The sequence below is a fragment of the Capricornis sumatraensis genome, chromosome 21, assembly GCF_032405125.1.
Source record: "Capricornis sumatraensis isolate serow.1 chromosome 21, serow.2, whole genome shotgun sequence".
NCBI lineage: Eukaryota > Metazoa > Chordata > Mammalia > Artiodactyla > Bovidae > Capricornis > Capricornis sumatraensis.
Genome location: NC_091089.1, coordinates 37,025,880 through 37,170,058, shown reverse-complemented (window position 1 = coordinate 37,170,058; position 144,179 = coordinate 37,025,880). Strand labels below are relative to the sequence as shown.

Genomic DNA, 144,179 nt, shown 5'->3' with positions numbered 1-144,179 from the left:
GAACTCATGCTAGAAAGACACCCACAGGATCACTGCAGCAGGTGCCCAATAAATATTGTTGTTATTGCTCTTATCAATAACGAAATCTCACCTTCTGGTGAACGTTTCCTTGAAGCTGATCCTGTGTAGTTCCCACTTTAAATAATAACTATTTTCTTTTGGGTTCTAAGAAATATTACACTGCTTTATTCTGACCTATTCCCTAGTCAGAGATCCACATTCTTCAAGTGCTTCTTCAATGAATTTTAAGTGGATTTTTATGTCATAGCTGGCAGAGATCCAAAGCTGTCTGTTCTCTGAAGGTGGTGATAGTGATGGTGGTATCCTCATCCATCTGAAGTAGAATGAGCTGGAAAAAATTTATAAACCTTCAACTCTTTGGACCTGCCACCCAACCTGCTATGGGGTCTTTTATCACATGGAGTTACCCTCTGTGGGCCAGCTCCACTGGAGTGAACTTATTACACGTATTAGATGTGAATCGTATTGGGGGCTTTGAAGAGGATGGACGTGGAGCAAAACCACATGCAGACATTTCGGCTGATGGATGACCTGTGGATGGGCAGGTCCTGCCAGTCACCGCTGAGCTGTGGGAGAGGGGTCGGGCGACAGCATGATGCCGGGGGGCGAGGGTGGGGGGCAGCTTTTAAACTTCTCGGCCTTGCAGCTGCCAGCTAAAGGTAATAACACTGCCAGTGGGGATAAGGAGGAAGCTCGTTGGCTTTGGTTTCTGCAGATTTTGCTCAATCTCTGGGAAGGGCAATGATTGCTTATGTCCTTTATAAGACTTTAGAGTCCTTTCTGTCATGTATCTTTATCCAACAGAGCTTAGAACTCAGTATTTCCTCCGGAGGTGCGGAGGAGACAGATCTTGGGTTACTTTGCCACGCACATCTTTTACACCTCACAGGACAATGGAACTCTGCCATCTGTGGTTCATTTCCCCTCGCAGGGATTTAGAAGACATGTGAGAGGCAGCTGTGCTTCCTGAGCGGGAAGCATCGATGAGGAGGTTATTGGGCAATACTTCACACTGGAGAGAGCAGAAAAGTTGTGGCTGTGTTAGTTTGCTATGGCTTGTTGTTGTTTTTGTTTAGTTGCTCAGTCATGTCGGCCTCTTTGTGACCCCATGGACTGTAGCCTGCCAGGCTTCTCTGTCCATTGGATTTCCCAGACAAGAATACTGGAGTGGTTTGCCATTTCTTTCTCCAGGGGATCTTCCTGACCCTGGCTGGAACCCTCATCTCCTGTATTAGCAGGCAGTTTCTTTACTGCTGAGCCACCAGGGAAGCCCTTCCTATGGCTGTTGAAGCACAAAGTCAGTGGCCTAGAATAATACAAATGCATTATCTTATAATCCTGGAAATTAGAAATCTTCAACTCAGTGGGTCAGTAGAGTATTCCTTCTCGAAGCTCTAGGAGATGATCTGTTTCCTTGCTGCTTCCATTTCTAGAAGGTGCCTGCCTTCCTTGACCCAGGGCCCACGTCCTTCATCTTCAAGGCCAGCACTGTAGCATCTTCCAGTCTCTCTCTTTGACCTTTGCTCCCATTATCATATCGACTTTTTTCTATTTTTTCAAGTTGAATTATAGTTGATTTACAATATTGTGTTAGTTTCAGGTGTATAGCAAAATGATTCAACTATATATATATATATATATATATATATATTTGTCAGATTCTTTTCCATTATAGATTATTATAAGACATTGAATATAGTTCCCTGTTCTATACAGTAAGTCCTTGTTGTTTATTTTATATATAATAGTGTGTATCTGTTAATCTCATCCTCCTTATTTATTCTTCTCTTTCCCTTTCCCTTTGTAACCATAAATTTATTATGTTTGTTTCTGGTTTTTAAATAGGATCATATATATTATTTTTTAGATTCTACATATAAGTGATAGTATATAATATTTGTCTTTCTCTGTATGACTTGCTTCACTTAGTATGATAACCTCTAGGTCCATCCATATTGTTGCAAATGGCATTATTTCATTCTTTTTAATGGCTGAGTAATATTCCATTGTATATAGGTACCACATCTTCTTTATCCATTCATCTGTTGATGGATACTTGGGTTGCTTCCACATCTTGGTTATTGTATATAGTGCTACAATGAATATTGGGATGCATGTATCTTTTTGAATTAGAGTTTTCATTTTTTCTGGATATATGCCAGGAGTGGGATTGCTGGATCATAGGGCAATTCTATTTTTAGCTTTTAAAGTACCCTTCATACTCTTCTTTGTAGTGCCTGTACCAATTTACATTCTGACCAACAGTTTGGGAGGGTTTTTTTTCTCTGCACCCTTCCTAACATTATTATTTGTAGACTTTTTAATGATGGCTATTCTGACTAATGTGAAGTGGTACCTCACTGTAGTTTTGATTTGCATATCTCTAATAATTAGTGATGTTGAGCATCTTTTCATGTGCCCATTAGCCATCTTTTTTGGAGAAATTTCTGTTTAGGTCTTCTGTCCATTTTTTTATTTTTTATTTTTTTTGATATTGAGTTGTCCTGGACATGGAACAACAGACTGGTTTCAAATAGGAAAAGGAGTACATCAAGGCTGTGTATTGTCACCCTGCTTATTTAGCTTATATGCAGAGTACATCATGAGAAATGCTGGACTGGAAGAAGCACAAGCTGGAATCAAGATTGCTGGGAGAAATAGCAATAACCTCAGATATGCAGATGACACCACCCTTATGCCAGAAAGTGAAGAGGAACTAAAAAGCCTCTTGATGAAAGTGAAAGAGGAAAGTGAAAAAGTTGGCTTAAAGCTCAACATTCAGAAAACGAAAATCATGGCATCCGGTCCCATCACTTCATGGGAAATAGATGGGGAAACAGTGTCAGACTTTATTTTTGGGGGCTCCAAAATCACTGCTGATGGTGATTGCAGCCATGAAATTAAAAGACGCTTACTCCTTGGAATAAAAGTTATGACCAACCTAGATAGCATGTTCAAAAGCAGAGATATTACTTTGCCGACTAAGGTCCATCTAGTCAAGGCTATGGTTTTTCCTGTGGTCATGTATGGATGTGAGAGTTGGACTGTGAAGAAGGCTGAATGCCGAAGAATTATTGCGTTTGAACTGTGGTGTTGGAGAAGACTCTTGAGAGTCCCTTGGACTGCAAGGAGATCTAACCAGTCCATTCTGAAGCAGATCAGCCCTGGGATTTCTTTGGAAGGAATGATGCTAAAGCTGAAACTCCAGTACTTTGGCCACCTCATGCGAAGAGTTGACTCATTGGGAAAGACTCTGATGCTGGGAGGGATTAGTGGCAGGAGGAGAAGGGGACGACAGAGGATGAGATGGCTGGGTGGCATCACTGACTCGATGGACGTGAGTCTGAGTGAACTCTGGGAGTTGGGGATGGACCGGGAGGCCTGGCGTGCTGCGATTCACGGAGTCGCAAAGAGTCGGACACGACTGAGCGAATGAACTGAACTGAACTGAACTGAGCTATTTGTATATTTTGGAAATTAAACCCTTGTCATTTGCATTATTTGCAAATATTTCCCACCAGGCCTTAGGTTGTCTTTTCATTTTGTTTATGGTTTCTTTTGCTGTGCAAAAGCTTGTAAGTTTGATTAGGGTCCATATGTTTATTTTTGCTTTTATTTCATTTGCTTTGGGAAACTGATCTAAGAAAATATTGCTACAATTTACGTTAGAGAATGTTTTGCCTATGGTCTCTTCTAGGAGTTTTATGATGTCATGCCTTATATTTTGGGTCTTTCCTGGTGGCTCAGATGGTAAAGAATCTGCCTGCCATGTGAGAGACCCAGGTTCAATCCCTGGGTTGGGAAGATCCCCTGGAAAAGGGAATGGCTACCCACTCCAGTATTCTTGCCCAGAGAATCCCATGGACAGAGAGAGGAACCTGGCGGGCTATAGTCCATGGGTAATCTTTTAAAAAAAAAAAAAAATCCATTCTGCCAATTGATCTGTTCAGACTATTTTCATTTAATGTAATTATTTCTATGCTTGGATTTTGATATAACTGCTTTAAAGTCTTTGTCAGGTAATTCTAACGTTAGTGTCATCTCAGCATTCGAGTTGAGATTTTCCTAGTTTTTCATATGACAAGTAGTTCTGTGTCATATTCTGGACATTTTAAATATTATGAATCTCTGGATCTTACGTAAATCCTACGGAAAGTGTTGATTATTTTGCTTTAATAAGTAACTGACCCAGTTGGGTTCAGGTCACAAGTGCCAACCAGCCTTCTGCGGGTTGTGGTTTCAATGTTAGTTTCACTTTCAGTCTTTGCAATGCTCTTCAGAGCCTTCTTGCATGTGTGCCCCCTGGTGGCCAGGGTGGGATGTGAGTGGTGGTCTATCTCCATGTGTATTTCCATCTCAAATATTTGGGGTCAAACTCAGACATGTGCCGTTTAAGAGTGAGCCCAGGAATTCATAAGCAATTTTATCAGGTCACTTGCCCAGACTCCTTCCTCTCTTCCATGTCCTCAGTACCTTCTGGTTCCTGGGCTTCCCTTCTCAGTTCTCCAACCAGAAGGAAAATAGGAAAGAGAAAGGAAAATTCTCTCATTCTCTTTGAAAATTCTCTTTCCTGTTCCTTGAGCCAGAACCAGAGGCTTTCTCCAGGAGCCCATGTCCAGTTTCAGGCTACCTTCTGTCCAGACTGGGCAGCACTGAAGCTGACAATCTGGCAAACTCACCCTTGGTTCAGAGGTACTTTGATCTCTGGTCTTCCTTCTGAATCCATCTGCTACTATTTACAGAGTCACATTGCTGCTCCATGAACTCTGCTCAGGTTATAGCTGCATTCAGGGGGAGAGAGAGGTGGAGTATGATTTCCATCTTCCCTGAAATCTGGGCCTGAGTTTTGAATCACATAGTTTATTTGGTTAGTACCTTATTAAGGGACACTTGAGCTATTTTTCTTGCCTTTTAAATTGTGGTATTTCTGAGAATTCTGTCTTCTCTTATTTCCTCATAACAGTGGTTCTCAACTTGGCTTCAACCTAGAATTACCTCGTGAGATTAAATAAATGTCTAGGCTATGCGTGTGTGCTAAGTCGTTGCAGTCTTGTCTGACTCTATGCGACCCCATGGACTATAGCCCTCCAGGCTCCTCTGTCCATAGAATTCTCCAGGCAAGAATACTGGAGTGGGTTGCCCTACCTTCCTCCAGGAGATCTTCCTGACCCAAAGATCTTATGTCTCCTGCATTGACAGACAGGTTCTTTACCACTAGCACCACTTGGGAAGCCCTTAGGCTATCTCCCAGGCAAATTGAACAGAATTCTCCCTGGGAGTAGGACCCAGGCATCAGTATTTACATTTTTTTCTTTTATATTTTATACTCTCTACCCCATTCCCAATCTTCCAAACCTGCTTTTCCTACATATGCCTTGTTTCATTTAGTGTTGTCACCATCCAACAGATTCTCAAGTAAGACATTTCAGAGTTTGCCTGATCCAGGCTACTCTCCATCCTAACAACGCTGACTCAGCAATGTTTTCAAATGTGGCTCCATCTTCATTGTCTTAAGTCCATCTTCCATCTAGATTACTGCATAGCCTTGTTGGTTTCCCTCTCATCTCTCTCTCTCTCTCTTCGAGGCAATAGCTCTTCCTGAGACCAGGGGGTCTTCCTAAAAGAAGAATCTTATCATGTTAGTCCCCTTGCAAAACTTCTGTGGCACCTCCTTGCCCGCAGTGGAGTCTAGACTCTTGAGCAAGGGACACGAGGCCTGCCATACCTGGCCTTGGACTTCTTCTAACTCTTTTCCCCCGACCTGTGCCCCTCTGCTCCTCACCTTCTAGGGTCACACAGGCAATTCCTGAAATACTCCAGGCCCTATCGTTTCTTCTTCTTGTTGCTCCGACTGAAATGCTCACCCCCTACCTTGATGCCTCACTAGTGCTTCCACACTGATGTCGTTGCTGGATCCCATGTGTTTCTCCAACTTTGACTGGAGTGTACAGAAGTGTATAATAGTGGCCAGGACTGTGTTAAACTCCATTGAAACTGTCCGCTTGCATGACTGTCACCCCGCTAGACTGGGAGCACCTTGAGAGTGAGAACTTATTAATATTTGTCTTTCCAGGGAAGAACACAGTCCCTGACTCAGAGCAGACCCTCAGTGGACAGTCAAACAAATAAATGAATTTGTAGCAGATGGTGGCCAAGGAGCAGCTTCGTGAGTTTAAAAACATGAGAGAAAGAGGATGAAATGTATGTATTAAAAAAAATACAAGAATGTTTACAAAATGGAATGAGATCACCAAAGTTTCTTAGCTAAAAGAGAATAGTCATTTCTGATTTAGGTGAAGTTGTTGATACTCTTTTGAAAAGCATCTTGGATATTTTCTCACCTGAAGGAAATGAAGATACCAAGAAAATAGAATGAGTTTGTAAACCAGATATAAACTAAAACTCTAAGGAGCTGAGGAAATGTCTCTGATTTCAGAAGCAGCAGCATCTTGCCATATTTGAGTTCAGTTCCCAGCTCACCATTTTCTGTTGGGTGAACTTGGGCAGGTTAATTAGCCTTCCTGAGTCTTAGTTCTTAACCTGTATAACGGTACAATAGTTCTTAATTGGTAGGATTATTTCAAGGGTTGAATGAGTTGATATATATTTCTGGCATGTATTTAAGGGCCCAATAAATTTTTATTTTCTGATGATTTAGAAGACAAGTTAGAAGAAGCCAATGGAAAACTCCTTGGAGAGAAACCCTCTGGATCCCCAAGTCCAGGATGGGCTTGCAGCCGAGTGGTTCTCCTCTGGCTTTGACCATGGCTCTTGCTGGTCCAACTGAACTGCTTCAATTGAAGCCAAAGAGCTACAAAGCTGACTACCATCCAGCATGATCCCATCATACAGGGGGAGACTTCATTTCTCATCTAAGTGTCCTTGACAGCTGAAATAATAGAACAATATTTTAACATGCTTTACCTGGATAGGCCCATTTGCCAAGGACATTCTAAAGATATACTGATGGGATTTGAAAAAGAAATCTCCTACTGATTCTAAAGTTCTCTGCAAGTGCTACCTTTTAAATTTATGTCAACAGAAATGGCTAGAGTTTGACATGTCCATTCATAGTATAGGAAACATTCAGCTACAAAGGTTACCAGCTTACATTTCCAGCATACAGCTATGATTATATTATTATTATTATTATTGTTCCTTCTGCTGATTTTTATTAATAGACCATCATTGTTTACCACTTGTCACAATTATATACTCTGATAACCATGAAAAGTACTGAGTAGCTCAATAAATCAATCAAATCAAAGCAATCAATGTCCTTGAAGACGATCTTACTATGTCTGTCCATAATCTCTCCTCTTACTGGGTAGGTGAAAAGAACCTCATCTTGCCAACATCTTGGTTTCAATAGGAGGACAAGAAGGACAGAAGGAAAGAAAGAATGTGGACATTAACAGAGACCCTACCATGTGCATTTTCTGTATCTTCTCATCTTAATTTTAGAGGAAAAGTCTTATTATTCCCATTCTTACTGATGAGTAAAATGAGACAGCCCACTCCAGTATTCTTACCTGGAGAATCCCATGGACAGAGAAGGCTGGCGGGCTATAGTCCAAAGGGTCGCAGAGTCGGACATGACTGAAATGACTTAGCATGCACACAAGAGATTAAACAGCTTGCCCAGGCTTACTCATTCACTCAAGAGACAAAGCTGAGATTTATATAGAAATCAGACCACTTTGAAATGATTTACAGTTCAGGCTGCAATAGCTATTTAATTTTCACTTATTTCTCATTTATCCCTCTCTAACATCTTCTCCACCCATTTTCCCCTTCTATTGGCTTCCCCACCATTACTTTCCACTGCGAGATAATTCTCCAGCTCCCAGGCAGCAGTGCATGTATAGAAATTAATGGAGGACAGCCTTGACAATGCATTCAACACATTTGCAAACTCCACTGTAATGTACATCTGTGTGTGTGTGTGTGTGTGTGTGTTTACAAGGGAGGTTTACATCTATATTTCAAATTAGCAAGTTAGTCATGAATTACAGCTCCATGCCAGGGATGTCTTTAGATAGCCAGACACACAGATAATCAAGGCATAGATTAACTCACTCTGACTGTGCAGTAATTTAAAGCGCTCAGCTTATATGGCCAGTTCGTGGTGGTGAAACATTCCTACAGCATATGGTAACCTTTAGTAGAAAACTCGCGGTGAGAAGTGCGGGATCCCCATCAGATGTGCAGAGAACATGTGGTTAATATTAGAGTGTGTGTTCACCCTACAGGTCCACAGGACTCAGTCCGTTTTCTCTCCTTTCCCAAGAAAGCTCAGGACTGGCTTCTCTGGATTTAAACAAACAAAGAAACAAACACCTTCAGATCCATGAGCCTCTTGGAACTGGAACTGTTTGTCGGAATTCTCATGCATATTTAAATTAAACAGTAGCAAAGGGCTTTCCCAGGTGGCACTAGTGGTAAAGAATCTGCCTGCCAATGCAGGGGACGTAAGAGACAGGGGTTCGATTCCAGGGTCAGAAAGATCCCCTGGAGGAGGGCAGGGCAATTCACTCCAGTATTCTTTCCTGGAGAATCCCACAGGCTGAGAAGCCTGGTGAGTTACAGTCCACAGGGTCTCGAAGGGTTGGACATGACTTAGCGACTTAGCATTTCCTCAAAGGGCTTTAGGTCGGGAGACCCTGATCCTATTTTCTTGTTGCTATTGTATTTAGTCACTAAGTCATGTCCAACTTCTTTGCTATCTCATGACTGTAGCCCACCAGGCTCCTCTGCCCACGGAATTCTCCAGGCAAGAATACTGGAATGGGTTGCCATTTCCTTCTCCAGCGATCTTCCTGACCCAGGATTGAACCAGGGTCTCCTACACTGCGGGCAGTTTCTTTACCACTGAGCCACCAGGGAGCATCTGGATTCTCATCTCCTCTGAGTGACCTTGGATCAGTCACAGTGACCCCTTAAGGATGTGAACTCGATATTTTCTGAAGGAGCCTCTCCAGCTCTGAAAACAGTGATTCTAATCATTGGGATCAAAAAGAATAAACTTCCCTGGGCTAGGGATTTGAATTTTAAGGCTCTTAGATGTTTGCTTTCCTTGAGGAGCAGAGGTCACCAGGCAAAGCCTCCTGATTTCCCCACCCCACCACACACTTCCCCCACATCTTTTTTCCATCCTTCTTAGAAATCCCTGACAAACATCTTCCAAGGCTGCTGCTGCTACTGCCACTGCTAAGTTGCTTCAGTTGTGTCTGACTCTGTGCGACCCCATAGACGGCAGCCCACCAGGCTCCTCTGTCCCTGGGATTCTCCAGGCAAGAATACTGGAGTGGGTTGCCATTTCCTTCTCCAATGCATGAAAGTGAAAAGTGAAAGTGAAGTCGTTCAGTCTTGTCTGACTCTTCACGACCCCATGGACTGCAGCCTACCAGGCTCCTCCATCCATGGGAGTTTCCAGGCAAGAGTACTGGAGTGGGGTGCCATTGCCTTCTCCGGGGCAGGGCTCCTCAAAGCACATGGAGACCTTGTGAAAATGCAGATTCTGGTTCCCAAGGTCTGGGGTGGAGCCTGTGACTCTGTGTTTCTCACAAGCTCCCAAGTCATCCTGGTTCTGTTGATCCATAGACCGCACTTTGAGTGGTGTGTTAACCTGTTAGGGCTGCCATGACAAAACATTGCAGACTGGGGGCTTAAACAACAGAAACGTATTTTCTCACAGTCTGGAAGCTGGAAATTGAAGATCAAGATGTCAGCAGGGTTTGGCTTCTGGTAAAAACTCTCTCCATGGCCTTTTCTCTGTGCATCTGCATCAGGTGTCTCTTCTTTTTTTGTTTTTGTTTTTTTTCCAATAAGGAAACTAATGCTATCAAGTCTGGGCTCAGCTCAGATGATTTCATTTAACTGCAGGTACTTCTTTGAAACCCTCTCTCCAAATATGGGGCTTCCCTGGTAGCTCAGCTAGTAAAGAATCTGCCTGCAATGCAGCAGACCCTGGTTCAATTCCTGGGTCAGGAAGGTCTGCTGGAGAAGGGATAGGCTACCCACTCCAGTATTCTTGGGTTTCCCTGGTGGCTCAGACAGTTGCACAACGGGTTAAGGCTTCAACATATGAATTCTCTGGTGGCTCAATCAGTAAAGAATCTGCCTGCAATGTAGGAGACCCTGGTTTAATCGCTTGTTCAGGAAGATTCCCCTGGAGAAGGGAAGAAGGGGATGGCTACCCACTCCAGTATTCTTGCTTGGAGAATTCCATGGACAGAGGAGACTGGTGGGCTACAGTTCATGGGATTGCAAAGAGTCAAAAATGACTTAGCAACTAAACCATCTGAATTTTAGGGAAGAAACAATTCATAACAATTCATAATCTGTCCATAACAGATTGCAAGGTTCTAGAGCAGCTCTGGCCCTAGAAATAACATATAAATCACATATATAATTTAAAATTTTCCAATAGCCATGTTAAAAAAAAGTAAAAGAGAAATGGGCAAAATAAATTTTAATAGTTTTTAACCTTATATACCTAAAATATTTTCATTTCTGCATATAATCAATATAAGCATTATTGAGTTTTTAAAAAAAAATACTAAATATTTGAAATCTGGCATGTATTTTACACTTAGAGCACATCTCTGTTTGGCCTAGCTGCATGTCCAGCACTCAGTAGCCACTTTTAGCTGGAGCTTACGGCATTGGGCAGTGTAGGTACCTGGTATGGGGCCTGAGAGGATACATACATGGCTGAGGTAGATTCTAGAAAGAATATTTGACCATTAGAGAAGACCCACTTTCACCAACTTCACATATTGGTCATGGGTCTATCCCTCTTCCTCCATGACCTCTAAGTTTTCCACCTAGAACAGTGTGATGGTTCAAGTCCTCTAACTTTTCCGTCTAGAAAGGTGTGATGACTCATTTTTTCTGTCAACACAGCTAGGCTATGATGCCCAGTTGTTTGATCAAATGCCAGTCTAGATCTTGCTGAGAAGATGTGCCTTATTTTTAATTTATTTTTGAAATATTTTTTGATGTGGACCATTTTTTAAGTTTTTGTTGAAACTGTTATAATATTGCTTCTGTTATTTATGTTCTGTTTTTTGGCCATGAAGCATGTGGGATCTTAGATCCCCAACCAGGGATTGAACCTGTATCTCCTGCATTGGAAGGCAGGGTCTAATCACTGGAGTGCCAGGGAAGTCCTAGAAGATATTCTTTATATGTGACTAACACTGGAACCTGTAGACTTGGCATAAAGCAGATTTTCCTTCATAGTGCGGGTGGACCTCCTCCCATCAGTTGAAGGCCTAAGATTGAGGCCCTTGAGAAAAGAAAGAATCCTGTCTCAAGATTGCCTTCAACTCAAGATTCCAACATCAGCTCTCACTGAAATTTCCAGCCTGCCCACCTGCCCTGCAGATTTCAGATTTGCCAGTCCCCAAGGCCTGGAGAATCCCAGGGACGGGGGAGCCTGGTGGGCTGCCATCTATGGGGTTGCACAGAGTTGGACACGACTGAAGCGACTTAGCAGCAGCAGTAAGGTCACTAGAGCCAAAGCTTTAAGAGCTCTCTTTCTCTCCATTTATAAACACACACACACACACATCCTATTGGCTCTGTTCTTCTGGGGAACCCTAACTCAACTCTAACAGTGATTCTCAAACTTCACTGTTTATGTGAATCACCTGGGGATTTTGTTCAATTGCAGCTTCTGCTTCAGTAGTTCTGGGGTGGGGCCTGAGACTCTGCATTCCTAAGTTCCCAGGTGATGCTGATGTTGTGGGTCTGTTGATGACACTTTGAGTTGCAACAGTGTCTTTCCTGAGTTCTCAAAGCATTTGGGAGTGAGGCTAGGTCATCTCAGAAGTTTCTAAAATGTAAGGAATCCATGGTTATTTTCTTCCTCAAGAGCAAGGGTTGGGACTTCCCTAATGGTCCAGGGGCTAAGACTCCATGCTCCCAGTACAGGAGGGCTGGGTTTAATCCTTGTCTGGGGATCTAGATGCCACATGCCACAATTAAGAGTTTCCATGCTGGAACTAAAGATTCTGCATGCTGCAACTAAGACCTATTGCAGCCAAATAATATATGTAAAAAAAGAGCAAGGTTTTTGGCAAATATTTTCTGTCAAAGGCTAGACAGAAAATATCAGGCTCATGGGTGGTATGGTCTTTGTTACAGTTACTCTACCCTGCCGCTGCAGCATAAAAGCAATCACAGACAATACTAATGAGCAAGCCTATGTTCCAATAAAACTTTATTTACAAAAAGCAAAATTTGAGCTGAATTTACTCCATGGACCAGTGTTTGCCAACCACTAATTTACAGAATCACTTGACAGTGAAGTTCCTTGGGCAGAGTTCCATTTTCCAGAAAATGGAATTTAAAACTCTGATCATACAAGCCAAGAGTTCACCTTAGCACTTCTAGGATATCATGCATAAAAGGCATTGGATAGATGCTTAATGAAAAAATTAATGTATTGAATGAGGTCATTAAGATTTACAGAACTGTACAAAAAAGAGCTTCATGACCCAGATAATCATGATGGTGTGATCACTCTCCTAGAGCCAGACATCCTGGAATGTGAAGTCAAGTGGGCCTTAGAAAGCATCACTACGAACAAAGCTAGTGGAGGTGATGGAATTCCAGCTGAGCTATTTCAAATCCTGAAAGATGATGCTGTGAAAGCGCTGCACTCAATAAGCCAGCAAATTTGGAAGACTCAGCAGTGGCCATAGGACTGGAAAAGGTCAGTTTTCATTTCAATCCCAAAGAAAGGCAATGCCAAAGAATGCTCAAACTACCACACAATTGCACTCATCTCACGTGCTAGTAAAGTAATGCTCAAAATTCTCCAAGCCAGGCTTCAGCAATACATGAACCGTGAACTTCCAGATGTTCAAGCTGGTTTTAGAAGGCAGAGGAACCAGAGATCAAATTGCCAACATCCACTGGATCATCGAAAAAGCAAGAGAGTTCCAGAAAAAACATCTATTTCTGCTTTATTGACTATGCCAAAGCCTTTGACTGTGTGGATCACAATAAACTGTGGAAAATTCTGAAAGAGATGGGAATACCAGACTACCTAACCTGCCTCTTGAGCAACCTATATACAGGTCAGGAAGCAACACTTAGAACTGGACGTGGAACAACAGACTGGTTCCAAATTGGGAAAGGAAGACATCAAGGTTGTATATTGTCACCCTCCTTATTTAACTTATATGCAGAGTACATCATGAAAAACGCTGAGCTGAAAGAAGCACAAGCTGGAATCAAGATTGCTAGGAGAAATATCAATAACCTCAGATATGCAGATGACACCACCCTTATGCCAGAAAGTGAAGAGGAACTCAAAAGCCTCTTGATGAAAGTGAAAGAGGAGAGTGAAAAAGTTGGCTTAAAGCTCAACATTCAGAAAACTAAGATCATGGCATCTGGTCCCAGCACTTCATGGGAAATAGATGGGGAAACAATGGAAATAGTGTCAGACTTTATTTTGGGGGGCTCCAAAATCACTGCGGATGGTGATTGCAGCCATGAAATTAAAAGACACTTACTCCTTGGAAGGAAAGTTATGACCAACCTAGAGAGCATATTGAAAAGCAGAGATATTACTTTGCCAACAAAGATCCGTCTAGCCAAGGCTATGGTTTTTCCAGTGGTCGTGTATGGATGTGAGAGCTGGACTGTGAAGCAAGCTGAGCGCTGAAGAATTGATGCTTTTGAACTGTGGTGTTGGAGAAGACTCTTGAGAGTCTCTTGGACTGCAAGGAGATCCAACCAGTCCATCCTAAAGGAGACCAGTCCTGGGTGTTCATTGGAAGGACTGATGCTAAAGCTGAAACTGCAATACTTTGGAAAGAGTTGACTCATTGGAAAAGACCCTGATGCTGGGAGTGTTTGGGGGCAGGAGGAGAAGGGGATGACATAGGATGAGATAGCTGGATGGCATCACCGACTCGATGGACATGAGTTTGAGTGAACTCCGGGAGATGGTGATGGACAGAGAGGCCTGGCGTGCTGCGATTCATGGGGTCGCAAAGAGTCGGACACGACTGAGCGACTGAACTGAACTGACTGGGCTTCCTTCGTGGCTCCATGGTAAAGAATCCACCTGCCAATGCAGGAAACACAGGTTTGGTCCCTGGTCCAAGAAGATCCCACATGCCATGGGGCATCTAAGCCTGTGTACCACAACTATTGAGCCTGCGCTTTAGAGTCCAAGCTCCACAACAAGAGAAGCCATCAGGATGAGAAGCCCTCACACTGCGTCCAGAGAGCAATTCCCACTCACCACAACTGGAAAAAGAGCCCACACAGCAAGGAAGATCGAGCACAGCCATAAATAAATAAATGCAATCATAAAAAAAAAAGATTTGACTACTCATCATTTGCAAAGTGCAGATTCTCTGATACCAAGTAACTATCCTTTATTGTCTTTTTGTTTCCCATTTCAGATAGTGAATAAGAATGTGTCATCATTTTTGTGTAAGTGAACTTTCTGGCACCTGCTTACTACCTTCTGGTGATCTATTTCTTAAGCCAGAGAATGAATAAGAAAATAAACAGAATTCATCAGAAAATTCATTAGTTCGATATAGGAATGAAAATGTATAATGGAAATATTGTGGGCCCACCAATAAAAAATAACAATACAAGTACAGCTAATGTGTGCAAATTAACTCTTAAATTTGTGAAATATTTTATACATATAAATTGTATGATGCAATATATGTGGCATAAAAATGAATATGGCCACCAGTGCAAGAGGCTTTTATGTGATAAAAATAATTAAAATAAAATGCATTACATTTGCTTCATTTAACATATGTTCGCTTGAGAAAATGGAATTTAAAACTCTGGTTAATCCCATGAGCCAATATTGGTAAAAGATTGTGAGAATTTCAGTTTAGAATGGAATTTGAAAGTCCCATATGGGCACTTCCCTGGTGGTCCAGTGGTTAAGAATCCCTTTGCCAAAGGAGGGGACATGGGTTCGATCCCTGGTTGGGAAGCTTCCATATGCTGTGGAGCTGCCAAGGCTGTGGGCCACAACTACTAAGCCTGCATGCCTGGAGCTCGGCCTCTGTGCCCAGAGAAGCCGCTGCCGTGATAAGCCTGCATACTGCACCCAGAGAAAGCCAGAGCACAGCAAAGAAGACTCGGCATGGCCCAAAATAAAGTAATTAAATTAAATTCCCGTCTGTTGGCATTATTGAATGATAGATGGTATTATGAGTTCACAGTGGCAGGTTGCTCAGCAGTTATATCACCTGAGTTTACCTTCTTGGGAATCAGCTATTATGGGCTGTGCTTCTCACCCCTCTGTCCTGTCATCACTGTAAGCTCTAAGGGTTGGGAAGGGCATAGGGAGGAGTCAGTGAAGGCTCACAGCTCCTAATGCCATCCTTTTGGATGCCATAGGTCAGGGGCAGAGGGCCATAGGCCAGCCTCAGGACTACAGCTTGGCTAACAGAACAGCCAATTTAATATTTCTGCTTATTTCCCAAGAGCAAAGCAAATTTGGTCTCTATGGTTGCACCCATATTTGCATATAAATAAAATGATATGGGCTCCCTCCCTCTCCAAATATTTCCACATACTGGGTAATGGCTGATGATGATGGAAAATATATATTAGTAAATGATTATAAAGTACTTGCCTAATCAAAATGAGGGCTAAATAACCCTTTGATAAGGTCAAGTCCTGGCAAAAACTGATAGCCTGGGCCCCACTGTGAGGTCTAGCCTTGGCAGGAACCCCTGCGACAGCTACTGCCTGTGTTGCCAACAGTCCACACTGGATGGATGGACCCCAGGTGCTGAGCACGACGGGAACCATGCAGAACCTGGAAAATTCACAAGCCCTGGCTCCTGTCTTAAAACTGATCTCACTATGATGGGGTTTCCTAGCCTGCTGGTCAGGTTTTACTAGCTTTTTAGAAAGGCACGATGTAGTTTGTGCCTTTGGAGAAAAATATAGTTTTAAATGTTTAAAAGTCCTGCTCATCAAAGAGAGATTTGTATACTCATGTTCATAGCAGCATTGTTTACAATTGCCAAAAGGTAGGAACAACCCAGATATCCATCAACAGATGAATATATAAACAAGATATGGTATATATGCACAATTGAATATCATTGTCTTAAAAAGAGAATGAAATTCTGATACATGCATAACATAGACGAATGTGGGAAACGTAAAATAAGCCAGACGCAAAAGGACAGGTATCATATGGTTCCACTTATATGATGTACTTAGAAGAGTATATTCGTAAAGATAGAAGGTGGGATGATGGTTGCCAAGAGGCTGGAGGGAGGGGAGAACAGGGAATTAGTGTTTAATGGGGACAGAGTTTCAGTTTGGAACGATGAAAAATTTCTGGAGATGGATGATAGTGATGGTTGCATAACACTGTGAATACTCAATGCCACTGAACTGTGCACTTAAAACTGGTTAAAATGGGGAGAATTTCCTGGTTGTCCAGTGGTTAGGACTCTGCATTTCTACTGCAGGGGGTATGGATTCGACCCTTGGTCAGGGAATGAAGATCCTGCAAGTCAAGAGGCAGAGCCAAAAAAAGAAAAAAATTAGAAAAAAAGATTAATTATACATTATGCATGAAAGTGCAAATGTTAGTCACTCAGTCGTGTCTGACTCTTTGCGACCCCATGGATTGTAGCCCACCAGGCTCCTCTGTCCATGGGATTCTCCAAGCAAGAATACTGGAGTAGGTTGCCATTTCCTCCTCCAAATACATTATGCATAGTTTACTGCAGTAAAAAAATGTACACACACACACACACACACACACACACCACTAGTCAAAGCATTTTCTTCAATCATTTCCATTTAAAGTTAGAAGAACCAAAGACTTCTTCAACTTGAGCCTCACCTTCCCTTTGCTTCTCAATGGCTCATGTCCATCCCAGGCAATCTTTGACCCAGTGCACAGGAACTAAGTCAAAGGCAGGTCGGCCTGACCTCACCTCTTCTGTGGCCAGAGAGACAGGCTGATGTCAGGTGTTGACAAAGTGGGAAAGAATGAGCATGGGAGTCTGTGGGACCAAGACAGGGAGGAAGGCCTCCAAGGTCATAAGAAAGAAATTAATCAATAATTAAAGAGAGATGGCAGCTGGTAGACACGACTGGGACAGGAGATCTTGAGAAGGACAGGAAGTGATCCCTTTGGGATCTGAACAAGGTCAGGTGGAGTTGGGGGTGGGGTGGGGGGGCTCTGTAAGGCTCCTGGAAGTGTGGATAAACTGCAACCACAGAGTGGGCTGTGGGTGATTTGTGATGCTGAAAATGGTTTGGTCTAGAGCAAACCTGGAGGCAGCCGCTCCTGGAAACTATGCTGTCTGTGCTTCCCATGTATTTATTCTCTCTTGAAATTCAATCTATTTTCTTAAAAGACCTGGGCCTGCGGTTTCTGATGTACAAATCGGAAAATTTGTGTCTGCATAGGTTCTTCCCTCACTGCTCAGAAACCTCTGGAAATTTGCTTCCTAAAGGCTGAGAGAAGATCTACAGTGATCGTGTCGGCTGCCAGAGGACTGGGGTGGTCATCTGAGCCCACTGCTCTGCTCTCACCGGAAGAGACACCAAACACTAGGTGCTGAGGGCTCCTGGCAGGCGCCATGGAAAGTGCGGGAAACCCCTGGCCCAGGGCACCGGGGATCTGCTGCCGCTGTAGGTAGCCAGCAGGAAAGGGGAGAAATTGACAGCTGGGCTCAGCTTCCAGTCTCATTCACCTCCTGGGGTCTCTGCTGCCTTGATTCATGCTGACTCTCGCTGCATTCCCTCTGCAAACCAGCCTCCTATGATTCCCAGGGTCCTTCCAGCCCCATCTCCTGGCAGGTGAAAACGAGTTTCATTTAAAAATATTTCCCTTGGAATTTCCATTTCAGGCACCAGCAAGGCTTACTCAGACCACAAACAACCCAGGAGAGGCATCTGCAAAAGATACAAGCTGACTTTTCACAGAAAGTATGTGTGGCCAAGATCCATTTAAAGAGATAACCAGGGAATTCCCTGGCCGTCCAGTGGTTGACTCTGTACTTCCAATCCAGGGGGCTCTGGTTTGGTCCTCGTTAGGGGAATTAAGACCTTGTATGCCACAAGATGTGGCCAAAAAAAATTTATTTTTTAATAAAGAGGTAACCAGTATCCTCAGGGGTCAGTGAGATGCAAATCAAGTTCACTGAGACATCCTTTCAATTGGCAAAAATCCAAAAGTCTGACTATTAAATATGGTGTGTGTGTGTGTGTGTGTGTGTGTGTGTGTGTGTGTGCTTAGTCACCCCATGGACTGGAGCCCACCAGGCTCCTCTGTCCATGGGGTTTTCCTAGGCAAGAACACTGGAGTGGGATGCCATGTTCTTCTCCAGGGGATCTTCCCTACCCAGGAATCAAACCCACATCTCCTACATCTCCTGCATTTGCAGGTGGATTCTTCATCACTGAGCCACCTGGGAAGCCCATACTAAACGTTGGAGAGGGTCCAAATCTAAAGAGAGATGTGTAACACATAGCAAGTGGGAGTAAAACTGCACAACCACTTTTGTTGGTTCCTTAAAGTGGAATGTTGGCAAACTTTGTAAACAAGTTCCACTCCAGGACATGTACCAAAGAGTGATTCTTGCATAACAACAACAGTAACAGTAACAGTCATGCACAAGAATGATCAAACGGTCCTGCTGGCAATAGCAGAAAACAAGAAACATCAGGAAAGTGGATGAATATATATTCCTCAACAGCCACCTGTGTGAACTAAACCATATGTAACAATGTGAATGAACCTTCGCATATGTGAAGTGAGGAATTAAATTTTGAAAGATTATAAACAGTATAGTACCCTTTTTTAATAACTAAAAATAGTAAAAATAAAAATGTATACTTTAAAATATACATATACGATCTTCCTCAACCACCACTAAGTCGGGGACTGTCGTAGAGTCAGCAAGGAGAGTGAGGGTGCGTTGAACAGGAAGGGGATCATCTGGTTAAATGTGGGTTATTGTCCAGTTGCTTGGAGATGGAGTTGCTTTTATTGAAGATGGTGAGTTTGAGAGTTTGAGGATGCTTGTTATATTGGCCTGAGAATATTTGCAAACTTCACTCATCAAGACCCACTTCTTTTTACTTCATACACCCTTCCTCGCCTTCTATTAACATGCAAACAGTGTAACCCCAGGAGCAACAGGCTATGATTTATGGGTCTTGAATGTGTTTTTAGAACCATCTCAACTGCCTTCCCAAGCTTCTCTCTATAGATTTATTTCATTCCTTGTAACAGCTGCATGGATTTATCTGCACCATAGTTTATTTAACTTTATTCTTCTAGGAGTAGGCATTTAGACTGTTTCTAGTTTTTGCTTTCACAAAAAAGATGCTACAGTAAATAAAAATGCTATAGGGAATATTCTTAGACACTTGGGTAGGTATGCCAGTAGAATTTCTAGAACTGCTGAGTCAAAGTGTTAGTTGCTCAGCGGTGTCTGACTTTTTGCAACCCTATGCACTGTAGCCTGCCAGGCTCCTCTGTCTGTGGGATTCTCCAGGCAAGAATATTGGAATGGGTTGCCATTCCCTTTTCCAGAGGATCTTTCCCACCCAGGGATCAAACCTGAGTCTTCTGTATTGCAGGCAGATTCTTTACCACCTGAGCCACCAGGGAAGCCCAGGGGTGACTGACAAGACATTCACACAACATACCTGTTTCCAGACTCACTCAAAATGTATCGTAGTGGGATTAGCTATGTCAGGAGGTCAGTTCTTTTTTTAAAAGACCTTTTTTTTTTTTTTTTTTTAATGTGGACCGTTTTTAAAGTCTGTATTGAATTTGCTACACTATTGCTTCTGCTTTACGTTTTTTGGCCATGAGGCATGTAGAATCTTAGCTCCCCTACCAGGGATTGAACCTGCACACCCCTTCACTGAAAGGTGAAGTCTTAACCACTGGACCACCAGGGAAGTGCCAGGAAGCCAGCTTTTTATGCTTTCTTCGCTTTCCATGAGCTAGTCCCATAGGAGAAATGGTTCTGTGACCAGGGGTCAAGGGAGAGTAATGCTCACTCCTAGCCTTTAACCTCTCCCCTCTGTGCCCTGGTTGGTGCCTCCGTGCTCCTTTTGGAAATGGTAGGTCACCGTCCCCCCCTGCCCCTGGCCATCTGCAGGGCCTTAGCGCTAGGAACCTAAGAGAGCACTTCTACTCCCCAGTTGCGTGGGCGTTCTTAGGATTTGTGAAAATGCCTTTGGGGATGAAAGGTGCAAACATACGGAAGTTCACGCTCACAAGTACAACTCCATAAATAATAGCACCGGGGAGAGGCCGGAATAAAGTCACAGTGTCAATAAAAGCTTCGTCACTCATTCAGAAGTTTGACATCTCTGCTTTCAGATTCAGACTCCCCAGGGGTTGGTTTCAAAACTACTGCAACTTGTGTCCACTGCCCCCTTCACCCAGCCCTGCCTCCCCAAGCTCACACTCATTCGTTCAGCCATGTTTGAAGCTTGATGACAGAAAAAAAGACTCTTTGGACTTCCCTGGTGGTCCAGTGGTTAAGACTCCTAGCTCCCAATGCAGGGGGCATGGGTTCCATTCCTGGTCAGGGAACTAAGATCCCCCATGCCACACGGCATGACCGAAAAAAGGAAAAAAGAAAAGACTCTTTGCCCTGTCCCACCTTGACCATTTCCATCAAGTTTGGTTCATCACTCCTACAGAGAGCTTTGCCTCTCTGAGGGTAAATTCTGTTAAGATTTAGGGGCAAACATCCTCAGTGCTGGGTGGTGGCCCCACCTGACTGACTTGCCTGGACCTTAGAGAGGCCCTAACTTCCCACAGACCCAGTCTCCTGGTACCAGCCTCTGTGGGCTTGAAAGCAGAGCTGACGTCCACCTATTGCCCACTGGCTCCAGGGGCTCTGACTTGGGGCAGTTGATTCTTTGATCTTGTTTTGTCCTTTCAAAATAGAGTGAATAGAAATTAGAGCAGTTTGTTTTCCTGCTGATAAGGAAAAATATGTGTGTGTTAGTCACTCAGTCGTGTCTGACTCTTTGTGACCCCATGGACTGTAGCCCGCCAGGCTCCTCTGTCCATGGAATTCTCCAGGCAAGAATATGGAAGTGTGTTTCCATTCCCTTCTCCAATGAATCTTTCCAACTCAGGAATCAAACCTGGGTCTTCTGGAATGTAAGACATCAGGGAAGCCCCAAGTAAAAATATACTAGCGTCCAAAGTCAGGATGTGATTGTGTGAGCCACTTGGCACCACAAAACCCTAGGCAAGAGCCAACTCTTTTCGACCCTGATGCTGGGAAAAATTGAAGGCGAAAGGAGAAGGGACAGTACAGGATGAATTAGTTATATAGCATCACCGACTCAATGGACATGAACTTGAGCAAACTCTAGGAGATAGTGGAGGACAGGGGGGCCTGGTGTGCTGCAGTTCATGGGGCCACAAAAGTCGGACATGACTTAGCAAGTGAACAACAACAACCCTGGGCAAGGCTGACACACAGGCCACCAAGCTGAGCAGTGGCTCCTCAGGCCAGCCTGGACCTAGTGTGGTCCACGGCTCACCTCCTGAATGATGGCAGTTTCTTCCCTGTTCTACCAGGAGCCACAAACAGGCTGTCTTAGAGGTCAGTGACACCAGAGCCAGGGTTTGAGGATCACTTTTCCAAGCCTTGAGGCCTGCGGCGATGGAGGTTTGGGTGAGGGCTTGTTGAAGGAGATTTAAAGTATGTTCAGAGATGACTCAGCCCCTTAGTCTCTCTAGCTTGTTAAACAATGTCTAGAACTGATCTGGCCCTAGGTATAAAATAAAGATTTTATTTTATTTTTTGTATTTAGTTATTTGACTGCACCGAGTCTTAGTTGCAGCATTCGGGATCTTCAATCTTTATTTTGACATACAGGATCTGTAAGTTCTGGTGCATGGGATCTAGATCCCAGACCAGGGATCAAACCTGGGCTCCCTGCGTTGGGAGCTCAAAGACGTAGCCACTGGACCACCAGGGAAGTCCTATGACAAGGCTTTTAATTAAGGAGGTGCTCTGCAAGAAAACTTGAGGGGGATGGAGAAATAGTGCATGTTCTTTGGTATTAAATGTCACCTTTATGAGCATAAAATCTCAGTAGAATTGGCAATAATTCAGAAAAACATTAAGAAAGTAAGCTTGATGATGTAATTAATTTTTACATTTAACACTGTAAGTATACAAATATAACATCATGCCATTATAGTTTCAAGGTTACAATTTACACCATGTAAGTTAGATATAATGAAACTTTGTGTGTCCTTGGTACTAGAAGGGCTTAATATGTATTATTTCATTCAATCCACAAAATAGTCCTATGAGAGGCAGTAAAATTTACCCAATTTATACATTGTTCGCATAGTAAAGGTCAATAAATATAAGTCTAGTAATAATAATTAAAGTAAATTATACTCATTTAGTGTTTATTATATTCAGGGAGCTAAACTAAGCATCTGTACACACATTGTTGCATTTATTTCTCCTTATCCCTTGAGGTGGGCTTCCCTGACGGTTCAGATGGTAAAGAATCTGCCTGCAATGCAGAAGACAAGGGTTTGATCTGTGGGTTGGGAAGATGACCTGGAGAAGGGAATGGGTACCCACTTCAGGATTCTTGCCTGGAGAATTCCATGGAGAGAGGAGCATGGTGGGCTACAGTCCATGGTGTTGCAAAGAGTTGGACTCAACTGAGCGACTAACACTTTCACTTTCATCCCATAAGACAGATATTATTATCTCTGTGTTCTATTTAACTTCTTAGCTAAGAAATTAAATAACGTATCTAGGGCCACCAAACTATTAAAGGCTGAAGCTGAGATTTGAAACATTAATGCATGGGGTAAAGCAAAAGTCATCCTTCGGTTAAGCAACAGGAAACTTAATTTGTCCTTTTGGGTAAAAAGAAATCATTTTCTTTCTGTTTCCATTGTATTCATAGATATATAAGGCAAAACCACAGTACAAGTGAACATTTTATTCTCAAGGGAGCCACTCTCTGTCTTAAAGTGACCCGTTGGAAAGTAAATCATGTTTCCCACAGGAGCAATGTTGCAATGAAGAGGCTTGCGCTTGGCCGAGAATTTCACATCAAATAAATCATACTGATGACTGATAATATGGTGAAAGAACAGAACCAAACAATAAAATTGTACTATTCCAAAGCAAAAGGAGTTTTGAGCTCAGTGGGGCCTCAGAGGCTCTATAATAAGTAGCTTTAAGAGTGGTTTTTAAGCAGAAGAACCCATTTTCCAGCAAATCTTACTAGTCCCATATATATTAATAAAACAGCTAAAAAGTTAGTCAGGCTGGGACTTCCCTGGAGGTCCAGTGGTTAAAACTCTGTGTTTCCACATCAGAGTGTGTGGGTTTGATCCTTGGTTGAAGAACTAAGATCCCACATGCCATGGGGTGTGGCAAAAAATTAAAAATGAGCCAGGCCATTTGTACAAGATGGGGGATTTTATATATATATGCACATAAACATATATATACTTTGTTAAGTGTTTAAACATATATAATATAAATATATATATTATATATATATATTGTTGTTGTTGTTGTTCTATGAAGACCTATAAGACCTTCTAGAACTAACACCCCCAAAAAGATGTCCTTTTCATTCTAGAGGACTTGAATGAAAAAGTAGGAAGTCAAGAGATACCTGGAGTAACAGGCAAATTTGGCCTTGGAGTACAAAACAGAGCAGGTCAAAGGCTAACAGAGTTTTGCCAAGAGAGCACACTGGTCATAGCAAACACCTTCTTCCAACAACACAAGAGAAGATGCTACACATGGATATTACCAGATAGATGGTCAGTACTGAAATCAGATTAATTATATTTTTTGCAGCCAAAGATGGAGAAACTCTATACAGTCAGCAAAAAGAAGACCAGGAGCTGACTGTGGCTCAGATCATGAACTCCTTATTGCCAAATTCAGTCTTAAAAATTGAAGAAAGTAGGGAAAACCACTAGACCATTCACGTAGGACCTAAATCAAGTCCCTTTCGATTATACAGTGGAAGTGAGAAATAGATTTAAAGGACTAGATCTGATAGACAAGAGTGCCTGAAGAACTATGGATGGAGGTTTGTGACATTGTATAAGAGGAAGTGATCAAGACCATCCCCAAGAAAAAGAAGTGCAAAAAGGCAAAATGGTTGTCTGAGGCCTTACAAATAGCTGAGAAAAGAAGAGAAAATAAAGGCAAAGGAGAAAAGGAAAGATATACCCATTTGAACGCAGGGTTCCAAAGAATAGCAAGGAGAGATAAGAAAGCCTCCCTCAGTGATCAATGCAAAGAAATAGAGGAAAATGATAGAATGGAAAAGACTAGAGATCTCTTCAAGAAAATTAGAGATACCAAAGGAATATTTCATGCAAAGATGGGCTCAATAAAGGACAGAAATGGTATGGACCTAATGGAAGCAGAAGATATTAAGAAGAGGTGGCAAGAATACACAGAAGAATTATACAAAAAAGATCTTCATGACTCAGATAATCACGATGGTGTGATCACTCACTTAGTGCCAGACATCCTGGAATTCGAAGTCAAGTGGACCTCAGGAAGCATCACTAGGAACAAAGCTAGTGGAGGTAATGGAATTCCAGTTGAGCTATTTCAAATCATAAAAGATGATGCTGTGAAAGTGCTGGATTCAATATGCCAGCAAATTTGGAAAACTCAGCAGTGGCCACAGGACTGGAAAAGGTCAGTTTTCATTCCAACCCAAAAGAAAGACATAGCCAAAGATTGTTGAAACTACTGCACAATTGCACTCGTTTCACACGCTAGCAAAGTAATGCTCAAAATTCTCCAAGGCAGGCTTCAACAATACGTGAATCGTGAATTTCCAGATGTTCAAGCTGGTTTTAGAAAAGGCAGAGGAACCAGACATCAAATTGCCAACATCCACTGGATCATCGAAAAAGCAAGAGAGTTCAGAAAAACATCTATTTCTGCTTTATTGACTCTGCCAAAGCCTTTGACTGTGTGGATCACAACAAACTGTGGAAACTTCTGAAAGAGATGGGAATACCAGACCGCCTGACCTGCCTCCTGAGAAATCTATATGCAGGTCAGGAAGCAACAGTTAGAACTGGACATGGAACAACAGACTAGTTCCAAATCAGGAAATGAGTACGTCAAGGCTATTGTCATAGGCTTGCCAAGGCTATATATCAAGGTATATTGTCACCCTGCTTATTTAGCTTATATGGAGAGTACATCATGAGAAACGCTGGGCTGGATGAAGCACAAGTTGGAATCAAGATTGCTGGGAGAAATATCAATAACCTCAGATATGCAGATGACACCACCCTTATGGCAGAAAGTGAAGAGGAGCTAAAAAGCCTCTTGATGAAAGTGAAAGATGAGAGTGAAAAAGTTGGCTTAAAGCTCAACATTCGGAAAGCGAAGATCATGGCATCAGGTCCCATCACTTCATGGGAAATAGATGGGGAAACAGTGGAAACAGTGACAGATTTTATTTTGGGGGGCTCCAAAATCACTACAGATGGTGACTGCAGCCATGAAATTAAAAGATGCTTACTCCTTGGAAGAATAGCTATGGCCAACCTAGACAGCATATTGAAAAGCAGAGACATTACTTTGCCAACAAAGGTCCATCTAGTCAAGGCTATGGTTTTTCCAGTAGTCATGTATGGATGTGAGAGTTGGACTGTGAAGAAAGCTGAGCACCGAAGAATTGATGCTTTTGAACTGTAGCATTGGAGAAGACTCTTGAGAGTCTCTTGGACTGCAAGGAGATCCAATCAGTCAATCCTAAAAGAAATCAGTCCTGAATATTCATTGGAAGGACTGATACTGAAGCTGAAGCTCCAATACTTTGGCCCTGATGCGAAGAACTGACTCATTTGAAAAGACCTTGATGCTGGGAAAGACTGAAGGCGGGAGGAGAAGGGGATGACAGAGAATGAGATGGTTGGATGGCATCACTGACTTGGTGGACATGAGTTTGAGTACACTCCAGGAGTTGGTGATGGACTGGGAAGACTGGCGTGCTACAGTCCATGGGGTCGCAAAGAGTTGGACACAACTGAGCTACTGAACTGAACTTATATACTTGCTATGTGTATAAAACACACATATATGTATAATGTGTATTATATGCTATATCATATATATGTATATATGTGTGTGTGACTCAGGCGGCAAAGAGTCCACTTGCAATGTAGGAGGCCCTGGTTCGATCCTTCATTGGGAAGATCCCCTGCAAAAGGGAATGGCAACCCACTCCAGTATCCTTGCCTGGAAAATGCTATGGACAGAGGATCCTGGCGAGCTACAGTCCATGGCATTGCAAAGAATTAGATACGATTTAGTAACACTTTCACACATGCTTGTTATGTCTCCAGTACCTCTTGGGGAAACCAAGCAAATGGCAGCAGCAAGTGAATTGGGTTGGAGGAACCCTTACATGCCACTCTATTCCTCTACATTGTTCTGATTTTTAAACAGCAAGCACACATAAACATATCAAGTGAAGTTGATTGGCTGTGTTCTTTCTTGCTTTCTTCCCTTTTCAGCCCTAGAAACTATCAACAGGCACTGACCCCTTGCAAACTTCCTCTTTCCTGCTACGTAACCAGGTGTGGGCTGTAGGCACCGGAGTTCACTTCTCTAGGTCCTCACTTTCTAATCTGAAAAATGAAGATACAAAGCTCATATGGTTGCTGGGAAGGCTAAAGAGAGTCTGTGTACAGTAGAAATATAAAGAGGGCCACAGTGTGAGGTACTTAAAAATTTTTTTTTTAGTAGTCACTTTAAAAAGTGAGAGGACCATTGTTGAATATACTTAGCTGTAAAAAGGAATGAAAGTGGGTCATTTGTAGAGATGTGGATGGACCTAAAAAGTGTCACACAAATAAGTCAGAAGCGAAAAAAAAGATATATATTAATGCATGTATATGAACTCTAGAAAAGTTGTATAGATGATCGTATTTGTAAAACAGAAATAGAGACACAGATGTAGAGAACAAATGAACAGATACCAAGGGGGAGGGGTGGTGGTGGAAGGAACTGGGAAATTGGAATTGACACATACACATTATTGATACTATGTATTAAATAGATAACTAATGAGAACATACCATATGGTATAGGGTACTCTACCTAATGCACTGTGGTGACTTGAGTGGGAAAGAAGTCCAAAAGGGAAGGTATATATTTATAGTGTCTGTTAGTGGCTCAGTCATATCCGACTCCTTGGGACTCCATGGGCTGTAGCCTGCCTGGCTCCTCTGTCCATGGAATTCTCCAGGCAAGAATAGTGGAGTAGGAGCCATTCCCTTGGGGCTTCCCAGGTGGCGCTAGTGGTAAAGAATCTGTCTGCAGGAGACCGGGGTTCCATCCCAGGGTTGAGATCACTGGAGGAGGGCATGGCAACCCACTCCAGTATTTGTGCCTGGAGAATTCCATGGACAGAGGAGCCTGGTGGGCTACAGTCCACAGGGTCTCGAGGGGATCTTCCCAACCCAGGGATTGAATCCAGGTCTTCTGCATTGCAGGCAGATTCTTTACCACCCGAGGCAACAGGGAAGCTCATATATGTACATGTAAGGCTGATCCATGAAACTAACACAACACTCCAATATTCTCCAAAAGAAACTATACTCCAATAAGAATTAATTTAAAAAACCCAAGAGGACCATTGTCAACTATATTTCAATTTAAAAAAGAAAAGAAAGTGGAAAAAAAGTGACTTATTAAGAGAGTTAGAATTTTTAAAATATTTTCTGTATATGTAGTAAAAAAGCATTTGTGTGTTGTTAAAAAAGAGATGGGTGAAATTAATTTTGATAATGATAGATCTTCTTTAACCTACTGTGTCCAACATAGGATCATTTCAACATGTTATCAATATAAAAGTGATTACTGAGATATCGTACATTCTTTTCTTTACGCTAAGTTGTTGAAACCCTCTGGAATTTAACAATCTCTGTTTAGAACAGCTTCCTTACAAGTGCTCAATAGTCTGGACTTTAGACTATTGAAAGCCAGTAGTCTGGATTTTAATACATGCTTAATAAATGCTAGCTATCATCAATGTGGTACCTTTGCATGTCTTACACTTCCCTCTTCTAGGTGAACTTTAGCTTATACCTTAAAGTGAAAGTGAAAGTTGCTCAGTTGTGTCTCTTTGCAACCCCATGGACTATACAGTCCATGGAATTCTCCAGGCCACAATACTGGAGTGGGTAGCCTTTCCCACCAGGCAAGTACCTCGCTTATACCTTAAGACCCCGCCAATTGGCCACATCTACTTCTGCTTTATTGACTATGCCAAAGCCTTTGACGATGTGGATCACAACAGACTGTGGAAAATTCTTCAAAAGACGGGAATACCAGACCACCTGACCTGTCTCCTGAGAAATCTGTATGCAGGTCAAGAAGCAACAGTTAGAACTGGACATGGAACAGCAGACTGGTTCCAAAAAGGGAAAGGAGTACGTCAAGGCTATATATTGTCACCCTGCTTATTTAACTTATACGCAGAGTACATCATGAGAAACGCTGGACTGGATGAAGTACAAGCTGGAATCAAGATTGCTAGGAGAAATATCAATAACCTCAGATATGCAGATGATACCACCCTTATGGCAGAAAGTGAAGAGGAGCTAAAGAGCCTCTTGATGAAAGTGAAAGAGGAGAGTGAAAAAGTTGGCTTAAAACTCAACATTCAGAAAACTAAGATCATGGCATTAAGTCCCTTCACTTCATGGCAAATAGATGGGGAAACAGTGGAAACAGTGACCGATTTTATTTTGGGGGGCTCCAAAATCACTTCAGATGGTGACTGCAGCCATGAAATTAAAAGATGCTTGCTCCTTGGAAGAAAAGCTATGACCAACCTAGACAGCTTATAAAAAGCAGAGACATTACTTTGCCAACAAAGGTCTGTCTAGTCAAAGCTATGGTTTTTCCAGTAGTCATGTATGGATGTGAGAGTTGGATTTATAGGAAGCTGAGTACTGCTAAGAGTCGGACACGACTGAGTGACTTGACTTTCACTTTTGACTTTCATGCATTGCAGAAGAAAATGGCAACCCACTCCAGTATTCTTGCATAGAGAATCTCAGGGATGGGGGAGCCTGGTGGGCTGCCGTCTATGGGGTCGCACAGAGTCGGAGACGACTGAAGCGACTTAGCAGCAGCAGCAGCAGAGCACTGAAGAATTGATGCTTTTGAAGTGTGGTGTTGGAGCAGACTCTTGAGAGTCCCTTGGACTTCAAGGAGATCTATCCAGTCCCTCATAAAAGAAATCAGTCCTGAATACTCATTGGAAGGACTGATGCTGAAGCTGAAGCTCCAATACTTTGGCCACCTGATTCGAAGAACTGACTCATTGGAAAAGACCCTGATGCTGGGAAAGACTGAAGGTGGGAGGAGCGGGGTATTGAGGATGAGATGGCTGGATGGCATCACTGACTCAATGGACACAAGTTTGAGTAAACTCCAGGAGTTGGTGATGGACAGGGAGGCCTGGCGTGCTGTGGTCCATGGAGTCACAAAGAGTCGGACACGACTGAGTGACTGAACTGAACTGAACTGAACTGGCCACATCCCCTGGAAGGTCTTCTTGAAACATCCTGTCCTGATCTCTCCTCCACCCACTGCTCCCCTGGCATCTATCTCCATTTGTAGATGCTTTATTTATCTTCACAGACTCCAAGCTCCTTTAAGAATTATGGCCCACTTTTTGTTCTTTACAGCCCTGGGGTGCATGGGAGGGACAGAATAAAGGTCACTGAATGAATAAATGTCATTTAAATGAAGAAGGAGTTGCATGCCTACTCCTTTGCTTTGAGGACAGGGTGTTATGGGCTGCTTGTTTGTTTCTTTTCTTTTTTTTGTCACTTAATTTTTATGTACTAGTTGACAGAGCCAGCTCCCTTTTCCTTCTCTAACTTCCTCTCAAGGTCATTTCCCCCAAGCTGGCCTTTGTTGCAGAAAACCCTTGATAAGAAAAGCAAATGTCTTCATTCAACAGTGGGGCCAGAGAGAAAATCATGAAATGTAAGCAGGCTCACCCAAATAAACAGATACCTTTCGTGCACTCTGTTACTTATAGATTATAAATGTTTTATGGAATGGAAAGAGACACTCGTCAATTTGCATTTGGTTCAGGGATTTGAGCCCATAAATAAGAAGGTCTGTGAATCGGTGCAGAAGGCCATTTCAGGGTGCCAAGGAGAGTGGGAGGGATTTTACTGGTGTTCTTGGGAGAGCAGGGGGAGCTGGGAGCGGGGCACCAGCCCAGCAGGGAGGGGCGGTTTAAGGAGCAGTGTTGCTCTGTCCTTCTCTCACATTCTCTTTATCTGGGCTCTTTAGCCCAGCCCTCACTCTGTGTCTTTTCCGCCTGGTTTCTGCCCCTGAGAGTGGCATTGGGGAGAGGTGAGAAGGGACACTGGGGCAATTTTGACCCAGGGCCCATTTTCACCTTTTGTCAACACCGTGTGTCAAGTCTGGTTGCCATCGGCCCCAGAGCATCCCTGGCCCCTGTAACTTTAAGGAACTGCGGAGTGTCTGCGTTTGATGTGTCTTAACTTTTAACACAAAGCACACCAGGGCTGGTTAATGATCATGAACTGTCATGGCAGCCACTCTGCAAAGGTGACAGTAATGGATGGGGCCTGCGGCACCAAGGGAGGTGGCTGGGTGCAGGGGCAGAAGGTTTATTTAAGCCAAGGCTGATAATAGAGGAGCCTTCTCGGACCAAGCAGCAGGGCTTTAATGGGATAAAAGGGGATGAGAATCCTCTTTCTGCACCGCCCTTGGAAGGGACCGGTCTCGCTTTCCTCATCTGGTCTACCAAATAAAAGCATTCCTTGGAGATTCAGATCTATCTGAAATCTTCTACCAGGAGGGGGAGGGGAGGGAAAGCCCATTTCTATGGTCAACCTTGTCCTCTTTCTTGATTTGGCCTCATTTACCTTAAAAGTTCATATTTGCTGTGTTTAACTATTGGGAAAGGAACTGTAGGACAGGACCTGATCAAGAATGAATTCAGGGACTTCCCTGGTGGTACCGTGGCTGAGACTGCGTGCTCCCAATGCAAAAGGCCCGGGGTTCGATCCCTGCTTGGGGAACTAGATCCCACATGCTCCGACTAAGACCTGGCAAAGCCAAATTAAAAAAAAATAATAATAATAATAAAAAGAATGAATTCAGTCCTCTGGATAGGCTTAATCCCCTGGGGATCACCACTGAAATGCGGGCAGGAGTAGAGAAGTCTACGTGTCAGGCTGGAACTCCTTGAGTGATTGTATCTGGGAAAATAAAATCTATTTAAAAAAATTAAGTAAAATTTTTACAGCCATCCTTATTTGGGCATTTATTGGTCATCCCTCCAACTAGCACCCAAATTAGGGAAACCATTATGTTTCCTTCAGGTAAATATCAAGATATCACTGTCAAATGTAAACTTGCCCCTGGTCCCAGCAAACAAGCCACACCGTGTCGTGTAGCTTCCCTCTTGCCTCAGTTGTGGGCTCCTTAAAATAAGCTCTAAGAGGGACATCCTTGGTGGTCCAGTGGTTAAGACTCCTCAATTCCAAAGCATGAGGGGCAGGGGGGTTCCATTCTTAGTTGGGAAACTAAGATCCCACATGTTGCAGCGTGGGCAAAAAATCAAAATAAAATAAACTCTAGTGGCATGGCCTGACCACACACCTATCCTTTGGAGATGCTAAATTCGAAACGTTTAATCTCCCGGGAGAGACACTATCAGGTCCACTGATAATTCTATAATCCGAGGGCTAATGCCTGATGGAGACGTTTAGTTGTCTCCCCATTACTAGATTCAGCATCCCGTGGCCCCTCCCTGTAGCCGAACAGCATAAACACCAGGTTTTGGTAAATAAACTCAGGCTATCATGCAACTGTCCCTCATGCACTTAAGCTGTGACTGACAGCTCACTTGGGAGGACTTGGAGTCTAGCGACAAAGCTTTTGGGTGCAGAGGCTCCGAGGTTCCAAGATAAACAAACCTGTCGGTGAGAGTGACCAGAGTGTTAGGTCAGTCCAAGGGTCACTTATAGGTCATCCTGCTGGGAGCTTGGTCTCTGCTTTGTGTTTATCCTGGGAGGGGGGAAACAGGAGGGGCTGGGGGGTGGGCGAAGGATGGGTCTGTACTGGGAAAACATCCCTGGCCTGCTCATCAGAGCCTTTGGAAATGAATCAGTGCCCAGCCCTCTCTGAGTAATCCAGTAAAAGGTATGGAGGCAGGCTTCTGTTTTTTATTGGAATTAAGGAACAAGTTCTTTTGGAAATACAGATTACAAATATTTGGGGCCTGGCTCACTTGAGCTGCTGGAATTTCAAGGGATTTTGAGCCCAGAGTGAGTTAATAGTTGACTGTTATGAAATTGTGATAGTCAAAACTAGAAAAAATGAAGCAATGGGAAACTTTTCCTGTTCTTATCTATTCCTCTTCTTGATCTTACCTATTTTCCAGGAAAATATTTCCTCAGTTTTACATTCCTTACCAACTGGGGTGCTTTATAAAAGAATGATCCTAAACTTTTTATTTCCTGCGCATGGCTCTTCAAGATTGATAGAGAGGTGGAAGTGAGGGTATGTATTAAGACCCCCTTAGCTGATATTTAGCAAAGACCTTCACCTTCCCAAAGACCTCTCTCTTTAGTCACCTTCCAATTCTCTTTCATTTGGAGCACAGTCTGGCACAAGAAGATGTGACATCAAATGGTGAATGTTTAGAGCTGATGGCATTTTTGGGTTTCAAGATTGTAGATGAAAAAGACTTTTAAATCTAAGATCCAGTGCATTCTCTGGGAACAAACTTTATCTAATGAAAAAAGTCTAAAGGGACTGTGTTTTCAAGTAAACAGAATGCTAGAAGTACTCACAAATAAACTCTTGGGAATATTGGTAGACAACATTTAAGTAAGCTCGATTTATAAAATATAAATACATTAAAAGTGCATTAAAATATACATGTAGACATACATATCAAGATGCAATTAAAAGAATTGAAATCGTATGGAGTATCTATGACCATAATGGAACCAAAAGAGGAATGAACACCAGAAAGGTGACAGGAGAATCTCCAAGCATTTGGAAGCTAAACACAAAGAGAAAAGTCCTTTTCAAGAAAAAGAAAGAAAGAAAATTTCTTTTTTGGAAGTCTCAAAAACAAACAAGACCAATATATTGAGCTGAATGAAAATGGAAATATACTATATCAAGATCTGAGTGTTGTGCTGTGCTAAGTCACTTCAGTCGTGTCTGACTCTTTGCAACCCCATAGGCGGTAGCCACCAGCCTCCTTTGTCTGTGAGATTCTCCAGGCAAGAATACTGGAGGGGGTTGCCGTGCCCTCCTCCGGGGGACCTTTTCCAACCAGGGATTGAACCCATGTCTCTTATGCCTCTTGCATTGGCAGGTGGGTTCTTTACCACTAGCACCACCTAGGAAGCATACAGCTAAAGTAGTCCTGAGAGGGAAATTTATAGCATCAGATGATTACATTAGAAAAGAACAGGGAATTCCCTGGTGGTCTAGTAGTTAGAAATTTGAACTTCCACTGCAGGGCCCACGGGTTCAATCCCTGGCTGGAGAACTAAGATCCCACAAGCCTTGTGGAACAGCCAAAAAAGGAATAGGAAAAGAGGACTCTCCCGGGTGGCCCAGTGGTTAAGAACTGCCTGCCAATTCAGGGGGCACGGGTTCAATCCCTGCTCCGGGAAAATACCACATGATGCGGGAAACTAAGTCTGTGGGCCACAACTACTGAAGCTCACAAGCCCTAAAATGTGTGCTCTGCAGCAAGATACCACTGTGGTGAGAAGACCACACCCATAACAACTGGAGAGTAGCCCCCGCTTGCTGCAACTAGGAAAGCCCAAGTGCAGCAACGAAGAGCCAGTGCTGCCAAAAATAAATGAAAGAAAAAGAAAAAAGGAAAAGTCTCAAATTAATAATCTAAGCTCCCACTTCTAAAACTAAAACAAAAGAAGAGCAATAGACTCACAACTAAGGGAGGAAGGAAGTGAGCAGAAAGTGATGAAGCTGCAAATAGAAAAATAGTAGAGAAAGTCAGAGAGTTGACTCTTTAAAAAGTCAATAAAATTGACAAACCTTTAATAAGAGAGACAAAGAAGAGATAACATACAAATGATCAATACTAGGAGTAAAACAGGCACTGCCATTACATCCTGTTGGCAGGCTGAAAAGAAAAAGAACCCATCAAAAGGATGACAGGAATACTATAGACAATTCTACACCCATAAATTTATATCTATGACAAGTTAGATGAAATGCCAATTCCTCAAAAAATACAGACCACCACAACTCATCTGGTATAGAATAGATAATTAATCAGTGGAATCCACAATGTTAATAGAGTAGAGAAGATAATCATGTAATTGTATTAATAAATTATATCAATGAACATATTTAGCAAAGTTCTACATTCATTCTTTTTTTAAACAAAATTATTTATTTATTTGGGTGTTCCGGGTCTTGGTTGCAGCATGTGAACTCTCACTTTCGGCATGTGGGATCTAGTTCCCTGACCAGGGATTGAACCTGGGCTCCTTGCTTTGGGAGCACCAAGTTTTAGCCACTGGACCACCAGGTAAGTCCCTGTGCATTCATTCTTGATAAAAATTGTTCAGCAAACCAGCAACAGAGGAGAACCTCCTTACCTTGATAAAGAACATCTATAAACACCTCTCCAGCTGACATTATATTTGACAGTGAAAGTGAAAGTCGCTCAGTCATGTCCGACTCTTTGCGACCCCATGGACTATACAGCCCATGGAATTCTCTAGGCCAGAATACTGGAGTGAGTAGCCTTTCCTTTCTCCAGGGGATCTTCCCAACCCAGGGATTGAACCTGGGTCTCCCACATTGCAGGCGGATTCTTTACCAGCTGAGCCACAAGGGAAGCCCATATTTGACAATGAAAGAATGAATATTTTCCCCCTAAAATCAGAAGCAAGGTAAGGATGTCTGCTGTGACTACTCATTCATGCTGGAAGATCTACCCAGTGCAATAAAGCAAGAGAAGGAAATAAAAGGCATACAGATTGAAAAGACAAAAATAAAACTGTCCTTATTAGCAGATCAAAGCCTTCAAAGCCTGACCCCAAAGGGCTCCTTCCTGAAATTTTTCTGATCCATTTACCTCCACTCAGCCAGAAGTGAGTCTCTTCTATAAACTCCCAGTGTCCTTGTTTGCTCTTCTCTTAAGATATCACTTTTGTCACATCAGCCTGAGAGTCTAGGCTTCACCTTTGTTGCCTACCCCATACTATTCTGGATTCGGTCTAAGTAGACAATCTAGAAATATTTGTTGGATAAGTAAATGAATTATCGATGATACCCATCAAGCTGTCTGTCAGTTGGTCCTTACAAGGTTGGGGCAGCCCTTGTGTAAATGTCCTGGAGAGACTTGGAGGTTAGGATGATAGGTTCTTTTTCTTTTCAACCTGTCAACAAGAAATGCAAGGCATTGGACATCGACTAGGATTTCACGAGAAATCCTAGGCTGCACAGTGGGGAGGCATAGTAAGCCTTTCTACAGGGACCTGTGGATCTCCTAGGTCCAGCCCAGCTGCAGAATTGAAAATTGCACACTTCCCGGAATTCCTTGGCAGTTCAGTGCAGGGCATGTGAGTTCGATCCCTGGTCGGGGGACCTAAAATCCCACATGCCATGTGGTGTGGGGGAAAAAAAAAAAAGCCCCCTCCCCAGTTTCTGTTGTCTTATTTGGGAAATACTTTAAAAATCCTACCAACTCCTTAATTTCACGTTCTCTGTAGCGTAGGTCCAGGCTTTGAAGAGAAAATGGGAGTAAAGAGACGGACTCAGATATTCCCGGTTCCAGTGGAATTTGCCCCAAACCTTCCGCAGCATCCCTCCTAGCCTCTGTCTTGCATTCTTGGCTTTTGAAGAGGGAAGGCAACCGCCTCTTAGCTGGGATTATCCGCTGCTTAAACAAACTCAACTTGGGCGTATTGTCCTTTGGAAGCTTGGCCCAGGGACACTTAACCAAGTGTCTGCAAACATTTAGATGCGCAAAACTACCCACTGTAAACTCACAGCCATTGTCTTGCCTGAAAGTGGCTTGGGGTTGGGGAGAAGGCGGTGAGAGTGGACCCAAGGGAATCCCTCCATTGGGGCCCTGGGCTGGGGAATTGCGCTGCTGGCTGCTGTTTGTTTAAACAACCTGAGTGTAATTGTGATTGTTTGGGATGCCCAAGATGTTTGGGAAAGTGGGGGAAGGGAGGCTGCTTGCTGGGAGAGGGAGAGTCGCCAGCAGGGACTTTGACGGGTGGCTGGCTGGGTGGCTGTCAGCCTCCTGATTGCAAAGCCAGGGGGAAGGGTGGCCCTTCCGGCTTGACGCGGGCACTGCAGGACCCGGGTCAATAGGTCGGACCTCAAAATCTACGAAATATGAATGCTAACTCTAGAGGGCCGGATAGGATACAAGGAAGATGTAACTTAAAACCGATGATCTATTTTTAATCATGACAATTTGAGGGCAGCACGAACACAGGGAAGTTTGTTTGTTTTCAGACCTTATATTTTACAGTCCCATAAAAGTCGGGTCATTAGTTGTAATGACCTACCCAGGTCTCAGCCAGGAAAGGTAAGAATGCTGGCGGAGGAATTTCTTACCAGAGTTTATGTCATTTCTCAGGATGCAGAGGGGCCATCCGGAGTATTCCATCGGCCGGCCAATCAAAATGTCTGTTTTTTATTGTAACCATCATGCCCTTTCCTTTGACCTAGGGGAAAGGACAGAAGGCGTTAAAAAATGAGAAGAATTTGGGAATAATAGAAGGCATGTCTGCAATGCGGGGCCTGGCCAGCACCTCCCTGAGTCATCGGGCCTCACGTGAACCAGGTTCGCCTGTCAGAGGCACGTGGGTTTGGGGGAGACTGGAAACTAGGTGTGACTCCTTATTAGAGATGCTTACCACAGGAAAGGGTTAGAAAAATGTCGGGGCTCCTATTGCATGGCAGCCCCTGCTATGTTGTTTTGTTTAACTACCAGTGCAAACCTGAGACTTCAGACTTCAGAAAAATAGACAGTGGGAGATTGTGGAGGACAGAGAAGCTTGGCGGGCTACAGTCCAGGGGGTGTCAAAGAGTCGGACGACTTAACCACTGAACAACAACGAGTCAGAGGGGTGAAATTAACTTGCCCAGGCAACAAAGAATGAAATGGCCAAACGTGAAAGAGAGTTAACATCCTTCTGTTTAGAAAACCTTTCCTCTTTCCACTGCACCATCCTCAAAATATCTCCTTTACAAAAAGAATGAAAATGCAGAATTCATCACTGCAAGTTGGAAAACAAAGGACTCTGTTTTGATATGCTAATAGAACATCACACACAGAGACCTTGAGCTAAAAAAAAAACAAGCATTAAGAAAAGGATAGAAATGTTAATGTCTGGAAAACTTGCTGATCTTTTGATTGTTTGTAGTTAGAGAGCTTGTCACCTCTTGAAGATGGCTATTGTTTTTTTTTAAAAAACATTTTAAAAAATGTGGACCATTTTAAAGCCTTTATTGAACCTGTTACAATATTGCTTCTGTTTTATGTTTTGGTCTTTTGGCCATGAGGCATGTAGGCTCACGGCAACTCCATGAGGGATGGAGCCCGTACTCCCTGCATTGGAAGGTGAAGTCTTAACCACTGGACCACCAGGGAAGTCCTGGCCATAGGTCTTTGAGATTGCCCGTTATACTTACTTGCTTAAAAAGTTAGAGTCAAGTATTTTGTAACAGATTTAATAGAACAACATCTCTTTCCCTGTTAGCGTGAACGTCTCCTCAAGGTGAAAACAGCTTTGCGAAGTTTAAAGAACTCATAGTGGTCTTTTGATGAATACTTTAAGACACTGCTTTCAGAGAAAAAGGCTTTCTATACTTCCTGAGCAGCCTCGGTTTGTGCACACCTGAAGGCCAGCCACTCTTGTTACTCTGGGTGGCCAGGATCATTTCATGGGCACAGCGAACCACAGAGCAAACAGCGGTGTCACAGAGCACAGAGCAGCTACTGTTCTTATCCCATTTGGCAACTCTATTCTCCTAGGCTCTGAGGGCTTCTTGAGCTATGAGCCAAAGAGCTTTTCAGAATCAGACCGTGACCATGCTTGTTTCAATGGAAGCTGGGAGCTTCTTCTAGCACTTCAGGTCTTTGACACCGGAAGGCTGCCTGGCTCCAAACACTTAAAAATGAAAGGACTCTGCTAAGTCAAGGGAATATTTACAATATGGATAAAAGTAAACACGGTGGGGCTGGCAGTAGGGTACTAGAGAGTCAGACAGTGTCCTTTTTTTTTTAATCAAACTCTGCAGTTTGTAAAGGATGTGGAGGGTGAGTCTTGGGGATTTCAGAGGGGCCGTGGAGTGAGAGCTGCTCCTGGGTGGACACTCCTGGCTTCCATCCGCACCACGGAGACCACATGGACCCCAGGAATGCACCTCCCATTGGCCAAGCTGGGGATCTGAATTGTGATGGGGTGAGCCAGATTTTCCATCTGTTTTCATTGTGTGAAAATGTCATGCTGGTAAATTTTAGGATAATATTGTTTTTTTTTTTTTTTTGCATTCTACTGTTCTCAGTAAGGCGGACATGGATCCTTAAAAGGTTAGGAAAGTTTTCTTAGATTAGATGGAGTTTCCTTTCATACTCTTTAATTTTTTTTTTTTTTTTTGGCAAATTCATTTTTGTTTATGTATTTGGCTGAGCTGGCTCTTCATTGCTGCGAGAGGGCTCTCTCGAGTTGCGGCGAGTGGGGGCTACTCTTTAGTTGTAGTGAGTGGGCTCTCATTGATGCGGGGCTTCTCTTGGTTCGGAGCATGGGCTCCAGAGTGTGGGCTCAGTAGTTGTGGCGAATGGGCCTAGTTACCCATGGCATGTGTGGTCTTCCCCAAACAAGAATAGAACCCAGGCCCCAGGCATTGGGAGTGCAGAGTCTTAGCCACTGGACCACCAGGGAAGTTTCTCCTTTAAACTTAGAAGTTACTCTTTTAAAGGATGCCACCTCCTCCTTCAACCCCCAGCCCAGCTCCCCAAATTCTAACTCCAAACACTGGAAAGGTTTAAACTTTGTTGGTTTTAATGATGGCCGTTTACAATGGACAAACATGTCCGTAATGGGCGTTCTTTCCTGGAGGTTTGTTTAGAAGTGAAAACAATGTGGCCAGTCATAAAAGTTTCTATTTATTTTAGGCTGGGTAGCTCACTTGTTCGGAGGAGGGATGGCCCTTGTCAGCAGAAAGTTAAGATTTCTCATGATGTATATAATGAGTTTCATGGCTGAAAAACGAATAGGGACTAACGTCGATAATTCACAGCTCAGGAAGAATAATCACCATTTTAATGGACTCAAATTCTGTTGCACAGAATAATTGCCGATTAGTTTAAATAAGACCCTGCTTCTTAATGATCAGAATATATACGGATATATACACTGAATATGGAGGACTCGGATATCTGGCTGGAGCAACTGGGTAGATGGTGACACCATTTCCCATAGAAGGGTCCTAGGAAAAGTTTATCATGTGTTTCCTCCCTGTTTTGATTGTTTCCAAAATGTCAGGCTCCTTTTATTAGTGAGTATTTGCAAAATGATTAAGGAAATAGGGAGAACAGATTGGGGTGTGTATGTGTGTATTTCAAGTCTAGTGCTGAAAATTGTGTACTCTGGATTCAAAGTTCAAATCCCACTTTCACCACTTACTACCCCTGTGATGTTGAGCAAATGGATTTATCTTTCTGTGCTTCAGTATTCTAACATATAAAATAAGTATAATTATAGAAATAAATGGGGCTTCCCAGGTGGCTCAGTGGTAAAGAATCCACCTGCCAAGCAGGAGATGTGGGTTCAATTCTCGGGTTGGGAAGATCCCCTGGAGAAATGGCAGCACACTCCATTATTCTTGCCTGGGAAATCCCATGGACAGAGAAGCCCGGTGGGCTACAGTCTGTGAGGTCGCAACGGGGTCGGACATGACTTAGTTTAAATAACAAAACAACAACAACGTAGAAATAAATAAGATCATATATATATTATATATATATAAACTCATGTGCTGAACTCATAGTAGATGCTCAGTGAATAAAAGCCATGTTTAATAGTAGTTGCGGTAAAAATATTAATAGTTCTCCTTGAGAATAACTCAGGGGACAGTCTAAAGAGGTTACGTGTATTCTGACGGGCAAACCCGGGAGGAGAGAACACAGTGCCAGTTCCCAAACGTTGCCTGTGGCAATGAAAAAAATGGGAAGGAAGAAAGCTTTGACTGTGGTGTCTTGGGGAAAAAAATGGTGGGCTGGGCTAGGGAGAGATTGAGGAAGAATCCTGGAATTGGGAGCAAATTCCCTGAGCCCTAATGTCATCATTTGTAAAAATGGGGATTAAAAATATCTAAATGACAGGGTCATTGTGATGGTAGGTAGTGTAATTATGCAAACCGCTTGGATGGATATGCAGGAAATGTTTGTTTTCTAAATAGGATCTGCCTTGTACTGAATAATGAATCATTGAAGAGTCACAGGGCTCTAAGCCTGGAGACCAGAGCAGCCTTTGAAATCCACCCGGAAGGAGTAGGTCACTCCCAGCCTGGCCACAGAACTTCCATCCAGGTGGCCTTTCGGCCTTGTGTTTTAGGAGCAGGAACCACAAACTCCCGTCTCTGCTGGCTGGGCCCTTTCTTAGGCCCGTTGTTCTGAGAGGCCTTGTGATATTTGTTCATCTAATCCATTAGCAAAAATGACAGCTGGATATCCTTCACTTGAACCCCTGGCTCGGGTCCCACAAAGAAAAGACGTGTCCTTCCTGCAGTGGCCGTTCGCTCTGCCTGGCCTTGCCCCTCTCTGGCTGCTCTGGAAGACCCGGGGCAGGGGTTTGGGGAGACGGATCTGATGTCTCTAGTTCTTCAGGCCTCTATGGACTTGGTTACTTCCTCTCTGGTGCAGATGGGACCCAGGAAAGCCCTGGGCCAATCTTGTCTCTGGAGAGCTTCCTCCTCTCCCCACGCTCACCCTTGGGAGAGTATACTGGACCTGGGGACCCTAACCGAGAGTCTCCAGCTCAGCTCTGGGAGCAGGATGTGAGTCGCCATTTTGAAACTGACCTGTGGGTCTTAGCGGGCAGGAGGCCAGGTGTCTGTCACCCCACCCTCCTCTGCACCTGTAACATCCCCTTCACTTAGTTCTTTCAGCCATCATTATTTTTGATAATGCCTTTGAACTGTGGTGCTGGAGAAGACTCCTAAAAGTCCCCTGGATAGCAAAGAGATCAAACCAGTCAATCTTAAGAGAAATCAACCCTGAATACTCGTTGGAACGACTGATGCTGAAGCTAAGGCTCCAGTATTTTGGTCATTTGATGCAAACAGCAACTCATCGGAAAAGTCCCTGATGCTGGGAAAGATTGAGGGCAGGAGAAGAGGGCATCAGAGGATGAGATGGCTGGATGACATCACTGATGCAATGGACATGAACTTGGGCAAACTTCAGGAGATGGCGAGGAACAGGGAAGCCCGACATGCTGCAGTCCGTGGGGTCACAAAGAGTTGGACATGACTGGGCAACTGAACAACAGCAACATTTTAAACCAAGGCCAACAGAAAGATGGGCTTCCCAAGTGGCACTAGTGATTAAGAACCTGCCTGCCAATGCAAAATACAGAAGAGCAATGCTGCCAAAAAAAAGTGTCTAAGGTTCACAGAGGTGTGATTCTTTCCATTAAAAAAAATATATATATTTATTTTTAATTGAAGGATAATTGCTTTACAATATTATGTTGGTTTCTGCCCTATATCAGCATAAATCAGCCATAGGCATACATATGTCCCCTCCCTCTTGAACCTTCCTCCCACCTCCTATCCCATCCTACCCCTCTAGGCTGTCACAGAGCATCAGATTTGAGCTCCCAAATGGTGAAGCCAGGATCCAAAGCTACTTTTCCTGACTGTAGATGTCCCGTTTACTACTCATCACACTGCCTGCCGCCTTCCCTAAGCCTCCCCGCTACTGTATGGCGACCACACTCTTGGCCTAGCTTGCAAAGACCCCGAGGTAACCAGCCCTCTGCCTGGCAAGGCAACCAACCTCATTTCTCTGCTCTGTCTCCTGGGCAGGGGATCCCACTGCTCTCTCCTTTCCCCACTGAGAACACCCTATGTTCACTCCCCCATTCCCTGGGCGTTTGTCTGGGACACCATTCACTCCAAACCTCATTATTCCTGCTCCCTGGGGCTCTTGCGGCCTCTAGACAGCTGCCCATTGGTAATCTTTTGCTGTATTCACTGCTTTATCTTCTGAGTATTCTGTTTAATTGTGTGTTCCTGTTCCTCCCTTCCAATCTACACACATATTCCAGCTAGGTCATCGGGTCCTCAAAGGCCTCCAGCACCAGACTAAGTTATGGCAGCTAGAATGTTCTCCTTCTTAGAGCTGCAAAGGCTGCGTCCCTTTCTTGCTGACTCTATGACATCCTGCTCCCATTCTGAGATGTCAGTGACTCACCATTCGCCATCCCCATTATTCATAATCTTGCTTTCATGCCCACTCAGTTGCTAAGTCACGTCCGACTCTTTTGTGACCCCATGGACTGTAGCCTGCCAGGCTCCTCTGTCCATGGGATTCTTCATGCAAGAATGTTGGAGTGGGTAGCCATTTCCTTCACCAGAGAATCTTCCCAACCCATGGATTGAACCTGTGTCTCAAGGTTTTGAGATTGCCAGCTAATTCTTTACCTGCTGAGCCATCGGGAAACCCTACTTTCATAACTCAAATTAATTCTGAAATGCCTGTTTTTCTGAGGGTCTCTATGGGACTGGGTTGCCAAGGAGAAAAGGTGTTGGAGTCAGTAAGTTTAATCAATGACATAAGTAAAGTGCAGAACTCCAAGGAACAACTCTGGAAAGGCCTCTCTGGGATCTGCTCTTAATGGAAGCAACAGGCCTCCCATGTAACAGGTCCTCAAATGTTCCTGCTCACACCTTCAGGCATAATGTTTATTATGTGCTGACAACGTGCAGGGCTCAAAAGTTTTCTCCTGCCATTTATGGGTGTTCATGTTACTGAAATGAAATATCTTCAGTATCATTACATATGTACATACACGTATACACACACATGTACACACATATGTATACACACATACATATATTTATCTATTTTTCTTGTCTTTTCTTTTTTGTTATATGAAATCAGAAAGGTCTGGCTAGTTTCAGATCCCTCCTCTGCTACTCACTTGCTCTGGGACAGTGGGTCCTTCTCTTCACCTCCCGTTTCTCATCTGTAAGATGGGGACAGTATGCTAAGAAGGGACGTTGAGAGGCATGATTGACATAAGGTGTGTGGTCAGGGCCCAGCAGCATATCCGGGAAGCTTGTAGAAATGCAGACTCTCAGGCCCCACCCCAGAACTGCAATCAGAATCTGCATTTCATAGAATTTGCATTCATCAAGATTCCCAGATAATTCAAAAGAATCCCTGTTCTCAAGGAAGTAATAATCAGGGTATGGATCTATATGGGGAGGACAAGAGCATTCATAGAGTTCTTTTCAGCCCTCTGAGGTGTCTTTGGATTCAGAGTGGTGTTGGTTGGACTTGGGTCTTGAGGCTCAGAGAGGGCTTCCCTGGTGGCTCAAATGGTAAAGAATCTGCCTGCAATGCAGGAGATGCGGGTTCGATCCCTGAGTTGGGAAGATCTCCTGGAGGAGGGAATTCTCCAGTATTCCTCCCTAGAGAATGCCATGGACAGAGGAATCTGGCAGGCTACAGCCCATGGTATCACAAAGATTCGGACACGACTGAGTGACTAACACTTTCACTTCAGTTTTCAAGGTTCAGAGACTTAGCCTTGGTGGCAGATAGATTCTCAGACAGATCTGGGAATAGGTATGGAGGTTGTGTGGTCTGTTGGTGGAAGGAGAAGTTGGAAAGGCAGGAAGCGTATGAGAAAGGGGAGGTATGTGAGCTGGAGGAAGAGTTTTCTGGAAGCTTTGGGAGCAAAGGGAGGAGACACACAGACAGAAATGAGCCTACTTACACAGAATTTGCTAGAGCAAAATGTTTATGAAAGTCACAATAGCTTATACATTAAACTCAATCCAGTACGATATTTTCACATATACATGAGATGGTAATAAAGCGAAACGATGATCAGTTGAGAATCACAGGTGTTGGAATTGGAAGGGAATTTTAGGGATCATTGTTGGTCTAAGGCTTTTGGCCCCTGAAGCCCAATAGTTTTAGGACTTTTCACATCTGCCACATGCAGTGTGATCATTAAATCTTTTCTCTGGGCTGCAGAAGTGAGAAAATAAAAATCCGTGAATTCGAAGGTTGTTAGGCAGATTCAATGTTTGGATGGTACCTAGCACAGGCCTGCTCCCAATTAAACAGCACATAGTTTTCTCACAGCCAATGACCTACAGGAGGTAAAGGGGAAAATCATCATCAATACTATTAGTAGTATTAATAAATATTAAGACAGTAAGTTTAAATGTTCTGTGATGACCTAAATGGGAAAAAAATCCAAAAAAGAGGGGATATGTGTTTATGTGTAGCTGATTCATTTTGCTGTACAGCAGAAACTAACACAGCATTGTAAAGCAACTATACTTCAATAAAATTTTAAAAAGAAAAAACATCAAGTTTAAGATTTTAGGCATTGAATAAATTTCTTGTTACTATCAATCTGGGTAATGGTGATGATTATTATAACAAATCAACAGTAATCACAACAATAATATGATGTCATAAATAACACTCGCAGCCAACATTGAGAGTTTACTATATGCCAAGCACTAAATAAAACACTTGGATTATTTCATTTGATTCTACAACCATATATGTTGTCGCTAGTACTACCCCCAGTTTATAGATGAAGAAACTGAGGCCTAGAGAGTTTAGTAATTGGCCCTCGGCCCAGAGATTATAAATGGAGTTGGAATTTGAATCCAGACCAAGTGCTCTGTAAACTGTTCTTTTAAACTCTTCATTGGCTCCATGCTCAAAAACCAATGAACAGAATGTTCTTTCCATTGGGTGGCAACATATGTACATGCTGTTTGTTTTCTGGCCTGATTCTCTAGTATATTTCAAAGAAAAAGCCCTGGTGCAGATAAAGAGGAGAGAGTTGCTTTAAGTCTGAGAGGAGAAGGGGGAGAGGAGAAGGGGAAGAACCTTTGTTAACCCTCTGTGTGCTGGGCCTGTGTATGATCCCATTAATGTTCATGGTCCTCCATGGATGTGACCAGTGTATTCAGGGGGCACAGTGCAACTAATGTATAGAGTTCAGCCACTTGTTCAGCTTTATAGGTTACTAAGTGAAGGAGCTGGGATTTTAACCTTCGCAAGCTCAGAAAAGACCTAGATTCAAGACTTGTATTTGTTCCTAAAGGAAAATTACACCCCTACCAATTTCCTAAAGTCCCTAAGCCCTGGTTCCACTCCCCAAATCCTCCATCATAAAATCTACAAATAGGGTCTTCCTTGGTAGCATAGTGGATAAGAATCCGCCTGCCAATGCAACGTACATGTGTTCAATCCCTGGTCTGGGAAGATTCCACATGCTATGTAGCAACTGAGCTTGTGCCCCACAGCTACAAGCCTGTGCTCCAGAGCCTGTGCACAGCAATTACTGAGGCTGTGAGCCGCAACTACTGAAGCCCGCGTGCCCTAGAGGCTATGGTCCCCAACAAGAGAAGACGCCGCAGTGAGAAGCCCTTGTACCACAACAAACAGTAGTCCCTGCTCACAACAGCTAGACAAAGCCCGTGCACAGCAACAAAGGCCCAGTGCAGCCAAAAATAAATAAATTAAAATAAATCCAACAAACTTAAAAAAATCTATAAATAATTTGAAGAAACTTCTCCTAGAATTGTCTGAAATCTTATCCTGGAAGGGTACCCACAAAAATAACTCCTTTCTAGAAACAGTTTATTCTTGACTTCTGGTTCATCCTTTTCTAATAAGAATTTCAAGTAGCTTACATAGAATCAGCAGAACTATAAAACAATGGGAAACTAAGATAGGAAAAAGAAGTTTAGGCTAAGAAAGGGCCCTGAATCTGGTGAAATGGTCTGAGGCATCTTTAATTGAAATGGAATATTTATTACTCCCAGAGGGACTAAAAGCAGAAAAATCCAAGTAGCTTCCAGGGGGATTCCTCACAAATCCATAGACCATGGGAATTACTATAGGAAACGGGGGCTATTTCAAGGCACATTTTGGCCTTCAAACCAAAGTCTGGAGTGGGTTTCAGGCCCTTCCCTTGTCTGGTAGGTCTCAGGATGAGATGAGGGTTTGGCTGAAGAACCATAAGCCTTAAGATGTGTGCCGTGCAGTGCTTAGTTGCCAGAGCTCAGTTGTGTCTGACTCTTTGCAACCCCATGGACCATAGCCCACCAGGCTCCTGTGTCCAGGGGGATTCTCCAGACAAGAATACTGGAGTGGGTTGTCATGCCCTCCTCCAGAGGATCTCCTCAACATAGGAATCGAATCAGGGTCTCCTTCATGGCAGGTGGATTCTCTACCAGCTGAGCTACCAGGGAAGCCTTCAAGTTGTATGCTGCTGCTGCTGCTGTGTCGCTTCAGTCATGTCCGACTCTGTGTGACCCCACAGACGGCAGCCCACCAGGCTCCCCCATCCCTGGGATTCTCCAGGCAAGAACACTGGATTGGGTTGCCATTTCCTTCTCCAATGCATGAGAGTGAGAAGTGAAAGTGAAGTCTCTCAGTCGTGTCTGGCTCTTAGCGACCCCATGGACTGCAGTCTACCAGGCTCCTCCGTCCGTGGGATTTTCCAGGCAAGAGTACTGGAGTGGGGTGCCATCGCCTTCTCCCTCAAGTTGTGTAGTAGTCCTTAAATCCTTCCTTCCTTTCTTCTTTGGTACCAGTTGTATGCGATGTTTCACTAAAATTTCTTTTCTTTGTAATGTGTTCTCTTTACTGACCGATTGTGTCATTCCACCAGAGGGTCAAGTACAGCTCTTTCCACAATGTGCAAAGCCTCCTTCCCAAAAGATGCAACTCTCAAGCTTTGGGGGAAGGGGTCCACCCACAGTGCTTCTCTCATTTACAGCTATCAGAAAAATAGGGCGGGAACCAGCCTACATCACATGGACTCCACCTTGTGTCAACAGCCCTCACAAACCGAGGGGCCCGGCAGCAGCCTTTGACACCACCTGGTACTGTACACTGGAACCAGCTTGCTCGCTCCGCAGAAAGGAAAACAGGTGCCGGCCCTGTTCCGATGGCGGCCGATAACGCCGCCCCTCCAGTCAGGGCGCCATTGTTCTTCTCCTCTGCTCCTTGCCTCCTTCATTCCAAGCAGCTCTGATAAGTCTGTGCACGGGGCAGGCCTGTGTTTGAGTTGGGACTGTCAAACCCATTACTCAAAGAGAGGACGTGGACGTGCTTTGGGAAGGGCAAACTCTGGTCTGAAGGAGTCGGAGAGAATACAGATGATTTATGATTAACTAAATGGCCACACTGTTGAGTTTGGTCTCAGTGACCGCTGTTTGAGTCATGCCTTCTTTGTGGGGTTGGTGTGTCTCCATTGAGGTGTGAGTCAAGAGTGACCAAAGACAAAGGCAGGCAAGAAATTAATGAGCGATGGGTGTTAGGGCAGTCCAGCATGTTGTCTCCCAGTGAAGTGAGAGGGACCCATTCAACAGGAACTACCTGAATGCAGGAGGCGAGAGAGAGGCAGATTTGATGCCTGGGTTGGGACAATCCCCTGGAGAAGGAAATGGCAACCCGCTCCATTGTACTCGACTGGGAAAGCCCGTGGACACAGGAGCCTGATGGGCTACAGTCTGTGAGGTCACAGAGAGTCAGACACGACTGAGCTACTAAACACACACACACAGAGACACACCTGAATGAGTCTAACTGGGTTAGCTACTACCTGTGTCGCTGGAAATGTAGAGAAACTTATTTGTAAGAGTGTTTGAGTGAGGTTAATATTCCCCTTAACTGTCTCCACTATCAAAACTTTAGGCTCCTTTGTGAACTTTCATTAGGAGTGAAGAAGCAAAAAAAAAAGGGGGTGTTTTCTGGTACCAGGTGGTGTTAGAGCCACAGAGGGTGGGAGCTGGCAGAGGTGTTGGGTTGGCTGTCTGACTTGCCAAATACCCTGCGAGTCTTACTTTTTTTTTTTCTGGTTTGGCCTCTTGGAGTATGTTAGTTTTAAAGAGTTTTCCTCCAGAGTTGGCAAGTTGAGTAAAATGTGTGAACACATTAAAAAAGCTAAAGGGTTACACAAAAAGTAGGCTGTCTTATTATTTCATTTTGTGCTGACCACAGCTCTGTGAGGTTGCTATAGTGCCTGTTACCATCTTCATTTTTAATTTGTGTAAATTAAGGCTCAGAGAGGTGAGGGTGCCCATCAAAGTCACACAGCTGGCAAGAAGCTGAGCTGGGAGTAGGACCCAGCTCTCCGACCTGGGGTCAGCCTGGCTGCTATGGCAGTGATATCACATTTAGGAGGCTGTGTAAGGAAGATAGAAATTTGACTTAACATTTCCTTTATCACTTGAGGACTTCTCTGGTGGACCAGTGGTTAGGAACCTGCATGCCAATGCAGGAGATAGGTTTGATCCCTGGTCTGGAAAGATCCCCATATGCTGAGGAGCAACTAAGCCATGAGCTGCAATTACTGAGCCCACATACCACAACTACAGAAGCCTGTGCGCCCCAGAGCACAAGATCTGCAATGAGAGAAGCCACATCAATGAGAAACCCGCGCGCTGCAACGCAGAGTAGCCCCTCCTCGCCGCAACTAGAGAGAGCCTGCGCACAACCACGAAGGCCCAGCACAGCCGAAAATAAGTCCATTCAAAGAATTCCCATTATCAGTTCAGAAAATGTCCTTTTTCACTTATGAAATGAAATGGGCTCTTTTCTAAATTAAAAATCCCCGATGTGGAAACATCCTACACATGAGAAACACCAGCTTTTTCCCCCCTGGAATCCCCCAGAACAAAAAGTATTCCCTGAGAGAGCAAGTTCTGCGGCAGCACATGGGGTGTGTGTGTGTAACTTTCTCCCAAGTTCCAAGTTATAAGATGGAATTCAGAACACCTTTGGCCTTGAAAACACTTTAACAAGTTAATTTCCCAGGGTAGCCTTTGTAATTTTAGTTCAACTGTAACCCATAGTTAAAACATCGTGATTTGCCAAGAAGTCATTTCCAGTATTACATATTTTTTCTCGCAGATTCACAAAAAATACTTAGGAACTTGTTATTAAATAGGCTTTGTGAGCTAGTGCCTGGACTTAAAGTCCATTTGTAACACTGTTTCTGTTATTAGAGGTGTTATAGGTGCCAAAAAGCCAGCTTACACATTTTAAGAACACTGACAGGTTGCCTCCAGAAGTCTGTGTAGCTGTCTATACTGACTCAACTGCTATTTCTGAAGACTGACTTCCCTTATTGTAAATTTCTCTGGTACCCAAGGGCATTATCAGGCTGGAGTGTGCTATCATTTATGCTAAAAGGTAAGTAACAGGAAAACACATCAAATGTAAAAACAGATGGTAGATCCCAAACTCTCTGAAGCCTTGTTCCTGATTATTCTCAATTAATCTGTCATCTTCTGTGATCTTGGCATTCTCTCTTCTAATTTTCCAGGGTTTTAGACACCAACCCCAAGCCCCTTTGTGGTCCTGCATTCCCTAAAAGTGAAGAGAAGGAGAAAAGACTTCTGAGAAGCCTTGTGTAGAAATTGTAGAGTATCAGGGGCTCAAAAGCCCTGTTGTCAGGCATGACTACTCATTTCTCCATCTATCTGGTGAGCCTAGTCTATCAGAGAAGAAGAAATAAAGACTGGTAGTTGTTAAATAACGTTTGGTATTTCTATGATATTGATTCTTGTTACATTTTGATTTGTAAACTCTACAAATAAAAGAACTAGCTCTAGTACAACAACGAACGGTTTAGTTGTATGTGGAGAGCTTAATCGTTGCTCATTTTTGCTATCCTGAAAAATTATCTTTAAAGGTGACCTAGTTGATAACACTATCCAACATTTTACTTTTGATCTTCTTCCTTAGTTCACTGAAGAACACAGTATTTACAAACTATTTTTTTGCTGTTAGAAATTACAAATATACTTCCCTTTGATCTGTTATCAGACACTCTACATTTGAATTTACATGTAAGACCAAACATCCATTTTGTTACCTTTAATATTACTTTGTTACTAATATTACTTTAATTATTGCAATAATTCTTCCTAGGATTCCATATAACATGTAAAAGAGTTATGTCAGAACTTTGAACAATTGAATTTATTTCCTGTGCTTTGTTTATATTTGGCTTGCTGAGACTTTAGAGATGATCATCCTACATTTAGATAACTTTGATTAAAAAGAATAATAATTATAGGGCTTCCCTGGTGGTTCAGGGGTAAAGAATCTGCCTGTCAATGTAGGAGACACGGGTTTGATTCCTGGTCCAGAAAGATCCTGCATGCCTCGGAGCAGCTAAGCCCATTTGCTACAACTATTGAGCCAGTGCTTTAGAGCCCAGAAGCCACAGTTACTGAGCCCCTATCCCTTAGAGCCTGTGCTCCACAGCAAGACAAGCTGCTGCAATGAGAAGCCCAAACACTGCACCTCCAGAGTAGACCTGCTCACCTCAACTAGAGAAAACTTGTGCAGCAACGAAGACCCAGCGCAGCCAAAAATAAAAATAAACAAATAAAAGTAAAAAATAATAATTACGATTTATGGCCATTGTGTGGATTCTCCTAGTCACTGCACCAATAGTACAGCAATTAATATTTGGACACTCACAAAATATGAAAAGATGGAGATTTGTCTATATTTTTGAATCCTCTTAACATTGTCATTTTCTCATATCCTGCCATGCAGACTGGATTTCAAAACCAAGAATCAAATTTATGTAGTTGCTCACATCTGACTTGAACAAATAAATAAGGGTCTGAGTTATTGCTTTGCCAGCTAACTTTAGCCCTGGATCCATCTTCCCATCATAATTTTCCCTTTTGCTTGCTTCGTTAACCCCCTCCCCCATTGTGATCACTGTCTTCCCTTTATTGTTGCAAACATTTTTTCTCGTACTTGTAGGCCAAGAACCTATTAATTAGGAGCTGGTCTGGGGGCCCCAATGGGAGCTTGTTTGGACCGGGCTCATGAAGCGTTCTCACTCAAGTTGATTCATGGCGTGGCCAGGGTCCAATGGTTGAGTTTTGCTGCGGTCTTTCCGTGAAGGAGCCCGAGCCTGGGGCTGGGGAGCATGGCTGGCTTTTGGCTCTGCTGAGCCTGCCTAATGTGTTTGTAAATCTTTTGAGCTCTGTAAGTAGCCCAGCTTACTAGATGGCTTAAGCACAGAGCTGGAAATCAGCCACTCTCAAGTTCTGATTCTAATATTCCTCATCCAGACGTGAGTGTATCCATTTATAAAAGAGTTATGAAATGAATCCCTTTCCAAAGTCCCTAATCAGGTATTTTCCTATCCAGCTGCTCTTTGGGGACTATGCTTGTGTGGAATAACTTCACTTTTTCTGATAAATCTGCATTTCAAGGTCCCTCCCATCTGACTCCAACCTAATTCTTCCTATTTTCATGCTTCCATATTTTGTTCTGTCTTAAAGGAACTTCACTCTATTTCTGTGTGTGTGTGTCTTTAAAAAGAATTTTTTGTTTTATTGGAGTCTAGTTGATTTAGAATGTTGTGTAAGTTTCAGGTGTACAGCAAAGTGAATCACTTACGTACATATATCTGCTCTCTCTCTCTTTTAATTTTTTTTCAGATTCTTTTCCCTTATAGGCCATTACAGAGTATTGAGTAGAGTTCCTTGTGCTATCCTGTAGGTTCTTATTAATTATTTATTTTATATATAGTAGTGTGTGTATGTCAATACCAATCTCCCAATTTAGCCCTCCCACATCTTCTCTCCTGATAACTATAAGTTTGTTTTCTACATCCATGACTCTGCTTCTGTTTTTAAAATAAGCTCATTGTATCCCCCCCCCCCCTTTTTTTAAGATTCCACATACAGGCGATATCATATGATATTTGCCTTCCTCCGACTTACTTCACTCACTATGACCGTCTCTAGGTGCATCCACGTTGCTGCAAGTGGCATTATTTTGTTGTTTTTTTGTGGCTGAGTAATATTCCATGGTATATACGTACCACATCTTCTTTATCCATTCTTCTGTTGAGGGCCATTTAGGTTGCTTCCATGTCTTGGTTCTTGTAAATAGTGCCGCTGCCATATTGCTTGACACTGCTCTTTCTGGCTCAAAATCTTGACTCTCTGGAATCTGGGCAAACTCTCTAGAAAGTGCGTCCCAGAATCACAAGCTGTTGGAAACAGAAGGAACCTGGAGGACCAGAGAAGCTTCAAGGAGACAGAATGGAATGTTCTGGGACAATGAGGTTACCCTCCTCAGATCTTTTGCTGCTCTTTGAGAGTTTTTCTTCAGACAACACAGTAAGTTACTTTGGGTGCGCTAGTCGGACATGACTGAGCGACTGAATTGAACTGAACTGAAGGTAGCGCTAGTGGTAAAGAGCCCGTCTGCCAATGCAGGAGATGTTAAGAGTTGAGGGTTCGATCCCTGAGTCTGGAAGATCCCCTGTGGGCATGGCAACACACTCCAGTATTCTTGCCTGGAGAATCCTGCAGACAGAGGAGACTGGCGTGCCACAGTCCGTAGGGTCTCACAGAGTCAGCGACTGAAGTGACTTAGCACACAGGCACCCATTCAAGTGACTCTGTGTTTCCTTCTGTTGTTATGCATCTTATTCACTTCACCCCTATTGTGCTATGAGTCAAGACATTCTATGCTTATATTTTGAAACAAATGACTCCTGAAACAAAACTATTTCCTCTCTAGAGAGGGCTAAATCTTTAAAGCATGAATGAAGTGAGGTGATATTTATAAAACTCTTTGGAATGAAGGGCGAAAGGGCCTTTAAGCAAACACTCAATAATGGAAAAATCAATGAAAATGTCCTTAGGAAAAGAAACTGGCCAATCTGTCTTTCTTTGTAGATCTCAAATTTCTTTGCTCAAACAGCTTGTCTTGTCTCTGATATTTGCAAGGTCTGCTATTGGAAAATGTAACATTAAAATGGCAGAACAGTGAATGGCTTTTCAGCTTTGTCAACCACTTGTTTTATCTGTCAATGAATTTTCACATGATTCTGCTTTTGAAAACTGCATCTATATTATTAAGAACACGAGCATTTACGGATGAGCATTTTAGAGGGTTATTCCATAAATATTGAATTACTGGTTAGCTTACTTTATTGAAACTTCACGGAACAGTCTCAGATGCAGCCCATGACCTAGGGCAGGGACACAAAAAGGCAAAGATGCACAACAGGTGTAAAATGAATTTACAAATGGTGGACATTAAAATGGATTGAGTATCTGAAAGAAATTGCTCAGCAACTGCAGCCCGTGTGCACTGATTGGCACCATTAGTCTCCAGCTCTGGCCTCAGTTTTAGCTGATACTACAGCAGATAGAGGAAAAGGCAATGGCACCCCACTCCAGTGCTCTTGCCTGGAAAATCCCCTGGACGGAGGAGCCTGGTGGGCTGCAGTCCATGGGGTCGCTAAGAGTTGGACTCGACTGGACAACTTCACTTTCACTTTTCACTTTCATGCATTGGAGAAGGAAACGGCAACCCACTCCAGTGTTCTTGCCTGGAGAATCCCAGGGACGGGGGAGCCTGGTGGGCTGCCGTCTATGGGGTCGCACAGAGTTGGACACAACTGAAGCGACTTAGCAGCAGCAGCAGCAGCAGCACAGCAGATTGACGGGCTCCCCAGGTGGCTCAGCAGTAAAGAAACTTCTTGCCATGCAAGAGATGCAGGAGACGCAGGTTCGATCCCTGGGTTGGGAAGATCCTCTGGAGAAGGGCATGGCAACCTACTCCAGTATTCTTACCTGGAGAATCCAATGGACAGAGGAGCCTGGTGGGCTACAGTCAGTGAGGTTGCAGGGTTGGACACAACTAAAGAAACTGAGCACACACAGCAGATGGACAATGAACATTAAGTATAAGGACAGTCGTGCATGTGCAAGGCTATTCTTTGTAGGATTTAAAAGAGCAAAATTTCAAAATAATCTCGATGTCTATCAATAAGGATCAAGTAAATAGATCATAGTACATCTACATAGTAGAATACTATGCAACTGTTCTAAAAAGTTCTTCATAAAATCTTCATGTATTGATGTGGAAAAATTTCCAAGTCATATTGTTTAATTAAAAATAAAAAAGTAAGGACTTATGGTCCAGTGGTTGAGAATCCGCCTGCCAATGCAGGGGACATGGGTTCAATCCCTGACCTGGGAAGATTTGACATGTCTATGAGCTCCAGCTACTGAAGCCTGCATGCCTAGAGCCTGTGTTCCACAACAAGAGAAGCCACTGCAACGAGAAGCCCATGCACCTCAGTGAAGAGTAGCCCTTGCTTACTGCAACTAGAGAAAGCCCTCACACAGTAACGGAGACCCAGTTCAGCCAAACATTAATTAATTAAATGATAATTTTAAAAAGCAAGATGTTAACCAATGGGTATAGTATGTGATCTTTTGTGTAAAACAATCCAACTGCTAGATATTTGTGTCTGCTTGTATGTGCATGGGATAAGAAAACACGAGACTGATACTGATAACCAGTTGCTTGAGGGAGGGATATTGAAAGACTAGGCTGCAGGAGCCTGGCAGGCTACAGTCCATAGAGTCGCAAAGAATCAGACATGACTGAAGTGACTTAGCCTGCAAGGGAGCCGTTTTTCACTGTATACCTTTTCATAGGGTTGGCACCTCTGCAGTTGCCAGGCAGGCTAGGCAGAATGACATTTCTCAGAATTTGTTTTCCTCTACGTTCCAATTCAGTAGGTCCCCAAAGAGATTACTGTGTGAGCTTTGGAGGGTGGACGTGAAGCAGAAGCTGTTTGGTAGTTCAATATATTGTTGCTTATCTGCTGGCTGCCCTCATAGGCGTGGGCTGCAGCCTTGCTCTCAGTGAATCACTTTCCTTTGGGATCCTTCTTCAGCCTTTCTGACTTTGGAGCCAGTCTGAATCCTATGTTCAACTGTGTGATGAGGGCTCCAGCTTCTCCTGCAGGATGCCAGCCTTAGAGGCAGCAACAATCAACACATTTCAACCCATCCTTATGGGTTCTAGCACATTCTTGTGGGTTCCTTGATCTCCTCCACTTTGCATCCAGCTTCCTGCTGATCTCAAACTCTGGCATCAGATATGAAGACAATAGTCTTACAGAAATCTCTTAACTGTGCTGTGCTGTGCTTAGTTGCTCAATCGTGTCCGACTCTGCAACCCCACAAGCCCTCCAGACTCCTCTGTCCATGGAATTCTCTAAGCATGAATACTGGAGTGGGTAGCCATTCCCTTCTCCAGAGGATCTTTCCGACCCAGCAATCGAACTCAGGTCTCCTACATTTCAGGCAGGTTCTTCACCATCTTAGCCACCAGGTAGGCCTATGACCTATCTTTATTAAAGTCCAGTAATACTGGAAATTAATTATTTATCCTCGTCAGCTCTTCCTTGTTTGTGCAAGTCCGCTTCTTTCATATTGGTGCAGCATGGTAACAGAGACAAAAAAAGGAGAAAAGATGAACAAACAAATAAATATCTAGTTATACAAATAAACATAATGGAGGAAATGAACATGACGCTAGGGAGTGAATAATGGGTTGGGGGTGGCTGGGGAGGAATTTAGAGAGGGTGGTCAGGGAAGGCTTCTCTGAAGAACTTGACATTATGATTTGAAATGGAGTTGGCCTTTGAAGGGGAAGCAAGGGTGTTTGGAGAACTGAAAGGAAGCCATTGATGTTGGAGTGAGGTGGACAAGCAGGAGCCAGGCTCCAGATGAGACTGCACAGGCAGGCGTGGCCAGTCCTGCAGGGCCTTTTAAGGCAGCTCAGATCTTGACATTTTATCTGAAGTGCACCGAAAGCCATTGGGAGTAGGGGTTGGGGGAGAGTGACATAGTGTCTGTAGTCCTGCCTTGGAAAATATCACTGTGCATGCTTAATATAATGCGGTGACATCACTGTGCATGCTTCATGTGAAATGGATTAAGGGGTGCAGGTGGGAGTCAAGGTAGGAGGACAGCTGGGGCTATTGGAGCAGTTTAGGTGGCGGAAGTGGGTGGCTTTTTAAAATTATTAACAATTATATGTTAATACGTAAAAATATGAATAATATAAATACATGTTTTAATATATTTAATATATCATAATTTTAAATTATTGACTTTTATGTATATTGACATAATATAAAATATATATTTAATATATATTTTATGTATATATAAACTAGGGCTACTCCCTAGTTGCGGTGTGCAGGCTTCTCATTGATGTGGTTTCTCTTGTTGCAGAGCATGGGCTGTAGGGCACACACCTTGGTAGTTGCAGCATGTGGGCTCAGTAGTTATGGCAGAAGGGCATAGTTCTTCTAAGCCATGCGGGATCTTCCTAGACCAGGGATCGAACCTGTGTTTCCTGCATTGGCAGGACAATTCTTTATCACTGAGCCACCAGGGAAGCCTGATGTGGGTGACTTTGACTGGAGGGAGCGGTAGTGGAGCTGAAAAGAAGTGGATGGAGCTGGCATTTATTTGGGAGGTAGACTAGAGAGGATTTGTGCAGGACTGAGTGTGAGGGAGTGAAGGAGAAGGATACAGGACCCATGGCGGGGAGCTGTACTCACCTCCCCTAACCTCTGCGATTGTGTCTGATTGCGTGTTGATTTCCTTGTATTGGCCGTCCTAAGATAAGTCCATGTGCATCTCTGCTGAGGGACTGAGAGGCTCTGTAACACTTAGACAGGAAATGGGGAGGCGGTTTGAAAAAAGGTCCACATTTACTTCAGAGCATCGCTCCCAGGTTGTGGGGGAAGGATGGTAATAATTAAAATGATGACAATGGCAATAATGATGATGATGGCTAGCACCGCTTGAGTGCTTACTACATGCCAGGAACACATCACACCCTACGAGAAGGGAAGGATGTTGTCCTAAGTCTCAAGGTAGCAGGTGGATTAGGTAGATGTGACCCAGACAGCCTGACTCTAGAGTTCATTGTCTCTCCCATTCTACTATTTGATTAGCTCTGTGACTATAGGTAGATGGATCTTCACCGAAATTGCCATCCAGCACCCCATTTGGGGGTGGACCTGGTAAAATCAAGTTCAAATTCCATCAGTATTTGAGAGAAAACTGATAATTTTAGAGCCAAATTAAAAATAATCAACACCACCAACAATCAGACAGCAAAAGCCTTAAAAATTGGAAAGGGGTCTATCCTGGCCTCAGTAGTGGATCGCTGTCAAAGCCCAGGGTTCCCACTGGCTCTTGCCAAGCTGGTCACCCCCCTCATCTTGGGCTCCCCTCTCCCCCTGCCCAGCGATGAGGGTTAGTCAGCTTTGAAACCTTCAGCTGGGAGCTAATCATTAACTGGCCTGACTTTGGCGCCTCCTGGGCCTTAGCTCCCACCCCAGCTCAGACACAGGACAGTCTGGGACTTCCTTCCCATCCCCCCAAACCTTGGCGATGGCAAGCCTGTACGTTTTTAATTACAGGGAGATCCGCTTATCTGGCCAGTCCTTTTCTCCATTAATTTACACCTTCCGTTATCTTTTCCATCTATTGTCTCTGCCTTGACTGGTCTCCTCCGAGGGGCTCCCGCGCTGTCGCTGCCTCTGTGCTTGGGCAGCCTGGCCCCCAGCTGACCCCTCCAGCAGCCTCATTTGTCTCCCTGCCAGCACTCCTACCCTGACCCTATCCAGGCCCTCTTTGAACTACCTTTGTTCGCCTCCGCCTTCACCTAGAGCTCTCCTTTCTATGTTTTTAGCAAGGTTCCTGCCCATTCCGGGAATTCTCCTGACTCCAGGAGACACGGTTCCTGGGAGCAGAGCCCCTGTGTGTCTCCCAAAAGCTGAGAAGGGGAAGTGGTTGTTTGCATAGCTGGAGGAGTGGGCCTGGAGAACACAGAAGAGGTGGGATTCCCAATCACACGAAAGGGATCGGATGGGAGGCAGGAAGCAGAACCAGCTTTAACTCACATCTCCCAGAAGAAGGCAGGTGTGGAGCACCTACTGTGTGCCAGCACCTACTGTGTGCCCGTGCTGTGTGATGTGTGAAAGACAGGAGACCAGGGGAGCCCTGGGCTGCTGCTGACTGTCCCTTTGCTACCCTGCACACTGAGGAGGAGCTAGGCCTTGTCAGGCAAAAAACTACCCAAATATTGACCCCTGGTGGGGGCTGGCCTGTGAAGAATGCCCAGCTCCTTGTTTCTGATTGGTTTTGTTTTGGCCTATGCCAGCTCTCAAGCTTCCTGTTAACCTCCCCTGTTCCCAGCCTCTTTCAACTGGCAGGTGTTGACACCTGCAGGGGTTTCTATGCCCCCTTTTTCTCTAGGTGCCTCTTCAGTCTGCAGTTTCTCCCCAGAATGCCAGTGCTGGGCCAGTCCTGGCGAACTCTGCCACCTCCTGAGAGTTGCAGAAGCAAGTGTGTCCTTTCTGTTGACATCCATGCTTGCTGTGGCCTGCAGCGGAGCGGCAGGCCCAGCTGCTTGATGAAGGGGACTTCTCAGTGCCCAGGATGGGCACCCAGGCCTGGCACCCTGCTGGGCCCATCAGGAAGGCCAGGCACTTGCCAAGGTCTGTTTGTTTTTAGGCCAGAAGCTTGAGATTAAAAAAAAATACATATCCAAAAAACCAAAACCCTGGACTCCAGAAGGATACATACACAAATGTCATCAGTGAGTGTCCTAGAGGAGGCCAGTGTGGCTGGAGCTGGACTAGGTGGGAGAGCCAAGCTTAAGGGTGATGGAGGCCCTGCGAAAGGTCTTTGGCTCTTGTTCTGCATGAGCTGGGGGCCATGGGAAGGTTTTAAGCAGAGGTGTGACACCATCTAACTTATGTTTTAAAAGAACTGCTCTGGCTGTTGTTGGAGGATAGACTGAGGGGTCCTGATGGGGGAGGGGAGCCACCTGGGAGGTCATCGCCATAACATAGGAGGGTGGTGATGGCTTGGACCAGGAGTGACCGTGGAGTGGTAAGACACGGTCAGATTCTGGGTCTGTTTTGAGGAGGGGGCTGGCAAAGCTGTCTCATGATTGGAGGTGGTGTAGGAGAGAAAGAGAGGAGGCAGGAATGACTTCAAGAGCTTGGCCTGAACATCTTAGCCAGATGGAATAGCCACGTGCTGAGAATGTGAAGATACAAAACCATATCCTGGGCCATGTCTGCATCCTCTTCTGACTCCACAGCAGCTACAGTCACAAAGTGATGGAGGGAAGAAAGCATCTTTGATGCCTGGCATGGGGCCTCAAGCATGGTCAGCAAGCACTGTGGAAGCAATGGCAAAAGGTGAAAAAGAACAGAAAAGGAGAACAAATATTTGCTTAATGGTATGTGAGCAGATCTTGGGCTTCTGAGGGCCAAGGGCCCTAGAGTTTGGGACAATGAGTCAAGGAAATGGTAAGGCTAGTATGAGCATACCGGAGAAAGCAATGGCGCCCCACTCCAGTACTCTTGCCTGGAAAATCCCATGGATGGAGGAGCCTGGTAGGCTGCAGTCCATGGGGTCGTGAAGAGTCAGACACGACTGAGCAACTTAACTTTCACTTTTCAGTTTCATGCCTTGGAGAAGGAAATGGCAACCCACCCCAGTGTTTTTGCCTGGAGAATCCCAGGGACGGGGAGCCTGGTGGGCTGCCGTCTATGGGGTCGCACAGAGTCGAACACGACTGAAGCGACTTAGCAGCAGCAGCAGCAGCAGTATGAGCACACAGAATCCTTATGGATTCTTGTTTTGGTGTTTCCTGTCTCCAACTCATTAAAAAAATTGTGAAGCTGTTACAATAATGTCTACTAACAAGAGCTTATCACAGAGATGTTGTAAAGATAAATAAAGTGCTCACTTATGTGTGTTTATGTATTAGTTGCTCAGTTGTGTCCGACTCTTTGTGACCCCGTGGACTGTAGCCAAACAGGCTCCTCTGTCCATGGGATTCTCAAGGCAAGAATACTGGAGTGGGTTGAAATTTCCTTCTCCAGGGGATCTTCCCAACCTAAGGATCAAACCCACGTCTCTTGCATTTTCAGGCGTTTCTTTACTGTTGAGCCACTAGAGAAACCTCACTTACAAGCATGTATATATATCTGAACAAATTTTAGGGTTGATGCTGTATAAAAACAAGGTGCTATTCCAGGGGAAAACCAGTCACCTTAGTCAGCTTTACTTTCTCAGCAATCTTAGCTATTTCAACTATGTCAAGGACAAAGAAGTCAGCAAAGAAAGGATATCCAATGATAGTCAGGGATTTTCCAAATTGAAGATCTTCAGAAGTCCTCATGAGGAGCTGAGGAAGTCCTAGTTTAGAAACATTGGTAACTGGCTTAATTGTCTGGTAACCAGGCCACAGCAGGAGTCAGTAAAGCAGAGTGGTGAATAGCATGACCTCTGCATTCAACAGTATCACTTCCCCTCTTGCCTCCAGCTGTGGGAAGAAGAGCAAGTCAATTTCTTTCAAAGACTCTGCGTCCACATCTGTAAATGGAGGATAACGATAATACCTGCTTCATAGGGGAATAATTTCTTCATTTAATCTTGAAGTGCTTAGTACAGTGCCAGGTGTGTGGTACCTGCCTAATAAACAGCTATTAATATTAGCATTAATTATCATTATTATAATATCAGCAACAAATTAATCCTATAAATTGGAAAGCTAGAGGCAATATTTATTTATTTTTAAAATTAATTTTTATTGGAGCATAGTTGATTTCGAATATTGTATTAGTTTCAGGTGTACAGCAAAGCGAATCAGTTACACATATGCATATATCTACTTTTTTTAAGATTCTTTTCCCATGTCGGTCATTACAGGCTATTCAGTAGAGTTTCCTGTGCTATATAGCAAGTTCTTATTAGGTATCTGTTTTATATATGCGTTTGTGCTAAGTCACTTCAGTTGTGTCTGACTCTTTGCAGAGTCCTATGGATCGTAGCCCGCCAGGCTCCTCTACCCATGGGCTCTCCAGGCAAGAATACTGGAGTGGATTGCCATCTTCTCCAGGGGATCTTTTTTACCCAGGAATCGAACCTGTGCCTAGTAGGTCTCCTGCATTGGTGGGTGGGTTCTTTACCACTAGCACCACCTGGGAAGCCGATTTTATATATAGTAGTGTATATATGTAAATCCTAATCTCCTGATTTATGTCCCCCTTGCCCTGCTGAAAGCAAATTTTAAAAGTTACAGCCTAACATTAAGAGAAAGAGGGAAAAATTATTTTTAAAAAAGCATAAAATTTAAAAATAATAGAGTTATGTCAGTGTAAAGGAAAATAGCTCAGTGCACTTCCATAGCACTTGGAAGCATTATGTTGAACAATCATTATATAATTAATAATACCCCGAGTCACTGAGGTAATAATGTTCAGGCAGGGGCATTGCTGTGCACTGTGTTAAAAGGTGTATTTTAGCTGAAGCAAAGTTTTTGTGCAGGTACTTATATGAAGCACATTATAAACTAATAATGCCAGATAAACGAAACTCCCTTGTTTGAAAAGTTCCAGGGGTTTACCCCAATGATGACTTAAAAAATTATTTACACATAGGATATGATTGTTTTTGGCTAAATATGTTTAGGGTAATCACAATCTCCTTACATATAAGCCAATGAAGCCGTCTCATGTTTTAAACATGTTGGATACATAACCTTAAAACTTTGCACAGTTTCCCATGAGATGGATAGAATTAATTGCAGTGGGTGGTGAGTGAACTTCTCAGGGTGTAAGTCAAAGACAGAACTGGTTAGAGACATCAGTTTTCAAATATATTAACAACACCACACATACACACACATGCTCACACACATGCACATACACACTGTCACATGACACTTATCTCAGGAAAACATTATTATCAAACCACAGATTAGGATCTATCAGATGAGAAGTATAGATATCCTGAAGGGGGCAGTGGAATAGAATATTTACACTATAGAACTTCCTGAATCACATCCTTGCCTGATGTGGGTTTTTCCCATTATCTGGACAAATCTTGGGTTTCCAAGGGCCACCTGGTCTCTCCAACTTGGGCTCTTGGGCTCATTTCTTGCTCTTCATCTTTTCCAATAATTTCGTTCTGAGAACTATACTCAATATTGTTTAATAACCTATAATGGAAACAAATCTGAAAAAGAATATATATATATATATATATATATAAACTCAGTTGTGTCCGACTCTTGGCAACTCGCTGGACTCCTCCATCCATGGGATTTTCCAGGCAAGAATACTGCGGTGGGTTGCCATTTCATACTTCAGGGGATCGTCCCGATCCAGGGATCGAAACTGCATCTCTTGCGTCTTCTGCATTGGTAGGTGGATTCTTTAACCACTGTGCCATCTGGGAAGGCCCATATACACATAGATCACTGAATCACTTTCTGTATACCTGAAACTAACACAACATTGTAAATCAACTACAATTCAATTTTTAAAAATAAAGAGGAAAAAAAATTCCCTCTGACCCCAGGCAGGGCCCCTGTTGGGCTCTTTTGTGGCTGGCGGGGCCGCATCTCAGTCTCTTCAAATCTGATCCTCTAACAGAGAATTTGGTCCCTGACAGGCTCTCAGTAAATGTGTCAAATGGGATTGAATTAGCAGTTCTGAGAATTCGCCGCACCGCCTCACTTCCTGAGCCACCTGGGCTAGTACCTCCCTGCAGACGGCCTTGTCCTGCCTCCCGGGGGGAGCCAGGCTGCTGCCTTCCTCTCCTGGGGACGAAGGGCCTGGCCAACGATGGCCACAGGAGCCTGCTCTTCTCTTGTGGATTGCCTGAAGCCGCATTTTCTCCGACGCTTGGCTGTGCTAATGACTCCTTCCCCTCCTGGTGCTAAAACCTTGGGCTAGAAAATGAAATCAAGGGAGGGGGTGGGAAGGAGGGAGGGGAAGGAAAGCAGTTACAAGCGGAACAAGGTCACCCATCTGCGGACGCGGTCCACACTCCTTATCTGTGACGCCACCAGCCCCAAGGTCCCTTCATTAAAACAGTTGAATCACCTCAATGATAAAATGAACTAAATTCCGGCCTTCTGCCTTAGACATAACAGAGCTTGTCTTGATACTGAGGCTGCCCTCCTGAGGGGCATGTGGCTCCTCTCCTCCCTGAAGCCCTGAAGGCGGAGAGGAGACCCAGCCGAGGGCGGGGAGGTTGGAGGCAAACTGCACGGGGACAGGCTCCCTCCTGCACCAGTCGCAGGGCTGGTGACAGTTTTCCCGCCTGGGCAGTCAGACAAGCCTGTCTGCAAGGCTCTGTTTCCTGGGCAGGTGAGAGACAGAGCTCCTGCTTTCTGACAGGCCTGGGACAATACCTCGCCATTCCACACCTCTGCAGGGGACAGGGGGTGAGCGGGCCAGGCTCCCTGAAGCCCGGAAGCCAGAGCGCCTTGAAGGCTGTGATCTGTGTACCCAGAGGAGACATGGAGAAATGTGTGGGCTAACTCTGCCCTTGGTAGAGGGGCTGGGATGGGAGGGCAAGTTCATCCAGGAGTTGTGTGACCCTGGGCAAGTCGCTGGGTCTTAATTTCTCCAGTGGTGAAATAGGAACAGTGACCACTATGTCCTAAGATTTAAGTGTATTTGAAGGTTCTAGCATCTGCTTGGAATATTGTGGTGCTCAAGGAATGTTTGGTCGTTCAATGATTGCTAAACAAACCTGTTAGATAAATATTAACACAACTACCAAAACCAAAGCAAAAAGTTAAAGCGGGGGTGAGGCTGATGTAGAATTTCCTTCAGATTTTAAAAACACATGGAAGCATGATGAATGCTATTATGCACTTTCCATTTTCCTCTAGCTTTACTGAGATATAATTGACATACAACACTGTGTAAATTGGAGGTGTACAACGTGATGATCTGATAGACGTATCAGTTCAGTTCAGTTCAGTTGCTCAGTCGTGTCCGACTCTTTGTGACCCCATGAACCGCAGCACACCAGGCCTCCCTGTCTATCACCAACTCCTGGAGTCTACCCAAACCCATGTCCATTGAGTCCGTGATGCCATCCAGCCATCTCATCCTCTGTTGTCCCCTTCTCTTCCTGCCCACAATCTTTCCCAGCATCGGGGTCTTTTCAAATAAGTCAACTCTTTGCATCAGGTGGCCAAAGTATTGGAGTTTCAGCTTCAGCATCAGTCCTTCCAATGAACACCTAGGACTGATCTCCTTTAGGATTGACTGGTTGGATCTCCTTGCAATCCAAGGGACTCTCAAGAGTCTTCTCCAACACCACAGTTCAAAAGCATCAATTCTTCGGTGCTCAGCTTTCTTCACAGTCCAACTGTCACATCCATATGTGACCACTGGAAAAACCATAGCCTTGACTGGACGGACCTTTGTTGTCAAAGAAACATCTCTGCTTTTCAATATGCCATCTAGGTTGGTCATAACTTTCCTTCCAAGGAGTAAGCATCTTTTCATTTCATGGCTGCAATCACCATCTGCAGTGATTTTAGAGCCCAGAAAAATAAAGTCAGCCACTCTTTCCACTGTTTCCCCATCTATTTGCCATGAAGTGATGGGACCAGATGCCATGATCTTAGTTTTCTGAATGTTGAGCTTTAAGACAACTTTTTCACTCTCCTCTTTTACTTTCATCAAGAGGGCTTTTTAGTTCTTCTTCACTTTCTGCCATAAGGATGGTGTCATCTGCATATCTGAGCTTATTCTCCTGGCAATCTTGATTCCAGCTTGTGCTTCTTCCAGCCCAGTGTTTCTCATGATGTATACACTGTGAAATAATGATCACGATACTGTTAATGTGCCCATCACCTCATAGAATCAATTTTGTGTGTGTGCATACATGTATATGTGTGTGTGTGGTGAGAATATTTAAGAGCTACTCTGTTAGCAACTTTAAAGTATGTAACACAGTGTCATAAACTGTAGTCACTATGCCATGATTAGATCTCCAAAACTTACTCAACTGGAAGTTTGTACCCTTTGGCCAGTGTCTCCCCATTTCCCCCATCCCAGCGCCTGGTAACCACCTCCCTACTCTCTGTTTCTGTGTGTTTGGCTTTTTGATTCCACATATAAGTGAGATCATTCAGTATTTGCCTTTCTCTGTCTGACTTAACTTCATTTAGCCTAATGCCCTTAGGGTCCATCCATTTTGCTGCAAAGGCAGGATTTAATCAGGCATAAAAAGAAGAAAATTCAATTTTTCATCTAATGATTTATCTTGGAGATGATGTGAAACCAGTACCTGTAGATCTGTCTCATTCTTTGTAAAACACGACTGCATGAGAGTCATGAACCTGTTACAGGAGCCTCTATTCATTGACAAGTGCATAGAAGTCTTTTGCTACATTCTACCTTGTCACCATGAAGAGCCTTGAGCATCTTTCTTGGAGCACGTGCATCAGTATACCTCTAGTCCTACACTTTCCAAAAGCGTAACTAGCAACTTGGGTAAAAATACAGAAGGGCACACTTTTCAATTTTGTGAAATGGGGGGATAGTATAATTGGTGGGCACTGTATTAATGGACTTGACCATTCTTTTCTTCACTCTAGTCATAGGTTTGAGTTAGGTGTGTGCGTGCTCAGCTATGTCTGATTCTTTGCAGCCTCATGGCCAGGCTCCTCTGTCCATGGGATTCTTCAGACAAGAACACTGGGGTGGGTTGCCAACCCCTCTGCTAGGGGATCTTTCTGACTCAGAGATCGAACCCTCGTCTGTTGTGTTTCCTGCATTGGTGGGCAGATTCTTTACCACTAGTGCCACCTGAGAAGCCCATATAATTGTATGCTGCTGCTGCTGCTGCTGCTAAGTTGCTTCAGTCGTGTCCGACTCTGTGCGACTCCAGAGACGGCAGCCCACCAGGCTCCCCTGTCCCTGGGATTCTCCAGGCAAGAATACTGGAGTGGGTTGCCATTTCCTTCTCCAATGCATGAAAGTGAAAGTGAAGTTGCTCAGTTGTGTCCGACTCCTAGCGACCCCATGGATTGCAGCCCACCAGGCTCCTCTGTCCATGGGATTTTCCAGACAAGGGTACTGGAATGGGGTGCCATTGCCTTCTCCGATATAGTTATATAGTGAAGTCGCTCAGTCGTGTCCAACTCTTTGTGACCCCATGGAAGGTAACCTACCATGTTCTGCGGTCCATGGGATTTTCCAGGCAAGAATACTGGAGTGGGCTGCCATTTCCTTCTCCAGGGGATATTCCCAACCCAGGGATCGAACCCGGGTCTCCTGCATTGCAGACAGACGCTTTACCGTAGATATGACATATGTGTTTACATGTTATCTCTACCGTTTATATATTGAGTACCTTACAATATGCCAGATACTGTTACAGGTACTCGGGTTCCATCAGTAAATGAAACCAACCAAGATCCCTGCCTTCATGGAGGTGATAAGCTAGCAAGGGGAGACTGATACTGATAAACATAACAAATAAGGAAATTATATAGTGTGTCAAAAGGAAATAAGTGCCATGGAAAAACGGGGGAAAAGTAGAAGAGAGATGAGGGATTCTAGAGTCCAGGTGTGACCCTGATGCTCATTTCATGATATATTTTTGTGATTTAAAGTGTGGCACATAATGGTGAAAGACATTTCAAATGATTGAATGGAATTCAAATGAATGAAAATTTCCTAACTGGCCAGGTCTGCAGACTCTCACTAACCTAGCCACCCTCTGCTGGGAAAATGCCAAGATGTCAGCATTCCATTTAAGCTGTGTCATCCACAGGGCAGGACGGTTGTATTCTTGCAGATGGTGACATCATGCTGTTGTCACAGATGAATTTACTGTCATCAGAAACCCCTGGGAAGGGGTTCACAGACTTAGAAAACAGACTTATGGTGTCGGGGGTTGGGTGGGGGAGGATTGGGAGAAGGGATAGTTAGGGAGTTTGGGAAGGTTGTGTACATATGGCTGTTTTCAAAATGGATAACCAACAAGGACCCACTGTGCAGCACATGGAACTCTGCTCAGTGTTATATGGAAGCCTGGATGGGAGTGGGGTTTGGGAGAGAATGGATACGTGTATATGTATGGCTGAGTCCCTTCGCTGTTCACCTGAAACTACCACAGCATTACCGCAGCTATGCCCTAACACAAAATAAAAAGTTTAAAGTTTGAAAAGAAAAAAAAAAAAAGGAAAGAAACCCTTAGGGTAGTTGTTTTTCAGAAATAACTATTATTCCAAATAATCTTTATTCTGTTCCAATTAGGATTATATTTTTCATCTTTAGTGCAGCACTTGACCACCAGGGAAATCCCAACTGCTTTCTTATCAACAGAGAAACTGGACTTTTTTCCCTCTCAAATGGAATTTATATACCTCAAAGGGGGAAAAGGTTTGCAGTAGAAAACAACAGGCCTGAACTCCCCTAGTGGTCCAGTGGTTAAGAATCTGCCTGCCTAAGCAGGGGACACGGGTTCGATCCCTGGCCTGGGAGCTAAGATCCCACGTGGTGTGAGCAACTAAGCCTGGGTACCACACCTATCGAGCCCACACTCTAGTTTCCATGCTCCTTGACAAGAGAAGCCACTGCAGTGAGAAGCCCTGACTACAGAAAGCCCTCGTGCAGCAACGAAGCCAGAAAATTAATAAATAAGTACATAAATAATTTTTTTTTAAAAAAGAAAGAAAGCGACAGGCCTTAGGCAGGGGTGCATAGCATAATAATGTTTCTCCTTCTGCGCTTCCAGAGGCAGACAAACAGCCAGGAAGCAGAGAGCGGATCTATGACAAGGGGATCTTTACTTTTTTTTTTTTCCCCCGTTTTGCCCCAACCCTGAGCTGTGCACTTGAATAATCTTGGCTTCCGGAGAGCAGGCTACTGTAATGATAATCCAGGAAGTAAACTGCTCTTTGAAAAGCAAAGGAGAAACCAATCGACTAAGTATTTATTTATATTTAATGCTCCAGGACTTCTGTTTCCAGCTTTGAAGAGTTCCTGGCAAATGCTTTTTGAAGTCATTAATCCCAGGGGCAAATCTAAATGTCTTTGGGGTTGCTCCTGGTCCTTGGAGCCTGGCACACTGTGTGTTTATAACCCATGAGCTTCCCAGAAAGAGACGTGGGTAGGGAGGGGCTGGTGGCAGCAGAAAAGACAATAAGGAGTAGATCTGCTTTGAGTCTCTGCTAGAATCTCTGGTCAGAAATGAATTCCCTGGGATGCATGGATGGATTTGGTTTTTTCAAATGCCGATGACCTGCCCACAGCTTTGCCCAGAAGTCAGGCACTGACCCCTTGACTTATCCCATCTGTCTGGCTCTGGCTCAGTCTGGAGATCCCTGGTGACTGATATCAGCTCTGGCCCACATTAAGGTGGGGTGGTGGACATTTAGTTGCTCAGTCGTGTCCAACTCTTTGCGACCCCATTGACTGTAGACCACCAGGCTCCTCTGTCCATGGGATTTTTCCAGGCAAGTTTCCTGAAGTTGGTTGCCATTGTCTTCCTCATGAGATCTTCCCAACCCAGGCAGTGAACCTGGGTCTCCTGCGCTATAGGCAGATTCTTTACCGACTGAGCTACCAGAACTGACTTCAAAAGCACTTTTTTTTTTGTAATGTGCAAGCAATCTTGGTTCATGACAGAAAAGTTAGAAACTGCTAACAAGCAACAAAAAGAAATAGAAAAGAAATCCTATATGGTTCTCTCAAAGATAATCATGCTTGCTACATTTTACTTATTTATGCATACACAGAGACATATAAACAAAAATGTATGATTCTGTGCATTTTATTTTATAGCCTGTTTCCCTCACTTTAACAGTATTTTATTATAGACCAGTAAAGATATACCAAGACCACTGTGTTTAAAGGGAATTCCCTGGCAGCCCAATGGTTAGGACTCCCTGCTTTCACCGCCATGGGCCTGGGTTCCATCCCTGGCTGGGGAACTAAGATCCTGCAAGCTGCCTGGAATGGCCAATAAATAAATAAATAAAGGCTGTAGAGATTATCCCTACACACATCCCTAAAGATGTGTGCTCAGTTGCTCAGTCGTGTCTGACTCTTTGCGGCCCCATGGAGTATAGCCTGCCAGCCTCCTCTGCCCATGGAATTTCCCAGGCAAGAATACTGGCAAGGGTCGCCATTTCCTTCTCCAGGGAATCTTTCCAATCCAGAGATCGAACCTGCGTCTCTTGCATTGGCAGACGGATTCTTTACCACTAGCGCCACCTGAATGGCTGTATCAAAATACATTAAACCAGTTCCTCTATTTGGTGATTTAATGGCTACAGTCATTTGCTAGGGCTGATTTAACATAGTAGCATAGACTGGGTGGCTTAACAACAGGCATTTGTTTCCTCTGAGCCTTGGCGGCTAGAAGTCCCAGATGACTGTGTCAGCAGGGCTGGTTTCTTCTGAGGCCGCTGCTCTCGGCCTGTGGATGCTGCCTCTAATGTGTGTCCTCCCGCCGTCTTTCCTCTGTCCTGTCTTTGTCCTAATCTCCTCTTCTTATAGGGGCAGCAATCATACCGGATCAGTGCCCACCCTAATGACCTTGCTGTAACTTCACCACTCCCTTAAAAACCCCTCTCTCCAGAATGGAGCATGCCTGTGCTGTTGGTACAGCTACTATGGAGAACAGAATGGAGGTTCCTTAAAAAACTAAAAATAGAGCTACCATATGACCCTGCTATCCCACTTGTGGGCATATATCTGGAGGAAAACATAATTCAAAAGGATACATGCACCCCAGTGTTCATTGCAGCACTGTTTACAATAGCCAAGACGTGGAAGCAACCTAAATGTCCATCGACAGAGCAATGGATAAAGCAGATGTGGTGCATATATACAATGGAATATTACTCAGCTGTTAAGAAGAATGAAATAATGCCATTGGCAGCAACATGGATGGCCCTAGAGAGTGTCATACTGAGTGAAGTAAGACAGACAGAGAAGGGGAAATATCGTATGACAGCCTTTATATGTGGAATCTAAAAAGAAATGATGTAAATGAACTTATAAAACAGAAAGAGACTCACAGACTTAGAAAACGAACTTATGGCTGACAGGGGCAAGGGATAGTTAGGGAGTTTGGGATGGTCATATACACACTGCTGTATTTAAAATGGATAACCAACAAGGACCTACTGTATTGCACAGGGAACCTGCTCAATGTTATCTGGCAGCTTGGATGGGAGAGATGGATACATGTATATGTATGGCTGAGTCACTTCACTGTTCACCTGAAACTACCACAACATTGTCAATTGGCTATACTCCAATACAAAATAAAGTTAAAAAAAAACAAACCCTATCTCCAAATACAGTCACATTCTGAGATACTAAGGAATATGACTTCAATATGCAAATTGTGAGGGACATCCTCCAGCCCATTTTTAGAAGGCTTCCCATGGGCCAGGAAATGTGCTGAGTGCTTCATGTAAGTCATCTCATTTAATCCCTTAATAACCCCAATATGTAGGTACTATTACTAACCCCATTTCACAGATAGTGACACCGTGGCACAGAGAGGTTCAGTAACTAACCTCAAGGTCACACAGCTAATAAACAATGGAGCTGCATTCAAACCAGCCAGTTTAGCTTGAGTCTGTGTTTTTAGGCTTTTTGATACCCTTGTAATTAACCTTGTAAGTTACGACTCTACTATTATTTCCTCTATACTTAATTGATTCTTTAGGATAACATTTCAGGGTGAACGTGTATGAGTATTTTAAGCATTTAAAAAATATATATTTTATTTATTTATTGGCTGCTCCAATAAATATTAGTTGCAGCATGCAGGCTCTTTTAGCTGTGGCATGTGAATTCTTAGCTGGGGCATGAGGATCTAGTTCCCTGACCAGGGATCTAACCTGGGCCCCTTGCATTGGGAGTGCAGAGTCTTAGACACTGGACCATCAGGGAGGTTCTTAGCACTTTAGTACTTTAAACGCAAACTTGCCTCCCGTAACACGAGTTGCATTTACATTTCCAGCGGCAGTGTATGAGGGGCTGAAAGACAGCTCTTGGTGGTTGAGTCCAAATCACTGGTGGGATCGTATGTCTGTGCACATTCACATCTGAGCCTTCATAAAACTGAAGGCGGGAGCAGACCTAGGAAAAACGAGCCATGATCAGGCTCTGTGAAGTTCTTCTCTTAGACCTTCGTTCTTAGTTTGTCCATCCTGTTGTGCAAAGAAGAATACGAAACAGTTACAAATGAAGTGGGCAGTTTGATGAATGATGCACAAGACAAATTTTATCTTGGAAGTGAAAAGAGAAATCCCATAGGAAAACTTTTTGGTGTATTTTTTCCCCTTGAGTTGGATTTATTGAGATACATTTTACAGACAGTAAAATTCACCTGTTTTAATTAATTTATTTTTTAAACTTCTTCTTCTTCTTCTTTTTTTCCACTGTATTGGAGTATAGCCGATTAGTGAACAACGTTGTGACCATTTCAGTGACACTCAGGTTCTTGACGTCTTGTTGAAGAAATAATACAGTGAGAGACAAAGTGATAGATGAGAAGTGGATTTATTTAGAGAGAAACACACTCTGCAGAGTGTGGGCCATCTCAGAAGGTGAGAGGCCAAGTCACGGTTTTAGATATGGTTCTCTGAATTTTGATACACACATGCAGTCGTATAACCACCGCCACAATCAAGACATAGGACATTTCTATCAAAAGTCTACTTGTGGGGACTTCCTTAGTGGTCCAGAGGTTAAGACTCTGTGCTTCCAGGGCAGGGGACATGGGTTTGATCCCTGGTTGGGGAACTAAGGGTTCCGTGCCCTTAGGGCTGTGTGGCACAGCCAAAAAAAAAAAAAAAAAGTTCCTTTGTGCTCTTGTGTCATCAAGCTCCATCCCCAGACCCTGGCAACTACTGATCTGTGCTCTGTCTCATGGATTTGCCTTTTCTGGGATGTTTCATAAGTGGAATCTTATACTATGTGGCCTTTGGAATCTGGTTTCTTTCACTTCACCTGGACATCCCAAGTAGCTCTAGCGGTAAAGAACCCGCCTGCCAATGCAGGAGACCCAGGAGACCCAGGTTTGATCCCTGGGTCAGGAAGATCCCCTGGAGGAGGAAATGACAACCCACTTCAGTATTCTTGCCTGGAGAATTCCATGGATGGGGAGCCTGGTGGGTTATAGTCTATAGGGTCGTGAAGAGTCAGACATGACTGAGCACATTTTTTCATGTAGCACAAAGCATCTGAGATTCACCTCCTTGCCGTGTGCATCCTCTTACCACTGGGCAGTGTGGATGGAGTAGCATGGCAGTAAGCCTGGATATACCACAGTTTATTTTATTTTATCCATCCACCAGCTGAGCAGATACTTTTCAGCTTTTTACTATTGTGGATAAAAGCCGCTATAAGCATTCCTGCACATGTTTTTGTGTGAACATGTTTTCATTAATCTTGGGTATATACCTAGAAGTAGAATTGCTAAGTCATGTGGTAAGAGTATGCTTAATTTATAAGAAACTGCCAAACTCCTTTCTGAAGTGACCGTGTCATTTTGCATTCCCATCCCCCATGTGTGAGAATTCCAGTTTCTTTGCTTTCTCATCAGAACTTGACATGGGCAAATTTCCTTTCTTTTCTTTCTCTCCCTCCCCTACCCCTTTCTTTTTGGTTTAGCCATTTGAATAGGTATTTCTGGTTTGTAAATAAGTTCATTTGTACCATTATTTGTAGGTTACACATATAAGTGATAGCATATGCTATTTGTCATTCTCTTTTTGACTTACTTCACTTCGTATGATAATCTCTAGGTCTGTTGCAAATGGCATTCTTTCTTTTTTATGGCCGAGTAATATTCCATTGTATATATGTACCACATATACTTTATCCAGTCCTCTGTGGATGGGCATTTCGGTTGCTTCCATGTCCTGGCTATTGTAAATAGCGCTGTGATGTACCTTTTCAAACTGCAGTTTTCTCTGTATATGACTAGGAGTGGGATTGCTGGGTCATATGGTAGTTCTTATTTTTAGTTCCTTAAAAGGAACTTCCATACTATTTTCCACACAGGCAGCACCAATTTACATTCCCACCAGCAGTGAATATCTTTCAAGGTGTTCATCTGCCATTCACATGTCTTCTTTGGTGAAGTATATGTTCAGATATTTTGCCCATTTTTAAATTAGGTTTTGTTTTCTTATTATTGAGCTGTGAGAGTTCTTCATACATTTTGGATACCAATCCTTTATCGGCTCTGTCTTTTTCTCTCAGTCCGTGACTTATGTTTTAATTTTCTCAACTACATCTTTAGAAGAGAAGACATTAAAACTTTGATAAAGTCCAGTTTATGAACTTAAAAAAAAAAACTAAACACAACAGTTTGTGCTTTTGTGTCCTACCTAAAAATTTTTGCTTAACCCAAGGCCATAAATATTTTCTCCTGTTTCTTTTTAGAAATTTTATAGTTTTAGCTTTAGGATTGTGGTCTGTTTAGAGTTAATTTTTGTATATGATGCAAGGGATGGGTTGAAGTTCTTTTTTTTTTTTTTGGCTTATGAATATTCAGCTGTTTCAGCTCTATTTGTTGAAGCATGAGGGCGTCTTATGATTTCTGATACTTAATAAATCAGTAAGGAATGTGAATTATTTCTGCTGGAGAGCAGTGGGGATGAGACCTGGAGGCAGCTGCTGGACGTCTCTAGTTCTGTGGAAGTCATGCTGAGCCCAGCCTCCTTCCTCCTGCTCAACCTTCAGATGTGAAGTGAAGGATGCTGAGAAGGAGGACTCCCACCTGGAACACCTTTCAGGGGCTCAGTAAAGGTGGTACCTGAGGGACTTCCCTGGTGGTTCAGTGGTTAAAACTCTGAGCTCCCAATACAGGGGTGTAGGTTCGATCCCTGGTCAGATAAACTAAGATCCCACGTGCCATGCAGCATGGCTCCAAAATTTAAAAAAATAATAATAATTTAAAAGATTAAAAAACAACAAAAAGATGGCTCCTGAGATTGAGGGCGTTCTGGAGGCACGTGTGGGAGGTGAGGAAAGCCTGTTTGCAGCCACCCTCAGCACCCCATGGATGCATTTCTGTGCCCCCAGAATCACAGATGAATCTGCTCCTTCCTTGTTCAGATGGAGACGCCAAGACTGAGAGAGGCCAAGGCACTTCTTCGCCGACATGTGGCCATTGAGTCCCACAGACCCTGATTCTGTGTTCTGCTGATTGAATATCCAGTTGCCTCCCAGCTTGTCCACCGATGGGACTCTTAGCTTCTCAAAGTCACTGTGTCCAAGTCGGAATTCCTTCTTCTCCCTCCCACCCTTCACTTCCCCCCACCCCTTCTAGCTCTTTGGTTTCTTTTTAATTTTTGGCCACACCCCATGGCACGTGGGACCTTAATTCCCCAGCCAGGGATCGAACCTGCACTCCCTGCATTGGAAGATGGAGTTTTAGCCACCAGACTGCCAGGGAAGTCCCCAGCTGCTCTTCATCTTGAATCTTCTGTTAGTAATGCTTTATCAACCACCCAGCGAAGAGCTGGGAAAGATTGAAGGCAAAAGGAGAAGAGGGTGGTAGAGGATGAGATGGTTAGCTAGAATCACGACTCAATGGACATGAAGTTGAGCAAACTCCAGGAGATAGCGAAGGACAGGGAAGTCTGGTGTGTTGCAGTTTACCCGGTCACGAAGAGTTGGACACAACTTAGCAACTGAATACCAACCAACCAACCACCCAGCTGCCCAAACAAGAAACCAGGAAGCCCCTAGACATGCCCTCCCTTTCCTCCCACACCAGGTTAGCACAAAGCTGAACTGCATCCTCCTTTCCAGCCTCCCTTAATGGTATGTCTTCCTTTCACCCCTTCCCGGTATTCCCTTGGTTCAGAAAGACACCATCTAGCATCTGGACATTGGACATGTCCTTCCAGGTGGCTCACCTTCTCCCCAGTCTTCCATCTATCACCTGCACCATAGCCAATTGATCTTTCCAGCATGCAATCTTGATGACATCCCTTCTCAGCTTCAAACTCTTGTGGCTCTGTGTCACCTCCTTGATAAAGATCAGACTCTCTAGCTTGGCAGGCTCAGACAACAAAGCATCTGCCTGCAATGAAGATCCCTGGTTCAATCCCTGGGTCTGGAAGATTCCCTGGGGAAGGGAATGGCTACTCACTCCAGTATTCTTGCCTGGAAAATTCCATGGACAGAGGTGGCTGGTGGGCTAGAGTCCATAGGGTTGCAAAGCACTGGACACGACTGAGTGAGTAAACAGCAACAGCTCCAGCTTGGCACTTGGTTCTGACACAGGCTTGGGCTACACACCCCATCGCCCCTTGTACTTTAGCAATAAAAGGCTCTTATTGTGTGTCTGCTTCTCTTCCCGTCTGACTGCAATCTCACTGAAATAGCATGTTTACACACCTGTCTTCCTTACTAGACTGTGACATGCTTGAGGGCAAGGCCTGTATTTTCCCTATAGAAGCACATTGCCCGGCACGAGCTCACTGCAGTCTAGTTATTCACTCGATACACATTTGTTTAATGTCCACCATCACATGTCAGATTTATAGCAATTTTAGGATGTTCTGTTGTCCCTTTGCCTCTTAATAATTTTAAACTGAAGATCAGGAGGGCTGAGTTTTAGGATGGTCCGAATCCTGACTACCTTGGAGTTATTTTCTGCAGTGAAGAATGGCTGTCAGTGAAAATGCCATCAATGAGAATAATATTGTTTTGTGCTTAGTTGACCATTTTGCTGTCTGGAAAACATGATAAATCAAGCAACAAGACGTTGGGGGTCTTTCAGGCTGCTTTGGGAGGAGGATGAAGTGCTAGTGATGAAAGACAAGTCTGTTCCAAACAGAATTCATTATTTTGCCACCATCTCTCCACCCCATAGGCTTACCACAGCAGCTCAGTGGCAAAGAATCCGCCTGCAATGCAGGAGACACAGGTTTGAGTCAGAAAGATCCCCTAGAGAAGGAATAGGGAATCTACTCCAGTATTCTTGCCTGGAGATTCCCATGGATAAAGGAGCCTGGCAGGCTACAGTCCATAGAATCACACAGAGTCAGACACAACTGAAGCAACTTATCGCACACACTTGCACAAATCTTCATTGCAGTGCTTGGTCTTGTCTAGTTGTGGCAATCACCCAGTAGATGTGGCATGCTAGCTTAGCTGCCCCTTGGCATGTGGGATCTAAGTTCCTGGACTGTGGGTTAGACCTTTGTGCTCTGCACTGGGAGGTGGATTCTCAACCAACGGACCATCAGGGAAGTCTCTTTGTCTTCTTTTTCTGCGTAGATGCTCCCATGCAGCACAGTTACTGGTAAAGCTGCCCCCTCCCTCCCTCCATTCATTCATTTGCTATAAGGCTGGTATCTGTTTTTCCTAATGTCTCCACCCAGTACAGGGACTTTGCAGACAGAAGCCATCCTTGGGGGCTGGGCCAAGTGTAAAGTCTTAGCTCACTGCCTTGCTTGCCATCAATGCCCTGACTTCCTTCCTGAATACCTCCTTGGGTTGCTTCCTTCCTCTTCCTTCCTTCTTTAGAATAAACTCTGTCGGACTTCCCAGGTGGCCCAGTGGGTAAGAATCCACCTGCCAGTGCAGAGGACATGAGTTCAATCCCTGGTCAGGGAAGATTCCACATGCTGTGGAGCAACTAAGCCCATGTCCCACAATTACTGAAATCTGCGTGCTCTATAGGGTCCATGACAAAGAGCAGCCCCCACTCCCCCAAACTAGAGAAAGCCCTCGAGCACCAATGGAGGCCCAGCATAGCCATAAATAAATGAAAGTATGTGTTTTTAAGAAAGAATACCTTCTCTATCCTTTAACTAGGAACTCCCCTGTATAAAATCCCGATGTGCTCTGAAGTCTGGCCTTCCAGAAACAGACCACTGAAACTTCCACAGACAAACCTCCCCACCGTGTCCAAGGCTCAGATTTCCATGTGGAGAATGGTCTCATAGGCACATCTTTTTTTTTTTCCCCCAACAGTTTCATCTCTTCCTCAAAAATGAACAACCAGTCATTTGAGGAGTGAGAAAGACTGAGTAGGAGGGAAATCTGGGGCAAAAAGAGGCTAATTTGAGGACCTGGAGAAAAAGAAATCCTGAGGAGACAGGAATGGGAGTCTCTCAGAGGAACCCAGGGGTTGGAGATTTCAGCAGATCCTGGTGACCTTCACGTCCCTCCTGATCCTGTTCGCCCCCAGCCCATCGCTCAGGGGGTCAGCACCACCCCCTTCCCTCTTGCCACCACCTTCCACATCCTGCCTGTCACCATTCTGTCTTACTTCTTCAAAATGTCTCTAAGGGACTTCCCTGGTGGTTCAGTGGTTGAGACTCTGGTCTGCCACTGCAGGGGGGTGCGGGTTGGATCCCCAGGCTGGGAAGTAAGATCCCATATGCCAAAGGCCAGAAAAAAAGAGGAAAGGCAGAGAGAACATGGGGCCACCCACCGTGCTGGAGTCATTAACCTCTGCCTCACGTGTTTAAAAAAAAAAATCTCTAGGATTAGCCGTTTCTTTTCCATCCCATCTCTTTCCATCATTGAGGCTGATCTTGCTCCTCTGCGTTGGCTCTGCCTCTAATCACCACCAGTCCTCCAAATACACCCCTCTAATGGTGCCCCATCCTGGGTTAAAGAAATGTCAGCCCCCAGCAGTGGGGGGCAGGGGAGGGAGGGACAGGGATGTGCCTCCTTCCTACTCTGCACACTGGGTTCTTATTCCCCTGAAAGAAACCCTTCACTGCAGCTTCCAGAGGGTTCCCGTCGCACGCAGCCACCCCATCCACCAGCTGAGATGGTCCTTTCTCCGGTCCTCCTGCCTGCACCCTACCTACCATCCACGAACCATCCTCTCATCTCCTGCTTTGCTTGCACATGGAACATGCCTACCCCTGCGGTGGACTGTGACCATCCTGCTACTGGTTAGAACATCACTTTCAACCAAAAGCCTTTGCAAAATTCACAGAGCCTTGTGATCTGTAACATCAATTGTAAAAACCCAAATGGAGCGAACTTAAGGCAGATTTCTAAGGGCAGGGATAGTAGTTTAGCGTCAGATTGTTTCAAGTGATCCTACGGTTGTTAGTTTTGTCCTCCCCATCTGTCTGTGGCTGCCAGAGGGGCGTCAGGTCTCCCACAGAGTGTGACTCGGGGCGGGGCTCAGGGGACCGCTCACTAAACACACCTTAATTGATTTATTGATTTCTTCATTCTGCCTTCAACAAACATTTATTTACTGCCTGCAGAGAACTCCCAAGTAGACTTACTTCTCTGCCCAAACTGCACTGAAATTCTGCTAAAGCCCTCCAGTGCCTGCCTGAAAGGGAACTTGGGCAAACAGAAGCATCCGGATGGAGAGCAGGTCTGGCTGCCTCTAGCTGCCCTCGAGCTGCTCCCGGCTGCAAGGGCTGGGACATGTGGTGCAGAAAGTGAACTTGCCACGTGCTGTTTGCTCAGCAATAACCCTCCTGAAACACATGTCTGTTGGTGAGAACTCTGCCTGAAAAAGTCAACAGACGGCTTCTGGCTGCTTCCCCAGGAGCGTCGGGCTACTGATGCCCATAACGCACATCTAGGACTTCCTGTCCTCCGTTTAGCAATTGCAAAGGGAATCCTGGGTCAGCCTCCCCTTCTCATGGGCCTGCGGTTGGGGCTTCCTTGAGGGAGGCGGCTTGGGAACCTGTTTCTAGAAGTGGCTCCTCCAGCTGCTGCCCCTCCCCACCTGGCTGAAGCTCCTTGGGTGCTCAAACCAGAAGCCACATCTGAGTGGATATGTGGACAGTGGATGCTGAGGGCCAGAGGGTGGTACTGAGGCAAAGGGAGGGTCATGGGAGAATTTACTGGCAAGAGTGCTCAGTCGTGTCTGACTGTTTGTGACCCCATGGACTGCAGCCTCCCCAGGCTCCTCTGTCCATGGGATTTCCCAGGCAAGAATACTGGAGTGGGTTGCCATTTCCTCCTGCAGGGGATCTTCCTGCCCCAGGGATCAAACCCATGTCTCCTGCGTTAGCAAACAGATTCTTTACTATTGAGCCACCAGGGAAGCCCTGGCAACAGAAATGAACACATATCTTCGGTTCACATTGAAAGACCTCGTCAATGATTACATATTTTTATTATTTACCTGGTAAAAATTCCCTTTAAAAAAAAAGAGAGAGAGAGAGACGGACAAGAGGTTTGATGCTTCCCCTGAATTTAAGGCTCTGTCTAGTGCTTTTGTGGCCATCTTTGTCCCTCTGAAATCTCCAGCTTCTGGGCTGGGCTCCGAGCAGGGAAATCAGTGGGGAGGGCTGAGGCCTGCTGACCTTGGCCTGGAAGAGGGTCCGCTTGGAGCAGAAAGTTCGGAGCCAGAGGCAGGCTGTGGCCCAGCAAGGTGATTCTCCCAGCCTCCAGATGACAAAGGTTGCATTTACACCTGGCCAGGAGGTTTAATCATCTACCATTTCCAAACACAGCAGGCTAACAACCGGCTGGCCTGAAAATCATAAATTAAAAAAAAAAATCACCAACAAGAGGCAACGTAAGAGGAAGGAGGGAAGAAGTGGGTCAGTGTCTTTGCTCGTGAGGGCCCTGCCTAGGGGGACTTTGGATAGGAGGGCTGCAGAGGGGGGCCATGGTGGGGCCCTGAGTGAGAGTCTTGGGTGTGGGCGGCTTTGAGTAGGAGGCCTTTGGAGGGCGGCCATGGATGGGGGATGGGGGCTAATGGGGGTCGTGGGTAGCCCCTTGGTGAAAAGTTGGGGGTGGTGTCCCTTGGAATGCCCAGGGCAAGAGGCTGAATGGTGTTCTCCCGGGGAGCAGACTCAGCCCAATTGTCACGGGCCCCATGAGAAAATGGTCACCTGCCCCACGGGTTGTCTTTCTCACGTGGCTCTGAGCAAGGATGCCTCTGCCATAAAGATCTTCCTTCAGAGGCTTGCGGAGAGGGCTGTGCCCTGTTGCTGGCTCTTCTATGCCATCACCTTCCAGTCAGAGGTGGTCCAGCTAGGCACCAGGCAGTCTGGCCTAGGGTTGCCCACTCCCCGCTTCATGCCAGGCAGTCTGGGTTCAACTCCAACTCCAACATTCACTTGTGGCCCTGAGCAGGTAACTTCAGCTCCCTAAGCCATTTTCCCACCTATAAAATGTGGATGGTACTTGTCCCTGCCTCATAGTTGCCAGGGAGAAATGAGATCACATGGGGTTGCTACTGCTTGGAAAAATGCAAGATTTGTTTGGGGCATGAATGGTCAACTTAGGTGTAGAGTGATAGTGGCTGTACTCAAGGCGTGTGAACCTAAATGATGCTGAATTTCCAGGTGGAAGAAATTAGGAGGCACTGGTACTCAGGGAATGATGTTTATATGTTAATTTTTCATACATTGCTTTGAACCACTGAGAAAGAGCTATAGAGCCTCACTGATGAATAAGAGCTCCATAATAAAAATTTTATGGCAGAAGAATGAACCATCTATTCAGTGATTAGCAATAAATATTATTGAATGTCTGCTATATACATGACATGCTGGGCAGTGCAGGGGACGTGGCAGAATTGATCCAGGCCCTCCTCCCTCAATAAATTTACCATCTTGATAGGGGACAAGACATACATGTAAATAGATAACCAACAACTCAAGATAACATATGTCAAATGCCAGAAGAGTTGTATCGTAGACAAACGAACTTGTGTCTTATCTTCCACTCACTTCATGAAAACAGAAACCACATCTGTCTTGTTCACCACGAGGTCCCCTCTGCCCACGTCTGCATTATCGCTAAGACTTACTGAGCATTTACTCTCATCCAGGCACCGTTGCCTTTTCTAGGTTTTAACTCCTCTAAGCTTATAATACAGACTATAATGGAGATACGTCAACAGCTGCCCCCCCGCCTTTTTTTTTTTTTTTTTCCAGCTGCGCCATGAAGCCTGCAGGATCTTAGTAATAGTTCCTGGACCAGAGATGGAATCTGTGTCGCTGGCAGTAGAAGCAGGGAGTCCTAACCACTGGACAGCAAGGCAAGTCCCCAAAGCCCCGTTTTTAAGATTTTAAGGAAAGTGAGGCACAGGGAGGTGGAGAACTTGCTTTTGTAATGTCAGACACAAACAGCTGCTGTCTTCCTGTGCCTGGTGCTGTGTCTAGCATGGGGGACAGGAAAACATGTTCATAGGGCTCCCTGCCCCCCAACGTCCCAGGCGCTGTGCTAGGCCCCTTAAGTGAATAGTCTCACGTCATCTTCATACAATACTTCCGGCAGGAGAATCTCATGTTGCTCATGTTAAGGAACAAATGGGTCAGAGAGGTCAAGGTCACGCTCAAGTTCTGGGTTGATAGGGGGCACTGCCTGAATCTACTCCCTAACCAAGGGACTGGGGACTTCCCAGGTGGCACTAGCGATAAAGAACCCACCTGCCAATGCAGGAGACCTTATAGATGTGAGTTTGATCCCTGGGTTGGGAGGATCCCCTGGAGGAGGACAAGGCAACCCACTGCAGTATTCTTGCCTGGAGAATCCCAGGGACAGAGGAGCCTGGTGGGGCTACAGGCCATGAGGTCTCAAAGATTCAGAAGTGACTGAAGTGACTTACTTAGCATGCACGCACTCACCAAGGGACTGACGTGGATCAGCGCAAGCGTTTGGAGTTCAGAGCATGGGGTGGTGAAGGAAGTCTTCTCCCAGAAAGAGTGGATGGATTCTCCAGAAGGAACCAGCTTCAGATCAGTGAGGAGCATGAGAAAGAGGAGGAAATGCAGTGGGAAAGCTGTATAGGACCCTTGTTGGGTGTTCGTGGCAGCCTCCTGGCTAGAGAGAAGGGCATGTATGGGTTGGCAGGGGCTGGGACAGGGCAGAAGGGAGATCTGGGATAGATTATAAAAAGCCTTGAGTACCAGGCAAAGGAGGTGAGTTCCTGAAGGACGAGACTCCACAGAAATAAACTGGCCACGTTTGGAGGGCTTAATGTATCTGGATCACTGGCCGGGTCCAAACAAATGATAAGCCTGCCATGGCCTTTCGTTTCTTCAAGCTTTAGTTATAGAGAGTTACATAACGTCTTTAATCAAGGCCATTGGAAAATTACACAAAACGTTTGTTTCATATGGCATGGGAAAATGTAAAAGCTTTTCAGAGGGATGCCAGCGCCTCCCTCCCTCCATCCCTCCCCCTTCTTTCTGCTCCTACTTTTCAGTTACCAGGCGCTCTGAAGTTGCCCTGCCCTCTGACTGTGGAAACGGAGCTGGCAGTCAGGCGTAGAGTGTGTAAGGCTGCAGGAGAGCTCAGTGCCACTAGAAAGAGGTCATTTCAGCGCCAGGGACCCTGGGGTTCCGGCCCCAGAGCTCTCTGTGCCACTAGTTTGGGCTCCAATCGTGTGTGTGACCTTTAACACTGATGCTGACGACTCCAAGGTTTTGTTTTTCCACCTGTACAAAGAAGACCTAGTTCTGCTGCCTTTGCTTGAATGAGCGAGAGAGTTTGCTGACAGCCAGTGGGAACCCGACATCACGCACGCAGCAGAGTTACCGCTATGGGTAGAACCAGATGGTGGAAGCGCTTCCCTGTTGGCTCCATTATGAAGGCAGCATCTCACTCAGCAGCCAGACCTGCTCTGTCTGATACTGGGAAGCCTTGATGGGGATGAAGGCAGGGGGAGGAAGCCAGTGGAATAAAGACATCTAGACTGTTTATTGCTCTTTTGTTAGTGTTTCGTATTTTGTTTGCTGTGTTTCCCGGACCTATGTGTGTGTGCTCGTTTGTGTCTGACTCTTAGCAACCACGTGGACTGTAGCCCGCCAGGCTCCTCTGTCCATGGGATTTTTTTCAGGCAAGAAGCCATTTCCTCCTCCAGGAGATCTTCCCAACCCAGGGATCGAACCCAGGTTTCTTACATCTCCTACACTGGCAGGCAGATTCTTCACCACTAGCGCCACCTGGGAGGCCCCTCCAGACCTTTGGAAAGTTTGAAAAAAAAAAATGTAAGTGGGGTGTCAGATAACCTTGTTCTGTATCTAAACTTAGCCAATGGTAAAAGTCAGAAGATGGCGCTGGTATTTAGCTCTTTAATTTAGTATGTAAATCTTTGTATTTCTTTTTTTTTTCTTTTTTGATTGTTTTATTTTTGGGCCACACCTTGAGGCAGGTGGGATCTTTGTTCTCCCAACAGGGACTGAACCCACACACCCTTCAGTGGAAGTGAAGAGTCTTAAACAGTGGACTGCCAAGGAAGTCCTTATATTTCTTTTTTGGAAAATCTTTTTTTTTTTTTTTAAGGACAAAGGACAAAAATGGTTCCTTAAATTAGAAAAAAAATAATTGTTAAAATGTCCTTTATAACTGTTGCAAAATTTCTCACCTGTTCTAAGCCTCAGAAAAGTCAAATCTGAAGGAGACATGGGGTGGATTTCGGGTCATGTGGAACTTACCGTGGAGGGGCGGACTCGGCTGAAAATAGGTTTGGGATTTTCCTCAAAACTCTCCATATTTTCCAAATGGATATTTGCAAGCCTTTGATTAGGCAAGCCGGCTTTCTCATTTTCCTGTCCCCTTACAGGATTCAAACTCAGTTGGCCACCCACTGATACAAATCTGTAAATAAACTAAATCCTTCCTTTGAACACACTAGTCCCTTGCTTGCTATCTTATGAAGATGTTTGGGGAAGAGGCTCAGCAGAGGCCAGTGTGTCTGCCCTTTGCTAAGCAGACCTGGAAGGCGATAGGTCTCTTGGAGAGAATTCAGGGAAGGACAGACCACAAAACACGCCTGCAGAGTCTGGCTCCCTGACCCCTTCCTGTCGCTGCACCGCCGTGTGTGGGGGTGGGTGGGTGGTGGAGAGCGTTTGTAGTGTGTGTGGGTGTTGATAGTGGAAGATGCTGATTCTGTAGCGATCGATATTTTCATTGAGCCTCGTGCCTTGTCATAGGACAGGAGAAACGTGGAAAACAGAATTTTAAAAAAATATTATTTGGAGACTTCCTTGGCAATCCAGTGGTCAAGACTCTGCCCTCCTAATGCGGGAGGCACGGGTTCAGTCCCAGGTTGGGAAACTAAGATCCCGCATGCTGTATGGTGTCGCCAAAAATAAATAAATAGAATAAAAATATTTTTATTGAGATATAATTGACATATAACATTATATTAGTATGAGGTGTACAACATAATGATTTGATATTTCTGCGTATTGGGAAATGATCACTACATCCATCACCACACATAGCTACAAGTCTTTTTTTCTTGTGATAAGAACTTTTAAGATCTGCTTTCATAGCATCTGTCAAATATACTACTGAGTATTGAGTATTACTGATTATAATCAATACTGAGTATATTCAGTATAATCAGTACTATTATTGATTATAATAACCACAGTGTACATTACATCTCCATGACTCATTTAAGATTTTTTTTTAAAGTTATAGTATTACCTAAACACAAGTTTTTTTTCTGCTCCCTTCCAAAACCTTCCAGTGTTCCACATTTTCTCTCATTTCTTCATTTCACTATTTTCTTTAAATGGCTCCTTTCTGCTCCCATCTTCTTTAATTTTCTTATCATCATCTTCTTCTCTATTTTTTACTTTTTTATTTTCCCCCTATTTCTCCGCATCTTACTATTACACTTTCTCACTCCCTCTTATCTTTTTGTCTCTTGCTACTCTCCCTGGAAGCTGGAAGTTGAAGAACTTGATCTTTACCTAGAGCAGAGCCAGAAGCATCAGTTATACTGATATCATATTTCTTTAAAATAAAGACTGCCAGCATGAGAGACTGGTGGAGTTTATTGCGGTTCCTGTGCCCAGGCTCCACTTTTGTTCTAAATTCTGAACTGACCTCGTGATTTTAAGAGCTGCTCATTAAATGGAGGTGGCTATCTTTTTCTATCTTTCTATCTGGGCTTCCCAGATGGCACTAGTGGTAAAAAAAATTTGCCTGCCAATGCAGGAGAGGTAGAGACGTGGGTTTGATTCCTGGGTCAGGAAGATCCCCTGGAGTAGAGTGGCAACCTGCTCCAGTATTCTTGCCGGGAGAATCCTGTGGACAGAGGAGCCTTGTGGGCTACAGTCAGTGGGGTTGAACAGAGCTGGATACGACTGAAGCAACTTTGCAGGCTTGCATGATGGCCAATCTTTCTAGCAGGTGGTGAGCTGGATAGGAGCAAAAGCGCCAAGTGGGTGATAAGGATTTGGTGAGACAGTTGTGTTGGAGCCAGTTCAGGCTGACTTGCATTCTCTTTACCTGATGATTACAGTGGGGATCCCCAGAGTTTTATGAATGTGAAGGGAAGCTTTAAAAGTAATTTGTGCAAAGTAAGATGTCACAGTTGCATAAAACTGGTAAAATAATCAAGCTGGGGGTATGGGAGTCTGGAGAACAGAGATGATCTAAGCTAAGGACTGTCTGAAAGCATTTTCCATTTTCAGTGTTCAGCAACTCCGAACCCCTAGTTCCTATTTCCTATTCGTCTCTACATTCGTATTCTCCTGCCAGCAAAGTCTGGGCTTCAGCACAGTAGTCAGGGCTCAAGGGTGAGACTAGCTCTGAATTCCAGCAAGATAACCTCTCCAAGGCTCACTTACCTGGACCACAAATAGGTACAATAGGGCCTGTTGTTAAAGCAGATGATCCGAGGTAAATGCTGGGTGCTGTGTCTGACCATAATAGGTGCTCAGATTGTAATCATTATTATTACCCACTGTTGAGGAAGTCCTGGGTCTCAAGAGGACTTACTCTTCCTCCCTCCTTCAGGGAGAGTCAGAGGAATCCAAGCTCCAGCCCAGGCCAGAGCCCAGGCTGTGTTTTGCCCTCTTCATGGTGAGCCAAAAACTATGATGAGGGGAGACTTAAAAAAAAAAGTTTTTTGGGACTTCCAGTGGTTAAGACTTCATACGTCCACTCCAGGGGGGTAGGGGTTCAATTCCTGGTTGGTGAACTGAGGTCCCACATGCTGGGTGGTGTGGCCAAAAAATAAAGAGAATTAGCTTTAAAAATTCGATTACCAAAAAATGTTTTCTTTTAGTGTTGAGATAGACACTTCCCCTTTTATCAGTTATCTATTACTGTGTAACAAGTCAACTCCAAATGGCCTCAAACAATAGCCATTTTTATTTACTCGTGGCTCTGTGGGTCAGTAATTTGGGTTGGGCTCAGCCGGACAGTTCTCCTGGTCTTGTCTGGGTCTACTGATGGGTCAGTGGGGTGAGGGACCTCTTCCTACGGTCTGTTACCCTCTAGAAGGCAAGCGCGGGCTCTCCCCAAGGAGGCAGCATTATCAGAAGGCAATAAAAGAAGCTGCAATATGTTTTGAAGCCTAGACTGGAACGTTGCCCTTCTGCCACAACCAACTGAATCAGATTCAGACTCTAGGTAAACAGGCTTTAACTCTTGATGCTGAGACACAGCCAAGCCCCTCTGAGAAGGGATGTGCATGCAGGATGGGGAGAAATTATTGTGCCCACTTTTGGCCTATGATTTATATACCAAGCTCCAACTCTGGCCATAGTCAAGTACATCCCTCCTCCAGAGAAAACACTTCTTGGGACTTCCCTGATGATCCAGTGGCTAAGAATCTGCCTTCCAATGCAGGGGACATGGGTTTGATCCCTGGTCAGGGAACCAAGATCCCACATGCCTGGGGCAACTAAGCCGGAGAGTCACAACTAGAGAAGACGTCGAGCTTTAATGAATACCCAGTGCAGTCAAAACAAAGAACAAAAGTACAAACCGAGCAAAGGGGTATGAGACGGTGATGCGGGAATTACCTCAGCCATTTTTGCCAAAACCTATCCCAACCTTAATCTTCAACATAATGTTTCTCTTTCCCCTCCCAATTCTATATATCACATAAAAAAAATCATCCCTCCCCATATTTGTTAACCTGTGCATCATGTCCTGAGCTGCTTCCACCATTCAACTCTCTCCTGGGAGAAAATGGTCAGGCATCCACTTAAAGCCGGAACTCCTCTGTGTCTCTCCCTATTCCACACCTTTCTCTTGAAAAGCCAATAAAAAGGTGAGGCAGGGCTGCAGCAAATTCCCTCTCGGGTGCTCTTGTCTATTCTTCGTAAGAGTCCACAAGTCACTGTTTAACTTCCCAGGTATTATATTTTACTTTCTGATGTTTTAGTCCCTAGAAGGCAATGGCAACCCACTCCAGTACTCTTGCCTGGAAAATCCCATGGATGGAGGAGCCTGTTGGGCTGCAGTCCGTGGGGTCGCTAAGAGTTGGGCATGACTGAGCGACTTCACTTTCACTTTTTACTTTCATGCATTGGAGAAGGAAATGGCAACCCACTCCAGTATTCTTGCCTGGAGAATCCCAGGGACAGAGGAGCCTAGTGGGCTGCTGTCTATGGGGTCACACAGAGTCAGACATGACTGAAGCAACTTAACAGAGTCCTAAGAATAAAGTTGGGGGGATAGGTGAAAATGACTATCTCTCACATTCCTCCCAGTCTCTGACTTGCTGCTAAGTCGCTTCAGTCGTGTTCGACTCTGTGCGACCCCATAGACGGCAGCCCGCCAGGCTCCCCGGTCCCTGGGATTCTCCAGGCAAGAACACTGGAGTGGGTTGCCATTTCCTTCTCCAATGCATGAAACTGAAAAGTGAAAGTGAAGTCGCTCAGTTGTGTCCGACTCTTAGAGACCCCATGGACTGCAGCCCACCAGGCTCCTCCATCCATGGGATTTTCCAGGCAAGAGTACTGGAGTGGGGTGCCATTGCCTTCTCCTTAGATGGAAAGAAAACTAGCCCTTCCCAAGTCCCCATGGCCTCTCCTACTTGAGTTAGAATGTGCATAAAATATTGTATTCAAATGTTGCTTCAGCAGTTCATGGATATTCAGATCATCTTAAAGTTTTTCAGTCTACCAATTGTTAGAAGCTGTGAAGTTGTTTTCTGAAGGTGTAAAAATACATTAGTTGTGATGATTAAAAACATGTATAAGAAAGTCCTCTTCCATAAAGATGAAATGATTTCAAACCTTTAGAAGCGACCAGAAATCAAGTGGGAAATTTGGAGCATTACAAGGGAAAAATGAAAAAGGCCCATTTGTATTTTAAGTTGTTTTGCAATTTTCCTCCAAAACAAGGAAGAAAATCCCCAAAGGCTTTCCACCCAAAACAGCCTCAACAATGCTGAGTTTTTCTCTGCACCCTGACTGTCCTTGGTCCACATTCCCAGCTGATCTTTGTGACCCAAATATCTGTTTACTTTCAGAAGAAACATGTAAAAGGAAACACTCAAGGGCATCTCTTTCAACACTGACCTTCACAACATTTTGGCTCATTCAGCTCAGCTACTTAAGAACCAACCAGACACCCAAACTCTGAAGGGGTTTGGGGGAGGCCACAAGAGTGAGAACCATAGCCCTTGTGCACTTTAAAAAATATATTTTATTTAAAAAATTAAAAACAAAATTTTTGGCCTCACTGTGCAGCATGAGGGACCTCAAATGAACCTATGCCCTGTGCAGTGGAAGCAGGGTCTTCATTAGTGGACCACTCTCATTGCAAAAAGCAAAGAGGAACTAAAGAGCCTCTTGATGAGTGTGAAAGAAGAGAGTGAAAAAGCTGGCTTGAAACTCAACATTCAAAAAACTAATATCATGGCATCTGGTTCCATCACTTCTGGCAAATAAATGGGGGACAAGTGGAAATAGTGACATTTTCTTGGGTTCCAAAATCACTGTGGATTGTGACTTCATCCTTGAAAGAAAAGCTATGACAAACCTAGACAGCATATTAAAAGCAGAGATATCACTTTGCTGACAAAGGTCTGTACAGTCAAATCTATGGTTTTTCCAGTAGTCATGTATGGATGTGAGAGTTGGACCATAAAGAAGGCTGAATGCCAAAGAATTGATACTTTTGAACTGTGGTGCTGGAGAAGACTCTGAGAGTCCCTTGGACAGCAAGGGAACGAAACCAGTCAATCCTAAAGGAAATCAATCCCGAATATTTATTGGAAGGACTGATGCTGAAATTGAAGCTCCAATACTTTGGCCACCTGATGTGAAGAGCCTGCTCACTGGAAAAGACCCTGATGCTGAGAAAGATTGTGGGTAGTAGGAGAAGGGGACTACAGAGGATGAGATGGTTGGATGATATCACCGACTCAATGGACATACATTTGAGCAAACCCCAGTAAATAGTGAAAGACACTGAAGCCTGATGTGCTTCAGCCCATGGGGTTTCGAAGAGTCAGACATGACTTAGCAACTGAACAACCACCACCACCACTGGACCACCAGGGAAGTCCAGCCCTTGTGCACTTCTACAAGCATCTTTCACAACTCTACACAACTCTGTAAAGTGAAGTGAAGTCGCTCAGTCATGTCTGACTCTTTGCGACCCCATGGACTGTAGCCTACCAGGGTCCTCCGTCCATGGGATTTTCCAGGCAAGGAAATGGGGTGCCATTTCCTTCTCCAGGAGATCTTCCCATGCAGGGATTGAACCCGGGCGCATTATATGCAGATGCTTTACTGTCTGAGCCACCAGGGAAGTCAACTCTGTAAAACCTGGGACATGTTCCCCATCAACTCGAATTAGCTTCTTAATCTTTCTCAGGCAGTTGTACCATATGGATGAGGTGTCAGGGCATCATAGTTCAAATCTGGACTCAGGAGCCTGAGTGCCTGGCTTTGAATCCAGGATCACAGTGAAGCTGTGTAACTTTGGACAAGATGTCCCACCTCTCCGCATCTCAGTTTCTTCATCTGTACAGTGCCCATAAGAATAGTACCTCCCTGACCGTGACTGTGAGGATGATGTGATTTGAAGCTTGCCTGGTACTCAGAAATGTTGTATGTATTCAATAAATTAGTTCAGAATGAGAGGAAATTTTAAACATCTCTTTGATGAATCTATGCGTCCAAAGGGAACATGAATACATTAAAATATCCGATCAACGTGAAGGGGTGTTGTGAAGAAAGGCTTTGTTTCCAATAAGTGTCCCTGCTGAGAAAAACTCCTGTTTTTCTGGGGGTATAAGATGAGATGGTATAATTATTATAATGACTATAAAATAGTATGTATGATACAAAATACTTTAGGACTCTCCTTGAGGAAAAAGGACATATTATTCCATTTCCTGGTATTCCACTCTCCTGTGCATTAATGTTTTGTTTTTTGTTTTTGTTTTTTCCTTTCTTTTTTTGGCCACATGGTACAGCATGTGGAAATCTTAGTTCCCCCGCCAGGGGTCGAACCCACATCCCCTGCAGCAGAAGCTAAGAGTCTCACCAACTGGACTGCCAGGGAAGTCCTAACCATTAACATTTAAGTGGGTAAGAGCTTTGGAGTGAGATATACACGTGTCACTCACACTCTGTTAACTTTTGAGCTGGCCTCAGTTTGCTTATCTGTAAAATGGATGGGAGTTTAATGAAAGCATTAGAAGAGACAAGCAAGTAAGTGTTTTAATAGTTGGCTTAATAAAATCTATTATTATTGTTATTATAAATGTTTCCCCTAATCTCAGATCATTCTTTCCAGACTCAAGCTCTGTGAAAATGGTTACTTTATCTCATTCCTACAAAGGTCACTTATGATAATCAGCAAGTGGTGGTTGTTGATAATATAATGATGATTGATACCAGAAATTCTGGAACTTTTTTGGAGGGCCAAAGGCAGAACAAGAAAAATTCTGGCCTGGAACATCCCAGAAGATCCATTCTGAGGCCAAAAGGAAGTGGAGATATGAAGGAAGCCTGTGCTTTCCATTTCAAAAAAAAAATTATTTGGTCAAGAGCCCCATTCTTGATCAAAAGGGGTAATTTATTACCTGACTCATGTTACTGTTGAAATATGGGCTCTGTGATGTTATATTTAAACTTAGTTTTTTCAAGATTTTATTTTCCACCTTTACATGAACAATAATGTAAAGGGTTTCCTGAGTGACTCAGATGGTAAAGAATCTGCCTGCAATGCAGGAGATCCAGGTTCAATCCCTGGGTTGGCAAGATCCCCTGGAGAAGGAAATGGCAACCCACTCCAGTATTCTTGCCTGGAGAATCCCATGGACAGAGGAGCCTGGCAGGCTACAGTCAACGGTGTCTCAAAAGAGTCGGACACCACGGAGTGACTAAGCGACCAAATGAAAAAAGCCTATTCTTGGCTTTGCCAATGAGTGGCTGGGAAAACCATCTGCCTTCTTTTGAGCCCTGGTCTCCTTATTTAAAAACTGCGAGGTTATCATGAAGGTCCTCTCTACCTCCGCGATGCTTGGGGAAGTCCCAGATGAAACTAGTTCCAACCAGGTCATCCTCTTCTCAGACCTGGAAAGGAAACCAAACAGCCAAGATGAGGAATTTCCTTTCAACAAATATCTTGTAATTATGCTGATTTTTAAGCCACGTAATCAGTCTAAAAGCAAATCCCATCTCAATGGAATTTATAAAAGGATTAGGAAATGGAGAAGACTGGGGGCATGTTAGCAAGTCCATTTGATTTCACTTCCCTTCCTCCTTTACTATTTTTTAACTGAATAGGTTGGAGAGCACAAACAATTCACTGACTTCTGCACCTGTATTTAATTTTCTCTATTCCTGGCTGGCCAGTAGTATCTGACCTACTTTTCAGACGCTCATCCCTTCCATCATGATTCATATGACTTTTGTCATCACGGACTATGGAGATTAAATATATGAACCAGGGCTGCTGTTGGTGTATCCAATGTCCATCTCGTCAAAATCACCTCCCTGGCTACCCACTCCAGTATTCTTGTCTGGAGAATTCCATGGACAGAGGAGCCTGACGGCGTACAGTCAATGGGGTCGCAAAGAGTGGAAGATGACTGAGTGACTAACATTTGCCCTGACATTTAGCCAGACTCTGGATCGCATTGTCCTGTACAAAAATAAGGCACTTTGAAGGGGATGATGTCCAGTTTTTTGCTTTTGGCTTTTGGAGAAGATAGGAAGTTAATTGATTTAAAATAGTGCAGATATTTGTGTAGCTCTTCAAGTGTTGGAGCACCTTCAAGGCATGACCATCCTGTTTTCACTTGTGAGCACATTTCTTTTGTAAATAACTTATTTGTGTGCAAGCTTTGTGATGTCCAACTCTTTGTGATCCCACGGACTACAGTCATGTCCAACTCTTTGTGATCCCATGGACTACAGCCCGCTAGGCTCCTCTGTCCATGGAATTCTCCAGGCAAGAATACTGGAGTGGGTGCCGTTTCCTCCTCCAAGGGATCTTCCTGACCCAGGGATCGAACCCGTGTCTCCTAAGGCTCCTGCATTAGCTGTGGATTCTTTACCACTGAGCCACCTGGGAAGCCTAGTGGTGTATTTAGGGTCGTATATATCAAGGCCCTCAGCTCTGGCTGGTGAGGGAGATGAGCATATCCTTTAGAAGTTAATTCTGCAGATAAATAAGAGAGACACTACAGAAGCCCACGTCCCACAAAAGGCAGGAGATGGGGAAGTGTGGAGAATAGTAACCCTTTCATCTTCAAGGCAGGAAAAAATATTGCATGGGTCCAGGACAAACAAGCCATAAATTTCAGGCTTGAGCCCCACCAGAGCTGGCTCCTAAATATGGCCCAAATCAAGGCTGTCAGGACTGAGCACTCTGCAGTCAAACGACATGAAAGGGAAGCTCTTCTCTGCAGCTGGTGTTAGCTCTGCAGCTCCCAGCAGCTGAGCCTGTCTCTTCCATCTCCAGCTTCGATGCTTAAGGGTTCCAGCATTGGAAAGTGACAAGGAAGTAGAAAATTGATGGTGACCAAGAAGGTCTTATACACTGCGGGGAGCAGGGTCTCCCTGGAGCCAGAACTTGTTGGTTGTAAACCCTTCAGAGCTAGACCGAGAGAAAGAAACAGATTTCGGGTGGTGGTGGTGGGGGGGACAGTGGTGGAAGGGGTGGATTCTGTTGTTTATGGCTGTTTGGTCTTAGAAAACCAAAATGAGCCTGTAAAGCTCTGGCTGTTAGAGATTACAAGGAGAATCACTTTGGTGGAGCCAGATACATCCTCTGCTTCTCTTTATTTTCTTTATTTTTTTAAATCCTAAATTTTCTAAGCTGACAGTATCAGAAATTACGTAGACAGATTTATATGTTCAGATCCTGTGTGTATTTTAAATAGTGAGGGCCAACATTTATTAAGCACTTACTCCTGCCAAGACTATTGTAAATGTAATAGCCTGGGTGGTGGGTACCATTATTATTGCTGCGTCCATTTTATAGACGAGAAAAATGAGACACAGGAGTTGACTACAGTTGAGTTCCCCAGCCGTCCAGTGGTTAAGACTCCTCACTACCAATGCAGGGGGCAAGACTTTGACCCCTGGTCAGAGAAATAAGATCCCACCTGGCAGTGTGGCCAAAAGGAAAATAATGAAAGAAAGAAAGAAATGGAGTACAGCTGGTAAGTAGTAAAATTGGAATTTTAACCTAGGTCATGTGTTTCCAGAATCTGCCCACATAACTACTAAGTAATAGTGCTTTTTAGTAGTATATAGGCCAGGCTTGTATTCATAAGCCAGGTAAAAAAAAAACAAACCATGTAGTGGAAAATTCTTCACGAAGGTGTCCTTGGAGACTCAGATTCTGAGTTCAAAGCCAAAAGGAATTGATAGGCCACTTCTTTTTTCTTTTTAATTAATTATTTTAATTGGAGACTAATAACTGTACAATATTGTAGTGGTTTTTGCTGTACACTGACATGAATCAGCCATGGGTGTACATGTGTTCCCCGTCCTGAACCCCCCTCCCACCTCCTTCCCTGATAGACCACTTCTTATGTTACTTGTCACAGTCCAAGATGTCAGAGGGCAGAGGGCAGCCTGGTCCCCAGCCTCACACCCCCAGATGCAACCCACTAGATACGCTCATAGAAAAACAGAGCCTGCCTCCTGTGGGGTTGAAAGCGTGCTGGTGTGTTGCCTGTGGTGGTGGGGAGTGGAGGCAACCAAGGTGTCAAACGCTAGGGGACAAGGTAAGTTAGAGAGTGTTAGTTGCTCAGTCGTGTCTGACACTTTGTGACGTCATGGATCTGGCAGGCTCCTCTTTCCATGGGATTCTCCAGGCAAGAATACTGGAGTAGGTTGTCATTCCCTTCTCCAGGGGATCTTCCCCACCCAGGAATCGAACCCAGGTCCCCTGCCTAGAAGGTGGATCTTTACCATCTGAGCCACCAGGGAAGCCCAAGGTAAGTCAACACTGGTGGATATAAACTATGGAATTCTGTCTGGCTTTTGGAAGAGAGAAATTTGATATGGATACACCAGCATGTATTAAAAAAGCATACTGTCATTTGAAACAGTAAGAAGTCGAACAAAGTCTCTAAGACCTCCATTATTAATTAAAATAGATGAAAAATATGGGGATTTCCCTGGGTGCCCAGTGGTTAATCATCTGTGCTTCCACTGGTGGGGGCATGGGTTTGATCCCTGGTCTGATAACCAAGATCCCACAAGCCAATGGTGCACCCAAAAAAATACAATTAGGAAGAAAATATGTACACAAAACACCACAATGTATTTTACAAAGACATGTATCCTTAGAGGTTTAAGAAGGGGAAAGGATTTGGAATCAGATTCTTAAAAAAATAATAATAAAAAGAGAAGAGAAACAATTTGAAAGTGACTTGGTCCACACTGGGAATGTGGATGGTAAGTTGTTAAACGTCATAGCACTCATTCTTTCGTTCATTCACTCAGTCACCTAACCCATTATACACAGCAAAATGGCTGAGAGACAGTGGCAGGGGTGGGGTGGGGTGGGGAATGCAAAGACTTTGGAGCCAGGGGACTGGTCCTGCTTCCACACAGATTTGCTGGGGGGCCTTGGTTAACCTTCTAAGGACTAAATTTCCTAATTTACAAATTGGAAGTGACATCTAATTAATTTAATAGGATTGTGTGTGAAGAATGTATGCAAAGCTCCTTGCATGCATTTCTTGATCCAGAGCCTATATAGAAAGCCCATGGTTAAACAGTGGGGCTTCCCTGGTGGCTTAGATGGTGAAGAATCTGCCTGCAATACAGGAGACCTGGGTTTGATCTCCAGGTGGGGAAGATGTCCTAGAGAAGGGAATGGCTAGCCACTCTAGTATTCTTGACCTAAGAATCCCATGGACAGAGGAGCCTGGCGGGCTATAGTCCATGGAGTTGAAAAGAGTTGGACATGACTGAGTGACTGACACTAATAGTAAACAGTAACTGTTAACTCTGCTATACTGGTGATTGAAACAAAGTCCCTGCAGTCTGATGGAAGAGATAACTTTAGACAAATCAGTGTACCAAAAAGTTGAATTTTCAAAATTAGTGCAACAAAGGTATCAAAAGTGCTACCAGATTATTTGAAAAGTTCAGGACTTATCATGGGGTCTCACTGATAGGACTTCAGAGATGATTAAGATATTGAAAAACTTAGATGTCAAATTGAGGAGAACAACCGTGAACACCTAGGTAACAGCGTCCAACCTTCTCATGGCCTGTGGAAGTGATGGCACTTGTAAGCCAGTGAATGTTGAGGTCCAGCCGGGGCACCAATACAGGGGTCAGAGGAGGGTAGGGGCCTCAGAGAGTAGCCTGTAGGCTGGATGGCATCACCGACTCAATGGATACGAGTTTGTGCAAGCTCCGGGAGTTGGTGATGGACAGGGAAGCCTGGCTTGCTGCAGTCCATGAGGTTGCAAGGAGTCAGAGACGTCCGAGCGACTTAACTGAACTGAACTGAACTGAGGCTGGTAGGAGGGTTGGAGGGCTGGAGGGAAGTGTGGATGAAATAAACAGAATAAACAATGGAGGGATGAGAACATAAGATCTGACCAGGGACTGGGAGGAGACCCCATGGCTAGAGAAAGTGATCTTGTTCAACCCTGCCCTCTTTGGATAAACAGAAGACTTTCATACCCTCCCTACCCCCACACAACAGTCCTGAAGACGTTCATTTACCTCTCTGAATTGGGGCTGGCTCCTAGCTATCTTCTGTGGATCTCCATTCACCCAGATGTTATCAGTTTTTCTTTCTGTAATTATTATTGGGACAAGGGTGGAGGCATTTGTTTTCATTCCTCCTGACCCCACCCCTACATAAAATTATCATACAAACTACGCTTTTCAAGTTTCACCCACCCTTCCCCGGAAATTCAGAATCCCCCCTCCCTACCACTGTCTATCCCTAGACCATTGATTGCAAAATAAGTAGTGTGGGTTGGGGAGAGATAAGCTCCCCAGGGAGGTAGGTTAGGGCCAGATAAGAGGGCCTTAGATGTTGCTAACATCCCTGCTACTGTAACTACCCCCATCCGAGGCACAAATTCTTCCTACAGGAAGTGGGCAAAGAGGGCCCTTTAAGGGCACACAGGAGTGGAAGGAGCCTACTTCTGAGGGACCCCTTTCAGCTCTCAGTCCTTGTTGGATGAGCAGGAGAGAGTCAGATAGATGAAAGAATTTGGTCTGGTCAACCCCGAGGCTGGGGACTTGAGAAGCTTGTTGAGACAAGATCTGTCTTAGCCTGATAGCTTTTCTGATTCCAGAAAACTGGAAGAAAACAATTCTTCCCATTTTGTAAGCTCTAAAACCTTCGCTCCTTAAAGAGAACCTTAACTTCATGTCTTCAGTTTTAACTTATTGTCTTGGGTGGGTGGGTATGGGGGGAGAGGGGATTCCCCAAATCATTTCAATGTTACAAATGGCAGAATATAAAAATATAAAGTTATCAAAATTTTGTTGCAACAAAATTTGCATAAAAATGAATGCTCTGAGCTGGGATAAGATGCTTATTATGAAGAAGCTCAAGTCCTTCTTGCTTTGGGCTAGATGGAGACCCAGGTTCGATCCCTGGGAAGGGAAGATAATCTGGAGAAGGGACTGTATCTACCTGGTGTGGTGGCACTGGCTGTCTATGCTGATTGCAAAGAAGTATTTCTTAGTAAATGCAGTTTGTTTGGTACGCAGGATCTTCAGTGCATGGAGTCCATGGAATAATAATAATAGTAAAAGGCAGTGGCTGAATAAAGATTGGGATCCCTTATTTTAAAAAGCTTATTGAGGGACTTCTCTGGTGGTCCCAGTGGTAAAGACTCTGTGATTCCAGTGCAGGGAGCATTGGTTGGACCCTTAGGGAGTGAAGATCATACACATTGCAGACAAAAAATAAAAAATGTTTAAAAAAAAGCTGTTTATAATGAGAATGCTCTAGATTCATAATTTGTTTCTCTAATTTAAAAGGATCCATCCTTTGACCATTAATAAGACATACATATTAAAAAATAAAAAGTCTGTTGAACAATTGAAGGAGACTCCAGTTCTGCTAAGCAATGGGGGATGAAGACACTGGAGAGAGGCAGAAGCCTTCTATCCAGGGAAGAGTCGCAGTCAAGACCACTGCATCTGGGAGAGAAGAAGGCAAGGTAGAGGTGTCCTGCCACACTTCTGATTGTCTTTGAATGGAGGTCACCATGTGTAACCAACCTTAGGAAGAATGCTGAGTCTCCATCAGGCTTCCACTTCTATATTTGGTGTCTGTTGGAACCTGCCCACTCGAGGCATATGTTTGCAAGTACAAACTCATCAGCCTAGACCCCCCCTCCCCATCCTGCTCCCACAGCACTCTCAGACCAGAGCAGCCACGTTCAGATTATCTCTCATCAAGATTTGATATTTATTCTGTCTTTTTTTTGGCCGTGCTGGCTCTTTGTTGCAGTGCCCAGTCTTCTCTAGTTGTGGTGCGTGGTCTTAGTTGCCCCAAGGCACATGGGATCTTAGTTTTCTGACCAGAGATCAACTCACGCCCCCTGCATTGGAAGGCAGATTCTTAACCACTGGACTGCCAGAGAAGTCTTTCTCATTCAATTTTGAATTTTGATGATAAGACTTCATCCACCCATTTTGTCCAGTCATTCAGCAAATGTCTTTGTGCAAGGTATTGTGGGGTCTGGGGTTCTTCATCTCTGAGCCCAAGGTCTGAGAAGTGGAAGATGCCCTAAGCATTGCACTACCAGCTCAATGGCAGTGACAGGATGATGGAACTTGATACTGCAGCAACCACAGTGATGATCTGCAATTAACCAGTGTTTGTCCCGGTGGTTGAAAGTGAAAAAGTGAAGTTACTCAGTCATGTCCGACTCTTTGTGACCCCATGCACTGTAGCCTACCAGGCTCCTCCGTCCTTGGGATTTTCCAGGCAACAGTACTGGAGTGGGTTGCCATTTCCTTCTCCAGGGCATCTTCCCGACCCAGGGATCGAACCTGGGTCTCCAGCATTGTAGACAAACACTTTACCATCTGAGCCACCAAGCTTTCTAACCCTGATTGGCTAGGAGGAGAGGGGCCTGACTGGGGTAGGCAGACAGCTATGCTGCTGACAGATGGCTGGATAATTAGGTCTAAAGAGTCATTGGCAGAGTAGGCCTGCCTGAGATAGTGGTCTTTCCCAGAGGTGTAGCTCCCCACAGCTTCTGCTTATATACCCAGATTTGGGCTCCCACCCATCCTATTTCAAGAAGTGGACCAAGTAAGGGTTGGGAGTGGGTCTTGAGCACAAAATTCTTACATATAATGCTTTTCTGTGTTTTGGGCATCCTAGTGGACAGTATGCCATAGCCTCTGACTGTGTGGATCACGATAAACTGTGGAAAATTCTTCAAGAGATGGGAATACCAGACCACCTAACCTGCCTCTTGAGAAATCTGTATGCAGGTCAGGAAGCAACAGTTAGAACTGCACATGGAACAACAGACTGGTTCCAAATAGGAAAAAGAGTACATCAAGGCTGTATATTGTCACCCTGCTTATTTAACTTCTATGCAGAGTACATCATGAGAAACGCTGGACTGGAAGAAGCACAAGGTGGAATCAAGATTGCTGGGAGAAATATCAATAACCTCAGATATGCAGATGACACCACCCTTATGGCAGAAAGTGAAGAGGAACTCAAAAGCCTCTTGATGAAAGTGAAAGAGGAGAGTGAAAAAGTTGGCTTAAAGCTCAACATTCAGAAAACGAAGATCATGGCATCCAGTCCCATCACTTCATGGGCAATAGATGGGGAAACAGTGGAAACAGTGTCAGACTTTATTTTGGGGGGCTCCAAAATCACTGCAGATGGTGATTGCAGCCATGAAATTAAAAGATGCTTACTTCTTGGAAGAAAAGTTATGACCAACCAAGATAGTATATTCAAAAGCAGAGACATTACTTTGCCAACAAAGGTCCGTCTAGTCAAGGCTATGGTTTTTCCTGTGGTCCTGTATGGATGTGAGAGTTGGACTGTGAAGAAGGCTGAGTGCCGAAGAACTGATGCTTTTGAACTGTGGTGTTGGAGAAGACTCTTGAGAGTCCCTGGGACTGCAAGGAGATCCTACCAGTCCATTCAGAAGGAGATCAACCCTGGGATTTCTTTGGAAGGAATGATGCTGAAGCTGAAGCTCCAGTACTTTGGCCACCTCATGCGAAGAGTTGACTCATTGGGAAAGACTCTGCTGCTGGGAGGGATTGGGGGCAGGAGGAGAAGGGGACGACTGAGGATGAGATGGCTGGATGGCATCACGGACCCAATGGACTTGAGTCTGAGTGAACTCCGGGAGATGGTGATGGACAGGGAGGCCTGGCGTGCTGCTATTCATGGGGTCGCAAAGAGTCGGACATGACTGAGTGACTGAACTGAGTGGACAGTACTCAGGAGGCTAGAGATCCCAGGTCCCTTCACCATCTTGCCTTTGTCCTCTAAAATCCCCCAAGTCTAGGTGATCAAGCTTCTGACAGGTGTCGCCTGCCAAGAGAGCACTTGCCTGCGCTGCTGGAAGGCTGAGGGCGGGCTTCCTGGTGTGTCAGCTGCCCCCAGCGCTTCCTGGAAGGCAGTGCGAGAGCATCAGTGCACTTGACCGAGAACAAGGCCCTGTCTGCTCTCAGCCATAGCCAGCGGGGCCGGCCAACTGGAGGCTTCCTTGAGGGTGAGGAGGAAAGAAAACAGTGGCCCCATTGAGGACCTACCAAGCCAGCTCCCGCTTTGGCACCTAAAATGGTCAGTTTTAGCTGATCAGCTTCATTTCGCAACTCGGTTATGTGATTCCCAAGCACTGCCTCTTATCTCTAGAGAGAGGTGTGAAAACAGAGCCCGCTTGGCACAGACTGGCTGCCTACAGGAGGGGCTTTGTGTCAGGCTCAAGGCTGGTAGGGTGGAAGGGACACGGAAGGCTGCCCCCCTAGGCTTCCTGCTTGCACTCTAACATTTTTGCTTCCTTTCATTCACATCAGATCAGACACAAGTTCACTTGCATTAAAAAGTAGACCCTTGGAGGAGGAAATGGCAACCCACTCCAGTATTCTTGCCTGGGAAATCCCATGGACTGAGGAGCCTGGTGGGGTACAGTCGGACCAGGCAGAATCGGACACGATTGAGCACGCACGCACTCAAGTGGCACAGTATTACTAAAGGACAGTGTACAAAAACAGAAAAAAAAAGAGGAGACCCTGTAAGGGAGAGAGAGGACACTGGACACTCAGGCTACAATATGGGGCTCTGGCCTTGGCCTGGGGTGAACCTGCAGCCCCAAACTAACTGCTCAAATAGCTCATGGACGCCTCCTCCCCAAGGGGTGGTGAGGTTCTCGCACCGCCTCTGGGGAGTGAGAAGCTGGGTGGCGCCCGGCCAGCAGGCTCACAAAGCATCCTTGTTCACGTTCCTTTCGATGCTCCTGTGTGGCTCAGCGGAGCAGGGGAGGGTCTGTTTACGCCACTGGCTCCCGCTGATCCTCCTGGGGCAGGGCATGACAATGCTGGCCTCTGTCAGTCTCTTGGGTGTGTGGGGAGTGCCGGGCCCAAGAGGCTTGAGGGTGTCCTGTGAGTCTCCCTGGTTGGGGTGATACTGAATTACATCCCTGGTGGGTGAGCTCATTCCTGGGCCTCTGAACACAAGTTTCTGACTAGGTCTGGGGGGCAGAGGGAAAAATTCAGTCATCAGATTGATTGAGAAGCCTATGGTTTTCTTGTGATGAGTTGTGATGAGCAGAGTTTCTCAGAGCCAAGTCCCTGGTAAATGATGGGGGGTGGGGGGATGGTTTCAGGAGTTCCTTCAAAATGTCTCTCGCAGGGCCTTTGGGCGGTGGGTGGGGGCGTGGACCGGGCAGTGCTCGACTCCCGGAGAGATGAGAGACTCCAGGCCGCGCTCTCGGACCCGGAGCCATGCACCTTTGCCTGTGCGTGGCGTGACTTCAGGAGTGCGTGCTTGTGCCCCGTCTGTGTGCACGGAGGCTGCTGCCACCCCGTGTGTATGTGTACTTTCTCTGTGAGCCCTGAGAACCGTCTAGAGACATGTCCTGGATGGCTTGGTCTGAGACGTCCCCCGGGCTCTGTGGAGGGAGTTCAAGGTCTGAGGTGGGGGTGGATCTGGACCCAGGGGCAGACTGGGCTCACCCAGCCTGAAACCCACCTTTCTCCAAAGTCACTTTAATCATAGCAATGTGGTCTTGTGCTGGAAAACGCCAGCAGTTGTTTTGCTGAAGTTTTAGTTTTCCCCCTCCAGAAACGCTGTGGGCATTTCAGGCCCTTTGACCTGGCTAAAGGGCTTATAAACTGAGTAAAGAGAAGTTAGATCAGAGGTAGAGCCCCAGGTCAGAGAAGACCCCAGGCCAGTGCCCTGGAAGGGCTCAATAGCTGAGTCACTCTTAATCCCCTTCCACTTTCTTCCAGGAACTGGGCTCACCCTGAGGCTCTGCCCTAAGAGGCGCTCCCTGCTACATTCTTACAGGACTTTCTTTCAGCACACTCAGGAGTCTGATACAGCTCTTTGCTGATCCTCTTCATCAACAGCGATGTACAACATTGGAGAAATCAGTGTTTCCTCCAGTGAGCTAAAAAGTGTCCTTTCAAGCATTCACATCTTTCTCCCTCAGAGCCTACCTCCCAGCCCAGCAAGGCCCAGCACCCTGCTTAGACACTGCAAGCTCTCCAGTTTGGAGAGGGGTCCCTCACTGGGTCCCTTTATGCAGAGCTCTGGGACCTCAGCCTACCACCTCATCTCTGGTCAAGGGTCCCTTCAGCCAGGCTCCACCCCACAGCCAGAGTGAGTTTATGAAATGAAAACTTGCACGTCACTCTCTAGTGGAGAAGGATTTGATAATTTCCTGTAGCTTTTGAAAAAAGCCATCACATGACATTCAGAGTCTTTGAGGATCTGGCAACCCCTTCCCCTTTCCTTATCCTGTGCCACTTGCACGTCAAATTTCGTCAGGTCATCTCTGCTCCATGTTTCTGGCTGTCTTACGCAATCCTACAGCTCAGATTGACTGTTCTGCTGAGACCAGATCTGCCTTTTCTTCCAGTTTGAATGAATGAGGGCAGGCATGCCGTCTTGTATCTCTTTTTTCAAAAAAATTATTTTATGTGTTAAATTAGTATTTTATATTCCAGCACCTTACAGAGATGGCAAAATATAGGTTCTCAGTAATTGTCCTCTCAGTCATTTTAAATAGAAATCTTTCAGCATACATTAGATACACCTTCTTAAACAAAGTGTTTTGACAACATGTACTATCTTTGAACTGCTCAATTATTTTTCTAAAAAGGGTATTGTGGAGAAGGGATGGGGCCTGAAGTGCTTGTACTCCAGACCTGGAAAAGAAAAGATTTTCAGAGGGCATTCTTGTATTAACAGCTTTAAACGATGGGTTTGAGTGAAGAATTCTACTCTAGGATTCTATCTTAAGTGCAGTTCCGGGGAACAATGTATTGGAGCAAATGGCTGGTCAAAAGATCCAGGGAAATTGAGAGCACAGAAAACGAAGTAGCTGTTTATAAGAAGCCTTTGGATTTGCATGTCTACAATGGTGGGATGTCCATGGTATTGGATGAGAAAAAAGTGATTTGGATAAAAGTCTGAACGAGATACTCCTCAAAAATTTGCATGTAGCTTTTTAGTGTCTATAAGAAGACATCTGGAAGAATACACATCACATGGAAGACCAGGTTCATTCTTGGGAATGGGATACAGAAAAGAGTGGAAGGAACTGTCATTTTTTACTTGCTGTGTTTTGGAGTGGTTTGAGTGCTGGATTACCCCTGCCCACTGAGGGTGCTATAGGGTTAGTGAAAGTGAAGTGAAGTCGCTCAGTCGTGTCCGCCCCCATGGAATGTAGCCTACCAGGCTCTTCCGTCCATGGGATTTTCCAGGCAAGAGTACTGGAGTGGGTTGCCATTTCCTCAGTGACCTTAAAGCTCTAACATTACTAGCACTGACATGATTGATTTTTCTCTGCCTCTTCTCTGCCTTGGCTGTCTGTGGTCACCAGCCTGCCTTTTTAATTAATCTATTTATTTACTTATGGCTGCACTGGCTCTTCATTGGTGCACATGGGCTTTCTCTAGTCACAGCGAGTTAGGCCTACTCTCTAGTTTCGGTGCAGGGTTTCTCATCGCAGTGGCTTCTCTTTTTGCAGAGCTCAGTGCACCTGGCTTAGTTGTGGAATCCTCCTGAACCAGGGATCGAACTCGTGTCCCCTGCACGTGGCAGACAGATTCTTAACCACTGGACCACCAGCGAGATCCTACATTGTGTTTAAATAGGGGATTCTAGTAGATGGGGAAGGTTTTCCAAGAAGCAAAGTCACAGCCCAGCAGTGGATAAGGTGATATTGAAGGAGACCCCCATGGTCAGGGTCTTCCCTGACATGACCTTGAGATGGCTGGTGTGGATCTGAGGCTCAACAGCTTGTGTTTGAGGAGTGTCAGGCTCTATAACAGCACATTGTTCTTGGCAATTGTGCTACTGGGGAGAAAGAGCTCATGTGCAGGTATATGCTGGGGGAAGAAACATAGAAATACCAATCGCCGCCATTCACAAGAGCTCACGTGTCTGCCTTAGACAGGGCGCTTTCTACACACGGCCCCATCTATGCCAAGATTAATTCTCATCCATGAAGCCTGTAGATTAAAATAAAACCTTTCTTTTCCTTCCCTGTGACACAAAAATTAAGTTCACAGAGAATGAGTTTAAAAGCAGGTCTGTTGTTGTTGTTGTTCAGTTGCTAAGTCGTGTCCAACTCTTCGTGACTCCCTGGACTGTACCCTGCCAGGCTCCTCTGCCCATGAGATTTCCCAGGCAAGAATACTGGAGTGGATTGCCGTTTCCTCCTCCAGGGGATTGTCCCAACCCAAGGACCGAACTGTATCTCCTGCCTTGGCAGGAGGATTCTTTACCACTGAGCCATCAGGGACCCCAAAGCAGGTCTGGTTGTATCCAGATTTCATGTGCGTTACCACTCCATGGATGGCATCACTGACTCACTGGACATGAGCCTGAGCAAACTCCAGGAGATACTGAAGGAGAGGGAAGCCTGGCTTGCTGCAATCCATGCGGGTTGCAAAGAGTTCGACATGACTTAGCAACTGAACAGTAACCACTCCATGGCCTAAGTTCATGAATCCTGGAGGGTAGACAGCAAAAGAACAGAGCTAGTCACTGCAGTCACAATCACATGGGAATTTGGGGTTTAGGGAAAATGTTGATGTGAAGATGCTATAACACACAGAGGCAGTGCAGTGGGATGGAAAGGGCACCGGCCTCATGGGCTGACAGACTTGGCTCGAATCTTGCTTCTAACTTGATAACAGAAGCAGAAGAGATTAAGAAGAGGTGGCAAGAATACACAGAAGAACTGTACAGAAAAGATCTTCATGACCCGGATAATCACAATGGTGTGATCACTCACCTAGAGCCAGACATCCTGGAATTCGAAGTCAAGTGGGCCTTAGGAAGCATCACTAGGAACAAAGCTAGTGGAGGTGATGGGATTCCAGTTGAGCTGTTTCAAATCCTGAAAGATGATGCTGTGAAAGTGCTGCACTCAATATGCCAGCAAATTTGGAAAACTCAGCAGTGGCAACAGGACTGGAAAAGTTCAGTTTTCATTCCAATCCCAAAGAAAGGCAATGCCAAAGAATGTTCAAACTACTACACAATTGCACTCATCTCACACCCTAGTAAAGTAATGCTCAAAAGTCTCCAAGCCAGGCTTCAGCAATACGTGAACCATGAACTTCCAGATGTTCAAGCTGGTTTTAGAAAAGGCAGAGGAACCAGAGATCAAATTGCCAACATCTGCTGATCATCAAAAAAGCAAGAGAGTTCCAGAAAAACATCTATTCCTGCTTGATGGACTATGCCAAAGCCTTTGATTATGTGCATCACAATAAACTATGGAAAATTCTGAAAGAGATGGGAATACCAGACCCTGACCTGCCTCTTGAGAAACCTATATGCAGGTCAGGAAGCAACAGTTAAAACTGAACATGGAACAACAGACTGGTATATTGTCACCCTGCTTATTTAACTTCTATGCAGAGTACATCATGAGAAACGCTGGGCTGGAAGAAGCACAAGGTGGAATCAAGATTGCTGGGAGAAATATCAATAACCTCAGATATGCAGATGACAGACACCATCCTTATGGCAGAAAGTGAAGAACTAAAGAGCTTCTTGATGAAAGTGAAAAGAAGAGAGTGAAAAAATTGGCTTAAAGCTCAACATTCAGAAAACTAAGATCATGGCATCCGGTCCCATCACTTCATGGTAAATAGATGGGGAAACAGTGGAAACAGTGGCTGACTTTATTTTGGGGGGCTCCAAAATCACTGCAGATGGTGATTGCAGCCACTAAATTAAAAGATGCTTGCTCCTTGGAAAGAAAGTTATGACCAACCTAGACAGCATACTAAAAAGCAGAGACATTACTTTGTCAACAAATGTCCGTCTAGTCAAGGCCATGGTTTTTCCAGTAGTCATGTATGGATGGGACAGTTGGACTATAATGAAAGCTGAGTGCTGAAGAATTGATGCTTTTGAACTGTGGTGTTGGAGAAGACTCTTGAGAGTCCCTGGAACTGCAAGGAGATCCAACCAGTCCATCCTAAAGGAAATCAGTCCTGAATGTTCATTGGAAGGACTGATGCTGAAGCTGAAACTCCAATACTTTGACCACCTGATGTGAAGAACTGACTCATTGGAAAAGACCCTGATGTTGGGAAAGATTGAAGGCTGGAAGAGAAGGGGACAACAGAGGATGAGATGGTTGGATGGCATCACCGACTTGATAGACATGAGTTTGAGTAAACTCCAGGAGTTGGTGATGGACAGGGAACCCTGGTGTGCTGTAGTCCATGGGATTGCAAAGAGTCGGACACGACTGAATGACTGAACTGAACTGATAACGTGGGCCCGTGCTTCTCTGAGCCTCAGTGTAGTCATTGGTAAAGTGGAGCAACAGCCCCCATCTCACAGGGCTGGCCTACTCAGGGCACTCAGTTCTACCCAACTCGCAGGAAGACATGTGGGTCTGGAGCCTGCTTCCTGCTCCAACACTAATGAGCTAGCTGTAATGAGCAGCAGAGCTCCCTGGGCCCTTTCACAGGCAGTGTATCCCCTTTGACCTTCTTAAGGAGCCAGGAAGCTACCTCCTCCTCTCTTTAATCTCCCTGCTTCGGGCAAAAGTTGTTTACACTCAGATCTTTTCTTCCTCACTGCCATTTACACCTCAGACCTCTGGAATCTGGTTTGGACCCACAGCTTGGTATTGAACTGCTCTGGTCAAGGTCACCTAAGACCTGCTTGGGGCAACATCAGATAGATGCTTTTCGTTCCCTGTCATACCTGGCTCCACAGTGATATTCTTCTTTTAGGGGCTGGCTCTCCCTCTGGCTATTCCCTGGTGGCTCAGATGGTAAAGAATCTGCCTGGGATGCTGGAGACTTGGGTTCAGTCCCTGGGTCTGGAAGATCCCCTGGAGGAGGACATGGCAACCCACTCCAGTATTCTTGCCTGAAGAATTCCATGGACAGAGGAACCTGGTGGGCTACAGTCCATGGGATCACAAAGAGTTGGACATGACTGAGCAACTAACGGTTTCTCCCTCTGGCCTGGTTTTCTTGCTGCCTCTCCATCCGCTGCCTCTCCGTCTCCTTCACGAGCTTCTCTTCCCCACTGTTCCTTCCGTATAATTGTTTCTTGAGTCTGTCCCAGACCCTACCCTGATAACTCCATGTTCCGTAGTAGCTAGCTCCAGGACCCACGGATCTCTCTTCACCCAGCAGCAGGAGTCACCTCCAGATCTGACTGGGCCATCCCTCCATTAAACCCACCTTTAGCTCTTAGAATACAGACCACAGTCTTCACTCAACCTGGCCACCAGGTCCTGCCACCAGGCTCTTGACTGCTTTGCATGCCTCATCTTGCCCCAAACCAATTTCCAGTCTTAGTTAAAAGATCTCTTCTTCAGGAAGGCTTTTTTTTTTTCCCCTTTTCTTTTTCTTCTCCTAAGTAATTATTTATTTGGCTATGCTGGGTTTTAGTTGGGCTTGCCAGATGGCGCTAGTGGTAAAGAACCTGCCTGTCAATGGAGGAGATGTAAAGAGATGTGGGTTCAATCTCTGGATTAGGAAGATCCCCTGGAGGAAGGCATGGCAACCCACTCCAGTATTCTGGCCTGAAGAATCCCATGGACAGAGGAGCCTGGCGGGCTACAGTCCATGGGGTCGCAAAGAGTTGGACATGACTGAAGGGTCTTAGCACACAGGCATGCACCTTAGTTGCAGCTTGCAGGATCTTTAGTTGCAGCATATGAACTCTTAGTTGCAGCATGAAGGATCTAGTTCCCTGACCAGGGATCGAACCCAGGACCCCTGCATTGAGAGTGAGGAGTCTTAGCCATTGGACCACCAGGGAAGTCCCACTCAGGAAGCCTTTTCTGACACCCCACACCAGGCTGGGTCCACCTGGTTGTTTTTCTCCACACCCTGTACCTCTCCTTCCTAGCATTTATCATAACTGTAGCAATTACTTGTGTAATCATTTATTTAATATTTTCAACTAATTCCCCCCAAATGTAGACTCGTTGAAAGTCGTCCCCATGGGTCTTGTGCATCCCCTAGGCCAGTACCTCTAAGTGCTCACGCAGTTCAAGCCCTGCCGGTCAGCTCTGTGCCTCCTCTTCCCCAACTGACTGACTGCTCCCTCTCTCACTCATGTCTCCATCCATCCATCCTCCAAACTGCAGACTTATCTTTCCCAACACATACCTTGATCGTATCATCTCCCTACTTAAAAAACCTCCCCTGGCCTCCCACTGCCCCAGATAAAGTTGAGAGTCCACTCCGCTTCTCTCTCCAGGCTCAGTTTTTAAAACTAAGTGCACCCTTGGAGTTCTAAGTTCTGTTGCCTTTAACTAAACTCCCAGTCCTTGTAACTGGTTCTCCCCTCCAGCCAGTTTCACATGTCTTAGCTCTCGTTGCTGAGAATGAAGACCTCCCCACCCACTCACTCAGCCATTTGTCCGAATTCTTGGTCACCTTCCCCTGGCTGGGGTTTTTCACCAGGTGCCTGGTGAAGGAAGGTCCTGTGCTCCCCAGTCCCAGGAGGAGCTCAGTGTCTGGGACATGTCTGTTTCCTCTGCTGGGTGGCAAGCTTCTTGCAGGCAGGGCCAGGACTTGCTCAAGCACGATGTCCTCAAGCCTCTAAAACACAGCCAGGCATACAGAGCAGATGCTCAGTAGTGTTTGCTGAGTGAAGACATCCCTGACTTCTCTGGTCTGTGGTTCGCAAGCCACTTGAACACATGCTCTATTATGTATTATTTGGTGGTGTTGGTGTTGGAGGTGGGGGTGAGTGAGAGAGGAAAGTACTTTTCAGGATGCTCATCTCTCTCCTCTATCATTTTATTTTATTTTTTTATTTAGCCAAGTCACATAGCAAGTGGGATCTTAGTTCCCTGACCAGGAATCAGAACTGTGGCCCCTGCATTGAAAACAAGGAGCCTTAGACTCTATATTGCTAGGGAAGTTCCATCTCTAGCTCTCCTTTCAATACGTGCTATTTCTCCTTTTGCTAAGATAAAATGAAATATCCTTCTGCATTCTCTCTCTGCTCTCCTAAGTGTGAGTACTGGGTGGAAGATGTATAAAACAGCTGCTGTTGTTTTCTGTCCTAGACATCAGGGAAGAGACATGTCCAAGGAGAAGAACACTTTCAATACTTGGGGACTGGATCACAGGGCCTTGGTGCCAATGTGACCTGAACTCTGCAGGTTCTGCCCTGCCCAACTCGCCTCCTAAACTAAGCTTCAGTTTAGCCTCCCCCAAAGTCATCAGCATGCCCCTGCTCTATAGAAGTCATTCTCCACCCAGAGAGTGATGTAGAATCGCCAGGAGGTTAAGAAATACAGGTGCCCTGGGTGTCATTTGGACAAGAATTTCTGGGCTGGGCTGTTGTTGTTGTTCAGTCCCTAGGTCATGTTCTACTCTTTGAGACCCTATGAACTGCAGCATGCCAGGCTTCCCTGTCCTTCACTATCTCCCAGAGTTTGGTTAAACTCATATCTGTTAAGTCGGTGATGCCATCCAACCATCTCATCCTCTGCCATCTTCTTCTCCTTTAGCTCTCAATATTTCCCAACATCAGGGTCTTTTCCAGTGAGTTGGCTCTTTGCATCAGGTGGCCATAGTACTGGAGCTTCAGCTTCAGCATCAGTCCTTCCAATGAATATTCAGGGTCGATTTCCTTTAGGATTGACTGACTTGATCTTCTTGCTGTCTGAGGGACTCTCAAGAGTCTTCTTCAGCACTACAATTTGAAAGCATCCATTCTTTGGCACTCAGTCTTCTTTATGGTCCAACTCTCACATCTGTACACATATTGGGTTTGGGTTTGAGTAATTTTCAGAGTGTCCCAGCTACTTCTGATGCACAGCCACTGCCGAGAACCATCACTGAGTCCTCTGCTGCTCCTCCTGACAGAATGTCCTCTCTGCTGGATCCAAGCTCCTCCCTAAAAGGTGCCACTTACTTCATAACTGCTCTCCTGAGGAACCCAAATCCAAATGGTCCTTTCGTGTGATCCTGGGTGATGCTCCATTTGGACCACTGTCATGACAGCTCATTATGGTTATTTGGGGTGAAGGTCTCTTCCAGGCCATCAGCTTCTGGACTACCCTTGGTAGCATGGATCAGAATGCCTGGAGTACTGTGGGAGTTTAATAACTATTAATTAGACTGAATGCATTGGAAATCTCAGCTGCTTTCAGATTCTGATGGGTTGTCAGAGAGTTAGACTCCTTTCCTCATCTACACTGACTGCAGGAAGTCCAGCTGGACACAAACATGAATTGTAGGATTGTTCTGAAGGTCTTAGAATGCACTTGGAATGGTCCAGGCCAATAAATACGAAGATGCTAAAGTGGTGAAATGAACACTTCTGGCAAAAAGATAGATCAACTGATGAACCTCATAGACTTTATCCTTAAACAAAGGTCTCCTCACGTCCCAATTGCTTTGGCATCTGAAACTTCCTTTTTCAAATGGAGAACCAGCTGTCATACCCTGCACCATTTTCCACTTTATTTATTTTTTAATTTAAATTTAGTTATTTTAATTGGAGGCTAATTACATTTTCCACTTTAAATGTTCTATCTCAATAGGCTTCTAGCCACTTTGCTATGACCAAGCACTCTTTTCTTTTTTGACTGTGCCATGTGGCTTTCAGAATCTTAGTTCCCTGACTCCAGATCCAATCCAGGCCCTAGCAGTGAAAATGCCGAATGCTAAACACTGGTCCACCAGGGAAGTCCCTCATGCACATCTTTTAGTGCTGATTCTTTCCTCACACTCTTCCCTGACCTGGAATGGATTCCAAGCCCAGTGAGAAGATCCTAGCTCCTAACCAAGGTCAAATTCAAATGTCAGCTCCTGGAGGTTCCCTACCAGAAATACTCTCCTTCTCATCTCTGCTTCTAAAATACTTTTTACTATTTAATCACTCACTCATTCATTCTGTAAATATTTATTAAATGCCAAATATGTGCCAGCTTCACTTATCTCATTCTATATTATATTTTTGTTTTCTCTTCTTGAGGAAAATGGCTGAATCTTGTTCCTTTTCCTCTCTCCTCTATCATTCATTCTAAGAATCGGACTCTTCATAAGGTCATGTGCAATAAGAATCCAGTTGACCAAATTGGATCTTGTTAACACTCTCAATAATGTGAACTGAGCATGAGTTTTCTTCTGGATAAAAGTCTAGATTGATCTATTTTGATCGATCAAGGCTCTGTAAGCCACAACGTCTATGGAAGGTTAGGAAGTGATTTTAATTTTTTATCTTATATATTTATTTTTAGACTTCCTTGATAGCTCAGTTGGTGAAGAATCTGCCTGCAGTGCAGGAGACCCAGGTTCAATCCCTGGGTTTGAAAGATCCCCTGGAGAAGGAAATGGCAGCCCACTCCAGTATCGTTGCCTGGAAAATCCCATGGACAGAGGAGCCTGGCGGACTACAGTCCATGGGATCGAAAGAGTTGGACATGACTTAGAGACTAAACCACAAACCATATTTATCTTTGTTGAAATACAGTCGATTTTGATCTTCTCAGGTGACTCAGTGGTAAAGAATCCACCTGCCAAGCAGGATCTTGTTCGATCCCTGGGTTGGGAAGATCCCCTGGAGGAGGAAATGGCAACCCACTCCAGTATTCTTGCCTGGAGAATTCTATGGACAGAGGAACCTGGTGGGCTGCAGACCATGGGGTTGCAAAGAGTTGGACTCAACTGAGTGACTAACACTTTTTACGTTAACTGGAGATTTAGAATACAACAAACCCAAGCCCCATGTCCCTTACAAGGTCTGGCCCAAGTTTACAAGGTCAGCTTCTGCCTTTCTCCTTCCCAACTTAGAGAGCGCTTTCAGCTCTCAGGGACTTGTCAAGGACAAGAGAAGAAAAGAGAGGTGCATAGCAAAACTATGACAAAAGCTGGGAGGAATGAAGTGGCTGTGTAGAAGGGTGGCCTTCAGGTGAGTTTGTACAAAACCTAATTTCTGTGGGCAACAGTTTTTACAGAGTCAAGATGAATTGGCATGTTAGTACAAAGATTTTTTTCTTCCTTCTACAAATGATCAAGGAAAATGGATTTTTAAAATGTAAACATTCTCTTGTAGTATTTACAGCTTCTCTAATGTCGGGGGACAAAGGTCTTGGAGTTTAAAGTAAAAAGCAGGCCCAGGGAGATAAGAGTTCTTTTACAGTTTGATTGTAATCTAAATATAACAGGAAAATCACTCTCTACATAAAGCACCGTGATGGATAAATACCTAGGTGAGATTATTGTGTCTTTCCCCCTTTTTCCTTCCTTTTTCTTTCCTGTAAGTTTTCTTTGTCTTTGAGAAAGGCCTTTCGTGATGAAGACAAATAGTGGTTGAATGAAAAGCCAGTGTCAGGCTTTCCTGATCGAGGGTTTGGGGAAATGATTTGTTCGGGCAGAGAAGCTAATAGATTAAATGTGAGACCTCAGGGATCACCCAGTTCAATCCTTCATTTTGCACATAAAGCACTGAGGCTAAAGCCTCATCTCATACCATTTCAGAATTCACCTGTGTCAGGAGACATTAAGGAATACACTTATTTTTTCAGCAACGTGGTGCTTAGGAAAGAAATCCTTCAGTCACCTCTGTAATGACCTCTGCTGTCTGCATTGCCTTTGGTAGCAAAGTCAGTCACTGATGGAAATTTCGTTGTTGAGGGAAAATTGTTATCCACCCCAGGCGCCCAGTTTAACATCTAGTGAACTTGGGTTACGCTGAGTCTCACAGTGTGGTTAATCCCTCTTGCGTGCATGCTCAGTTGCTCAGTTGTGTCTGACTCTTTCGCGACCCCATGGACTGCAGCCTGCCAGCCTCCTCTGTCCGTGGGATTTCCCAGGCAAGAGTACTAAAGTGGGTTGCCATTTCCTCCTCCAGGGGCTCTTCCCAACCCAGGAATTGAACCCATGTCTCCTGCATTGGCAAGCGCTGAGCCAGCTGGGAAGCCCAGTTATTCCATTGGAGGTTATTTCTAGGTTTTGTTCCTGCCCCCTCATTGCCCGAAGTCTCACCCCATGGCAGCGCATTTGGTGAGCCTCATGGGGGTGCTACTGATGCTGCTCGCTTCCAGGGGCTCAGGGCACAAGGCTGTGGGCTCACACATTCCGTGTGACGGGCAGACTTCTGCTCCGGTCGGCTCTGGTGCTGCTGACAGCACTTGGCTCTGTCCACTGGCGCCAGCAGCCAACCTCAGCCTTTGTTAACGCTGTCTGTCGATGGATGGGGCCGGGGGTGGGGGATGTGCGGCGCGGAGGCTCCTCTGTGAGACGGGTGAACCCCCTTCAGCCCTGGAACACAGTGGTGAGTTTCTCCATGTTCCCCCAGTGGGCAGAGGGGTCCGGCCATCCTCCCGGCTCCTTGCCTGGACTTCCTATTAGCAATTCTTTCAGATGTGCTTCCCAATCTGCCTGCCCCCATGGAGCTCTTGGATGACAGTTACTGTGTCTCATTTATCTCTGAATCCTGGTGTTTAACCCCGGGTGAGTACTTAATAGATGTTTGTTGCAAGAAGTGATGTGAACTGGTCATTTGAGTCTGTGGAAAACAAAACCAAGCCAAACCATGCCTTTCGTTTTGATCACTTATTAGTAAATGGAAATGAACCTGTCCTACTCCAGTGCCAAGAAGTGCTGGAATCACAGCTTCCAGTTAACTATTAATTATATGACAAATGGAAGGGAGTCACTCAACCCCCATGTGCTTGCCAGTGGCCCCATGATGGCGACTAGACACTCCTCATCTCCAGCAGACATTGGGAGAAAGTCAATGACCTCAGAGTCATCTTGGATATTGTTGTTGCAGTTGGTAATGTCCAGCTGGCATTGGGTAATGCATAGGTGAAATTCAATGGTTGGTTTAGTCATTCTTGGTTTAACTACCCTCTCCTGTGTATACTGTCTGTGTATCTCAAAGAGCTTCTCCCTGCAGGGGAGAGAAAGACTCAACACTTTCCAGTCAAATCTCTTGGTTTCTTAGACACTCTTTTCCAAAGTCTTTTATTAATTATGAAAACACTTACTCATCTCCTGCTTCCTTCTCTATTAACAATCTTCAAAAGATTGTCTGGACAAAAGTTTATATCCTCCAAGAGAAACTACTCTTAAAAATATGTGTGTGTGTGTGTGTGTGTGTAGTAAGTGATGTGTGTTAGTTGCTCAGTCACGTCCCTCTCTTTGTGACCCCATGGACTGTAGCCCACCAGGCTACTCTGTCCATGGGATTCTCCAGGCAAGAATACTGGAGTGGCTAGTCATTCCCTTCTCCAGGGGATCTTCCCAACCCAGGGATCAAACCTGGGTCTCCTGCATTATGGGTGGATTCTTTACTGTCTGAGCCACCAGGGAAGCCCCTAGGCTGCTAGCAGCACTTGGCTGTCAATTAAATATATATATATATTTAATATCAGTTATTTTGGGCTGTGCAACATGCAGAATTTTAGTTCCTGGACCAGGGATAGAACCCATGCCCCTGGAGTGGAAGTGTGAAGTCTTAACCACTGGACCTCCAGGGAAGCCCCTGGAGAAACTACTCTGTACCACAGGTATGTCATGTGACGCCAGCAGCCAAACCCACAAATGCGTTCAGAGCCCCAAATGCTTATTTTATCTAAGAAAATAAGCAATGGATACAAAATATATTTTGGAAAATGCACCCCACAACCCCCTGCAAAATATTACTGGGTGGAGAGCAAATTCTGCCCTTGCCCTCAGGCTTTTGGGAGGGAGACTCAGGCCAGGGGAGGGGGAGGGCTTTATTTGCTCAGCATCCAACGCCAGACCACGCTCGTGACTGACCGAAATGTGCCGTGAATAGCAAGTATATCACAAGGGTTCTCAAATATGAAAGCGGAGCTGGAACAAAGAGCAGGCACCAGCCAGACTTCCTCTGTTAAAGATTATCCAGCGTGTCCCCTGGGTGCCAACATTCCCATAAATCCCAGCAGCTCTATCTCACCTAGGCTCACTTAATGGCTTTGAAACCCTGCCCGGGACCTACTAGCATTCCATCAAGCGACCTCATCACAGGGGAATGAACTTTATCTCTGAGACTGTAAGTGTGTTTGCTTGAAAGATGATTTACCATGCTCAACAATGACCAAATTTTCTAAATTGAACTTGATCTCTTGCTATTAATATCATTATATATCTCACAGTTTCATCTCAAGGACTAGATCAACTCAGGGAGTGTAAATCTCTCTCTAGGTTGGCTTTAAAATGAGTTTACAGGCCGATTCCTAGTTTCGGGGAAGGTTTTTTTGTTTGGGAAGGTGGAAACCCAAACTGCTGCCGGGTCAGTTAAGAAAGTTGGAAGAATCTTCCTCCCAACCTCTGCCCTACCTTCCTCCTTCTAGATCCTAATTCCTTGTCTCTGTGACCTTTGGAAAGTGAGGCTTTCCAAGTCCGTGGTTTATGATAGAGACCACTAGTTCTGTTTTTCTTTTGCCTAGGCCACTAGGAGAAGCCAGTCACTGTCTGTGACTCCATCGAACTCACAGGAGGGCCAGACCCCTCGCCAGTCACTCTCTTTGAAAAAATATTGAATTTATTTTCGGCCAGTCATGCAGTGTGCAGGAACTCATTCCTTGACTAGGGATTGAAACTGTGCCCCTGCATTGGGAGTGTGGAGTCTTAACCCTTGGGCCACCAGGGAGGTCCCACTCACCCTCTTAATTGTTCTGTGCCTTTAGTGGCGACTCCAGCGGCTTCTAATCACACAGCCTGATGCCGAGAGGAAAATGGCCCATGCGCCTTGCTGAGTAGTGTTCCCTTTGCTGCGCCTGCTTTACGGCAAGTACAATCCCATTAAAGAATAAGGGCTAACCCATGAAAATTATTAGAGGACAAATGTAAGATGTAAGGACTTCTCTGATGGCTCAGCAGGTAAAGAATCCACCTGCAATGTAGGAGACACGGGAGATGCAGGTTTGATCCCTGGATCAGGAAGATCCCTTGGATCAGGAAATGGCAACCCACTCCAGTATTCTTGCTGACCCAGGGATCAAACCCGAGTCTCCTGCTTGGCAGACGGGCTCTTCACCTAGCGCCCCTGAGCCACCAGGGCAGACCCAGATCTAACATGCTGTGTGGCAAAAACAAAAAAATAAAAACAGAAAAGCTGTGCTTCTGAAATTGGGCAGCAAGCAGATCTTGGGTGAGAGCTGGATTGGAGAACCATGAGGATGCTTCTCAACTCTAAAACATGGTCCCTTCCAGACGTACAGCTAGCTGTGAGTGAGCTCTGAATGCCCAACGGACAGTACGTCAACCTGAGGTCACTTACCTTTCTTTAGCTGAGGTCACTTATTACAGGTGGCAGCAAGGCCTGCAGGGTCAGGCACAGTTGGGAAGAGATTCTAACTCCACTCTTATGAGCTCAGATTCATGACTTACATTCTTTATGTGGCGTAAGTTGCTCAGTCGTGTCCGACTCTGCAACCCCATGGACTGTAGCCCGCCAGGCTCCTCTGTCCATGCAATTTTCCAGGCAAGAATGCTGGAGTGGATTGCCATTTCCTTCTCCAGATCTTCCCAACCTAGGGATTGAACCCAGGTCTCCTGCATTGTCGGCAGCTTCTTTACCATCTGAGCCACCAGAGAAGCCCTTTATAAAGAGGGCACAATGATGTCCTCTCCCCAGCGTTAATCTGCAGGAAAATATGAGGCAACACGCGGAATCCTGGGGGCTCCATAAATCGTGGTTTCCTGTTCTCCTTCCTGTTTCCCTCTTCTGGTGGGCTCTCCTTCCTCCTGTCTTTTATTTTGCCTGGCCGCAACTTCCTTTCTCACCTCCCCCCACTCACCCCAAATTGTCCCTGGGCTTCGTTTGAAGGACCCAAGTGTGTGTACGGAAAGATTAAGCTGTCCTTCTTATAAAGGAGAAACGTATTCAAAATGGAGCACATCAAAAGTGAACGTAGGTGACAAATGTTTATATTTGGAAAGTGCTTCTGCTTTGATCCTGGTTTCTATTTTTTGAGAGCTTGACAAATGTGCCCTTGGGGCCTTGGCTTCAAACATCTTCAGTCAGCAGAGCACTTTGGAGGAGGTGAACTCATTTGATCCTGTTCCTCCCAGGCCAGGGGATCCTCGGCCACCGGGTAGGCCTCTGCCCGTCTCCCTGCATGCTGCCCAGAGCCAGTGTGGCCTCGGGGCCACCTGCCTCCTTCAGGTCCAGCTCTCAAGGCTGCAAAGTGCAGATGCCGCGGTGGCCCTGCTCCCTCCTCCAGAGGCTCTGAAGTGTTCTTGCTGTCATGAATGGCTCCCTGGGTCCTCTGTCTTCCTTCCTCTTCCATGAGGTCATCCTGAACACTTGCCAAACCCCGTCTGACCCATCCCTTGGGAAGATGATTCCCCAATGGGGAATTCCTCAGGGGTGGATACTGGAGGAACTAAATTTGGGGAAAAGTCTCCCTAGAATTAGAGAAAGAAATGGCAGCCCACTCCAGTATTCCTGCCTAGAGAATCTCATGGACAGAGGAGCCCGGTGGGTTATGGTCCACGAAGTCACACTCAGACACGACTGAGCGACTAACACTAACACTGTCTAGAAAATCAGCCACAGGACTGATCATACCCAGGTTTCCTAGACTTTCTGGACAGAATTTATGAACATGTTTTGCCACGTGTTCTTACAGGTAGGTCATAAAACGACACCATGTGTGAGGTGAGCATAACAGAGGTGCTCGCAAGCCCGGGCTGGTTCTCAGAGCCCCTGTCCTGGGGAAGCCATGGCTAGAAGCTCTGAGGAAGATTTTCACTGGAAGGTCTCCTTGTCCACAACATGCTTTCTTTCAGTTCAGACCAATTTCTTCCCACTTTCAGACCTTTGCAATGAAAACAGGACCCTGAGATGGTATCTGCCATTCCCGTCAGGAGAATGTTCAGCGAGTGAGGACAGGACCCACCCTGAGCATTTGCAGCTGATAGACTTCAGTGCCAGGAATCAGTTGTGGGTGAAGGAACGGCTGAGACGCCTAACAGGGGACAGTGAGGCAGCCAAGGGGTTAGCTGGAGCAGGAAGCCCCCACCACTCCAGGCTGGAGGGGCCAAAGAAGGAGCTGGCATTACTTGAGTGCATGACTGGGTCATCTGGCAGAAGCTGGGACCACAGTGAGTCCATCTTGTAGGAGGTGGAGCGGGAGGAGTTGCTTCCTTTACTGACAAAGAGGGGAGTGGGGAGAAAAAAGCTTGTCCTCCTTTGCATTTCCAGCTGGAAGCTCTCATGGACCCTTGCTGAACCCAGACAGAAGCCAATGCTTTATTTTTAATTTTTATTTATGTATTTATTTTTGGAATATAACTGCTTTACAACGTTTTGTGAGTTTCTGCGGTACAACCACGTGAATCGGCTGTAAGTATACCCATATCCCTTCCTCTGGAGCTTCCCTCCCAGCCACTCACCCCATCCCACCCCTCTAGATCATCACAGAGCACCAGGCGGGCTCCCTCTGCTATACAGCAGCTTCCCACTAGCCATCTATTTCCCACCCAGTGGTGTATACATGGCCGCACTACTCTCCCAGTTCATCCCACCCTCCCCTCCCCTCCCCTTCCCCTTTCCCTGGGTCCACATAGACATTCTCTATGTCTGCGTCTCTGTTCCTGCCCCCAAATAGGTCCATCTGTACCATTTTTCTGGATTCCACACATATGTGTTAATATGCAATATTTGTTTTTCTCTTTCTGACTTACTTCACTCTGTACGACACACTCTAGGTACATCCACCTCACTACCAATGACCCAGTTTTGTCTGACAGAAGCCAGTTGACTCAGATCCTGGGAACCACAGCCTGCAGGGCCAACCACTGTCCACACCCGTAAGAGTCAAAGCAGAGCAGGGGAGAGCGAGAAGGCACTCTGGCTCCCAGGGGTCAGAAGCCTGCTATGGGACTTCCTCCTTCTTGGAAAACCAGAAAGCCACAGGACAAGGGGAGAAGGCCAAGGTCCTGGAAAGAGCAGGATACGAGATCCTGCCAAGCCTGTGCTAAGTGCGGACAGAGCAACACTCCCTTGGTGGTGGTGGGGAGGGTGTTGCCTAGCAGGCACCAATGTTCTCGCAGAAACACTCTTCCCTAAATAACTTCTCCAGCTCCCTCACTGATGACTGCGACCCACCCCTCTGTTCTCAGAACGGCTGGCTTTGGCAGGTGACATTTCCAAGAATGTTCTGGCTGGGATTAGCAGGTTATGAATTCCCCCAGGAGGTCACTGAGAAATGTGACTTGTGCATGCCTTGATAACTGAGAGGCACGGTTGTTTGGCTTCTTATGGTAAACACTGAGTTGTGGTGACATTTGGGGCATGAGGACACCTTTGATTCTGGGAATCTGCAGTCTCGTCCCCATCTTTTATTTGATCACCCCTATGCAGCCCTATAGGAACTGCCTGCTATCTAGATGCATCTTGTGTGCGATGCGTGAGAATAGAGTTATTGAGAGGTGGCCGGAGGGGGGGCATGGGTTGTTAAGCAACTGCTTGGAAAGGCAGGGTTGCAGAGTTTATACTGCTGGGTCACCTTGGGAAAGATGGTCTGCTGCTCTGGACCTCGGTCCTCTCTCTTTGGCAAATGGAGTTATAGATGCTTCCTAATAACGTTGCCACCCTCACACAATTTATGCTTTTGAACTGTGGTGTTGAAGACTCTTGAGAGTCCATTGGACTGCAAGGAGATCAAACCAGGCAAATATAAAGGAAATCAGCCCTGAATATTCACTGGAGGAACTGATGCTGAAGCTGAAGCTTCAATATTTGGCCACCTGTTGCAAAGAACTGACTCATTGGAAATGATCCTGATGCTGGGAAAGATTGAAAGCAGGAGGAGAAGGGGATGACAGAGGATGAGATGGTTGGATAGCATCACCGACTCAATGGGCATGAGTTTGAGCAAGCTCTGGGAGTGGTGATGGACAGGGATGCCAGGCATGCTGCAGTCCATGGAGTCACAGAGTTTGACATGACTGAGTGACTGAACTGAACTGAACCGAACTGAAAGCTGGAGAAGAGAAATACAGGAGAAGCCTGAAGCATCTTGCAGGGCCAGAAAATAAGGAAGTAAAACAAAATGAAACAAAATGATGAGGCACATCAAAGGGACACAAGACCCAATCTGAGAGAGCTCCCAGTGGCCAAAGCTGGAAGAATTTGAGCAATAAAACAATGTAGTATTGGATTGGAATATTCACTGGAAGGGGCTTCCCTCATAGCTCAGTCAGTAAAGAATCTGCCTGTAATGCAGGACACCTGGGTTCGATTCCTGAGTCAGGAAGATACTCTGGAGTAGGAAATGGCAACCCACTCTAGTATTCTCACCTGGAGAATCCCATAGATAGAGGAGCCTGGCAGGCTACAGCCCATGGAATTGCAAGAGTCAACACAACTTAGCGACTAAACCACCACCATTCACTGGGAGGACTGGTGCTGAAGCTGAAGCTCCAATACTTTGGCCACCTGATCTGAAGAGCTGGCACATTGGAAAAGACCCTAATGCTGGGAAAGATTGAAGGCAAAAGGACTTCAATCAAAAAGGTGGCAGAGGATGAAATGGTTGGATGGTATCATTGACTCATTGGACACGAGTTTAAGCCAATTCTGGGAGATAGTAAAAGACAGAGAAGCCTAGAGTGCTGTAGTCCATGGGGTTACAAAGAGTCGGACACGACTCAGCAACTGAACAACAACAAACCACAAATGGGATTATAACCCAAAGCGTAAAATAAATATCCCTGAGTCCATACTGATAGAAATAAAAGAGGAGAGGAGGGGCAAATCTTTGTAGAAAAATTCCAAATAATTTATATAGATGCTTCCACTGGGAGGTGGAGCTAAGCTCCCTTCCACATTCCACCTGGAGTGTGGGCTGTGCAGAGTGGCTTGTTTCTGACTTCCTTCCAAAGGGTAGAAGGGGAAGGGAAAGTAACTTCACCATGGAGGAATCTGGCAAACACTACCTTGGCTGGGTGATCAAGGTCAATATCAGCAGCGATAAGTCATGCTGATAGCTTGTAACTTTGATGTGATGTGGTGAGAAGGACGTTTGACTTCTATGGTGGTCTTACCCACAACCTGTATAACCATAAGAAAATTATCAGATAGACCCAAATGGAGGGACCTTGAGCAAAACACCTGACCAGTACTCCTCAAAACTGTCAAGGTCATTGGCAAACTAGACAAGTCTGGTAACCTGTCACAGACCAGAAGAGCCTGAAGAGACGTGATAGTGAAATGCAGCGTGGGATCCTGTTACAGGGCTAAAGGAGTCAGAGTAAAAGCAGGAAGTCTGGTTGACAGTAATTCACCAGTGTTGGTTTCTTGGCCATGGTGTGTGCGTGCTCTGTTGCTCAGTTGTGTCCGACTCTTTGCGACCCCATGGAGCCCACCAGGCTCCTCTGTCCATGGAATTTTCCAGGCAAGAATACTGGAGTGGGTTGCCATTTCCTCCATCAAGGGATCTTCTGGACACAGGGATCGAACCAGCATCTCTAATGTCTCCTGCATTGGCAGGTGGGTTCTTTACCATTATTGCCACCTGGGAAGCCCCCTTTAGCCATAGGGATCTTGTTAAAAAGTAGCTTTATAATTCAGGAGCTCTGGGGTGGGGCTGAAAAGTCTATGTCTCTGACAGGCTCCCAGGTGAAGCTGATGCTGCTAAAACACAAATGCTGAGCAGCAAAGCGACAGAGTTTGAGGTTGGTCCTTCATCTTCCAAAGTTCCAGCCCCTTTGTGTGAACCACACCTGGAGTGCTCAGTAATACCTATGTTACTGTTATTTGAATTCCCAGTTAGTCAGTGGTTTTTAGTCAATCCTGGCTGCACTTTGGAAACATCTGGAAAGCTTTCAAAAAGCCTTATCCCTGAACTGTGAAATCAGAATTTCTAGGCATTTTTTAAAAAGTGAGATTAAAATGTACACAGTATACAGTGAACCATGTTAAAACATAGAAACCAGGAGCTCCCAGCACATTCACAGTATAAGTTCTGAGCCTTTTCCTTGTGTCCCTAAAGAAATTCCGTACCCATTAAGCAGTTACTCCCCATTCCCTCCTGCCCTCAGCTCCCAGCAACCATTCATCTGCTTTCTAAGGATCTGTCTATTCTGGAGATTTCATATAAATAGAATCATACAAAATGTGGAGAAAACAAGTTGGTTTCTTAGTTAAGACAAAAGTACACGGTGACAGAGGATGTTCACAACAGGGGAACTGGGTGCCAAGTACATGGGAACATTCTGTACCACCTCTGCAACTATTTTGTAAGTCTAAAACCATTTTAGGATCTTCCCTGGTGGTCCAGTGACTCCACTTGCCTAAGCAGGGAACACAGGTTCCATCCCTGCTCTGAGAGGATTCCACATGCAGAGAGGCAACGGAGCCCGTGCATAGCAACTGCTGAAGCCCTAGTGCCCTAGGGCTTAGTGACTTAGCATCCACGTATGCCTGTGCTCGAAAACAGGAGAAGCTACCACAATGAGAAGCTGACGCACAGCTAGAGAGTAGCCCCAGCTCATCACAACTACAGAAAACCCACGTGCAGCCATGAAGACCCAGCTCAGCCAAATTAATTAATTGAATTTTAAAAAATACAGATTAAAATTAAAAAAAAATTTAATGTTAAAATTTTATTTTACAAAAAAAGTTTAAAAAGATGGCTTCCCTTGTGGCTCAGATGTTAAAAGAATCTGCCTGCAATGCAGGAGACCCCAGTTTGATTCCTGGGTCAGGAAAATCCACTGGAGAAGGGATAGGCTACCCACTCCAGTATTCTTGGACTTCCCTGGTGGCTTAGCTGGTAAAGAATCTGCCTGCAACACGGGAGATCGGGGCTCAACTCCTGGATTGGGAAGATCCCCTGGAGAAGGGAAAGGCTACCCACTCTAGTATTCTGGCCTGGAGAATTCCACGGACCGTATAATCGCAAAGAGTCGGACACGACTGAGCCACTTTCACTTTAAAAAGATGAATACATGCTGCAAAATTCACCATTGAAGGTGATGAAACTTTCTATGGCGATTTTGACAAAAGGCACTCCACGAGAACAGGTATAAGGAAGAGGCTGACTAGAAAGAATTCCTACACTGAACACCCAATGATTTGGCTCCCATCTCCCTTTATTTGATATTGAAAGTTGTGTTTTTTTCTTGTAGCCTAGAAATTTAACCTGGAAAAGAAAAAAAACAAAACAAAACAAAATCAAAATACATGGATACAACAACATCTTAATAAAATCTATCCAGAAATTTCAAGTAATTTTTCCTTTAAACACTTTAAAATACCTTTGATAATGGTTAAAGATAAAACTGGGCTTCCCCGGTGGCTCAGCAGTAAAGAATCTGCCTACAAAGGAGGAGCTGCAGGAGACATGGGTCAGGAAGGTTCCCTGGAGGAAGGTAGGACAACCCACTCCAGTATTCTTGCCTGGGAAATCCCGAGGACAGAGGAGCCTGGTGGGCTACAGTCCATGGAGTCGCAAGGAGTTGGACACAACTGAAGTGACTTAGCATCCACATATGCAAAGATATAACTAACCAAGTTTTCCTAGACCCTCATCTCAATAACCATCTTTTATTTTCCTTCTGGGAAGAGGATAAAATATGACAGGAAGAATCTGTAGGCTCAGGTTCACTGTATGATAACGTCCATTTTTGTAGGGTATTCCTTACCTCTGTGAAGCCTAGGATTCCTCCAGCAAAATGTCTGTTTACCTTTAAATTCAGGGTTGAAAATTTTTTAGGGTAAATTAAAAAAAAAATTAAGGTAAAATGGATTTCCCCTTGACCCCACTTCCCAAACATCACGACTTAAATTTCTTTATGCTTCCTGCCAACCAACCTTTGAGTCAAACCCAGAAAGGGTCACAGGAAGCAAAGAATGTGACTTCTGTGTTCGACACCTTTCCTCCAACAAGAAAAGACTCATTTGCCCCAAATTTACATTTACAGTTACTTCCTGTTTACAAGTTGGCCAATGATGAAAGTTAACGTAGAGCCTTTTTGTTTCCCGCCTCTGGAGACATTATTTGATAAACACAGTTTGATTCACCCTTCCATTTTCTTCTTGTAAGTGCCCTGTTTCTGAGAGACAGGACAGCTACCTAGTTCGCAGGACGCCGTGCCAAATGAAAATGCAGAGAGGCCAAAAAACCAAAACAGGAGTAATATTGTAGCAAATTCAGAAAAGACCTTAAAAATGGTCCACATTAAAAAAGAAAAGAAATCTTAAAAAACAATGAAAAAAAAAAAGAGTTTCAAGAGAGTGAGGGCATAGCACTGAACCAGGCCTGGGGTCCTTGTCAGCTCTGAAGCCGGCCCTGCCAGGGGCACGTAGGTTATGGGGCTTCTCATTGTGCCCACTGGACTCTGTTTCAGAAGAAAAAGGAGGGGAGAACTCTCAGAGGCCACAGTCTCTTATGCATTCAGAGTGATGAGTAGGGGCACAGAGCCAGGGAGGTAGGTTTCACAGAACCAGGAGTCCTTTCTCCAGGAGCTCCACCTAACCCTGTGATTAGAGAGGCTGTGGGTGGAGGTGGGGGGAGGGACACAGGATGGCCTGGAGTTAGGTTTCTGTAGGGAGGTGACAGCCCCTTCCTTACAACATCAGTGAGGGGGGGAAAGGGGAGACAGATGTGGAGATCTGCTGGGACCATCCAGGCTCTGTCCATCTCAGTGGTTTTTGAGCAGCTACTGAATGCCTGGGAATAGAGCTAGACATTAGAGGTAAATGCAAAAAAAGGCAGAAAGGAAAGAAGCGAGGAAGGAAGGAAGGAAGGAGGGATCTAGTCTGGTCGGGGGAGGCATATGTAGATAGATAATGTCAGAATAAATATGCTAGAATGTTTTCAGTTCTAGTCACTCAGTCGTGTCCAACTCTTTGCAACCCCATGGACTGTAGCCCACCAGGCTCTTCTGTCCATGGGACACTCCAGGCAAGAATACTGGATTTGGGTAGCCATTCCCTTCTCCAGGGGATCTTCTGGACCCAGGGATTGAACCTGGGTCTCCTGCATTGCAGGCAGATTCTTTACTGTCTGAGCAACCAGGGAATCCCCTGATGTTTTAAAAGTCCTCCTAATTTTGCCTGGTCTTGGGGTGCCGAGACCCCCTGATCTGACCAAAAGAAACTCCCCCCTGGCTCCCCACACGCCTGTGTGTTCAACCTGCATGTGACAGGTCAGAGATGGTGCACGTGTCCCAACACCAGCTAGGGGTAATCCTCTCATGAGCAGACAGAAGGGTTCCCCCATGCAATCCCTAGTATCCATGTTTTATTCAAGTTTTTTTTTTTTTTTTAATATATATTTATTTGGCTGCACTGGGTCTTAGCTGCGGCCTGTGGGATCTACTTCCCTGACCAGGGATTGAACCTGGGCTGTCTGCACTGGGAGCACAGAATCTCATCCACTGTATCACCAGGCAAGTCCCAAATCTACTTTTTAAAACAAATTTAATTAATTTAAAAAAAAATGTGGAATCTTATTTCCCCGACTAGGGATTGAACCCAGGACCACAGCAGTGAAATCACTGAGTCCTAACAACTGGACCACCAGGGAAATTTTCCAAGTTTTTTCTAAATGCATCTTAAAGTCTCTTTGTAGACATAACTAAAAATCTATGCCATAACTGGTAATGGATTAGATTTATTATTAAATGCATGAGTTGAGATGATTAAAGAGTTTATCACTTAAAAAAATAGCAAAGAATCCCATTGGATTATGAAAAAAGCATTTTCCATGAGTCTCTATCATAACTTTAGAGGATCTTTTACAGCATCTTCTCCAAGTCAAATTCTTCTCTGGAGCAAGAAGTGTGCTATTTCACATCGCAGGGCAGGTTGGGACTGTAAGGAGGGACTGACAGATGATCCCACATGGACTGTCATCAATTCCATTTGATGACAGCAGTGACTGGCCCCACAATCACGACAGTCATCTCTCAGGCTACAGGGCCTGAGTTTTCCCAATCTATGATTGTTAATGAGGATTTTTATTCAATAATCATTTGACAAGACAAGCATGCTCATAGGGACAAAGTCAGAGGGTTTAAACCCAGGACTGTTGCTCACAAGTCTTCATCGCTGGGCTTACACCAGACGGTTACCTCGCTCCTGCCTGTGACTGTCCCTCTGCACGTGAGGCCCATTTGATGACTCAGCAAGACTGTCTAGGGCTCCAGGACCCAACACAGCTCCTTATTCCTATGCCAGGCAACATGTCTTACACACAGCTGGCATCCACATGAAACGCTGGTTGAACGAGTGGATGAGTGATTCCTTTTTCTTTCTTCAAGCAGCACTCATTTGCTAGCACTCTTTGGTTAATCCTGAAATGGCCCTAAGTTGTGGGTAGGCAGGAAGAAAGCCCATTTTGCAGGAAGAAATGGAGACCCAGTGAGCTAAGTGAATTACTCAGAGTGACACAGCAAATTGAGATGGTGCCGGGAATACTGATGGCTGCCTGCTTCTTCTCTGTTGGCTTTGCAGACTGGAGCCATTGACTTGTGTGAAAAAACCAAATTACAGTTAAAGCAACAAATGTGGGCTATAAACCCTCCTGATACGATTGGTTAATTATGGAACTTGCTAACTAAGAGGAGCATCAAAAGTATTTGACAATTTACCGCTAACCTCCCTTGAGAACACTTTTTTTGTTTTTTTTTGAGAACGCATTTTTGGAAACAAGATGTTAAACCCTTCATGAGAAGAGCTGACACCCAATTTGTGCTTAGGTATTAAACTTCTCTTACTATCTGCTCCCTCTCCACTTTTCGTTTTCTTTTTTTGGTAAATGACACATAGACACCAGGAATAGTATGTCTAGGATTCGTGACTCAATTTTTTTGTGATTTAAGAAGTATTAAAAAAGAAACCCAAAAAGAGAGTTTGAGGAAATAAAAGCATTAGCCCTCATGATGAAAGAGGTCATTGGTGGTTCTCGGTGTCTACAAAAGGGGAACTAATACATCCTTGTTACAAGGAAATGCACAAGGAGAACCACAAGGTGCCCGTGCTCTGGAGGGCGGCAGAAAGGCCAAGGCTCATAAAATAGAAAAGTAAACAAGGTCAACCAGTCACCATGGAAAAGTGTACGAGGGGCACCGGGGAAGAAAAGAAGGAAAATCTGAGGCCCAAGTTTTTTTTTTTTTTTTTTCCTGAAATGAAGTTTGTAAGTAATATTACTATTTAAGTATGAATGCAAGAGGCAATAGAAAAATACGTACACATGAATGACCCAGGATTTGGGGAAAAGGCCCGGCGACATCCGCATCTCTGGTAGATAATGGATAAGCCATTGTCTAGAATGGTGGGGTTGTCCATTTGCCCAGCATCCACCCTCGGAGAAAACAGATGGCATGACGCCAAGGGGGAAGCAGCAGTTATGTGGTCATGGGGACTTCATCGTTTACCATTTTACTTTCAGGTAACATTATGATTGCCACGCTATGATAGGATTTGGAGCTCAGATCTAATAGCTATGTCGTTAAGTACAGTCACCGTGCTGTTTGTTGCCTCCCCAGGACTCATCATCTTATACTGGAAGTACAAGCTCTTATTTTACAACTCGTTCCATTCTAGTCCAATATCCCTTCTTAGAGCAACTAATGACTGCTGCTGTTGTCTCTGCACGTGTGTGTGTGTGTGTGTGTGTGTGTGTGTGTGTGTGTGTGTGTTGGAATGTGAACATGGGCTAGCCATCGCTGTGACTGAAGAAGCAAGCCTCTTCAGAGTCATTCTTGGCTCAGGGGTCTTCATGTAATGAGGTGACCGTCACTCTGCTTTCTCAGCTGCTCACACAAGCTGGGGAGGCTTCAAAGGAAAGAATCCTTTCCAATCATAAGTCTGAGAGCTTTGGTAGACATGTGCCTCCACAACCTTTCTTTGACTCACAGAGTTTTGAAGAAGCCCTTTTAGACCAAACACCTGCATCATGGTGGTCTGGTACATGGGTAGATGCCACTGATTTTATCCTGGGCAACTTATGATGTAATCTTATGTTCCAGAATTAAAATTTAAAAATGAAAGTTCATCATATATTCTTCCAACCAAATGGAAGAAACAGGCTTCGTTTCATGAGTTAGTTTTTATTTTCTTGTATCTTTTTTTTTTTTTCTTTTTCAGTCTGGAGGTCAGAAGTGTCTTGTGTGAAATGTAATCCTGGTGGAAGATAATGTTAGAAATTCCCCCACTTCAGCCAAGTATTTCTGAGCTTTCAAGGCTTCTGCCCAAAAAGAAACACCACAGGAAGAAAATCACCTACAAACTCTCGTTTCTTGACTTTAAATCTGTTGTCTTTCTGGGGTAGTTCACATTGGGTTTAAAAGTCTGATTCAGAGACTAGGTCTCGGAGATCTCACAACTCACCAGAAACAAGGGTTCTTAAGATACTTTTGCCAAAGCACTGTCAGGACAAGTTGAGTTAGAGACAAGTTATCTTGAGCAGAATGTCCTGATTTAAAAACAGAAAAAAAATCCTAGAGATTTCAATCCTCTTTAACTAGTTGTAGAATAGGGTGGGTAGGGTGGGTGGGGAAGAGGAAAATGGTGGGGGGATTGAATGGCAGTCTTACGAGTAAGTTTAATTAAGTTGTAAGAATTTATTAACCTGCTGTTGGGTTGAAGTTCTAACGGGAGAGCTGAGTCTTCTTCAGTAATGTGCATGATATAGCGGTGGGCGGGGTGGGAGGCCCATAGTCATGGGTTCGCTTATCAAGGGAGCTCAGCATCTGGGCAGTAGGAGCTCTGTATGCAAGTGTCCCGCTATCTGTCTGCTTGATATTGGGACTTCGCATTGTTCTCCTTGGAGATTACACCTTCCAACCCACCACCTGATCCCCTTTCGAGTTTCTATTCTCAAATCCCTCTGGAAAGAAGGACCCGGAGGTGGCAGGCAGGTAGCTGCCATGCCCAGACAGCTGGCTTCTGTGTTTTCTTAGCCAGAAAGTGGTGAGAATGCCAGTAGTGGCTGCCCAGCCCTGTCCAGGTGGGGCCCACCTGACTTTGTTGCCTGAGGTGTCCAGTCATAGGACCAAGGGGCCACAGAGATGGATTGATCGGGTTGGGCAAAGCTCTGGCCAGCAGGATACTTTGCTGATTACTCAACATTTCCCTTTCTTCCATTCCAAGGGACAAAAAGGTCAAATCCTTACTGTGGAGCACAGGGAACTCTGCTCCATGTTATGGCAGCCTGGATGGGAGAGGAGTTTGGGGAAGAATGGATACATGTATACGTATGGCTGAGTCCCTTCACTGTCAGTCTGAACTATCACAATATTGTTAATCGGCTATATTCTGATTAACAAGGAAATGGCAACTCCCTCCAGTATTCTTGCCTGGAGAATTCCATGGACAGAAGAGCCTGGCAGGCTATGGTTCATGGGGTCCCAAAGAGTTGGACATGACTGAGCAACCGAGCACGCACACACACACATTCTCCAATGCAAAATAAAAAGTTAAAAAAAAAGTCTTTTAAATTAAAAAAAGAAAAAGTTCAGGTTTTCATGATAGAATTCTCTAGGAGTCCTCACTCTGAACTCCCCTCACTCCAGCTGCCGAGTCTCAGAACAGATCAAGAAAGGATTTTAGGAGTTCTGTGACTTTTGTGGGGACTGTGGAGCGGCTCCCTTGTTGGCTGGTTTAACACCCAGGCTGTGTGGAGGTGAGGGGTAAAGATAACCTGGAGAATGTTCCAGATCCTGGCACCCAGAGGAGGCAGCCACTGGGGAGAAGGCAATGTGAGGGGCTGGCCAGGATGAAAGGTGCCAAATTGAAAGAGGTTTCATCTTCCAGCAGAAAGCCTTTAGCAGCTGTCTGAACGATCATTTGGAGGAGGGGGAGATATTATGCCAATTAAATTGAGACAATAGCATCTTGTTTCCCCTGCAGTGAACCCTGATAAAATTGCCTGTCCAGGGGAAGGAAAGTATTTCACTATTGTACCTTTGAAAATGGATAATCCTCACTGTATTTCCTCTGTGGGGGAGGGTGTCCTTTGTTCTTGTGCCTCTGATCCACAGCTACTCCCCACCTTTGGTTGCAGTGGAAAGAAAAAAGTGTGATTAAATGACGGAGCTGTTAGATGAGACAGGACCCATCTCAGGGACTCTGATCTCTAACCCAGAGTTGACACCACAGTGATCTCAGCCTTCAGAGAGACTCCTTTTGGATGGGAGTCGCTCCTTCCTTGCAGGAGCTTCCTGGTAAGCTCTGCAGAACTGACTCTTCAAGAACACACAACCTGGAGAGATTCGGGGGCCACTTTACTACTAATGACCACGGATGATGTCACTCCAGGACTGAAAGCATCACAGGGGGTCTCACTGCTTGAACAATGACAGAACCCCAGAACTTTGAAGAGGGGAGGGATTGCAATTCGTCTGAACCCAAGGTCTCGGTTTTATAATGGAGGACACTGAGGACTGGGCTGACTGAGTGGCTTTCCCAAGCTGGAACTACAGGGTGCTGACTGAGTCCTGGGTGCTTTGTAGCCCACTGGGCTGTGGCCAGAGGTTGCAGGAGGCAGGCGCTGTTAGACAGCAACAGGGAAGATTGGAGACCCCTCCTAACTCAGTTCCCCAAGTTTCACTGCATCCTCAAGCACAGTCAGGAAATTTCAAGTCTCCTTTTATAATCAGCCTTAAAAGTTATTTTAATCATAAAGCATCTCTCACGAAGGACAAGAGCCTTTTCTGACATGAAAGAGAAGAATATCTATATTCAGTGTCCTCTGTCTCCAGATGGTAAAGAATCTGCCTGCAGTGCAGGAGACCTGGGTTCAATCTCTAGGTCAGGAAGATCCCCTGAAAAGGGAATGGCTATCCAGTCCAGTACTCTGGCCTGGAGAATTCCATGGACAGAGGAGCCCAGTGGGCTAAGGTCCATGGGGTCAGAAAGAGTCAGACACGACAGAAGCAACTGAGCACACATATTAAGAGGATATTAAAGGATAAAAAATGGAGAAATCTTCACTTCCTAACAACTCCCTCATCGCCTTTTTTAGTGCAGCAGTAGAGCAGAGGGACCCCAAGATGAGGGAACAAATGAGAGTGTAGTAGCTCCACCAGACCGAATTGTGGGGCTGGAGAGGACGCGTGCGTGATCACACTTCCACTGCCCTAGCCATGACCTCTGCAACGTTGGACTCCTCCAGAAGGGAAGACAGTAGTGCTGAGAGGGCAAAGGAGAACAGGGGACAGCTGGGGAAGGAGTCTGAGAACCATTTCTTGGCCCCATAGGCAGTGGCAGACTGCCAAACTGCTCTGAGTCTTAAACAGTGTGTTCACCATCCATAAAATGCCCAGTAGGCTCCAACAGCCTAACAGAGTTGATTGATTCTCCCGGCAAGCAAAAGAACCATTCCTATTTTTTTTGAATCTCACAGAATTCCAGGTTGCCTTAAATTACCAGAAAAAAATGTTGTTTTAAAATCTCAATGAGGACACTTCCCTGGTGGTCCAGTGACTAAGACCCCAAGCTCCCAATGCAGGGGGCCTGGGTTCCATCCCTGATCAGGGAACTAGATCCCATGCGCTGCAACTAAGACTCGGTGCTGCCAAATACAAAAACACATAGCATATAAATGTAAAAAGCAATAACAACAGGGAATTTCCTGGTGGCCTAGTGGCTAGGATTCTGCCGGGGGTCTGGGTTCCATCCTTGGTTGAGGAAACTAAAATCCCACGATCTGCACAGCACGGCCAAAACATTACAAAATAAACCCCCAACACATCAGTGCATCACCCCCCAGAGCCATCTTCAACCTTGGCACTTGAGCACTTGACTAGACAGCACAAGGTGAAAGATCAGCCGTCTATTATTTGTTAAAGCACTCAGCAACCCAGAAATAAACATGGACGCTGATGTTGATCTGAGAACTAAAGGATATCATTCATAAGATAGTCTAATAAATGTGATAAAAATAAACAACATCCTTTCATAAATTCAGTGGAGCATGGCTCTGTGTTTATCTTGTGTCATGTACTTGAGATTACCCCACTGGAAGAAGAAAACACTTGATTGATGCGGGGAGTCTGCAGTGATTGGAAAATATTTTTTCTACTTCCTGTCATGCCTTGTTTTGCTTCTCCAAGGAAGTTATTAGTGGTATACTTTACAGTAATGAAAACGCAGCAATTTCCAGTGAGAAATCCGACACATTCCTGAGTCACAGTTGTTCTATTTGGTAATTAGTTTAGAAAGTGTTCTGTGTTCTTTTTCTTCCATTCCATGGCTGGAGAGTTTTATTCTGGTTGTTTATGGCACCTCATAATAATGATAGCAATGACAATAACTCTACCTATCACTTATTGAAGTTCTGGACAAAGCACTGTCTAGAAATTATTTAGCCACACAGTCCTATGAGATGGGTAATGTTATTATTCCCATTTTACTGTTGAGAACCTAAAGTTTTGAGGTTAGGTGTCTTGCTCAAGGTCAAACAGGTAGTAAAGCGCAATCAAAGGAGCTTAAGACCAGTTCTAACTCCTGTTCTGACTTGAATGATTATGTCTGCCTCCCATAGAACTGAGGCATTGAAGGAAGGGCATTCATCCTATTCATCCAGTTATTGAGCCTGAATATGATTAAAGCTTTTCCTGGGTACCAGACATTGTTTCAGACACTGGAGATATGGGAACAGTGCAGACAGAAACCCCTGCCATTCTGGAGCTTACATTCTAGCGAGGTCAGTGATAGGAGATGTAAAATTAACAAAATAAATGATCAACTACATACGAATTAAGTGGTGACCTATGATATGGAGAAAAATAAGTCAGGACAGGAATATACACGATATGAGAGCAGGGGTTGCAGTTTTAAACAGAATAGTCAGGAAAAGCTTAGTTGATATGATGGGATTTTAAGAAAGAGCAGAAGGCGGTGAGGAAATGAGCCATGTAGCTATCTGGAGAAGGACTATCTAGGCAGACGGAACGTGCAAAGGCCCTGAGGTAGGGCTGTGCTTGGCACAGTCACAGAACCCAAAGAAGACTAGTGCGACTGCAGAAGTAACTGATCGAGGGGGAGGATGGCAGATGAGATGAGAGGCATACATGGAGCCTGGGTGCTGTTGGACTGAGCAGGCCATACAGTTGTCCCTCCTTATCTTCGAGGGATATATTCCAAGACCCTCAGTGGATGTCTGACACATCAGATAGTCCTGAACCCTAAGTATCCTACGTTTTTCCTTCACATACACACCTGTGATAGTTTAGTTTATAAACTAGCCACAGTAAGAGAGTATCTAAAGTGCCCGCATCACTGCTTTTGTGCTTGGGGGCCATTATTAGGTAAAGTTAAGTCCCTTGAACACAAGCCCTATGCTACCATGATAGTCGTTGTCGTTTAGTTGATAAATTGTGTCGGACTCTTTTTTGTAGCGGTAGCCTGCCAGGCTCCTCTGTCCATAGGATTTCCCAGGCAAGAATACTGAAGTGGGTTGCCATTTCCTTCTCCAGGGGATCTTCCCCTCCCAGGGACTGAACTCGAGTCTTCTGCATTGGCAGGTGGATTCTTTACCATCTGAGCAACCAGGGAAGCCCCAACCAAGACAGTCATCTGATAACTAAGTGACTCATAGGTAGGACACCCTGGATGATTCACGTCCTGGGTGAGGCAGAGTGGATTTCATCACATGACTCAAAACAGCGGGCAACTTAAAACTTATAAGGGAATTCCCTGGCGGTCCAGCGGTTAGGACTCAGCGCTTTCACTGCAGGGGCCTGGCTTCAGTCCCTGGTCAGAAGCTAACATTTAACTTCCCGCCAACCATGCACTGTAGCAAAAACAAAACACAAAACAAACATACCCACTCACGAATTGCTTATTCCTGGAATTTAATATTTAATATCTTCTGACTGAAGGGTAACTGAAGCCACGGAAAGTGAAGTGGCAGATGAGGGGGCCTCACAGGTGACTTCATTATTTTCTCAGAATGTGATGGGGACTCAGGGAGTGTTTTGAGCAGAGAAGTGGTGACTTAACTTTTAAAAGGGCCCCTCTGGCTGCTGCGTGAGATGGACTCAAGATGGGCAGGATGGAGGTGGGGAGTCCAGTTAGGAGACTTTGGCAGTAAACTGGGTAAGAGAGGATCGTGCCTTGCCTCAGGTTAGGAACAAAGGAGAGGATGAGCAGTGTTCCAAACATAAACAGAGGTGAATTGGAATTTGCTGATGGACTGTGGGGTATGAAATAAAAATAAATATTAGGATGCCCTGGAGGTATTCATTTGGGGCAAGTCGCATGTAAGGAGTTCGGAGACAGTGACTTAAAATTAAAAGCTAGAGATTTATTTTACTGCGGCAGAGGTCATGGAGAGGCTTGAGGAGGAAAAAGGAGATTTATAAATCCAGTGCTCTGTGACAGCCTAGAGGGGATGGGATGGGGTGGGAGATGGGAGGGAGGTTCAAGAGGGAAGGGGCATATGTGTACCTATAGCTGACTCAGATTCGTGTGCGGCAGCTCAGCTCAGTTCAGTTCAGTCGCTCAATCGTGTCTGCCTCTTTTCAACCCCATGAATCACAGCATGTCAGGCCTCCTTGTCCATCACCAATTCCCGCAGTTCACTCAAACTCATGTCCATCGAGTCAGTGATGCCATCCAGCCACCTCATCCTCTGTCATTCCCTTCTCCTCCTGCCCCCAAACACTCCCAGCATCAGGGTCTTTTTCAGTGAGTCAACTCTTGCCATGAGGTGGCCAAAGTATTGGAGTTTCAGTTTCAGCATCTGTCCTTCCAATGAACAGCCAGGTCTGATCTCCTTTAGGATGGACTGGTTGGATCTCCTTGAAGTCCAAGAGACTCTCAAGAGTCTTCTCCAACACCACAGTTCAAAAGCATCAATTCTTCTGCACTCAGCTTTCTTCACAGTCCAATTCTCACATTCATACATGACCACTGGAAAAACCATAGCCTTGACTAGATGGACCTTTGTTGGCAAAGTAATGTCTCTGCTTTTTAATATGCTGTCTAGGTTGGTCATAACTTTCCTTCCAAGGAGTGTCTTTTAGTTTCATGGTGGCAATCACCATCTGCAGTGATTTTGGAGCCCCCCCAAATAAAGTCTGACACTGAGACCAATACATAATTGCAAATTAATTATTCTCCAATTTTAAAAAATAGGTAACCAACAAAGTGAAAGTGTTAGTTGCTCTGTTGTGTCTGACTCTTTGTGACCCCATGGACTGTAGCCTGCCAGGCTCCTCTATCCATGGGATTTCCCAGGCAAGAATACTGGAGTGGGTTGCCACTCCAGTTGTGGGTTGCCACCCCTGGTTGTCAGGGGAATCTTCTCAACCCGTGTATCGAACTGGGGTCTCCCTCATTGCAGGCAGACTCTTTACCATCTGAGCTACCAAGAAAGCCCCAGATAACCAATAAGGACCTACTCTATAGCACAGGGAATTGTACTCAATATTTTATAGTAACCTATAAGGAAAAAGTATCTGAATCACCGTGTTGTCTACTTGAAACTAACATGATATTGCAAATCAACTATGCTTCAATAAAAAATAAATTAAAAATTTAAAAAAAGAAAAGAGATAGGATTTGAATAAATAAACGAAAAAGATGTTACCACTGATACCACAGATATGGAAAGAATCTAAGAGACAATTACATGCCAACAAATTGAACAAATTAAAGAAAATGGATAAATTCCTTGAAATGTACAACCTACAAACACTGAATCATAAATAAAGTTTGAATAAACTAGAAAAAGAAACCAAACACAGGCTTTCAGGGAATTCCTTGGGGATCCAGTGATCAGGACTGTGGACTTCCACTGTCCTGAGCCTGGGTTCAATCCCTGGTAGGGGAACTAAGATCCTGAAAGCTGTGTGGCACAGTCAATAAATAAAATAAAAAGGGTTTCTGTGAGTAATGTTTACTTCATGCAGTCAGCTCATTGACACCCAGGAGTCACTGAAAAGGGGTTTTTGAGAATATACTTGGTGGACGCAAATGGACAGGAGGTTATCCCCTGAGATAGAAGATTCTATAAAGATAAGGTCTTTTCCAGTCTTTTTTTCTTGGACAGAATATCTTGTCTAACCCAGCCTGAGGGGAGAACGTTTGTCACAAACCCTCATCAGGAAGGAACCTACAGGGGGGCCTGAATGGGGACTAGGTCAGCTACTGGCTCACAGAGGAGAATATTCTGCCAGCAAGGTGGGTTCTGAGATATGCAAAGCCTGACTTCCAATGGAGATAGGCTTATCAGACCAGAATCTCACTGGTTCCAGGAGGAAGTTGGGAACAAGGAAAGGGGAAAGTTTAGGGGGTCGCTGGAGTAGGGCAGAAGGCCTTTTATCTATCTTGGGAGGGTTAATCCAGGAGTCATTGAACACTCTAAAAGCCAAGGTACGGAGGTCATTTCCAGGGATCAAGGTAGTTTGGGGATTGGGAAACTAAATCAGAAGAGAATTTCCAGGAAAAGCTCTTCTTCTATCCCCTCCCCCACTGTCTTCCTCTGTCAAAGTGCTCTAGACTCCAACATGGATTTTTATTTATTTAATGTGGACCATTTTTAAAGCCTTTATTGAACTTGTTACAATATTACTTCTGTTTAATGTTTTGGTTGTCTGGTCCCTAGGCATGTGGGTTCCAGGGGATCCAGCCTGCACCCCGTGCATGGAAGGTGAAGTCTTAACCCTTGGATCACCAGGGAAGTCCCATCCGACATAGATTTGTAAATGAAATCTAGTTTTGGAGGACCCTGGGAGAAGTTCTTAACACTCAGAGGGAATAACTGCTAAACTCTGGGCTGTCCCATGATTGGAAAACTTTGGGAAAAACAAGCAATCTGTGGTACCAGGATAATCATAGGTCACCTTGACAGAACACTTCCTAGATGCCAGGCACTTGGGAGGCATGGAAAATGCATTTTCTCATCTAATCCTCACAAAAATCTGAGATGATGAACCGTCATTTGCAAATACAGGAGGGAGGCTTGGTTGTTGTTGATTTTCAGTCACTAAGTTGTGTCAGAGACTCTTTGTAACCGCATGGACTATAGCATGCCAGGCTCTTCTGCTCTCCACTGTTTCCCAAAGTTAGCTCAAATTTATGTCCATTGAGTCAGTGATGCCTTCCAACCATCTCATCCTCTGCCACTCCCTTCTCCTTTTGCTTTCAATCTTTCCCAGAACTGGGGTCTTTTCCAATGAGTTGGCTCTTCCCATCAAGTGACCAAAGTACTGGAGCTTCAGCTTCAGCATCAATCCTTCCAATGAATATTTGCCAATCCCATTGAGGCAGTTAGAGGCAGATCTGAGAGTCTAAACTCCATCCGTTAGACTCTAAAACCTGTGTATTCATTTTGAGGCTAAGCAGGGGACATGCAAAAGGGAGACTAGACCAAAGGGTTTTGGGGACGAAGGAGTGTCTTTTCTCTGTGTTCTCAGAAGTAGCCAGTTAAGCTTGATTTCAAATTAAGGAATCACTGGTTTTCTCAACATTTGACTCAGAAACACCTCCCTTCTTCCTTCTTGAAGTCATTTAATTTTCACATTATAGTTGAAGGGAAATCCTCTATTTACCTAATGCTTTCCTGTTCAGTCCTTTCAGGCTATGAATCTTGTATATTTTATATACACAAAGGTGACTTTTCCTTCCTCGAATGACCAACGCTTATCAGCGTAAGCAACTGATACTGAGCTCATAAATATGTCACTCGGAGTCCCTCTCAGCCTGGCTCTTCTCTGAGCGTAATTCTCCTGCGACAGTTTTCCTCCTCCTTTCTTTTCCTGACAGCTGGGGAGACGGCACTGGGGCCCCCACCGCGCCCGCAGAGTCTGCTTTGGGTTCACTCCCCATCAGCAAATATAAAAACGAGTGACCGCTGCTTCCACACCGAAGTCATTTCAGCAGAAGCCCGCAGACAATATAAAACAAGGCCCGTGGAGCCAGCGCCTTCCGATTCCAATTAAATATTTCCTGTAAGTCTGTGCCAATTGTGCATCTTGGAAGAACATTTGAAAGCAGAAGTTTGAACTCACGGGGACCCCATTGCCTTAAAAACCTGTTTCCTGTTTGACAAGATTTTACTAGCGGGAGCAAAGTAGCACACTCAGCAATTGCTGGTGGTTCAATGTGCAAAGGTGATGGTTTCCTCCCCCAGGGCCCACCAGCACAGCCTCGTTGAGCTGCAGATTTCTGTCTTCCAGATAAATCTCTCTGAACATTAGACCCCTATTCCAAGGGGCCCTAATGACATTTCCAGGATGACAGGAAATACTCTGCTTATCTCCCTATCTGTACATCCTACCTCTGCGTGTGCTATCTTACAAAGCTGGAAAAGCTCTTTAAGACCACTTCATAGATGTTATTATGTCCATTTTACAGATGAGAAAAGTGAGGCTCAGGGCTCAGATGTTGTTAAGTTTTGCATAGAGTATTTCAGATTGCCAGGGACTAGGTGTTCAAGGCACCTGTTGTGTCATGACTTTGCACAAGTTTCTAAAATGTTCTTTGTCTCAGTTTCCAGATTCATAAAATGGAGTGAATGATAGTGGGAATTTGACTTCACAGATTGGAAAGACCTTTAAGTTGGTCATAAGAAAGGCACCTCGATAATCACAAAGTATTATTACTATTAATTAAAAAATGATCATTATTGGAACTTGCCTGGCAGTTCAGGTGGTTAAGACTATGAGCTCCCAGTGCAGAGATGCAGGGGGGATGGGTTCATTCCCTGGCTGGGGAAGATCCCGCAAGCCATGTGGTATGGCCTGTATAAACATATATATATATATATATACACATATATATCTCATCATTATCGTTAGTGAAAAAATTTATCCTAGGCCTGAAACTCAAAGCACTCCACAATCTGGCCCTAGTCTACTGGTCCGCAGTCTTTTTTTCAGCCATGACTCCCTGTTCCCACTCCCACATCACACACACACATCACACACACACACACACACACACACACACACACAGGCTATCCCTTTTGTCAAACTATATTTACCCTCTGAATCTTTGTCCTCTTGGTCTCTTCTTCCCGAGACACTCTTTCTTCCTGTGTGGTCCCACCACCTTCAGGAGGCTTTCCCATCCCACTTGGGGACCAGGCTGGCGTCATAACTGGAAATCTCGTGTATCATCAACATGGTTTTGTCAAGTGACTTAGCCTCTCAGAGTCTCCACGGTCATCTCTAAGATGGGCTAACAATCTTCACCTCGCCGTATTATGAGGACTAAACAAGGCAACACGTAACCCCCACAGCCCAGGACAGGCAAAGAATACACCTGAGCATCGCCTCCCACGGCGCTCCCAGCTCCCACCTTCTCCCTCTCTCATGCTGTGAATGGACTTTGCTTGTACCTGTCTGACAACAGTCACCAAACTCTAGCTTGTTGTTATTGTCCTCATGTCTGTATTTTCTGCCTGTTCTCTTTGAAAGCCAGGAATATGTCCATTTCTTTTTGTGTGCAACATAGACCTCGTCTCATAGTAAGTCTTCAGTGTTGGTGACAGAACTCCAGGAATGTTATCGGCAGGCACTCCTGGACCTGCTTGTCTTGTGGGGCAGGCATGACTAATATTTTGGTGAGTCTGTAGAGCGAGAAAGCTGAGCCGTAGAGGGGCCAAGTGAGTGAGCATTCCAGGCTCATTCCAAGGCTCTGCCTGCTCTGATCGAGTCCAGTTTGCACGAATTTAAATGTGAACTTTCTGCATGACCATGTGAGTAAAATTTGATAAAGTGAGATTTGAGCATTCATTTAACAAATGTATAATACTAATAGCTAGATCTATATTCTAGGCAGATAGATCTTACTCATATGGTATTAATCTCATGAAAATCTTGAGAAGTAGCATCACAGTGATGCTTAGTCAGCACTTGTGAGCCTGTGCTAAGTTCTGGTGTCGTCTGTTAGTGAACACCAAGTTCCTGTTTGTTAAGGTTGCAACGTAGCAGCAGAGACAGGCAAACAGACCATTAAATGAATTTACTAATTTACAAAGTTGGGGCACAGAAAGGAGAATAATGATTGTTTTGGGGAACGAGAAATTATCTGGAACCAGGCAATATTTGAAGACAATCCTGGAGAGTTTCAAGGTCAGATCAAGGAGAAAAGGCAATTCTAGGAATAAGGAACAGTGAGTTCAAGGTCATGGAGGAAGAAGGCACCTGAGGAGGTGAAACAGACAGGGGCAGAACTATGCATCAAGCCAAAGGGTGTGACCTTTTTTCCTGTAGGCAATGGGAAGCCACGGAGGGTTTGTGTGTGTGTGTGTGTATGTGTGTGTGTGTGTGAATTACCCTGGTGTTTTCTGATGATCACTTTGGAGGTCTGGAAGCAGGAGGAGATCATGAAGATGGCCTGAACTCTAAAGTTAAAACTAAAGTTTCAGTTTTAATACTGAAAATGATTCTAATATAAATAGAGCTATGATTATTATCCCTTGATGTAAGCAAAATTAAGCTTCTTCCATGTTAAGGCTTATTGCTTCTTTGGATAAAATTGAGAGGAAATATGCTGTATTTCAGAAAGATCTTTGAAGGGACCGACCGTCCCAGTCCAGCCCCACTCACCCGAAACAAGTGAAATTTTCAGACACATGCTACGCATGCGTGTGTATTCTGTGTGTAGGTATTTGTATATTTTAAAAACAGGTATGGAGAAGAATACTGTAGGGTATGGTAGAAAGATAATCCAGAAACTTTCACTGAGCCATTTCCAAAGGCTTCCCTTGACTTGACCCACCCAGTTCCTGCCCCAACAGAGTCCTGGCTGAGGACGGAGTCCCTGGGTTCCCAGCCCTGTAGCCTCAGGGAAGGCCCCAGGCTCCCGCCCCCATCAGTGCCCTGCGGCTGCCTCACATGACCACGCCTGCACAGGAAATGTCCTTGAACAGCTTTTTTCTTTCTTTGTTTTTTAAACACCACCTGACTGATCCCACGTGAAATGTCCTTAAGGAAGGGAGCTCACCAACAGATGGTGCTGCTGGGGCTGGCCCCTGGGTAAACGACCTCCTTACCCTGGATGGGGCTGACTCAGTCCTGGCTTGCCATGCCAGGCTTTTACCTTTCCGTCCATTTTCACGGGCTTCCCCAGTGGCTCCAACGGTAAAGAATCTGCCTGCAATGCAGGAGACACGGACTTGGGTTCCATCTCTGAGTAGGGAAGCTCCCCTGGAGGAGGGCATGGGAATCCACTCCAGGGTTCTAGCCTGGAGAATCCCATGGACAGGGGAGCCTGGCAGGCTAGAGTCCATGGGGTCACAGAATCGGATACTTTCCATTTTTAAAGACTGGGTTCTTGCTGGTTTGCACCTTCTTTCAGTGACCTGTGAGGGATGTCACCATGTACAGTAAAGTGGGCACTTCCTGGGAACATGCCCCAGCCTGCCCCACCGAAGGTTAAGTGGGTGGGCTTGCTCCTCCTTTGGGGCCCCCCACCTCCAAACCCCATCCCAGACCATCGTAAAGTTTTAAAGGCTTCTTGTAGCCATTGACTCTGGATCAGTGGAGGTTCCTGCCCTGTCACCAGGGTGACCGACCACTGGGCTGTCCCGCTGACTTTGGCCCATTGGTGAGTCCCAGCCTTGGTTGCTGCCTGCTCCTTTGTTGTTGTTCAGTTGCTCAGTCCATCTGGAACTTCACTAAGGTCTAGGATGGGGTTTGGAGGTGGGGGCCCCAAAGGATGAGCAAGCCCACCCACGTAACTTTTGGGGAGGGCCATATTCCCAGGAAGTGCCTAGTTTACTGTCCAAGGTGGCCTCCCTCACAGGTCACTGCAAGAAAGTGCAAACCAGCAAGAATGCAGTCTTTGAAAATGGAAGGTGTCCGATTCTCTGCGACTCCATGGACTGCAGCACAGCCAGACTTCCCTGACCTTCACTATCTCCTGGAGTTTGGTCAAACTCATGTCCATTGAATAGGCGAGGCCATCATCTTATCCTCTGTCGTTCCCTTCTCCTCCTGCCCTCCATCTTTCCCAGCATGAGAGTCTTTTCCAGTGAGTCGGCTCTTTGCATTAGGTGGTCAAATTATTGCAACTTTAGCTTCAGCATCATTCCTTCCAATGAATAATCAGGGTTGATTTCCTTTAGGATTGACTGGTTTGATCTCTTTGCTGTCCAAGGGACTCTCATGAGTTTTCTCCTGCACTGCAGTTTGAAAGCATCAATTCTTTGACACTCAGCCTTCTTTATGGCCCAGCGTTCACATCCATACCTGACTACTGGAAAAACAGCTTTGGCTATATGGACCTTTGTCAGCAAGTGATATCTCTGCTTTTTAATATGCTGTATAAGTTTGTCATAGCCTTCTTTCCAAGGAGCAAGTTCTTTTAATTTCATGGCTGCAGTCACCATCTACAGTGATTTTGGAGCCCAAGAAAATAAAATCTGCCACAGTTCTCACTTTTTCCCCATCTATTTGCCATGAAGTGATGGAACTGGATGCCATGATGTTAGTTTTTTAATGTTGAGCTTTAAGCCAGCTTTTCCCACTCTCCTCTTTCACCCTCACCAAGAAGCTCTATAGTTCCTCTTCACTTTCTGCCATTAGAGTGGTATTATCTGCATATCTGAGGATGTTGATATTTCTCCCGGCAATCTTGATTCTAGCTTGTGCTTCATCCTGAGTACATCATTTCGCATGATGTACTCTGCATTTAAGTTAGATAAGCAGGGTGACAATATACAGCCTTGATGTACTCCTTGCTCAATTTGGAACCAGTCCATTGTTCCATGTCTGGTTCTAACTGTTGCTTCTTGACCCACAAAGAGGTTTCTCAGGAGACAGGTAAGGTGGTCTGGTATCTCCATCTCTAAGAATTTTCCACAGTTTGTCATGATCCACACAGTAAAAGGCTTTCACATAGGAAAAATTACAGGGCTCCAATATTTTATTTAATAAATGAAAGTGAAAGTGAAAGTGAAGTCACTCAGTCGTGTCTGACTCTCTGTGACCCCATGGACTGTAGCCTACCAGGCTCCTCTGTCCATGGGATTCTCCCGGTAACAGTACTAGAGTGGATTTCCATTTCCTTCTCCAGGGGATCTTCCTGACCCAGGGATCGAACCTGGGTCTCCCGCATTGTAGACAGGCGCTTTACCGTCTGAGCCACCAGGGAAGTCATTTAACAAATGATGGGGCATCCAATTATTATGGGATGGTTGCTATGTATATAGGTTGTAGGTCAGAAGTGAAGTGAAGTGAAAGTAGCTCAGCTGCGTCTGACTCTGCGACTCCATAGTCCATGGAATTCTCCAGGTCAGAATACTGGAGTGAGTTACTGTTCCCTTCTCCGGGGGATCTTCCCAAACCAGGGATTGAACCCAGGTCTCCCACATTGCAGGTGGATTTTTTACTGTTGAGCCACCAGGGAAGCCCCCGTAGGTCAGAACCACCCAATAATAATGGGCATCCCATTCCAGGAGGCAAATGCCCTGTGCTCCTCCACACCCCTCTGGCTTGGTGGTGTTCTTCAGAGGCATCTTTCCTCCCCTTGGGCTCTGAGTTCACTTGCAGCAAAGTCATCTGTAAGAACGTATCCGCGGGAAGGAGAGAGGTAGTGGGTGCCCTGTACCCAGCCAGGGATGGCTGCTTCTCGGGCACACTGGTTTCAGGATTGGGAGTAAGCTTCCAGAAATCACCTATTTGAATGCATTCAAAAACACATGGACTTGCTTGCTGCTCTGTCTTTAAAAGTCTTATTAATAAATACAATGGTAGATGTCGACAGTGGTTCTCAACTTTGGCTGCCCAGTAGAATCATCTGGAGAGCTCAAAATCTTAAGGATTTTATAGTTCCTTTGATAAATTGAAATCAGAAAAAAACGGTGATCCTAGCAGGCTTTTTCTTTCTGAAACCATCCTCCAGTGCTTCACTTGCCCTTAATTAACTGTCCTGGAGTTGACCCAAATAAAAGCCTGTTTCATCTCATTCACCTCCCCTACCTGCCACCCACTGGCAGTGTTAGGAAACAGAACTAGGCACGATGCCTGCCTGATGACACACAAGTCAATGCGGGATGCTCTGACCAATCAGAATTGGCTCTTCCCTCAGCTGGAGATTTCTCCTGCAGGGTTTGAAGTGCTGGCATTTCTAACCTAGCATTCTTCCGACCTATACACATGCTTGCAGTCTCTTCAATGGGGGAGGAAGGTCAAGAGCAAGAAAACAGCCCCTTTCTCTTGCACAAGCCATCTCAGGGACAGAAGTGGGATTGTCTAAATGTCATTCTGTGTTTTGCCAGAAAAGAGAAAAGAGCCCTGGTGTGTTCCAGAGAAGAGGATTAACTTTCTCTCAGAGATGATGATCACACCACATCCTAGCTGGAATCTCCAGGGGACAGATG

The 144,179-nt window shown here is 44.9% G+C and overlaps 1 non-coding gene across 1 annotated transcript; it reads right to left on the bottom strand.

Annotated features, from left to right (window-relative positions):
- Positions 1 to 70,926: 70,926 nt before the first annotated feature.
- Positions 70,927 to 70,999, bottom strand: TRNAG-CCC (transfer RNA glycine (anticodon CCC)). The gene has a single exon. It is a non-coding gene; the product is annotated as a tRNA-Gly (tRNA).
- Positions 71,000 to 144,179: the final 73,180 nt, after the last annotated feature.